A 144,179-nucleotide genomic window follows, 5' to 3' on the forward strand; every position below is an offset into this window, starting at 1 on the left:
ATCCTTTGCTTTCACTTCTGATTCACTCACTGCCTGATTGAAGATCTCTTATTTAAGAGCGATACAGACTTATATAAGCCAGTTACCACTTTACAAATGGGAAAAATTCTAATAATAAAAAGCACTAGAGTGATTCCATCCTAAATATAACCCAGAGGCTAATAAAATCAAAGCTGTTTTTGAAGTAACTTCAAAAGTAATGTAGTTTAATCCAGCTTCTTACCCCGTGCTTTGGTCCTATTACCACATGCCCATAAAGAGTTTAATAAAACCCAAGCTTGAAGATTTCCAGGGAAGCCAAACATTATTTCCTTCCATGTTGTCTCAAAGGTCTACCATACTGCAACTTGCAGTGTTGGTGCTATTTCTAGCTCTTTAAGTCACACACAGTGATGTGAATACCTCTTTCTTCTGACAGATAGCCTTGTAAATATTTGAAGAAAGATGTAACATCCTTCTTTGCTGTGTTAAACTGTCCACGTTAGAATGACTATATATCATGTTTTTAAGTCCACTCCTACCCTAGTCCCTTTTCTCTGTAATATAAGGACTCTGGTCAGCAGAGCAGAGCTGAACTATTATTTCTTGCATTATTTTCATTTTCTATTGTTGAAGCCTGATATATTAATTTTACTAGCACCAAATTGCATTAATGCCTTGTATTGCACTTATTCAAATCCCTGTGATAGGCAATAAATCCTTCTTCCCAAAGATGTTCAGGTCCTAATCCCTAGAATTTGTGAATATATTACCTTGCTTAACACAGGGGCTTTGAAGATGTGATTAAGTTAAGGCACTTGAGATGGGGAGAGTATCCTGAATTTTGTAGTCTTGGGCCCAATGCAATAACAAGTGTCCTTACACGAGAGAGGCAGGAAAAGCAAAGTCAGAGATGATGTGACGATGGAAGCAGAGGTCAGAGTGAAATGATTGCTGGATGGGAGCCATGAACCCAGGAATGTGAGTAGCTTCTAGAAGCAGTGCTAAGCAAGGAACGGATTCTCCCCTGAAGAGTTCAGAAGGAACAAGTTGTGCTGACCTCTGAATTTTAGCCTCATGAGACAGTTTGGTCTTCCAACCTCTAGAACTGTAAGAAAGTACATTTTTATTGTTTTAGGCCATGGAATTTATGTTGCTCTGTTACAGCAGCCATAGAAAACTAACATAACCCACAACTCCTCTTCATCCATGTCGCTGCTAAACCTCTTGGTAATTGCAATTTATGTTTAACTATCCCCCAAAAGCAATTACAGTCATTTTTTTAAAGTTTCACATTGTTGGGTTCATCCCATCTCTCCTGTGCTTTAGTACATTTTAAATGCTGATCTTGGTCTCATTTACTGGCCTGTTCATTTCTGTTCTTTCTGAAAACTTGGTGAGCATGCTCTGTGCTATGTAATTCTGGTAATGAACTCAATGTTCTGTTTTTTGTTTTTTGGGTTTTTTTTTTAACATAATCTACTAACTGCATTCATTAGTCTCACTACTGAGGAGAGACGTAGCCACGAACTACTCCAGCTTCTCTCTCTTTTTTTTTGCAGAGCACCACATTTTAATCAAATGCCATAAAACCACCACATAACTACTTATCAAGGCAAAGTGAAGCGAGAGTTCTCAGATGAGAAAATGTTAATATCAGTCTGAGTCTTAAAGAACATTCAGCCCAAGCTCATCAACCTGGGCTGCATATAAGAATCAGCTGCAGAAACTTTTAAACCTCAGGTCACATGAGACCAATTAAATGATGTTTCCAGGTGGTCAGGCATTTATCTACAATGCCAACGTGAGAACCAGTGGTGAAGTCCAGTGGTTCTCAGTGCCTGTTTCATGAGCATCACTGGAGCACCAGGATGTATCCCAGACTTGCTTGGGTGTAAGGCCCAAGAACCTGTATTTGTAAAGCTCTCTGGGAGATTCAAAGGATCAATCAGGTTTGGGGACCATTGATCTCGTCAACTCCCAAAGAAAGCCTCAGAGATGAAATGTTTTGCCCAAGCAAATACAGTTAGCATCTAAGAAAGCCTGGACTAGAAATCCAGGTCAACAGATCCTCAATTCAACACTGTTTATGAAGAAATGATTAAATCTCTCTCTCAAACTGGAAATAATTCTCTTTCTTTTTCACATGGGCAGGCACCGGGAGTCAAACCTGGGTCTCCGGCATAGCAGGCGAGAACTCTTGCCACTGAGCCGCCATTGTACCGTCCAGAAATAATTATCTTTTAGGTATCACAAAACATAAAAGCAAGTTTTTTTTTTCTGTTATGTCAGAAACCTATACATCTACAAATAAGCTCGAACTGCAGAATGAGCTTTTAAAGTTGTTTATAAAGAAGTCTGTCCTAATTGCAAGAGTCAATCACTGAAATTGAGGGTGATCAGAGGAGATTGTGGGGACTCCTTTTTTTAAATTTACCATTTCATTTAATTAATTAACTTATGATTCTTATTGTCCATTGCCTGCTTCCCCTTGATTGGTTGCAAGCTCATGAAGATAATTTTTCTTTCTCCTCTTCTGTTCAAGGCCAAATCCCATGGGCCTGGCTCCTCTGCTTGGTGCCCATGGGAGGAAATGATACATATTTGCGGGACAATACAAGAATCATGTCAACAGAGGCCTTGACTCTTGGCCTCTCCTCAGAGCTGGCAGAAAGCAGGCACCAAGGTGGGTTTGGGAATGTGGTGGATTGAATTAAAGACAAATTCTTAATCTTAATCCACATCCCTCTAGGTCAACCATTCTAGAGAAAACCTCTAGATGGTATTTTTAGTTAAGATGTTGGCCAGCTGAATCAGGGTGGGTCTTAATCTGGATTTCTGGAGGCTTTATGAAGTGAAGACACTGGAAGCCAGAGTAGGAGAAAGTCATGGGGAAAAGCTGGAAAATGGAAGTCAATGGAACCTGGAAGGGAAAGGAGAGGACACAATCCTATGACGGGAAAGCCAAGGGGCCCCGAGGATCACTGGGGGTCACCATGAGAGCAGGGGTAGAAAGCTTTGCCTTGCTGACTCCTTGATTTTGACTTTTAACCTCAAACCAGTGTGCCAGTGAGTTCCTATTGTTCAAGCCAACTCATCCTGTGCTGTCTGTCACAGAGGCTTTTTTATTGGTTCTGGAAAGTTTTGTGGGGGGAAGAGACGGAGCCAACTCAGGTTGGGCAGGCTTCCCATGTACCCAAAGAGCACCACTAAGCTCCTGAAAGGCTGTCTGAGCAAGCACCCAAGAGTTGCTATGGTAGCTTCAGGATATTGCAGGCCAGAATATCTGACCAGGTTTGGAGAGGGAAGGCCAGTCAAGGTCACAGTAGGCTTTTGGTGGCAGCTTGTCCACTTGTGGCTCTGGCTGGTTCCAAGGCCTCCTGCCTCATCTGCCAGTTCCTATGGCCTCTGTTGTGGCTGGAGCCATCCCTGTGACCTCTGACCTGGGGCTCATTTGCTGCCATTGCTGTCCTTAGTGTCCAAATATGTGCCCAGCTGGTTTGGGGAGGCAGCCCTGGGCTTCCAGTGGGCAAGGTCAGCCACCTTCCCATTCTGTGGGGTGCCTGCGGGGAGAGGTGGGAATCGGTCCCTCCATGCCTTGACCCTGCAGCCCAGCTCCAGACATGTCCAGAAGGGCTGACCCCAGGACAAACCAGGAGATAGGGGTCAGCCATTTCTGCTTGCTGACCTGGGGCAGCGGTGAGCTGGCCCTGCCCATTCTGGATCTGTGGTCCTGATCTGACCTCACCATGATCAGGCCTGACAGCCTGTGGCCAAGATGCCAACACTCCACTCCCAGCTCTCTGCCTTCCTCTTGATCTTCTGAGCCTCATCCAAGAAGGGAGTAGGGTAGAGCCAAACGGGCAGTCAGGGTGGGGCAGCAGCTACCCTGCCTACCCGCTCGACCCTGCAGCATCGTTTTCTAGCTTCCTCCACTAAAGCCACCATCTCCCTCTTGTTCCCCACCAGCTTCTGCATCTGCTGCTCCTCCTCGAAGAGAAGGTGTTGGGGGAGTATAGCTTCGAAATCCGTGTGGACCAGCCGCTGGTTCAGGTCCTTGAGCTCCTGCAGGCTCTCCAGCACCTCCCTCTCCAGCTTGGAGGCCTTGGTTCGGTTCTCCAGCACCTTCAGGGGGTCGTTCACCTCCTCGTCCTCTCGTTCCTTCTGCGCCTTCTTCTCGTCCTCCTCCAGGAGCTTCTCGACCTGGAAGTTACATGTGGCTCGTTGCCCCAAGGGGAAGTCTGTGTTGACAGCATCGGTCTTGGACGTGATCTCTGCCAGGTAGCCCAGGCATTTTATGTAGACCCGGAAGATGGACAGGTCTGGATACACCACGGCCTGCACTTTTTGTGCACACTGAATTTTGTGTCCCTGTAGCTGGGTTGTTGGCACGTCTTACACCTCAGCCTGAAGGGACCGTCAATCACTCAATGTACTGCTGGTCTTTGGGGTGGTTGTGTTTGGCATTCTTGTATGGACCGAAGTCCGATGGATGGTATTTGTTTAAAACTTTTCACTCCAACCTCTTTGACTCCCACTCCCAGTACCTCTTACTCTGCTAACATTGGTAAAAATAAGAAGAAAGAATTGGTGACTAGTTTCCATTAGGAATTGAAGAATACAGAATCACATTAAAAATGCAAGGTCCCTACATAATTTACCAAAATCTCAACTGCAAAATATGGTGGCTGACAAAGAAATGTTCCTTACTTAAAAAAAAAAAATTGATGTATTTGAAATGAAGCATAATGGTTGATGTAAAACAGGAATTTGTCATATGCCATTTGTTAGTCACTCTTAAGAAACACTTTCCATACATTGTCAATTTTAATCCTCACATCTTCCACCCTTTTGGATAAGTGTTATCTTCATATATGAAATCACTAATATATGATTCAGACATCAGTTTTCCTAATAAAATCATATAGCTACAAAATGTTGGAAGTGGAAATCAAATGCTTTTCTTGTTTTATTCTTTTTTTTAATTTTCAAAATAATCTTATATAAATTGATTTGAAATATATTAATATCCAGAATTTTCTAACAAAAAACTGAGACTTTTGTCACTTATTCCAAATACAATTTCAAGTTGTTTAGTTTGAAACATGCAATAAAAAGGAAAATCTTTCTCAAGACATTAAACTGCCAGCACAGTAAAACAGAAAAAAAATCAAACATTACCTAATTTTATAAGAATGATTTGATTAACAAAGTGTCATTCAATTGATGATCCATCAATTAAGTTTTTATACCTTAGATTGACCTAAATATCTCAGCTGGAAAACATACTTATTTTAGTCTCATTCTGGATTAAATCACTTTTAAACTGATACGCATATGTAAGGAAAAAAATAGTTTTTCTGAAAAGAACTTGAAACAATATTAATTTAAAAAGATGAAACTTTACTTTAAAATGCTCAGGTTGCTGTAATTAGCTATCTTGGTTGTTTGGAAGATAAAACTGAAATAAAGAAAATAGATGCAATTCCACACAGGTCAAATATTGTTAGGTACTACTTTATGAACAATTAGATGCCATGCAACCACCCTTTAAACAGTTACTGAAAATGTTTTTCTTAATAAAATTATATTATTTTATATATTAACTGAACTCAAGCTGTGTATATATATTTAAAAAGTCTTCAGTCTTACCATAATTCTGATTTTGTTCTTGTGTACGTTAAATGATGCCTTGGCCACATGAAGAAAGGGTGCTCTGTTTGACAATGAATCATATACCATTACAGACTTTAAATGTATGCTTGACTCTACAAAGATAGAAGATGACAATGGAAACAGTGGTGATGGCTGTTTATTTATCATTCATCCCCGGAAAACTCCATACACTGCAGAATTATCTTTTCTATAAAGCAAAACATCTTTGTTCTAGCAACAGATAAACCAAACATATTTGTAAATATTATCAACTTAAAATATTCTGCTAATGAAGGAAGTAGAGATGCACAGTTAATGTGCAGCATTGTTGAAATAAGCAGCAATTTACCTCAGAGAAATATGAGCAAATCACTTAAGGGGCAGGATTTGGTGAAAAATGAGGTATTGATTTTCAGTAAGAGGACATCCATAAGATTTTGCAGTGTCTGCTGTGAAATCAGATGCCCTAGGACTATCATCTGAAGTAATGTTCTAGACAAATCCCCACAACCATGGTGATGAATTTCACACCTAACTATTGTGTCAGCATGAATGTAACTTCAGAAATGGTTACAATGGGAGTTCTCTTCTTTTCTCTTATCCACAATAACTTTCTCTTTCTGAGAAAAAAAAATGAACAAATTGTACAATGTAATATGGTTTCATCTTCTCAAAAAACCCTTACGTTTTTGAAATATATAATAATTGGCCTTATTTTCCTCACTGTACTAAACATTAAACATGTTCTGTGCATCGGTGAGTGGATGGGAGATAAATATGCAAAAATACATATATAATAAATTACGTATATATTTTCCCTCAAAGTATTTATAATTAATGCATCTGTGTCTTTATAATATTACTTTCACAACATACATAAAACACAATTACATATAGTTTAAAAGTACTGGTCTTGAAATTGTTCATTTTATGTCCTTTTCGCTACGGCATGTTATCTCCCACATTAATGTGCAGGTAAGACTTTTGTGAGTGTGAGAGAGTAGAAATCTCATGTAACCATATTAATGACATTTAATCTAACAATTAGCATTTCAACATATAACATGTTCCATTTTCCTGAACTACAAACAGGTATTAGGAAAAAATGTGTTAAATAAAAAAAAAATCTGTTTTAACTGAGAGTGCTATTAGAAAAGCTTACTCAAAAGGTTATCCAGCATAAGGATGAGCATCCTCAGAGATTTCCCAAGATTGATTTAGAACGACAATTTTCCTTAACTCAACCATCTGCTTGGATGAATGGAGAGGATATAATTCTGATTTGTACTCAGATGCCCTGGTTATATGTCCATCAGATCAGTCTAAGACCTCTGGGATTTTCTCTTAATTTTCTAAATTAAAGGACCAGCAAACTGTTTTTTTTTTACTTTGCTATCTCAATATCACCACTTGCTTAAAATCATATTCAGAAATGAAAACCAGATGCAAAAAAATATCATATAGAAGATAAAAGTGATGTATTCTAAAACTTGAATGAGTTTTCCCACTTCATATCATGACGTTAAGCAAAGCTTTGCCTTTTAGATGACTCAGCCTAAGTCAGCAAGGATCATGGTACTCTAAGGATATCCCCTCACCTGAGAGTTTAGGGTCACACACACCAAGCCCTGAGCCTGGTGCATCCCTTAGAAAGCAAAATGTTACCTGTTGCCTCAGTCTCTTTCCCAATCTCTGATACAAAACTCAACCCTGGGGGAACTAGAATTTACCTCTACCTTCTTCTTGCCCAAATAGATTTGGTATAAAGGATTATTGTTTTCGAAGGAGTCACTAATGAAGGTTCACCTCTCTGTTATTCCTATTTGCAATGAATAGCCTTATTTTTTTTCAATAAGTATCTTTACTTCACTTTAGGTCAACAATACTTAGTACATAAGAAAATAATTGAGTACAGATTACCGTAACTCTGTTTGCAAGAGACTTCTTCATTGTCCTTCTAAATAATGGAAAGACAATCACATTTATAAAGTTAATATATTGTCCTTCTAATGTCACATCTGCCTTTCTAAAGGAAAATTAATTGGCTTGGTCAAACAGGAAACTCTTTCAATTTGTATCTCAACCTTTATAAAATATTTAACATCATTGATCACTACTTTTCTGAGACTCTCTTGCCTTGATGTTCAAGATACCACTTGTTTTTCATCCCTATTGCTCTGATAACTCTTTCTCAGAAGGCGTTGCAGAATCTTTTCTTCCACATATCCCTTATTTTCTGTTTTGTTCCCCTAGGTTTGCCTTAGACCCTTTTCTCTTTAATCTATGCCTGTGTTCCCTGGATGACAAGCCTCATAGTTTCAGCTACAACCAACATTCTCTTGTGTTCAAAATCTGTATTTCTATTCTAAATCTCTCTCTTGATCGCCCCAAAAATATTTGCCTGGCTAAATAGTTCAACCTCAATGTGTCATACTAGTTGGGGATGCTTCCATAGCACCCCTACATATAGTGTACTTATCAACTAACATCATAACTGTCTACTTATTTTTCCCTCCTTCCCCATTAAACTATCATCTATCAAGGAACAATGATATGGTTCCCAATTAACAATTATTGCAATATTAATTTTGTTATAGTGAAGAGGAAGGAAAGAGAGATCCAGCAACAAGATGAAGTGGTAGAAGGTACCCAAATGTATTCAGGAATATCAGCTAATGTTACAACTCATCTATCTACCTCCATTACTGAGTAACCTGGGGATTTATTCCACTGCCACTTTCAAGCACCAGAAGTAAAGAGACAATTTATTACAAAGATGATGAAGATGAAACAATCTCTTGGTTTCCATGCCAACCACAACCTTATTAAATATGAGAAATAGAAAGAAGAAAAATAATTTAAAATGTAGAGGAAGAGGGAGAAATGCAGTGACATACAAAGAAAAACAGTGACTGGCAATTTTTCTTACTTATACCCCTGTTTCCAGGGGCCATGGCCTAGCATTCAAATAAGAGAGAAAATAATTGTATTTTATAAAGCTAAATATGCAAGTAGAAAACCAGGAACTTTATGTTATCTCTGAATAACAAAGAAGCATTAAGGATGCAGTAATGAAACAACAGGCCAGTGTGTTACAGGTTAATGAATTGCTGGTCTAGATAGTTCAATCAAAGTAGGCCAATATTGATGTGCCTTTAGAAAGACAGATGGGATATTGCACGTGCCATTCAATTTAATGAATTGTCAGGGAGAAAAAATCTCCAGCATGTGGATAATCATTTCTGAGCAGTGGAGAAAGAAACTAAATTATAAGAAGATGTATTTCATTTTAGCGAAGGAAGAAACAAAGACATTTTTGAGAGTTCAAAGAAGTCTGGTGTTAGGTTTTAAAAAAATAATCAGGTATTTTACAGAAATTAACTCTTTTGCAAAGTGATTCATCTACTGAACATGAATACATAAATAGAGTTTGATAGCTTCATAACAACTTCCCTAAAAAGTAAAGAATTTTCAACTCACAGATTAAAAAGTAAAGGAAGGGTGTTGGTTGGCAGAAAGAATGTCATATATAGGCAGAACAGGAACTGAGTCTGAAATGTCTAGATGTCCAGGGGTGGAAAAAGGACATTCAAGGGTATGTTCCAGTCATCTTTGCATCTCACCTGCCTAGCATAGAAGATAGTGTGCACTCAATACGTGCTTGAATGAAAGAACGAGGGCAAAGAGAGATTCTGAAAAGTTTGGAATATTTTAAACAAAGCTGTGGTTGAAGGATTTTCGCATTTCTAGTTACATTTACATTTCTCATTTACATTACTCCTCATAACAACTCTGCAAGGTAGATACTATTATGACTAACTTAAAAAAAAAACAAAAACTGAGGCTCAGGAAGACACAATAGCGTCCCCAAATCAACATACGTTATGGGTGGTAGACCTGAGTAGGAAGGTATCTTAATGTTTACAACCTCCATCCTCTCTCTTTTTGCAAATTACTTCAAACTTCCCTTCAGACTGACAAGTATATAAGAAAACATTTGAGTCAGCATTCCCTGTTCTCCCAGGAGGTCAGTTTCCCTTTGCAGCATATCAAATGAAATAAAATGGGAACTAAGTATGAAAAAATAGGATCAGAAAGTTCATGATTGTTATTAAATTGGAAGTAAAGGAAAAATTAAGGAAGATATTCCTTGGTAGTTCCACTGTAAATATATCGTTCCACCTTCTCCTTCTCCTCATGGAAATTAATCATCTGGATTTCAATGTTTGTCAAAACACCTAAGGAATACCATTCTTTTTTACAATAGGCCAATGAGGAGAGATGTTGATTGCAGAAAAGATAGGTGGTGATGAAGGTGTGGCCTACTAGTGGGTTTGGTAGAAAAGAGATGGTTAAACAGTTGACCTAAGTCAGAAGTGTTACAAGATTTGATATCAGAAGGGGATTCTGGTAGCTTTAGATCCCTACCCTTACTATCTCCCAAATTCTAACACAGAGTCAATGAATCTGAACACACAACCCCCAAATGAGAGGTTTTCAGAGCAGGTGGTAAAGTAGGAATTTCTCTTTATGAGGTACTGTTTTGGTTTGCTCATGCTGCCAGAAAACAAAATACCAGAAATGGATTGGCTTTTACAAAGGGAACATATTAAGTTACAAGTTTACAGTTCTAAAGCCATAAAAACATCCAAACTAAGGCATCCAGAGAAAGAAACCTTGCTCTGAAGAATGGCTGCCAGCATTTTGGACAGCTCTACCAACTGGGAAAGCATGTGGCCAGAATCTGTTTGCTCTTGGTCCTGATTCTGTTGCCTTCAGCTTCTGATTCCAGTGGCTTTCTCTCTCTAAATGTCTCACTTAGCTTCTCTGGGACAAACTCTGGGTTTTGTCTTAGTTTAGCATCTCCAGACGTCTGTGTCTTGATTTCACCTCTCTGCTTTCTGTGTAAGTTCTCCAAACATCTCCAAAAATCTGCTGCTATTTAGGCTCTTCCAAGGCATTCAGTTAAGACCCACCTTGAATGGGCGGGGTCACATCCCCATAGAAACCATCTAATCAAAAGGTCCCACCCTAAACAATAGGTCTGCCCCTGCAGGATTGGATGAGAATTAAAAGAACATGGCTTTTCTGGGTACATAGCAGTTTCAAACCAGCACATGTACCACATGAATTTTCCCATTAAAAAATACTATTAGCCATGGCATTTTATTCATCCAACCAAATTTATTGAGTACCCTGTACCAGACACTGTTTGGACTATTGGGTGTATAGAACAAATAAACTAAAACAAAAGCTCTGCCCTCAGGAAGCTTACATCCTGATTGGGGGAGACAGATGTTAAAACAAAGAAATAGGAAAGGAAAAGATGGAAATGGAGCTGAATGTGGCTGCACCTTAGAATAATTTTATCAGTGAAGGCCTCTGGGAAAATTTGACCATTGAGTAAAGACTTAACTGAAGGGAAGGATTCAACCCTGTGGATTCTCAATGGAAAATTATTAGAAACAGAAGGAACAATGAGTACAAATATTTGGGTAAAATTGTATTTACTGTGTTGAAGTGCAAGAAGTAGAGTGTGTTTGGGTAGAGTGATTGAAACTGTGGTGAGACAAGTTGAGCTCAGAGAGGTAAAAACCATGAGCTGTGCATGAATTTACTGGCTGTCATTCAGATGTTGCCTTATACTGTGATTGACAGAGGGAGTGAGTAGAGTGTTGTGAGGAGAACTGTAATATATTTCTATTTGAGCTTTAAAGGTTTTTCCTGGCTGTTGTGTAGTAATTAGTCTTCTCAAAGGTAAGGGGAAATCAGATAGAGTAGTAGCTTGTGTATTACTCCAGGAAAGAGACCATGGGAGCTCTGAAAATGGCAGGATGCTCTGTGAAAAATTTGGAAGTTATATACAAAAGAATTGTTGAAAAAAAATGGAGGTCCATATTGTTGTTGGCATCTGGAACTGATCATCATTCATCAGAACCTGGAATTGATCCTTTTTTTGTGTGGCAAATCTAGAAAGGTGGACCTTCTCCCTCTGGTGATATCTCAGAGTATGGGTACTTGGTGTTGATGTAAGCAACACCAACAGCCAAAAGGAGATCATACATGGTATATTATGGGCATGAGAATGATCAGAGCCTAAGAGGAATTCAGGAAACTGAGTTAGAAATTTGCTTAGGCAAGCAATAAGAGAAAAGAGTTTATTTGGGATTCCAACCACAATTAGGAGGTTTAGAGACAAGGAGAGGTAAGCCAGGCAAAAGATTCAGAAGGTAAAATTGATCTGGTATGTGTTAAGAGTAGATAGATGCATTATTAATCAGCCATGCCCTGTATAAATGGAGCAAGAAAAACTGCAAAAGCGTGAGAGTTCCTTAAAAGCTTTCTTAACATAGAGTTCAAAAGCAACCATCCATAGCTTTCTCATGCCCTCCGCCCGTGCTCTTTATTTCTGTCTTCCCTCCAGCACAGGCAACTAGGATGGAAGCATTGTCTTTGGAAATATGAGTTATTTGTTAACTACAAGTACTTCTAGTTTATCTTCCTGGAGAAGGGAATTATTCAATGACTTGCTACTATGGTAACAAGACATAAGGCAAATAGAAATAACTATTAGGGCTATTATAATTTTCATTTTCAGGAAAGTGTTTTAGAAGCTTCAAAAAGTCACAGCTTCTTTTTGCTGTTTTCTCATACCATTCTTAAACTGTTTTTATTATCCTTCCAAGAACATACTCAAAAGATGAAGTTAAAGAATTAAATGAAAAAGGTCTATTTATTCCACTCCAAAGGGAGTGAAAAATTGCACATTAACCTGCGATGAATAAAGGTCCTATTGCTGCAGTCTGCTTTGTGTAGAGAATAGCAGAGAGCCACATTGACTTAGCTAAAAGCGAAGTGTAGCCAAGAAATTTGTCATAAAGTAACACAGCACCTGAGAGAGATCAATGTAGGAGTGTTCATTAAACTAAGACAAGAAGTATTGATCTACAAGACCAGAGAAGAGCCGCAGGGGATTTTTCAATGGTGTGGAGTCAGAAGGGAGAAGCAGAGATGAGTGAACCAAACTGTGTTTTATTCCGTTTTCTTTATCTAAAGTAGAGTTTGCAGTCTAGCTACTAGAACAAATTAAAAAAAAAAAAAAAAAAAAGAAGAGTACTAGAAAAATAAGATTCAAGCAGTTCTTAAAGTAAGGAGAGATGGAAGAAGCACCCATTTAAACACCTATGTAGCTGAAGAAAATGTGTTTTTGCTCCAAAATGGTTTTGCTCCAAAATTTGAATGTATTTCCACTAGTGTTTTCAAGCGTTTCATTTGTACAATGTTAATAATTTGAGTATATTTAGTTATTAAATATACAGGAAAGACATTTAGAACTAGACTAGTACTCTTTATGATTGTCAGAAATTAAAAAAAATAATAATTCAGCAAAACCAGTAAAAGACAATTGAAATTTTAAGACGAGAAATAGTTCATGGTCTAAGAAATTGCTTCTACTCTCATATGTTAGTATTCACCTACCAAAAAAAATTGATCTGTCATCCACCAACCATCCCTTATCCTTTAAAAATACAATTATTAATTCTATTTCCTAACAGAAAACTTCAATAGTGGATTAATTGGTAGAAAAAGGACATAATACCCAACACAGCAACTTGGAGCTAATATGCGTTTGTACCCGATTCTCTTAATAAATACGTATTGACTAATATACCCTAAACTTTCTCTTCTGAAGTTCAGATTCAAAGCTTACAACTGAAGTGGTCCAAGCCTGCACAGAGATTATACAGTCATGCCTTGGAGATAATGCAGGTTTGGTTCCAGATCACCACAGTAAAGTGAACATTGCAATAAAGCAAGTCACAAAAATTTTTTGGTTTTCAAGTTTCTATAAAAGTTATGGGGTGGTGTGACAGTGGCTCAGTGGCAGAATTCTCACCAGCCATCTGGAGACTCAGGTTTGATTCCTGGTGCCTGTCCATACCAAAAAAAAAAAGAAAGAAAAAAGTTATGTTTACACTATACTGCACGCTATTAAGCATGCAATAGCATTATGTCTAAAAAACCCATGTACATACCTTAATTTAAAAATACTTTATTGCTTAAAAGGGCTAACCATTATTTGAACCTTCAGCAAGTCAGAATCTTTTTGCTGGTGGAGGTCCTTTCCTTGATGATGATGGCTAGTTGGGTATGTCTGCTCAGGGTACCAGTGGCTGAAGGCTGGAGTGGCTGTGGCAGTTCCTTAAAATAAGACAATGAAGTATGCTACATCAATCAATTCTTCCATTTACAAATAATTTCTGTTGTATGAGACGCTGTGTGAAAAAATCTTACACACTCTAGAACTTCTCTCAAAATTGGAGTCAATCCTCTCAAAACTTGCACTGTTCTATCAACTAAGTTGATGTACTTCTTTAAATCTTTTGTTGCCATTTCAATAATGTTCACAGCATCTTCCTCAGAAGTAGTTTTCACCTTAAGACATCACTTTCCTTGCTCATCCATAAGAGGCAACTCCTCATCCATTAAAATTTTATCATGAGATTATAGCAATTTAGTCACATCTTCAGACTCCATTCTAATTCTAGTTCTCTTGCTGTTTCCATCATATCTGCAGTTACTTCCTCCACTGCATTCTTGAACTCCTCAAAGTTATCCATGAGGTTTGGAATTATCTTCTCCCAAACTTCTGTTATTGTTGATATTTTGGCCTCCTCCCATGAATCATGAATGTTTATAATGGCGTCTAGAATTGTGAATCCTTTCCAGAAAGCTATCAATAGACTGCCTAGATCTGTCAGAGGACTCACTATCAATAGTATCTATAGCCTTACAAAAAAATCTTAATTTATAAGATTTGAAAATCAAAATGACTCCTTGATCCATAGGCTCAAGAATGGATATTGTGGTAGTAGGCAAGAAAAGAGCATTAATCTCATTTTACATCTCCATTAGAGCTCTTGAGTGACCAGGTGCATTATCAATGAGCAGTCACTTTGGAAAGGATTTTTTTCTTCCTGAGCAGTAGCTCTCAATAGTGGGCTTAAGTATTCAGTAAACCATGTGTAAACAGATGAGCTGTCATCCAGGCTTTGTTTTTCCATTTATAGAGCACAGGGAGAGTAGATTTAGCATAAATCTTAAGGGTCTTAGGATTTTCAGAATGGTAAATGAGTGTTGGCTTCAACTTAAAGTCAACAGCTGCCTTAGCTCCTAACAATAGAGTCAGTCTGTCCTTTGAAGGTTTGAAGCCAACATTGACTCCTCCTCATTAGTAATGAAAGTTCTAGGTGGCATCTTCTTTGAGTATAAAGCTGTTTTGTCTACACTGAATATCTGTTGTTAGTGTAGCCACTTTTACTAGTTATCTTAGCTAGATATGGATAACTTGTTGTAGCTTCTACATCAGCACTGATCACTCCACCTTGCACTTTTATGTTGTGGAGATGGCTTCTTTCCTTCAACCTCATGAACCAACCTTTGTTAGCTTCAAACTTCTCTGTAGCTTCTTCACCTCTCTCTCGGCCTTCATAGCATTGGAGAGAGTTAGTTTGTGCTCTAGATTAAGATTTGATTAAGGGAATCTTGTGACTTCTTTGAGCTTCTATATAGACCACTAAAACTTTCTCCATATCAGCAGTAAGGCTGTTTTGCTTTCTTATCATTCATGTGTTAACTAGAGTTAATTGAAGACATTTTAATTTCCTTCAAGAACTTTTCTTTTTCCTCCATAATTTGGCTATTTGGCATAAGAAGCCTAGATTTTAGCTTGTCAGAGCTTTTGACAAGCCTTCTTTACTAAGTTTAATCATTTCTACACTTTGAGGTAAAAATGAGAGATATATGATTCACTTCAGTACTTAGAAGCCACTGTAGGGCTATTAATTGGCCTAGCTTAAATATTATTTTGTCTCAGGGAATAGGGAGGCCTGAGGAGAGAATGACACCATCAGAACACACGTAACAGTTATCTGTCAAGTTGCCTATCTTATATGGGTACAGTGTGTGGCACCCAAAACAATTACAATAGTTACGTCAAAGATCACTGATTCCAGTTTACCATAAGAGATATAGTAATAGTGAAAAAAGTGTTAAATATTGTGAGAATTACCAAAATGTGACACAGAAATATGAAGTCAGTACATGCAGTTGGATAAATGGTTGGAGCAATATTACTGCCCCGTGAGGGAATGCCACACCTTTAAATTATAAAAATACACAATATTTGCAAAATGCAGTGAGCAAAGTGCAGTACAACAAGGTATGCTTGTATAACTTATGAGGAAAAACATCATCAAATTATCATGAAAATAGATAAATACATATGAAAAAGTGATGCATAAACTAAAAAGGTAAAATACCATTAAATTCTCTGCTATTAATTACATATTCAATATTTTTCCTAAAGATAGGATTTTGAATAAATGCTTGAAGTATCTGTATGAATTACCCAGATGAGTAGGATAGATATGGGGAAGAAGAGAGAACGGAAAGGCTTTCTAGGTTTAGGGTAGAGCATGCAAGATCATCTTTAGTGATAAAGAGTATGTTTTAGTTTCCTAGGCTGCTCAAAGCAGATATTATAACATGGTTCAGCTTAAAGAATGGGAATTTATTAGCTTACAAGCCTACAGTTTTGAGGCAGTGGAAATGTCCAAATCAAGATAGCATCAAGGCGATGCTTTCTTTCTAAAGACCAGCTGCCAGTGATCCTTGGCTCCTTTGACACATAACAAGGCACAAGGGTACATGTACTAGTCTCTCCCTTCTTTTCTGGGTTACATTGCTTTCATCTTCTTGCTTCCATGGCTTTCTCTTTTTGTCTTTCTTTCATCTATAAAAGACTTTAGTAATAAGAATATGACCTATCCTGAATGAGGTGGGTCATACCTAACCGAAATAACCTCATCAATGGGCTCATACACACAGAAATGGATTAAATTTAAGAATTTTGGGGGGGGATACGCACAGCTTCAAACCACTCCACTTCACCATGTGGATCCCAAAAAAGACATGTTCTTTCTGCGTTCAAAGTGGATTCATACCATTGCAATATCCCAAAAGCCTTGAGTCATTTTAATAACAATACTAAATGCAAAGTCTAATCAAAATCAGTTATAGATGTGGTCTGTCCTGGGGCACCATTCTCCTCCATGTGTGAAAATAAGGAAATAGGTTATTTGATTCTGATAGTCAATGGAGAAACAGGCATAGGATATAGACCCCCAATTCCCATGAGGAGAAATTGGAAGGAAAACAGGGGTCAAGTGTCCCAAATAATTCCAAAATCCTACAGGGAATAGTCCATTAGGTTTCAAGGTCTGACAATCATCTATGGAACATCTTGTCCTCTGGGCCTCATGGAGCAGCAGATCCACCTTTCCAAAGGTTTGTGCAGTAGCCGTGCTCTCCCCAAACACTGGGATGAAGGCTCCACTCCCTGAATAAACTTGTTTGGTGGTCACAATCTCTACAATCCTCAGGGAATTCTCTGAGAACAGTGGGGTGGCAGCACTTCTCATGAAAAAGGGGATGGAATGCCTCCCTTTCCAAGCTCCAGGGCAGACTCACCCTTTTTGCATGAATGGGTGGCCCACTCACTTGGCCTGAGAAGACGTCTTCAGTACAGATTTCAACTTCTATGATTCTGTGTTTGAAGTGATTCTTCTTCAATCTTTTCATTTTCTGTCTCTTTTTTCCCCTTCCTTTTTTGTTAATCAGAGAGGTTGTGGGTTTGCATACCAAACATGCATAAAATAAAGGATTCCCATATACCACACTATTATTAACACCTTGCATTGGTGTGGTACATCGGTTACAGTTGAGGAAAGCACATTTTATTATTGTACTATTAATTCTAGCCCAGCAGAGGTACCATTCATACGGATCTTGTAAAAACTTGCTGGTTTCTTATGTAGCACACAGCGGTCCAAACCATCAGCAAAAGAATTTACCACAAGTCCTTCCTAGATAACTGCATTCTCAATTCTAATTTGCATGTAAATGGCTGACTGGGTCCATGCTCCATTAAACATTCAAATGAACCACTATTCTCTGGAGGTGCAGTTCCTGGAAGCTCAAAAATTCCCAAACCATCAATTTCTAGTTAATTTGTGCCCAAAAGATCAATTCTCAGCTTATTCATTTCTTCTCACATTTTACTATAAGCTGCAAGGAGAAATCAGACAACACTTTTGATATTTAGCTTCCCAGTCTCCTCAACTAAATATCCAAATTCAGCACTCTCAAGTTTTGCCTTCCACCGAACATCAGAACAATTTTGCCAAATTCTCTACCACATTAAAACAAGGAAAACCTTTCTTCTGGTTTCCAATAGCACATTCATCATTTCCTTCTAGAGCCTCATCAGAAATATCTTTAGTGTCCATATTTCTATGAATAGAGTCTTCACAGTAATCTGGATTTTTTCTATCAAGCACCTCATAATTCTTCCAACCTCCACCCATTACCCAATTCCAAAGCCATTTACACATTTTTGTCATTTGCAATCACAGAACCTGACACCTAATCCCAAAATCTGTCTCAATTTCCTATGTTGATATTGTTCAGCTTACACAATATGAGCTGGTTGGCTTACAGTTTTGAGATCTTTAAAATGAACAATTCAAAGTATCATCAAGGTGATGCTTTCTTCCCAAAGACAGTCTGCCAGTGATCTTTGCATCCTTTGCCATAAAGCAAGGCAAATGGCAGCATGTTCTGGTTTTTCCCTCTCCTTCTAGGTTTTGTTGATTTCAGCTTCTTGCTTCTTTGGTGTTCTCTCATTGTCTTGCTTCCCTTTATAAAGGACTCTAGCAATAGAATTAAGATCCATCCTAGGGTGGGCCACTGTGGCTCAGCAGGTAGAGTTCTCACCTGCCATGCCGGGGACCCAGGTTCGATTCACGGTGCCTGCCCATGCAAAAAACCAAAAGATCCATCCTAAATGAGCCAAAGGCTCCAGACAGCATCTCTATTTGCCACTGACACTTCCAGGACCATTGGATCTGCTGGATAATATGGTTCAAGTGGCAGAGCAGCTTTCACAGCAGCCCACACTTATCTCAGAGTCTCTTCTTGTTCAGATCCCCACTGGAAATTAGCCACTTTTCTGGTCACTTGATATAAATGGGCCAAAGCGGCACACTCAAATGAGAAATATGTTTTTGCCAAAATCCAAATAGACCAACAAGGCATTGTGCCTCTTTCTTGGTCATAAGAGGAAGCCAGATGCAGCAAATTATCCTTCACCTTAGAAGGCATATCTTTACATGCCTCATGCCACTGAACATCTAGAAATTTCACTGAGGTGGAAAGCCCTGTATTTTTGTTGGATTTATCTGCCATCCTCTGATTCACAAATGCCTTACCAATAAGTGGAGAACAGTTGCTACTTCTTGCTCACTAGGTCCAATAAACATGATATCATCAATGTAATGGACCAGTGTGATATCTTGTGGGAGGGAGAAATGATCACAGTCCCTGCAGACAAGATATGACATAGGGCTAGAGAGTTAATATACCCCTGAGGCAGGACAGTGAAGGTATACCGGTGGCCTTGCCAGCTGAAATCAAACTGTTTCTGGCAGTCCTTACTAACAGCTTGTGTTAGTTAGATTCAGTTGTCAACTTGGCCAGGTGAGCATACCTAATCTTGTTGCTGTGGACATAAGCCAACGGTACGTGAACCTCATCTGTTGCCAATTACATCTGCAGTCGGCTGGGAGGTGTGTCTGCTGCAATGAGTGACGTTTGACTTAATTAGCTGGTGCTTAAATGAGAGATTGCAACGTAGTGCTGCTAAGCAGCTCGGCATTCCTCGTCTCAGCACTTACAGCTCAGCCCAGGCTTCTGGAGATGCAGAAAGAAGTCACCCCCGGGGAAAGTTGTTGGAACCCAGGGGCCTGGAGAGAAGACCAGCAGAGACCATCCTGCACCTTCCACGTAAGAAAAGAGCCTCAGTGGAAAGTTAGCTGCCTTTCCTCTGAAGAACCAACAAAATAAATCCCCTTTTATTAAAAGCCAATCCGTCTCTGGTGTGTTGCATTCTGGCAGCTAGCAAACTAGAACAGATTTGGTACCAGGAGTGGGGTGCTGCTGTGGTTTGCAAATACCAGATATGTTGGAACAGTTTTGGATGGCTAAGGGGAAGACTTTGGAGGAACTGTGAAAAGATTGATGGAGAAGTCCTGGAGGGCTTGAAGAGACTGTTGGTGTAAATGAAACCACTGCCAATCTTGACAAAGGAGGACACAAAAGGGAGAGATTGGAGTTTGCAGAGTGAGAACCATGGAAGTTCAGGTCTGAAGCCAAGAAACCTCGGCCAGGAGAGTGGACCCACCTGTATGCGTGGAGAGGGTGAGTTTACCCTGAAGGGCGAGGATGAGTCTCCCCTCTCATTGCAGTGGAAGAGTTGTGCAACCTCAGGCCTTGGAAAAGGTGTAGCATGCTCCTTGGGGGACTGGGAGAGCCTGGCTGCCACCATGTGGAGGGGCTGAGCATGTGCCCCAGAAATGGCAGAGAGCCCAGGGGTGGCCCTGATGCCTGGAGAGAGTGGAGCCCAGAGGTGGTCTCCTTGATGTTCCCCGAGGTTGATTTGGAAAGAGGCCGGCCACTGCATAGGCCCTTGGAAGGGGTGGGACTGCCACTTCCTATAGCCCAAGGATGAATGACTTTTGGACTTTGAAATCCCATGGCGCTTGCCCTGCAGGTTTTACATCTGTGTTTCTTCCAATTTCTCCCTATGGAAATGAAAATCTGTATCCTGTGAATATCTTCTTTGCTTATTGGCACCGGACTTGTTTTGAGATTCACAGGTCCACAGCAAGAGAATTTTTTACATCTGTTTAAGGTGATGCTTAAAGTTGCCAAGTTGACAAGGGGTGGACATGTGTTAGTTAGATTCAGTTGTCAACTTGGCCAGGTGAGCATACCTAATCTTGTTGCTGTGGACATAAGCCAATGGTACGTGAACCTCATCTGTTGCCAATTACATCTGCAGTTGGCTGGGAGGCGTGTCTGCTGCAATGAGTGACTTTTGACTTAATTGGCTGGTGCTTAAATGAGAGATTGCAACGTAGTGCTGCTAAGCAGCTCGGCATTCCTCGTCTCAGCACTTGCAGCTCAGCCCAGGCCTTTGGAGATGCAGAAAGAAGTCACCCCCAGGGAAAGTTGTTGGAACCCAGGGGCCTGGAGAGAAGACCAGCAGAGACCATCCTGCGCCTTCCACGTAAGAAAAGAGCCTCAGTGGAAAGTTAGCTGCCTTTCCTCTGAAGAACCAACAAAATAAATCCCCTTTTATTAAAAGCCAATCCGTCTCTGGTGTGTTGCATTCTGGCAGCTAGCAAACTAGAACACAGCTATTGAGAAAAAAAAATTTGCCAGATCAATAGCTGCATACCAGGTGTTCTAGTTTGCTAGCTGCCAGAATGCAATATACCAGAAACGGAATGGCTTTTAAAAAGGAGAACTTAATAAGTTGCTAGTTTACAGTTCTAAGCCAAGAAAATGTTCCAATTAAAATAAGTCTATAGAAATGTCCAATCTAAAGCATCCAGGTAAAGATACCTTGGTTCAAGAAGGCTGATGAAGATCAGGTTCCTCTCTCATCTGGAAGGGCACATGGTAAACATGGCATCATCTGCTAGCTTTCTCTCCTAGCTTCCTGTTTCATGAAGCCCAGTAGGCATTTCTTTTTTCATCTCCAAAGGTTGCTGACTAGTGGGCTCTCTGCTTCTCATGGCTATGTTATTCTTCTCCAGCTCTCTCTGAATCTCCTTCATTCTCCAAAATGTGCCCTCTTTTATAGGACTCCAGAAGCTAATCAAGACCCACCCAAATGGGTGGAGACACATTTCCCCCAATCCAACTTAACAACCACTCTTGATTGGGTTACATCTCTAGGGAGATGATCTAATTACAGACTCAAACATACAGCATTGAATAGGGATTATTCTGCCTTTACCAAATGGAATTTTGATTAAAGCATGGCTTTTCTAGGGGATATACCTTCTTTCAAACCAGCACCTCAGGTACCAGGAGATGTATTGATTTGATCAAGCAATGATACCACATCTGGAAGAGCAGCTGCAATTGGAGTTACTACCTGGTTCAGCTTACAATAATCCACTGTCATCTTCCAAGATCCATCTGTTTTCTGTACAGGCTAAATAGGAGAGTTGAATAGAATGTGGTGGGAATCACCAACCCTGCATTCTTCAAGTCCTTAAGAGTGGCAGTAATCTCTGCAATTCCTCCAGGAATCTGGTATTGCTTCTGATTTACTATTTTACTAGGAAAGGACAGTTTTAGTGACTTCCAGTTGGCATTTCCTACCAGAACAGCCCTCAATCCATGAGTTAGAGAGCCAATGTGGGGATTCTGCCAGTTGCTCAGTATGTCTATTCCAATTACGCATTCTGGAACTGGGGAAATAACTATAGAATGGATCTGGGGCCCACACTGAACCCACTGTGAGATGGACTTAAGCTAAAACTCATCGATCACCTGACCTCCATAAGCCCCCACCCTGACTGCTGGACCAGAGTGACGTTTTGGGTCCCCTGGAATAAATGTCACTTCTGGACCAGTATCTAATAATCCCCCAAATATCTGATTAGTTCTTTTTACCCAGTGCACAGTTACCCTGGTAAAAGGCCATCGGTCTCCTTGGGGAAGGCTTGGAGAAAGATTAACAGTATAAATTTTTGGCAGTGTAACAGGATCCTCCCCCAAAGGGACCTGGCCTCCCCCTCATTCAATGGGCTCTGGGTCTGTAAACTGTCACAAGTCTGGAAATTGTTTAAGGAGCCATGACTCTCTGTTTTTGTAATTCAGGTCACCCTTCTGTTCACTTGATTTAGAACACCTTTGCTTATATAGCTCAAGCAAGAATTTAGTAGACTGCTCATTTATTATACTTCTAGGTACCCCTTGATCTACTAGCCAATGTCACAAGTCTCTGTGAATTAGATTATTTTGACCCCTGCTTTGAGTCTGCTGTCCATTATAATAGCCCTGTCCACCTTGTCTTTGGCGATTAAGTGATGTCATCTGGCTTCTGCCAACTCAGGATCCCATCATCCTCATTGTGTTTCATGATTCCAGCTCAGTGACAGCAGTTCCCACAGAAATATCTGACCCACTGAGAAGTGCAACTACAGAGCTCTTCAGGGATGATGGCGCTAGTCTCACAAGTTTATTTCTCACTGTTCTGGTAAAAGGTGCATCCTCCAGACATTCCTGGGGCATAAGAGCAGGGTTTCCATGATAAATCCAATCTAACATTCCAATCTCTCTAATCCCCTCATCTACATTATACCAGGGCAGTTCTGGCACTTCAACCTCAGGTAATGTCAGCCACCTTTTGATCCATGTTTCAGCCAACCATACAAACAAACTGTTAATGCCTTTTCTAACCCCTCAAGCTATAATACTGAATGCAGAATCTCTGCTTAGTGAGCTCATATCAGTAAATTCAGCCTGATCCAGCTTTATATTCCTCCCACCATTATCCCACACCCTTAAAATCCGTTGACACACATATTCCCCTGATTTTGGTGTATATAAATTGGAAAACTAATGCAGTTCTTTTGGAGTTTAGTGTACCTCCACATGAGTGGCACTTTGTACCTCAAATTTTGGGGCCTGTTGGAACTTTAGTCTTGTTATTGGTCTGGAAGAATTGAGGGGTGGTGGGGGTAGATCATGAAAAGAATTCAAAGTATCTTCCAAGCCAATTGCTTCAGGCATTCATTTGCAGTTTCATCTGGTGAAACAGGATTAATCACTCCAGGGTTAATCCCTTCAGGTGGAGGTTGTATGGCCAACTCTTCAGGGCAGGCTATTATAGGGTTATCTAGAAAAGACTCAGCATGACCTAGGATTTCAACCTTTCCACCTACATCATTATCAATCCATGTGTCACCATCCCATTTTTCAGGGTCCCACTCCTTTCCAATTAAGCCATCACTTTAATGGCAGACACCATGCAAGGTTGAAATTTCAGTTTACATTGTAAAGTTGTTACTCTAACAATAAAATTCTCAGTCTGATTTTCAGAGATCTCAAGTCTGCAGCTACTGGAAATAAGATTTTCCTTCAGGGCACTCATAGAGACATTTATATCTGTCATATGGAGGGTAAGATTCTCATTTGAAGCCTTTAGCTCATCCCTTTCCCTCATTAATGTATACAAAATATCTTACAACAACCAGCCAACATCTCTATACCTTCTATTTCCACAAAACTCCATAAAAGTGTCAAAAATATTATCCTTCAGAGTTTGGCTTCATGCAAGCAAAGCATTAGAAGAATCCAATGGTGATATTCTGACTATCTCTTTTCCCATTTCACCCTATGGATTGGCAGTGTCATTCTGAGTATAGGAAACAGAGTTCTTAGTGCCTTTGAGTCCAGTCAGAGTAGAAAAACAAACATAAAAACCCATGTTTAAGATTCTGTTTCTTAAGAACCACTCCTGGTACAAAGCTGTATTAGCCAAGGTTTTCTAGAGAAACAGAATCAGCAGGAGATATCTGTAGATATAAAATTTATAAAAAGTGTCTCATGTAATCATGGGACTGTAGAGTCCAAGTTCTGTAGGGCAGGCTGCAACCTGAGAACTCTATGAAGTTCCTCAACGAACTCTCAGAAGAGGCTGGCTGGACAATCATGGGAATGGAAGAGTCCAAAATCCGCAGGTCAGGCTGTGAAGCTGGCAACTCTGATGAAGGGGCTGGATGAACTCCACAGAAGAGGCTCACTGGCTGCAGCAGGAAGAGAGCTTGTCTCTTCTGAATCCTTCTTAAAAGCCTTCCAGGGATTAGATTAGCATCATTCATTGCAGAAGACTCTCCCCTTAGCTGATTACAAATGCAATCAGCTGTGGATGCAGCCAACATAATCATGATTTAAGTCCATGAAATGTCCTCATAACAACAGACAGGCCAGTGCTTGCCCAACCAGAAAACCAGGCACCACCTCCTGGCCAAGCTGACGCATGAACCTGATCATGACACCCACCTTATACAAAAATAACTCAAAATGGATCAAAGTTTTAAACATTAGAGCTAAGACTATCAAAACTTTTAGGAAAAAAAAATAGGGAAATATCTTATAAATCTTGTCTTAGAAGACAGTTTCCTAAACTTACACCCAAAGTATAAGCAATGATAAAAGAAATAAATAAATGGGATCTCCTCAAAATTAAACACTTTTGTACATCCAACAACTTTGTCAAGAATGTAAAAAGGCAGCCTACACAATGGGAGACAATATTTGGAAACCACATATCAGATAAGGGTTTAGTATCCAGAATATATAAAGAGATTCTTTAACTCAATAACAAAAAAACAAACAATCCAATTAAGCAATTGGCAAAAGACATGAAGAGACACTTATCTGAAGAGGAAATACAAGTGGGTAAAAAGTACTGGCTATTAAGGAAATGCAAATCAAAACCAGAATGAAATATCGTTTGATACACACTAGAATGGCCGTTATTAAAAAAAAAACAGAAAAGCAACAAATGCTGGAGAGGATGTGGTGAGAGAAGCACACTTATCTCACTGTTGCTGGGAATGTAAAACAGGACAACTGGTCTGGAAGATAGTTTGGTGGTTCCTCAGGAATCTAAGTATAGAATTTCCATATGATCCAGAAATTCTATTTCTAGGTACAAATTCAGAGGAACTGAAGGCAAGGACATGAATAGACATTTATACACTGATGTTTATAGCTGCATTATTTATAATTGCCAAGAGAGAGAAATAGCCCATATGTCCACCAACATATGAGTGGCTAAACAAGGTGTGGTATATACATGTGATGGAATATTACACAGCTGTAAGACAGAATAAAGTCATGAAGCATAAAACAATGTGGATAAACCTTGAGGACATTATGCTGAGTAAAATTAGCCAGAAACAAAAGAAGAAATACTGTATTGTCTCTCTAACATGAACTAATACCAATGAGTGAACTTTGAGAGTTGAAATTAAGAACACAGATAATCATAAAATAGAAATAGAATAGAGATTGAGCATTTGATGCTGAAGGATACAAATTGTGCAACAGGACCGATTGTTAAAATTCAGAAATGGATAGCACAATACTACCTGATTGTAGCACAATAATATAAGTACACTGAATGAAGCTGAATGTGACTATGATTGAGGGAGAAGTGTTGGGTTCATGTATAAAACCAGAAAGAAAGATAGAGAATAAAGACTGAGATAGTATAACTTAAGATTGCCTAGAGTGGACAGGGATGGTGATCAAATGTACACATATAAAAAATTTTTGCGTAAGGAAGAATAAATGAATGTTAACTTTGCAAGGTGTTGAAAATGGATGGTATACAGGAAAAAGTACAATTAATACAAGCTAGAGTCTATAGACAACAGTACCATTGTAATTTGCTTCCACTGACTGTAAGAAAGGCATTAGCCAAAACTAAATGTCAACAGGCAGGGGGTTTGGGGGAGGGGTATGGTTTCTTTGTGGAAGTAAAGGAAATGTATTCATGTAGATTATGGTGGTGAAGGCATGTCTATTTGCTTAGGTTTTGTGGTATTGTGTGCAAATAAAACTTTCTAAAAATGAACAAAAACAAATGCTAGAGAAAATGTTGAGAAAGAGAAGTACCTATTCACTCTCATTAGGGAAACTGAGAGATGAAGCCCCTTGGAGGGTAGTGTGGTGGTTCCACAGGAGGCTAAGGGTAGGGTTGTCATATTATCCTGCAACTCCTTTGCTCAGTATATACCTGGAGGAACTGAGTGTAGGGACATGAATGGACATTTGCACACTGGTGTTTAAGGCAGCAGTGTTCCAGAGATTCACAATGGGTGGAGGCGGCCAGTGGGTACAATGATTGAGGTAAGGAAGGCGGGACTGTGGTGTATGCATACAATGGAATACTGAGTGGCTGCAGAAAGGAATGAAGTTGTGGGGCATGCAACTAGGTGAATGAAACTTAAGGATAATACATTGAATGAAATGTCAGAAACAAAAAGACAAATATTATCATGCCTCACTCATATGGACTAACTATAATATACAAACTCAGAGATTTGAAGTTGAATGCATGGCTTATCAGGTTGGAAAGGGTTCCAGATTGTAAGCTCTTACAGCAGTCACATATACTCAAGAGTTATAACTGTTATTTCTAAAATCTGAGATACTGAGCTGTTTGTATATAACCTGGTCATTCTGTGAAACTTCAGGTATGTATGTGACACCTGAGATTCAGAGTTAGAGTATTGAAGCTATGAAAGTCAGCACTATACAGGAACTGTTAGAACTTAAATAAGTTGAAAAATGATCAGACTTTGACTAGAGATATGAGTGAAGCTGATCTGTAGAGGACGAAGGTAGCTCAGAACACAGGGTAAAGGATGATATCATCTATATTTTAAAACTTCAACTTCTGTGTGAGACCAAAGGGAGAAATGTTAATTTGGTGCAAAATTTATATTTTGGTTAGTACATTACTAATTAACTTGTATGGTCAGTTTAGTTGAACAACATAAGTACATAGAGTCTTGAATAGGGCATGAAATCTTGTTGGTTTGTCCAGGTTAATGCAATGCTCGATATATCCCAGAGTAATTTGGGTAGTGAATAAAGAAATATTTGCTAAGTCCTCTTGGGAGACTGGGGAGAAAGATGGAAATATCCAATTTCCCCTTTGGAGAATTCCTGATATTTTCACAAGCAGTGGGGACAAGAAAATCAATAGACTGAGCCTTCAATCTTGGGGTTTGCCCCTATGAATCTTATTCCTGCAAAGAAGAAGCTAAGCCTACTTATAATTATGCCTGAGAGTCACCTCAGAGAACCTCTTGTGTTGCTCAAGTGTGGCCTCTCTCTCTAAGTCAACATCCCATACATGGGACATGTCTCCCAGGCATGTAAATCTCCCTGGCAATGTGAAACCTGACTCCCAGGGATGAAACTGGCCTTGAAATGAGGGTGTTGAGAAAGCCTTATTGACCAAAGAAGCAAGAAAGAAATGAGACAAAATAAAGTTTCAATGGCTGAGAAATTTCAAGCAGGTTTTGAAAGGTTATCCTGGAGTTTATTCTTATTCATTTTATAGATATCCATTTTTAGTTTATCACGTATTAGAGTGGTTGGAAGAACGTACCTCAAACTGTTGAGGTATGTTACAGTAGCCTTGATTCTTGAAGATTATTGTATAATGATACAGCTTTTACAATACGACTGTGTGGTTGTGAAAACCTTGTGTCTGATGCTCTTTTATCCAGGGTATGGATAAATGAGCAAAAAAAAAATATGGATAAAAATAAATAATAGGGAGGATACAGGGTAAAATAAATTGGTTTGAAAGGATTTATGTAACCTAGAAAAGCTATGTTTCAATCCTAATCAATCTTGTGGGAGTGATTTCTTCTAATCCCTACTAAGCACTATAGGTTGGAAACTTGATTAGGTTATCTCCACGGAGATGTGATTCAATCAGTTGTGGGTATTAAACTTGATTAGATGGAGGTGTATCTCCACCCATGCTACGTGGGTCTTGATTTGCTTACTGGGATCCTATAAAGGAGGAGACATTTTTGGAGAGAATGCCTTTTTTGAGAATGATGAAAAAGCCACAGCAGTGCCAAGCAGAGCCACATGGCTGAGCGAACCACAGAATCCACCAGCCAGTGACCTTTGAAGATTCTGAGGGAGCAGAGAAAGAAAACAGAGGGATGGGAGCCATGAAGCAGAGTCCACCAGCCAGCAATCTTTGGAGATGAAGGAGAATGCCCCGGGGGGAGCTCCACGAAGCAAGAGGCCTGGAGAGGAGGCTAGCAGATGATGCCATATTCGCCATGTGCCTTTCCAGATAAGAGAGAAACCCTGAGTGTGTTCACCATGTGCCTTTCCACTTGCGAGAGAAACCCTGAACTTCATCAGCCTTCTTCAATCAAGGTGTCTCTTCCTGGATGCCTTAGATTGGACATTCCTATAGATGTGTTTTAATTTGGACAATTTCACAACCTTAGAACTGTAATTAGCAAATTATTAAATTCCTCTTTTTAAAAGCCATTCTGTTTCTGGTATATTGCATTCTGCAGCTAGCAAACTAGAGCAGGTAGATTGAGCTACTACAGGTCAATTGGAGAGAGGGGTAAGGGGTGTACAATGTATGAGATTTTTCTTTTTTGTTTCATTTCTTTTTCTGGAGTAATGCAAATGTTCTAAAAATGATCATGGTGATGAATACACAACTATTTGATGATATCATGGGACATTGTACACCATGTTAGAAAAAAAAAAAGACACACTGAGCATCTTCAGGGGCGGAGCTGTGTGCTGGCCAGGAAAGGGCTACAGATAAAGGCCTATTCCACTAAGAAAAAAAAAAAGGAAATATTATGGTGTCCTTGCTGGTCTTGTCTTCACACTCTCCTCAGCATGGAGTGGAACCAGCAGCCTGTGCTGGAGAGTATTACGTACACACTGGGGTACCTGTACATTGGTACAGCCTAACAGGTGGCAGCATAGAGGCTGAACCAGGAAACTCAACCTGTATCCATCTCAGCCTCCTAGAACTTTCCCTAAAAAGAGAAGAATGTTGTGGATTGCTAAAGCAGTATAAGAAACAACTGATTCAAAGCAGTCCGGGCAAAGTTTTATTTACTTTAAATTATACAATAGAGAATCTGGAGGATGAGAAAGTGTATTTCATAAGAAGTAAAGGGGACATTATAATTTATGTAAATGAGAGAATTTCTAAGGCCATGAGCAAGACCCAGACAAAGAAAAAACGGATTCTGCACTTTAATTTGAGTTGGACTGACCTTGATAGGAGGTTAACTCAGCAGGAGAGAAATGGCTAATGCATAGTTAAATTGCAAAGAAAGTGAAAGGTAGTTTTTGATTTTTTGTTTGTTTGTTTTTGCTAACTCCTGACACTCAAGGAAATCTCTATCATATCACTACCTGGATACAAACATAAGTTAAACAAAGCTCGGGTCCTAAATACGAGAGATAAAGTTTTAAAATAGTAAAACTGACTGAGTGCAACAAAAGATTAGAAGACAACAAAGGGACAGGAAATTATGGTCCATTCAAAGAACAGCATAGAAATCCAGAAAATATCAATGAAGACAATCTGGCAGTGTACATACCAGAGACTGTAAAAAGAAGTATCCTCAGTATGATCAAGGAGATAAAGGGAAATGCAAACAAGAGCTAAAGATTATTAGGGAAACAGTGAAAGAATGATATGAGAATCCAATAAAGATATAAAAATTTTAAAAAGGAACCAAACAGAAATACAGGACTTGAAAACCAAAATAACTGAAATGAAAAATTCCCTAGAGGGTTTCAGCAGCAGTTTGGAACTGGGAGAAGAAATAATTGGTAAATTAAAATAAAGGAAATTTGAAAGGATTCCAACTGAGGAGCAGAAAGAGAAAAAAAAGGAACAGGGCCCAAAAGAGATTATCAGAAGTAGACCTGCCCTAAAGCAATGCTAAAAGAAATTCTTCAGACTGAAAGGAAAGCCCAAGGGATAGTGATTGAAGCAACATAAAGAATTAAAGGTCTCAGATAAAGGTAATGACATGGGTAATTATAAATGCCAGTACTTTTTTATTGTACTCATTTTTTGTACATAACACCACTTTTTAGTTCTTAAAGATTCTAAAATGTGAATACATAAAATGCAATAAGTTTATGATTTTGACATATAGTGCATTAAGTCATAATTTATAACAAGTACATCCAAAAAGTAGGGATATGGGAATATAGAAACAGTGTATGCATATATTGTTGAGGTCAAGATAGTATCAAATTAAATCTTATCAGAGATTTAAAATGCTAAACATTGTCCCAATAATAATCAAAACAAAAATAAATGAAAAATATATGCAAAGAGAAATAAAATGTTTTAGTTTGCAAGCTGCTGGAATGTGACACAACAGAAACAGAATAGCTCTTAAAAAAAAGAGAATTTATTAAGTTGCAAGTTATAGTTTTAAGGCCATGAAAATGTCCAAATTAAGGGAAGGCTACAAAAATGCCCAAATCAAGTCACCAAAAGAGGTTACTTTCACTTAAGAAAGGCCAGTGATGTGTGGGGTTTCTCTCTTAGCTGGAAGGGCACATGTGAAAATCTCTTAGCTTTCTCTCTTGGCTTCTTGTTTCATTAAGCTCCCCTGGAGGCATTTTCCCTCTTCATTTGAAAGGTCTCTGGCTGCATGGGCTTTAAAGCCTTTTCCAAAATGGTTCCCTCTTAAAGGGCTCCAGTAATCAACCCCACCTTGAATGGGTGGAGACACATCTCCATGGAAACCATCTAATCAAAAGTTATCATCCATATGGGTGGGTCATATCTCTATGGGAACAATCAAAAAGTTCCCACCCAGCAATATTGAATGAGGATTTTCTGGGGTACACAACAGATTCAAACTGGCACAGATGGGATGCAACATGGTACAGTATGGTACAATAAAAAAGAAATTAAAATGAAAATATGAGTTAATGGAAGAATTTAGGGACAAAAAGAAGATATGTCTTACATAGACAAACAGCAAAATGATAGAAGATAGTCTTCTAATATCCATAGTTATGTTAAATATAAAAGGATTAAACTTTCCAGTCAAATGGCAGAGACTGGCAAAATGACTAAAAAACATGAACCAACTATTTACTAGATAGAAGAGACTCATCTTAAAATCATAGATATAAGGATTTTGAAAGTGCAAGAATGGGAAAAAATATATCATGCAAATATTAACACAAAGAGAACTTGGATATCTATACTAATACCAAATATAATAAACTTTGTGAAAAACTATTATGAGAAATAAAGAAGCTCACTGCATACTGATAAAAGGGTCAATCAACAAGGACACATAAAGATTATAAAATATATGCACTTCATGACAGAGCCTGAAAATATTTGAAACAAGTATTGACAGATTTGAAAGGAGAAATAGGTAGTTCTACATTATGGTAGGAAACAAACTGATCAATTTCAATAATAATTATTATATTATTCAATAATAATAATATCAAAACAAATGATCAGTAAGGAAATAGAAGACTTGAATGATACATAAATCAGCAGCAGAATACACATTCTTCTCTAATGTACATGGGTATTCACCATTGTAAACCATATTTAGAAAAAAAAAGTCCCAATAATTTAAAAAGATAGTGAAATCATACAACATAACTCCCCTAATTACAATGGAATGAAGCTAGAAGTCAATAACAGGATATATGTAAATTGAAAAATGCTCTCTTAAATTACCAGTGGGTCAAAGAAGAAATCACCGGAGAAGTTAGAAAATATCTTGAGGTGAATGAGATGAAAAAGCAATATCATAGCATACTAAAACTTATGCGATGCAGGGAAAGTAGTGCAGAGACAATTTTATATCTCAAATGCTTAGATTATAAAAGAAGAAAGATCTCAAAACAGAGACCTAATATCACAATTTGAGGACCAAGCAAAAGGAAAGCAAACCCAAACCACAGTGAGCAGAGGAAGAAAATAACAAGAAATAGAGAGGAGATAAATGAAATAGAGAATTAAAAAAAAAATAGCAAAGATAATCAATAAAACAAAATGTTGGTTCTTTCGAAAGATTAATAATAAAAGCTTTAGCAAGACTGGCAAAGAAAGAGAGTGGATGCAAAATAAAAATCAGAAATTAAAGCGGGGACTTTAATACCAATAACACAGAAATAAAGATTTTAAGAAGATACTAAGAACAATTGTATGTCAACAAATTAGATAACCTAGATTAAATGGACAAATTCTTAGAAACATACAAACCACCTATACTGAATAAAGAAGAAATAGAGCATTTCAACAAACAAATAGCATCTACAGCAATAGAAACCACACTCAGAAACCTCTTCAAATAGAAAAGACCAAGATCATAGTACTTTACTGGTAAATTTAAAAAAATTCTACAAAGAATTAACACCAATACTGCTCAAACTCTTCCCAAAAAGTGGAAAAGAGGGAAAACTCCGGAACACTTTATGAGGTCAAACATCACCTTAATACCAAATCCATTTAAAGATACAAGACAAAATTTAAGGAATATCCCTGATGAATATAGCTGCAAAAATACATCAGAAAATAAAGCAAACTAATTTTGAGAGTTTATTTAAAAAAATTACACACCATGATCAGGTGGATTTATTCCAGGCATGCAAGGGTGATTTGACATAAGAAATTAAGTCAATAGAATGAAAAAAAACACACAATATTCTGAATTGGTGGAGAAAAGCTCTTTGATAAAACTCAGCATCACTTCTTTTTTTAAAAATATTTTTATTGAAAAATTTTCATACACAGAGTCCATCCATAGTACACAATCAATGGCTAACAATATCATCACATTTTTGTGTGTCCACCATTTTTAGAACATTTGCATCACTTCGGAAAAGGAAATAAAAAGAAAAAAAAAAACTCATACACCCCCTACCTCTCACCCCTCCCTCTCATTGAATACTAGTACTTCAAATTATCCAATTTTTTATATTTTATCTTCCCCTTATAATTTATTTATTTATTATCCTTATTTTTTTACTTAACTTTTTAAACAGTTGCTATATGGCATAATGCTGACTATCATAGCTTCAGTGTGCTAACTCAGAGTCTCAGGGGTCACATAAATACTCAAAGTTTCTGGGAATGATCAGGTTATATACAACAGTTCAGCATCTCAGAATTCAAAAATAACAGTTACAACTTCTGAATATATGTGACTGCTGTAAGAGCTTACAATCTAGGACCCTTTACAATAGATCCCAACTTGATAACCCATGCTCTCAACTTCAATTCACCAAGTTTGTATATTATAGCTAGTCCATATGCGTGAGGCATGATAATATTTGTCTTTCGGTTTTGACATTTCATTCAACATATTGCCCTTAAGTTTCATTCACCTAGTTGCATGCCTCACAACTTCAGTCTTTCTTGCAGCCGCTCAGAAGTCCCTTGTCCTGTACAACATAGTTCCCCCTCCCATCCCTCAGTCGTTGTACCCTTAGGTCACCTCCATCTATTGCAAATCGTGAACACTGCCACCATAAACACCAATCAGCACCCCTTCTTGATAAAGACACTTAGAAAACTAATAGAAGAAAATTTCTTCCACATATAAAAAGACATATATGGGGTGGGCCGCGGTGGCTCAGCGGGCAAAGTGCTTGCCTGCTATGCCGGAGGACCTCGGTTCGATTCCCGGCCCCAGCCCATGTAACAAAAACGGAAAAACAAAATACAATAAAGCAAGAAAATGTTTGGAAATGTTTCCCTTTCTTCCTTCCTTCCTTCCTTCTATCCTTCCTTCCTTCTCTCTGTCTTTCCTTTAAAAAAAAAAAAAAAAAAAAAAAAAAAAAAAAAAGACATATATGTAACCCACAGCTAATATTTAACTCAATGGTGAGATACTGAAGCTTTCGTTTAAGATCAGGAACAAGACAAAGATGCCCTCTATGCTGATTTGAAAGGATTGTGTGCCCTAGAAAAGGCATGTTTTAATCCTGTACAGTGGAAACATGATTAAATTATCTCCACAGAGTTGTGGCTCACCCACTTGGGGGTATTAACTTTTGAATAGAGGGAAATATGACTCCACCCATTACAGGTGGGTCTTGATTAGTTTACTGGAATCCTTTTGAAGAAAGCTTCAGAATGATGGGAGAGCAACAGAGCACAGTCATAAGAACCAAGAGAGCCCATGCAGCCAGAGAGTTTTGAAGATGCAAAGGAAAATGCCTCTGGGGGAGCTTCATGAAAGAAGATTCCTGGAGAGAAAGCTAGCAGAGGTTGCTGTGTTCACCACATGCCTTTCCAATTGAGAGAGAAACCCTGAACTTCATTGGCCTCATGTTAAGCAGTGGTTTCTTAGACTTTACACCAAAAGCACAAGCAGCAAAATTAAATACAAAAAATGGGACTTCACAAAATTATTAACTTTTGAGTATCCAAAGGACTTCATCATGAAAGTAAAAAGATGACATAGAATGGGAGAAAATATTTGAAAATCACATATACAGTAAGAATTTATTATCAAGAATATATAAAAAAATCCTACACACACACACACCAAAAAAAAAAAAAAACCAAAAAAACAAACTACCCTATCAACAAATGGGCAAAAGACATGAATAGACATTTCTCCAAAGCAGATACATAAATGACCTAAAATCACATGAAAAATACTCAACATTATTAGTCATCACAGAAACAGGGAAATGCAAATCAATAACAAAGTGAGATACAATTTCACCCCCCCTCTAGAATGGCTACTATTTAAAGAAATGGAAAATAGCAAGGCTTGGAGAGGACTTGGAGAAATAAGAGCACTTGTTCATTGTTGGTAGGAAAGTAAATGAGGTAGCTAATGTGGAAGACAGTTTGGTAGTTCCTCAGAAATTTAAGTATAGAATTGTCATATGACCCAGTAATTCTCCTTCTAAGTATATATGCAATAGAGTTGAAAGCAAGGATTTGAATAGAAATTTTCACACTGATGTTCATAGTGTGAATAATATTGAATTATTGAATAATATTGAATTATTTACAATTGCCAAAAGGTGGAAGAAACCAAACTGTCTATTAGCTGATGAGTAGATAAACAAAATGTACTATATACTTATAATAGAATATTACCCAATCATAAAAAAGACTGAATCTCTAATACATACTGCAGAATGGATGACCCATGCAGATGTCATGTTGAGTGGATTAGACCAGGCACAAAAGGACAAATATTGTACAATCTCACTGATGTGAAATAATAAGAATCAAATTCATATACTCAGAAAACATAATATAAGTTACAAGGGACTAAAAGGGAGGTAGGGAATGGGAAAGTAATGCTTAATTGCTGTAGAATTTCTGCTTATGGTAGCACAATATTGTAAATGTGTTGCCATCACTGAATTGTGTATTCAAATATGGTTAAAAAGTGAATTTTTCTGTTGTATATATATTACTGGAATAAGAATTTGAAAAACAACAACATACAATTATTTAATGAGAATAGTGACCCCTAACAGAAACTATGAGCTATAGTTACTGGTAGAATTACAATAACATTTTTTATCACTTTTAACAATGGTACCACACTAATGCAATGTTAATATGGGGGGGGACACTGTATTTTCTGCATGATTTTTACATAAAACTACAAATTCTGTAATGAAGAAATTACAAAAATAGTAAAAATAGATAAGAATGCAAGGAGGGAATGAGGACACAGTAATTTCTTAGTAAATTTTTATTGAGGTAAAAATAATGAAAGGAGGACAGGATGGAGGTTGGGGGGAGGAAGCGAGCAAGGGAAGGAAGAGGAGCAGGAAGTAGGAAATATAATAAACATCTTGACCATCTGGCAGGAAATTGATGGAATCAGGAGAATTAAATTTCATATACATTTAACCTACAGGATCACAATCTCGCAAATGGCTGTGAAATTTACGCATTTGGATATTATATTCAATTCTGTTAAGAGGTCTTTAATTTTTTAAAATGATAGAATCAAATCAATAAGATTGCCTTGCATACAGTATTTTATCAACATTGATACAGATCATTTTACCTGGAAAGCATTATATGAAGTAAACTTGATAATAAGACACTACATAGCTACTGGTGGCTTCTGGTAGACAACAGTCATACACACATCATTCTGGAATATTCCTATCAGAAATGGATCTTTTCCCAATTGATTTTGATGAGTATATTTTAGTTGTCATAAAATTATATTTCCCCACAACTAAGGAATCATATTGGTACATTTTCAAGGACACCGCTCTCTCTCTCTCTCACACACACACACACACACACACACACTTTGATAAAATTCAAAGTCACTTGTATCAAATTCAAAATGAAATGCAATAAAATGCATGTTTTACCATCACCATTTGCTCATAAGCAGAAATATATTAAAATGCATGAATAAATAGTTATCTAAAAGTTTCCATAATCTTTTCATTTTTTTTCTTTCAGTAATCATACCTTTTCAAATGATAGTGGGTCCCCAAAACTTGAAATAAGAACAAAAAGAAATAAGCATAATATAAGTAAATAAAGGGTCTCCTCACTGTGTCAGTGTTAGCTCTCCTCCCACCCACCCCCGGCTCAGGGCAGACCTGGCCCAAACTCCCAGTATGGACCCCTGGTCCTGGTTCCACAGGGAGCAGAATGAATAACCCTTATGCACATTCTAGGGTGCATGCGTGCCTATACAATCTGCCTGATGTTAGGCTGAGGATTAACTAAAACTGGACATTCATCACAGTCTCACCATCCCAGAACTTACAAACTAAGCAGAAATAAACACAGTAAAGTTAATACACTGCAAGAACACAGTAAAATCACAACTATCTGGAGAAGAGGATCACTAGCTTTAAGATACACACTATAGCATACAGGACTGGACAAAAGGCTATTTCTTAGGTGAAAACAAGACATTTGTGTCTGTGTAAACAGGGAAATTCGTATGGGAACACATGCATGCCCAGGACATGATGCATGCTAACAAAAGACCGGGAGGATCCTATGATTTTTGCCATGGACTGTTCTTTTTTTAGACCCATTTTTTAGGATAGATAAGCTCTGAAGGAGACTACTCACACAGATTAATCTACAGAGACTAAAAAAAATGCATATTTATGTATTTTTTAGCTTCTCATGTTCAAATAAATCTCAGATACAAGCTTAAGGAACAGGCAACTCAGTGACTAAACGCAAGGATAACACAGCAAAATACTTAGATGTCCAGTGTGCAACCAAAGATTAGGAGGCATCCAAAGAAAGAAGAAATGATGTCCCATGAAAAAGGACAAGAAACTGAGATAGACACCATCAACCTGAAAGAGTAGACATGGGACACATCACATAAAAGCTTTTGAAGAATTGTCTCAAATATGCTCAAAAGATAAAGGAAATCAGGAAAGCTATTGATGAACAATAAAATTTCAATAAAGGGATAGAAATCATAAAACAGAACCAAACTAAAATGGATCTGAAGACCACAGTAATGTACCAGCAATTTAAAATTCCCTGGAGGGTTTCAACAGCAAATTATAGCTGTCAAAATAAAAAACAATCAGTTTAACTTTAGGATATGACAATTGAAGTTATTCGCTCTGTAGAGCAGAAAGAAAACAAGAATGATGAAAGGTGAACAGAATCCGAAAATGTGTAGGATACTATCAAACATACCAATACATGCATTATGAAAGTCCTAGAAAGGGAAGAAAAATAAATAGTACATTTAAAGAAATAATGGTTGAAAACATCCCATGTTTAATGAAAGACATGAATATGCACATCCAAGAAATACAATGAGCTCCAAGCAGGATAAACTCAGAGTTCCACACCAGGACACATTATAATCAAACTGCCAAATGCAAAAGAAAGAGAGAGAATCCTGAAAATACAAGACAGAAGCAATGCACCATTTACAAGGGAGACTTAATAAGATCTAATTCTTATCAGAATCTACGGAAGCAAGAAGGTAGGGGGATGAGACATTTACTGTACTGAAAGGAAAAAATTCTAACCAAAAATTCTATACCAGACATAATTGTCTTTCAAAAATTCATCAGAGGTTAAGACATTCCCAGATAAACAGAAGTTCATTACCATAAGACCAGCCATACCAGAAATGCTAAAGGAAGTTTATCATGCTGAAAGGACAACAGACAAGGGATCAAAGATGCATTAAAATAAATATCTCCAATAAAAATAAATACATGGGTAAATATAAATGCTGGTAGTATTGTATTTTGTGATTATAATTTCACTTTTACATCCTACATGATCTAAAATAAAATGCATAAAAGTAATGATAGTTCTATAGCTTTTGCACACAGTGTATAAAAATGTAATTTGTAACAAGAATAACATGAAACTGGGGGGGATGGTGGAACACAGGAGCATAGTTTATGCACACCATTGAAGTTACGTTGGAATAAAATAAAATGAAACTGTTATAAATTTAGAATGCTGAATTTAAGGCCCATAGTAACCACAAAGAAAATATCTAAAAAATAAACACAGAAAGAAATGAGAAAGGATTATAAATACTTCATTACAGAAGACCAAATAAATACAAAAAATTGTAAAGTAATCGATAGACAAAAAGTTATAAAACTTATAATAGCAAAATGGAAGTAAGTCCTGCATGATAAGCAGTGACTTTCAATGCAAATGGATTAAACTCTGTGGTCATAGGTCAGATTGGCAGAATGAATAAATGAGCATGAGCCAACAATATGCTGTTTACAAGAGTCTCACCACAAATTCAAAGACACAAATAGGATAAAAGTAAAAGGATGGAAAAAATAGTCCATGCAAATAAGAACCAAAAGAGTCTGGGATGGCTATACTAATATTAGACAAAATGGACTTTAAGTCAAACAGTTAAAAAGGACAAAGAAGGACATTACATATTGATAAAGGTGCCAATTCCACAAGAAGATGTAGCAATTACAAACATAGATACACCTAGAAACAGTGTCCCAAAATAGGTAGAGCAAATGTTGATCAGAAAGGAAGTACAGATGGTTCTACATACATAGTAGGAAACTTCAATAATCACTTTCAACAATCAATAGATCTTCTAGAAAGAAGCTCAATAAGAAAATGGAGGACATGAACAATACTATAAACCAATTCGATATAACAGACATACAGAGAATAATTCACCCAATAACAGCACAATGCACATTCTACTCAAGTGCACATGTATCATGTGTATCATTCCTCCATATGTTAGGACACAAAACAAGTTGTGCTGGCTTGAAAGGATGTATGGACCCTAGAAAAGTCATGTTTTAATCAAAATCCCATTTCATAAAGGCAAAATCATCCCTATTCAATACTGTATGTTTGAAACTGTAATCAAATCTTCTCCCTGGAGATCTGATTTAATCAAGACTGGTTGTTAAGCTGGATTAGGTGACGACATGTCTCCATACATTTGGATAGGTCTCAATAAGTTTCTGGAGTCCTATAAAAGAGGAAACATTTTGGAGAATAAAGGAGATTCAGAGAAAACTAAGCAGAACAATGCAGCCATGAGAAGCAGAGAGTCCACAAGCCAGTGACCTTTAGAAGAAGGAAAATGCCTCCCAGGGAGTTTCATGAAACTGGAAGCCAGGAGAGAAAGCTAGCAGATGATGCTGTGTTCACCATGTGCCTTCTCACTTGAGAGAGAAATCCTGAGCTTCATAGGCCTTTTTGAACCCAGGTATCTTTCCCTGGATGCCTTTGATTGGACATTTCTATAAACTTGTTGTAATTGGTACATTTTCTCAGCCTTAGAACTGTAAACTAGCAACTTACCAAATTCCCTTTGTTAAAAGCCATTCCGTTTCTGGTATATTGCATTCAGGCAGCTAGCAGACTAGAACACACGTCTCAATATATTTAGAAAGACTAAAAGCAATCTATGTATCTTCTCTGACCACAGTGGAATGAAACTAGAAATCAAAAACAGAAGAACTAGAAAATTCAAATATGTGAAAATCAAACAATGCACTCTTAAGCAATCAAGAGCCAAAGAGATCACAAGAGAAACTGGAGATAGACTAAAATAATTGAAAATTAAAACACAACATGCAAAACTGACGAGAGGCAGCAAAGTAGTGCTCAGAGGGAAATTTATCTGTCAATGCTAACATTAAGAAGATGAAACATTTCAAACCAGAGACCTAACCTCTTTTTGTAGCAAGGAGCTATAAAAGAAGAGCAAACTAAACCCTAAATGAGAAGAAGGAAAGGAAATGTTAAAGATTACAGAAGAAATAAATGAAATAGAGGATATAAAATTAAAAGAGAATCAATGAAATTTAAGGTTGATTCCTTTACAAGAGCAGTATAATTGACAAACCTTTAACTATACTGAAAAAAAAAAAGAGGAAACAAATAATAAATACAAAAAAAAAACAACAACCAGAAAAGAAAGTGTAGGCTTTACAACTGACTTTACAGAAATGAAAGTATTACAGGAGGTACTATGAGCAGTTTTCTACCAACAAATTAGATAAGTTAGATGAAATGGCCAAATTCCTAGAAATACACAAATTACCTAAATTAACTCAAGAAGAATGAGAATAGCCCAATGAAAATAATGAGTAAAGAGATTGAATCAATAGTTAAAAAAAAAAAAAAACCCTCCAAACTAACTAAAGTATAAGATCAGGTGAATTTTACAAGCATTCAAAGATGGATGAATGTCAAACTTGATCAAATTCTTCCAAACTTGGAAGAGCAGGGAACATTTCCTAATTCATTCTATGAGACATCCCAAAGACAAAAAAAGGTGTGACAAGAAGAGAAAATTGCAGCTCAACATCCTTCATGAATATAGCTGTAAAATTTCTCAACAAAATTCTAGAAAATTGAATCCATCAGCACATTAAAAGGATTATGTACCATGAACAAGTGAAATTTATCATAGGAAGGCAAGGGTTTTCAATATAAGAAATAAATTAATATAACACACTACATTAAAAGAATGAAAAGAAAAAAAAATACATGATCATCTCAATTGATGTAAAAAGGTATTGGGAAAAACCCACCACCCCTTCTTGATAAAAACACTCGGAAAACTAGGAATAGAAGGGACCTTCCTCAACATGAGGAAGGGTGTGCTGATTTGAAAGAAAAGCCATGTTTTAATCAAAATCCCATTATGTAAAGGCAGAATAATCCTTATTCAATATTGTATGTAATTAGATCATCTCCCTGGAGATGTAACCCAATCAAGAGTGGTTGTTAAACTGGTTAGGGGAGATGTGTCTCCACCATCTGGTTGGGTCTTGATTGGTTTACTGGAATCCTATGAAACAAGAAACATTTTAGAGAATAAGCGATTCTGAGAGAACAGAGCAGAACAGCATAGCCATGAGAAGCAGAGTCCACCAGCCAGTGACCTTTGAAGATGAAGAAGGAAAATGTCTCCTGGGGAGCTTCATGAAACGGGAAGCCAGGAGAAGAAGCTAACAGATGACAGTGTTCACCATGTGCCTTTCCAGATGATAGAGAAACTGTGACTGTTTGCCATGTGCTTTCTCACTTGAGAGAGAAACCCTGAACTTCATCAGTCTTCTTGAACCAAGGTATCTTTCCCTGGATGCCTTGGATTGGACATTTCTTAAACTTGTTTTAATTGGGACATTTTCTTGGCCTTGGAGCTGTAAACTAGCATCTGATTAAATTTCCCTCTGTAAAAGCCATTCTGTTTCTGGTATATCACATTCCGGCAGCTAGTAAAGTAGAACAAAGGGCATATCTGCAAAGTTCTCAACTAACACATCATATTTTATGGTAAAATATTGAAAGCTTTCCCTCTAAGAGGGATGCCTGTTTTCACCATTTCCATTTAATACTGAACTGGAAGTTCCAGTCAAAGCAATCAGGCCAAAAAAAGAAATAAAAATCATACAAATTGGAAAGAAACAATTAAAACTATTCCTATTCATGACAATGAGCAATCAGAAAAGGAAATCAAGAAATCAATCTACTGACAAGAGTAACTAAAATAATAAAATACTTAGGAATAAGATTCACTGAGGATGTAAAAACTTGTACAGAAAACTACAAAACTTAGCTGAAAGATATTGAAGAATATCTAAATAAGTGGAGGATACTCTGTGCTTATGGATTGGAAGATTTAATATTGTTAAGCTATCAATACTATCCAAAGCATTTACAGATTAAACACAATCCCAATAAAAAGTTCAACAGCCTTCTTTGCAGAAATGGAAAAGATAATCATAAAATTCATTCAGAAGGGTGAGTGGCCCTGAAGGGCCAAAGCCATCTTGAAAAAGAAGAACCAAGTTGGAGGATAACACTTTCCTATTTCAAAACTTATTGCAAAACTTCAGTGACAGTACAGTGTGATTCCAACACAAGTACAGACAGAACAATGTCATGGAATCTGGAGTTCCAAAATAAATCCTCACAGGGTGGTGCACTGGTGATGGCTCAGGGGAAGAATTCTTTCCTGCCATGCCGGAGACCCATGTTCAATTCCTGGAGACTGCCCATGCCAAAAAAATAAGAAAAAAATTCTTCACATCTATGGCCAGCTAACTATGAACTGGGTGCCAAATCCAGTCAATGGGGAAAGAAGTTATTCCTTAACAAATGAATGAAAGTGTACCCCTACCTCACACCATATACAAAAATTAACTCAAATACACCAGTGAACTTAATATAAGGGCTAAAATTGCAAAACTCTTAGAATAAAATACAGAAACATACGTTCAATACCTTATATGAGGTGATGTGTTCTTAGAATTCACAGGAAGAGTGCAAGAAAAATAGATAAAATTTGTCAAAATTAAAAACTTTTTGTGCATCAAAGGACATTATCAAGAAAGTAGAAGACAGCCTACACATTGGAGGAAAATATTTGCTAAAACTTGGAATCTTTATTCAATAAAATTTTGTCTGTCATCAAATGGCTCTTAATATTTTACCACAGCTGTTGCTATGTATGGCCATCCTGAGAGAAAAATATGCAAATACGTTTAGATGACCCTGCCTTTAAAATCATGGAAGTAAGACTAAAGGGAGCAGAAAGTACTGTCCATTAGTTCTTTGCCCATTTCATCCAAAAAAAAAAAAAAAGGGGGATAGTTAAACTTTTTTTTTGTGATTGTTTTATTTTCAAGTGCTTGATGCATTGTATTCACAAACAATATTCAGTGGAAAAGAAAGGATGGGATACAAGGTGTAAAACTATTCTAGTTTATTTAGGTCATCTACAACGCATGTATTTATTCATGAATTCAGCTCTCTGCCATGATATACAGCTATTTAATTTCCAGATAAATTTTCAATCATGCTAAAAATATGTGAGCACCTGTCAAACTGGAAATACGCATAGGGCCTACTAATTTTGGGAAAGAGTGAGTGGTTTGTGATGAATATGGTTTAGAATGAAAGGAGGAAAGTGAGGGGAAAAAAGGAAACGAGAATATTAGTCAGGATTACAAAATCTCAAATGTACCATAATGATAATACAAACCCATTGATGACTTTAAACCCGAAAGAAACATGATTTTCTGCTGTATGTTGTAAAATAGTATGTGGATTATATTTCAGAGTGTGTAAGTGGGAAGTAGTGAGAGTCGTCGGGAGGAAAATAGAAGAGTCCAGGGGAAAGATAATGGAGGCACAAAGTAAGGCTCAGATGATGAGGATGCAAATAGAAAAATCATTTGAAAACAAAATATAAAATATTCAACCTAGAAAAGATATCCTGGGTCTAGTCTGAGACAAAGGCAGCAGGATTCCTGCTAGAAGAGTCAGAAATAAAGCACATGTGTATCATACAATGACATAAACAGCAGGAGGAAAACAATCACCAGGAACGGTAATCGAATTTTGGTGAAGACTTAGAAGACTGTCAGAATGTACAGTAATGGGATATTTCTTTTAAAATAGTTATTTTATAATTTAAGGCATCCTTATATCTAATCCAGCAACTTACTACAGTAAAAATAAGTGCCTGTCAAGATAGTCAGAGGTTATCTAAAAAGATCTCACACATACCCTTTATAAATAAAGAATTAGAAGAAAAGAATAAAGAAAAAAGGGGAAAAAATGAAAACTACTTGGAGATCTAGAAGTGATTCCCAAATATCACAGTCCTACATTTGCATCCTCTCTTAACCGTGTCGTAGTAGCTTCTCTTACTCAACATTGTCCTAGATGACCCATTCATTTTCCAAGTCTATTCGTTTTCTTACTCTCTACTTCTCAAACCTGCAGCATGTCTTCCTTTGTATTTGCTTTCAGATGATAGCTTTGCTTCACTGAGAAAAATGAATAAGTTAGGAGAGCAATTATTCAAGCATCTAGAAGTACTTCAATATTTCTACTTGAAGATATTTATTCTGAACCTTGTTCCATTCTAGCTGCTCCCTACTAGCTAATTCTTCTAGCTAATCTGGACAGGTTTTTCTCAGAGGAGTTTTCTGTACTCCATGTCACCAGTCACCTCCTCTTTTTCTTTCTTGAGTCCACTTGGGTCAGGCTTTCTTCCCCACCACTCCTGCAAAACTACCACTGTCACAGAAGATGCTGCTAACTCTGCATTAGCAAAATAAAACGTCACTCCTCAGTCTTCATCTTACTTGGCCAGCAACTTCTGGCACAATATATACTATCTTCTCCTTGAAGCACTTTCTTCCCTAGTCTTCTGGGATGCTACTCTCATGGGGTTCCCTCTGCCTCACTGGCTAATACTTCTCAGATTTTTTTTGCTGGTACCTCCTAATCCTCCTGGTCTCTTTCTGTTGAAGCATTCCAGGATGCAAATATTGGTCCTAATTTCTTTGTCAACACCTAATTCTTTGGTGATCTGATCCATTTTCTGGGCTTTAAAAAGCATCTATTTGCTGATGCCTAAATCTATATTTTCAGGCTGGCATGCTCCCTAGTTCCAGGTTAGAATATTGGCTGTCTATTCAAAATTTGTATTTAATGATAATATGTATTGCAAACTCAGTGTATCTAAGTCTAAATTCCTGATTTCCCCTAGCCCTACAGTCTTTTACGATTCAGTTAATGTCAATTTATCTTTCAGGTGCTCAGGCCTAAAATAATGGAGGTATCATCTCTCACACATCAAAATGTTAATCCTGTCAGTTCTGTGTGATGGTTTGAAGCAGTTACATGTCCTAGAAAATCATGTTCTTAAAAAGCTAGCCCAGGGAGGGCCACTGTGGCTCAGCAGGCAGAGTTCTTGCCTCCTGTGCTGGAGACCCGGGTTCGATTCACAGTTCCTGCCCATGCAAAAAAAAAGTAAGCCCAGGGTGGTGCAATGGAGCTCAGTGGCAGAATTCTTGCCTGCCATGCCAGAGACCTGGGTTCAATTCCCGGGGCCTGCCTATGCAAAAGAGAAAAAAAGCTAACCCCAATCCGGTGGTGTGAATCCATTATAAGTAAAATCTTTCATGATCTTACTTAAGTTAAGTTATGATCCACCTCATTCAGAGTGGTACTTAATTCTTTTATTGGAGTCCTTAATAAAAGGAAGAAATATAGAGTGAAACACACAAAAGCTGAGAGAGAAAGCCACAAAAATAAAGAAACCATTGAAGTCAAAAGCTGGAAACAACGAAACCCAGAAGAGAAGGGAGAGACAGCAGATGCTGCCATATGCCTTGTCATATGACACATGAGTCCAGGTTCACCTGCAGCTGGGCTTCAGAGAGCAGGTATTGCCTTGATGATGCCTAGATTTGTACATTTTCATGGCCTCAGAACTGTAAGCATGTAAGTTAATAAATCCCTATTGTAAAAGCCAACCCAGTTCTGGTATATTGCATTTTGGCAGCTTAGTGAACTAAAATATTCTATATGTAAACCATATCTAGAATCTGACTACTTCTCAGCACCTTCAGTGCTACCATTTTGGCCAAAGCCACCATTATCTCTTCCATAATTTATTGCAATAGCCTCCAAACTGGTTTTCCTTCTTTCATCCTTGCTCCTCTATTATTTGTTCTCTAACAGGCAAAGTAATAATTTTGAAATGGAATTTAGACAACGTCATTCTCAGCTTGAACCCTTCCAATGGCTCCCTCTAACTCAGAGTAAATGCCAAAACTCTTTTACATATCACCTCTACGACCGCATCTACTGCCTCCCATTCCCTCTGCCTGCAAAACCTAGCAAGACTCCTTGCTGTTCTGAAAGCACACCAGGCACTTTCCCATCTCAGGGGACTCCCCTTGTTTCAATCTCAAACTGGAATGTTCTTCCACCAGGTACCACCAACTTCTTATTTTGCCTTCTTATAGTCTTTGTGCAAATATCTCTTTCTCAGGAAGCTTTCATTGACACTTGTGCTTAAAATTGCAATGTGTCCCATCAGCATCCCTTATGTCCTTCCTGTTTTATTATTATCCATAACATTTTTCTTTAAATATACTATCTAACTTACTGGTCTGTATTTTCTCTGACCAGCCAGCAGAATGTCAGCTTTCTTTGGGGAGGGATTGTTGTTGTTGTCACTCATTATTGAATCTATCTCGCAAAGACCCATTCCCAGCACGTAGAGCCATTTAATAAATATCTGTAAATTATCACCAGGCCTATTATCAGCAATAAGGAATAGGAGCAAGGAGGGAAAGGCATACAAAAATGAGTATCACTACCCCAAAGCCATGGTAGAGATGAGAAATCCCAAGCCTTCTGGTAACTGCAGCCATTGGAAGAGAACCTGTGGTGCTATTTCCAATGCTTGGGTCCATATCTGGGATAATGGAAATATGAATAGTTTATTTTGAAGAATTCCTTTTAGATAAATTCATTCTATTTTAAATTCAATCTTTCTCATCAAGTCAATACAGGGTATGATGCCTGTTTTATATCAATTTTACAGCTTCATAAGCTGAAGTACAGAAAGGTTGAGTATTTTATCCAGAATTTCCAAACAGTTCATGGTTGAGCTAAAATAATAAATTACGGCTTCCACATTTCTTAACACTATTTGAAATCACTAAATGTTACCTTATAAGACAAATATATTTAAAAATATTTTCCTTAAGGAATAATGGCATAGGACTTTTGGTATTCTTTCTATACTGTGACTCAAAACCAGAAAGAAACTGATAGACCAAAGGAAGAGTCTGTTTGCATGCCAAATTACAGGACAGACTCACATATAACAGACGGCCAAATCCTGTTGCTTTTGTTTATGACTATTAAACTTCCACAGTGTTAGATGTTTAAACATCTTCTTGCTTCTTTTTGTGCCTGCTTAGTTATTCATTAACATCAATAGTGGTTCTAGGATGCATTCAGAGGATATGGAGTATTTCATAGGATTTTACGACCAATTATGTTATGACCAGTTACGCTGTTTCCAGTCATGTTGACTATGATTTTATACAAGAATATTTTCCCTGAGAAAAATTTCAAGTAATCATCAAAGGGCTGAGGCATATTTTAAATAGAATTACTATTCTGACATAATTAACTTTTCTCTCTTGAGGGTTAAAAGCATCATCAGTCATTTCTTTTGTATTTGGGCTAGGGTATCATTGCAATACATCAGCTAAATGAAGGCTAAGGAGTAGCACAATAAGATGTAAATACTCCTCCTTTTATGGCTGTTTTCAATATGTATACCCAAGAGAGATGTCCAGTTTCTACTCTTTAAATTAATTGATTTCAGCTACTCCAGATGCTGTCAAATAACCTGTAGGTAACAATTGCTTTTATGTTTATCAGTTCATTGCTAAAGTTTTTGTAAAATGCATCTTTGTACCCTTAAAATTAGTCCTTTAGTAGCAGAGGTCCCCTTTGCATGTTGTGAGTACATAATATATAAATGCTCAGCACTACTGTCCCAGCAGTTAAGAAAACATTGCAAATATAAAATAACCAAAGCCGGAGGTTGCAACTAATCAGTTGCTCTTTGTCTAAATTTTCTTCCTGCAGAGTGTGAAAATTGGGGCCCTCAGATACATGCAGGTCCTGAAAGTAACCTCCTCTCCTTTCTTGGAAATGTCCAAATTATATTCTGTCTACCGTGTCTTTGAGGTAAGGGAGTAAAATCTTCATTTTCTCTCTAATTATTTTGACTCCGACTCACACGCTCTGCTCTCTTTTGGAATCGTAATTCACCATGTAAGTGAATATGATACTTTGATACTCCTTTTTGAGTTGTTTTGTAATATTTTCTCGTTTCCATGATCAAAAAGGAAAGATCAATAAACCCTGCAATGAATGAGCTATAAAGAAGCAAGATGCACTATTTATTGGATTAGTGTTTTTCTAACAAGGTTTATCAACTGAATGTTAAAAATGTTAAATTGTCTGTAACTCAACAGAATGAGGTACTAACAGACTCATTTATCCTGCAAAGTAAATTGAAAGCTTCTAATGTATGTGTGTGTTTATATCTATGTATCTATAAGAATTCATAAATATGCATAGCCAATGGGCAGTCAACTTTAACTATTTTAGGATTTTTAACATTGATTATTCCAAGTGTAATATCAACTGATGTATTGGCACCAGCTCTCAATCATTTTTTGAAAAGGTATCCTGGTAAAAGTTTTTCAACCTGAGCAATAAACTAGAAACATGTATTGTTTCCCATTTTTTTTCCAGTTCTATTTCATTAAGTCAGATGAGATTATGTAAAATCTTTTGGCTTCCTTTTTTTTTTTTCTTTTTATAAAATAGTCCAAGAGTGTTATTATGCAGCAGGCACTTTACAACCATCCCAAGCAAGTCTTCCTTCTCTGAGAGGACTGGAAGTCAGTACAATTCCCCAGGCTTTTCCCTGTCAAGGAAACAAGCGCTCCTTTATACCACTGCCTTTGGATCTTTATTTGCTCAAAACACCCCTCCCTCTCCCATTTGTAACAGGGATGGAACACAGGTACCCGGTACAGCTGACCAGCCACTACGGTAGACAGACAAAATCATAATTCTGCATTACTTATAGACAAAGGCACAGACTGTCACATCCTGCAAAAGATTTAGGAAACAGTAATACAATTTTTCCTTCCACCTTAAAAATAGAATACATTTCAGGGGATGCATGTCCTGAAATAGTTTAATTGGGCGTTCTTAGGAAGATGGCCCATTGTCAATCTCTTCTTAACCAGCCTGTGCAGCCACAATTCTTGTCTTCTCAAGGTACCATGATGCAGTCTGTCGTGTTGACAGAGAGTTCTGCAAGACTGCTGAAACTCCCAAGAGTGTCTCCTTCCCCCCAAGAAACTGCCCACCTCGCTAGGGTACTGGCCTGGCACAACCACCACCATCACCTCTTTGGTTCCTTGTCCATGCATTTGTTCTCCCAAACTCATTGGTATTCCACCGGTGGAAGCCCGAGAACAGCATGTTCCTGGTCACGACCACTCTACCAGCTTGGATCCCTCCAAGACCTCCCCTCAGGCCTTGGCTCACAGGTGAGCAGCTCTCCCAGCTCTTTTACTTTATGTTTATTGCCAATGAAACCATTTTTTCTCTAAGGTCTTCTTCCATCTCCGTTCCAAGATGACAAAAATTAAAAAGTTGGTGTATTTCCAGTCTACTGAAAGTGCTCAGTTCCCTTGAGATCCGAAATGCAGTGTCCCCTCCCCATCCACTCATTCACCCGTTCGTAGCATTCATTCATTCATTCATTCATTCATTCAGTTGACTTTTATCAAGTGCCTACGTAAGGGTTTTCCTTCAAGTTTATTGTTCACTGAGAAAAGTGACAAATACATATATTGCATGTGATAAATGTCATAAGAAAGGAATGAGTAGGTGCTATATGAACACCAAAAAAAAAAAAAAAGGAATATTTCTGCCTGGGAGAATTAAAGAAAATTCTACATGTGATAATTGGAGATACTGAGATTTCATAGATTGTGTTTGCTGTTTGAAATGCCAACCTACTCTGCTTTTAAACCTAGGAATGCATGGAGGTGTTCAAGAACAAAATGCTTAGGAAACTTGCACATTGATCCATGTGGATAGGATGTAAGATAAACAGAATGATACAGCAGGAGATAAAATTGCCAAGAACTAAGGAAAGAAATTATGAAGGAATTCCATACCATACTAAAGTTTTTTTTTTATTATGTTGGTAATAAGAAATAGATGAATGAAAGTGGCCTGATTAAATTGACATTGTTAAAATACTAATTTTGTGGTGTTATGCTGGATGGACCAATTAGAAAGTCCCTCAGATCATTTTCAAGGGTAAGGAAAATGCTCAACCAAATGAAATGATTCTAATGATGGCATCCCTGCGGAGATATTTATTAGAAAGCGACAACCATGGACCCTAAAAATATAAATTAATTGGAGAATCCATAGAATTGCAGTTGAAATTAAATGAATCAATTCTTTACTTTTTAAAACTTTTTTATTGTATAATATAACATATATACAAAGCAAAGAAAGAAAAATGTAACAGTTTTTAAAGCACTCTTCAACAAGTAGTTTCAGGACAGATCCCAAGTCTGTCATGGGAATCGATTCTTTATTTACACAGTGCCCTATATTGCAAAAGGTTTTGTCACTGCGTAGAGAAATATACACTTTGATAAAATTTTAAAAGGTAGAGAAATCAAAGTAAAGAGTAAAAAAAGATCAAAATGTAAGGTAAAATCAGGAAGGATAAATCATGTATATTCAGGTGCTAAAACCAGGCATAACACTGTCGATACATTTTATTAAAACATAAATTAATTCAATTTTTATTGTTCAATCTTTGAAGTAAACACCTTCAATTTTTGCTCTTGGCTATGTTATAGTAAGGCAAGTATGGATAAATTTTATCTTCCAAATTTTCTGTAATATATTTATATATAATTGTATTTATATTAGATTTGCTAAATCTGCATTAAATTCATTTGAATTATTTTCCATTTTAATGGAATGTTAAATCCCAAAATATTCAATTTTGAAGAAATCATAATCATAGTCTCACAAATGCCTTTTACATTTAAGATATCAGAATTCCAAAGAAGAGGAGTGACTCATGTAAAGTTTGACTGCTTGTTAGTGCCAAGTTTACAGACTTTGAGGTCTCAGTCTCAGCATCAAAGTATAAACCAATTGCATTCAGATTCCCCTGGGTTTGATAAAAAACAATTATATGGTAATCTTTTCCCAGCATGACATTTTTACTTGAAATTCAAATATATATGAACATACCTCTGTATACAATTTCATCAGCATACAATTTGCAAATACTGATGATCAGCATAATTTTAAAAAGCAGGAACACTGTTTCAGGAATAGAATTGTGAAATAAAATAGAAAAGAAGAGCGAAAATAAAAAATTTTTCAACAAAACTTTTGAGGGTGAGAGACACTGATGTAAAATAAATGAATACCCTTAGGCCTACTTTCCCATTTTACTTAGATTTAAGTTTCCACTTGAATTATAACATGTGGGTGCCACCTTCTCACATGTACTTTAATAAACCTAATTATGAGCATGATAAAGGTTATCTTTGCATATCGAAGATAAATGCCAGTGTAGCTAAAAATGGATGTAAGAGAATGACCTGTCATTTTCCAACTAAAAACCCATGTTACTCTGTACCACAGTTGACACAGGTCATACATTAGAAAGCACCGAATATTTGAATATAGAAAGAATCACAGTTCCCAAAAATCTTCTTAGGAAAAAAAAATCATCTATGACGTGAAACAAATTTATAAGCAACATATTTAAACCATAATGTAGGTCCTAAAAAGTTTCCATCTGTAAAATACTATTTAAAAAAATACGTATGGTGAGATGCAAATATACAACTGAATATTTTATTGACTGCGGTTATGAAGGCAAATAAAATATATTCAGGCTTTCATAGGTCCTCTACACACCTGAGGGTCCCCCTTCCCTGCTCCAGTCCCCACCCCTGAGCAAACGTGAACTCAAGTAAAGCAAACTTGAACTCAACCTGCACAATGAGCAGCATGAAATGACAACTCAGTTGAACTCCTATTTCTGTTTGGGATATTAAGAATGTAATGATTCTGACCTTTCTCTCAGTCATTACTCATTTCAGATTGTATTCCTCATTTAAGATAGGCAGCTCTTGAATTCTTCTGCCTTTGGGATAAGTGATCAGAATGAACAAATGCATGCCTTCCTCTCCTGTCAGATCAGAACTGATCATCACAATTGAGTAAACTCAGGTCTCTGCAAGACAAAGTCAGCATCCGGTGACAGCATCCCTTTAGCTGAATAGTGTTTCTTGGTACAGAGTTCTACATTTACTATGGGAATATCCACTAATAAACCCAAGGGCCCCCACCCCAATCAGAATGACAGAGTGAACTTTACTGCTCCATCTCTGTACTGAGCTTAGAACAACCAGCAAGAACTGGCAGAAGCATCTTTCTCAAAGTTCCAGGAGGCAGATAAAGCACTGCAGTAACAGGGTGGATACTAGTCCATGAATCTGTGGTTCTGGCTTCTCTTGTGCAAATACTGGGAATATCTATGTCTGGACCAGCCTGTTCTAAAACCCAGAACTTGCTGTGCGTGTGCGGAGCAGCTCACTGATCTTGCCTCACCAACACTATGAGAAAGCAATCAAGTGGTGCTGCCTGGGGCAAGGTGTTGCTGGCGGTAGTGCCATTCCTGGGACTGTGAAGAAGGCTGTTTCCTGGGGAAGAGGGTTCATTTGTATCCTGGAGAATTCTCAGGGCTGTGCACACATGCCAAAGACAAAATGCTTGTACAGAAAAGCTCAGGGGGGCCTCTATACTTTGGTCAAGAGCTATTCTCTAAATTCCTTGCATGGCTAAGCCTGGAAGGAGAACACTCACATAGGTCAATCTGCAAAGACTGGGAGAGATGCTTGCTTTCTGTTCTTTTTTTTTTTTTTTGCCTGAGTTGTTGTAGTTGCAGTTGTTCTTAGCTCCCGGCAATCAAGGAAAGTGCTGTCATAACACCGGTTGAGTAGAAGCCTAAGAAACAGATGCCTCAGGGCTTAATTTCCAGAAATAACACATAAAAATGTCAAAATGTCCAGGTTTCAACGGAATATACAAATAAACAGGAAATGGTGGTCCAGGGAAAGGAGACCATCAAAGCATTGGAATCCATCATTGAGGAGGATCAGACTTGGGACAGTCTAGACAAAGAACTTTTAACAATGGTCCTAAATATGCTCAAAGAGCTAAAGGAAGATATGGGAAAAGAACTAAAGGAAATCAGGAAAACAATCAATGAACAGAAGGAGAAGATCAGTAGAAAGATGGAAATTATGACTAGAAACCAAGCAGAGCCAAAGGCAGCAGCGACAGAAATTAAAATTTCCCCAGAGGGTTTCAACATCTCATTGGAGCTTGCAGAAAAAGAATAAGTGAACTTGGAGAGAAGGCAACGGACATCCTCCAGTCTGAAGAGTAGAAGGAAGAATGCAGAAATGTGAACAGAGCCTCAGGGACTTCACACACTCCAATACATGCATTGTGGGAATCTCACAGAACTTCAAATAAACCCATGCTGTGACATACCATAAACAAATGACCAATCACAAAGATAAAGAGAATTCTGAAAGCCATAAGATTGAAGCAATGTCAATCACGAGGGAATCTCAATAAGTTTATCTCTGGTAAGGGTGATGACTGAGGTAACCGCAAATGCCAGTATTGTATTTTTGGTTTGTAACTCCACTTTTTACATCTCACAGGATCTAAAAGGCAAATGCAGAAAATGTAATGCAAAATCAGTAGTTCTGCACTCCTAATATTTAAACATGTAACTTGTGACCAGAACTACAAGAGTGAGAGTACAGAGAAGTATAGAGCATAGGTTGTGTATAGTATTGAACTTAAGTTGGTATCAAAGTAAACAAGTTTGTTACAGATTTAGGATGTTAAATTTAAGCTTCATGGTTAAATATTGGAGAATATGCAATTTTATAGAGACAGAAATTAGAATATGAACTGTCAGAGTCAAGGGGCAGGGAGACAGAGAGTTAAGGCAAAATGAGTGTAGGGTTTCTGTTTGGGGAGATAGAAAAGATTTAGTAATGGAAGTTTGTGGCAGTACCATAACATAGTGAATGGTGATTAATGTCAATAAATGGTATGCTTGGAAATGGTTGAGATGGGAAATTTTATGTTGGATAGATGTTCCCATAATTAGGAAAAAAATCCATCAAAGAGTCAATGACAATTTAAGGCAATCCACGATCCTGGATGGGATCGAACACAGGAGGAGAGAAGGCTCAAAGGGACATTATTAGGGTATAAGAAAAAAAAATGGAGTATAGACTGTAAGCTTCATATCAACATTGAATTTCTTGAATTTGATAACTGCACTTAAGGTGAATACATTAGAAGTATCCTTTATCTTAGGAAAGGTGCATGATAGGATAAAGGGTTCAAGGAGCATGATACATATGACCTACACTCAAGTGTTCAGAAAATGGTTTGCGAGAGAGATAAAGGTGGATGTATGGATAGATAAGTGGGTTGATAGAAGAATGGATAGATAACTAGAATAATACCACAAATGTGGTAAAATGTTAAAATTGGTGGATTAGGTATCTGGGGATAGGTGTATGATGGAGTTCTCTGTATGCAATTTGTTTTATTTTTGTAACCATCATGCAAATTTGAAAGTAATTCCAGATAAAACATTTTAAAAAATCAGTGCTGGATTGCAAGTATTCACGAACATTTCAGAGTAACTCTAAAGAGTGTTGGGAAAATTATAATAAAAAATTATCCCTGCTCCAACCATGTCACTATTTCATTATCATAGTAATTTTGTTCCATCTTCTTGAAGTTTTGCTGATTCTCACATCTTCAGCCCCTAGAGAGTAAGATGAGCAAATAGTAAATTGACAAATCTGTCAGTAAATTCAAACTCGTAAAACATGCTTCAACTTTGCAAAGCAGATAGGGTCGTAACCTATGCTGCTATGGCAAACAGAGAATGAAAAATTGGCTTTTTCTTTATTTGTTCTGAGAATTTCCCTTTTTATGATGATTGTGGAAACCTTATCAGAGTCTATTACCATTAAATTTAAGTTTTTCTGTAGACTTATTAAATTTCAAACTAGAGGAGACTTGAAAGATCATCTCGTGACTAATTTATCTTCATTTTACAGATGATAGGGTTACACATTTAAATTTCTATTTCCATATTTCTGAGTATAAAATTAGAGAAAATAGATATTCATGCTGAGCAATATCTTGATTCACCTGACACTCCTATAACATCAAAGGCAGTGCTAGATATGCATTTTCTTATCATTTTTTAGAAAAGTTGCAACTATTTGAACAGTAAAGAATACTTTGAGGAAAATTGACACTAAAGCAAATAGACAAATAAATGACATATAACCTTCTCTTCTTGTAACAGGAGACAGAACTGAGACAAGAAAGAGGCAATGTACTAATTATATATTCTGTTACTCAGCAGTAAATACGTTTTCTTCTATAAAAAGTAATTTCAGTACATTTTTCCCTTGGGTGAAGCATTTCTTCTACCAAAATTCTACCATTCATACCTTCATTTTATTTCTTTTTACCTTAGTTTGCATAATCAAAGATATCGCCATGGAATCTCAAAGAAGAGCATATTCTCTGTTGTTGACAGGGGAGATGTTTGAAATCACAGAGCAAATAACTGGAATTTTTTCAACGTAAGAGAAAATATTGATGTCATAAAAATATATTTTCTCTTGAGAGTTTAAACTGCAGCAATTAATATCTGCCTAATACATTTGTATTGTACATGTTAACAATCCTTTCAAAATTCACAAGATTTTTAACAATAGAAAAGATTTCTCAGTTTTATAGTCTGACTATAATTCAAGTATAATACAGTTTATAGTAGAATGTTGGAAACTCAGATGAAAATGATTATAAGAAATAATTTGTTGATCTTTCTTTTTGATGAATGTCCTGGAATATAATTTGATAGAAAATGTCATCTGAACCTAGTGTTCAAATCTTTGTTTCTGAAACCATTCGCCAATAAAAGGAACCTGGGTTCCTTGGAGAAGTCATTTACTTTAGGACTGGGACAGAATGTACAAGATGTGCTTGGAACATCTTGCAGTCCCAGTAAATAAGGAAGTGCCCAAAAGCGATAGAGGTATGTGAGTTGGTCACAGAAGCTAACTGAAAGACCCATGAATAGCCAAAGACAGAACAATTTGAGCAAGAAAAGAATGCAAAATAAGTATATGTGAATCCACAATGATAAAAATCAATGGTTGAATATATAATTAAATATAGAAAAGAGACAGTTCTCCCCATGCAGAAGAATTAAAAAATATTGCCTTCTCAAGGAGGTTGAGCATAGCTCTTCACACCCTTAAGTATGACTTGCTTCTGAGAGTACAGTATGGGAAGAGGGAAAGTAATTGTACAGTGGAGAAACCTGGCAAACACTGCCTCAGACACATGATCAAATTAACATCAACAGTGATAACTCATACTGATAGTAGGTACTATTGATTTGCTAGAATGGCATTTTATCTCTGTGACCTTCCTCCTCTAAACTCATAACTCCAGTCTAACCAAGAGGAAAACAGCAGACAAACCAAAACTGAAGAACATTCCACAAAATACTTATTTCTGTACTGCTCAAAACTTGCCCAGGTCATAGAACACAAGGAAAATCTAAAAAATGGCAAGAAAGCCTTAGTAGACATAATAACTAATTGTAATGTGGTATCCCAACTGGTATCCTAAAAGAGAAAAAATGCCAGGGAAAAACTAATGAAGTCTGAATGAAGTATGGACTTTCGTTAATAACAATTTATCAAAATTGGTTCATCGGTTGCAACAAATTTACCATAGTAATGTAAGATGTTGACAATAAAGGAAAATGGATGTGGGCTATAGGGAAACTGTCTCTTGTATCTTTGCAACTTTTCTGCACATCTAAACTCTGCTACAATGAAAAAGTTTATTTAAATAAAAAATATGTGAAATGTTCCTATAATTTCACAGTGGTAAAGCCCTATTTTATGTGAAAGCAATAACTGTAAAATATTTTAAGTTACTTTAAGTGCAGCAAACCATATCTTCATTCCTTACAGATAAAACTAAAAATGCTAGAACAATTATAATGACTTTTTCATTCACCAAGAATTTATTAAACACCTACTGTGACATTCTTTTCTATTTACCACTATTGAGTATAATAATAATCATAATAATAATATATTTCGCAGTGAATAGTAAAGAGGTACAGTGATAACCATCTTTATGCCTTATTTAATCATGCCCAAACAGTTTTTGCATATGGAAAGCACAGAAAAGTTACAAGAAATGCTTGTGATTCTCAATTTTAAGAGAAAGATAATAGAGATCAGGAAGGTCTAGTAGAATCAACAACTGAGGAGAAATTCAGCTAGAACCACAATTTCAAGCACGTGTCAAATCTGGGTCTCTTTACATCCATGATTTTTGCCAGAAATACCTCTGCTTTAATTGCATGGAAAGACAAACAGGTATGAAAATTAAGGCTACAGGCATGTAAATTCAAACTTCTGCTTCCTGGTGAAAATGGCATGATTCACCTTTATGTAGACAGGATAGAATGCTTTTTAAAGTTCAATAGTCTGAGAGTTTGTCCAGAATGTTTATGAAGTCCTTTATTAAAGTTGATGATTACCAGAACCCATCCAGACATAGAAATACCAAAGTAAAGTTTATTTATCCAAATACGCTCTGTTCATTCATTCTAAGGCCTGTAATACTTTCCTAAATTCAATAGTACAAATAATAGAAAATATCTCAACCGATCACAGCCCAAAGCACCTTTAAATATTGTCCTAATTATCACAGGAAACCTTCGAGAACTCATACAAATTTGAGCAGCTATAATTCGGCCAGTTGTACATAAATTTTGGCAAATATTTTCTGTCAAATATACTTTCATGATTTTAAGCCATACTGTAGTGATGAGACCTTCATAATCAGACATTATTTTTAAGCAGGCTTATTACAAGACTGGCCAGAAATAAAGTCTTTTCGTTTCCCTAAAATAGAGATATTCTTCTTTAGCCTAACAGGGCATATGGATGAAGAAAATTGAAACGATATAACCAAAAGCCCTCTTAAATTGGAAAATACCATAAAGTCGTCATGGTATTATAGTTTCTCGTACTGGATTTATACGGGAAAATGTAATCTCTTTGCTCTCCATTGTTGAAAAGGCATGTTCACTTCTTAAGTGTATGGCAAGTAAATTATGCCATGACCAGTAAAGTGGCCCAACTGCTTGGTTGTAAATGTACACACCAAATTTCTCAGCTGAGTGGAAGTCTTTTAAAAATTTTTATTGAATGATGATATATGCAAATGGAAAAGTACACATACTACAAGTTTTCTGATGATTTTTTGAAATTGAGTACACTCATGTCACAAGCACCCAAAGCAAGCATCACTACATTACCAGAAATCAAAAGAAGTAAGTCCTTATAATGCCCTTTTTGGTCACTACTCTAAGGAAAGGTCACTACCTTTACTTATAACAGCATAGAGATAGTTTTCCCTGATTTGGACTTCATTGAACTGGACTCATATAATGTGCAGTTTTCTGTGTCTGACTTCTTTCACTCAGCACTTATGTTTATGGGATTTGTCCATATTCTTAGCTGTAGTTTACCTTGTTCATTCCCATGGCCATATGGTTATTTGGTGTGAGAATATTAAAATACATTTACCCATTCCTCTCTTGATGGGCATTTCAGTTGCTTCCACTTTAGAGCTAATACAATTACTGCTGTGGTGACTATTCTACTACATGACTTTTGGTGCCTATATGTACATGTTCCTTTTGGATTTATAGGTCTTAAATTAATGTATATATTCCAGGTTTTGACAAACAAAAAGAAGTAAAAGAATATTCTGTTTAAAAATAAAATCACAAGTAAAATACATTCCAAAAGAAGGAAACAGAGAAAAAGAAAGAAGGAAAAAAGGAAAGGAAGGAAAGGAAAAATGAACTTCTGAACTCTTTGCTGAGTACCAAGTGAAAAATACATCTGTGAAAAAAATTCCCAAATAAAAAGAACAAATAATTTTCAATTATTCTCATATTAAAATAATCTCATTTGAGGCTAATCTTCAAATGATTGACTTTCAAGCAAGGCATTTAATAGTGCAGGTGATGAATTCTAAATTTTGACTTTATTAAGCCTAGAAAGAGTATTTATTGGGGTATGAAATTACAGTCACCATGTCCTTTCACAAGATAACATGTCAGAATAACAGACAATATACTTGGTAAAGAAAATTGACTTAAATAAGTCAGGTAAAAAACATACCTTCTTAGAGAAAAAAGATATTTTGTATAAGAAGTTTATCTTATTTATTACCTATGTGGACAAGTAAAGTTCAGGTTTTTCCAATCTATTCTTTTGTGATAAAAGAGGCTTCAAACATAATATGAAGGCTACCAGTTCTGTAAGCCCCTTGTACTCAATATATTCTTATCTTACCTGTCACTTAACTACAATATTCCGGTTGGTTTTTTATTTGTTCACTACACTATGGTAAGTATTGCATTTTTAAGCAAGGACAGGGATCACTGAAAAAATATTGCAGCATGCTTTCTAAAATCCTATAATAGGTTATATGTTGCCCATATGCAATTCTCCCCTTATTAGAGAAATCACAGACACCTATTAAGCAGACATGATTGAGACCTGACCTACCCCCATCTCCTTCTCTGGGGAAGTCAGACATACAAATACCAGATATTTAAATATGCTAATTTAAATATCCCCTAGCCTTCAGTTACCCCCACCTCCTTTTCTATTGTGTGCCACTCCACAGCCAGGGGAAATATGTCTCATGAAAAATCTGGCCAGACTTTAAATGCAGAAACCTGTAACAAGTAGTTTCAGATGCAAATCAAGGCAGGAATTCTCAGTGGCAAAGCCCCCTCCCTGGGAGGTGGATAAAAATCACACTCACACTGTGTGCTCTGGTCGTTCTTCTCCAACATCAAGTCAGGTGTGCGGAGCTGCCATTTGCTGACCCCAGCCAGAGCAGTTTTGGCTATGTCTGAAGACTGGTCATGATGGCATTTCTTCCCCAGCTCTTTTGGACTTTTTGTGCTGTGTAGTAAGAAAAGGATTACTTGCTCCTCTGGACTCTATACTATTCAAGTAATCAAGGGACCGTTTGTTGAGAGTTTCTGCTGTGCCTGAACCTGTGTTCCCATGATGCTCCGTTGTAGCAACTCACGTGACAACACTGTCCTAATTATAGACCAATAAATAAAAGGTGTTTTGTTTTCTAGACATTTTGCTTCACTTAATGGCATTCAAAATTGTCAGCTCATCAATGACAAATATTGAAATATGATCGAAATGCTTCTGCAATGCTTTGCCTTACTGTGATAAACCTTTAAATTGCAAAGTCATCTACATCATTATCTTAGTAACCATTTCACATGCTAAGCAGGATGTGCTGACCTCCAAACCACTGTATATACTTTTATCATTGGAAACAATGTACAGAAACATCTCCACTAATGATGGCATGCATTTAAAAAGTATATTGAAAGTTATCAGCACTTGAGTTAGTATCTGAATATGTATATTTAGGTAGGTAGGTGTATAAATATATGTACTTCCACATACATTCTAGTGCAGGTAGCTTATGTTTGTACATTGTATATGCTCAATAAATATTGGCATTATTAGTCATTGATTCAACAATTATTTTCAATCCCTTATTACGTTCAATGTACTTAATTGAAGGATAATAGGGCTGTGGGTGAATAATTGATGTAAGACATGCACACAAGTGACCATAATTTACAAAATTATATGAGCCATGAGAAATATATGCAAAATACTAGGGGGGTAGAAACCCAAAGTGGGAAATTGTTGTATTTATGGTGAATGAAGAGCATGGGTGGATGATAGAAACATATAATTCTTGAAGTTATGGGTAGAAACTGAAGTTGTGAACATGTGAGATAAGGGACAATGGGCAAAAAGAACAAAACAAGCAAAGGCCAGGGTAAGGAATAGTAAGCAGTTGAGCTCAATGTGATAGAAAATATGCAGAGGAGAGGAATAGAAGATAATGAACTATTCATCTGGATGAGTTTGTCATCTTAATTCCAGATCCTAACTAGAAGAAATGTTGCCACGGTCACTTATTTCTCTGAATCTCTGTTCTCTCATTTGCAAAATAATGAAGTTAAACTAGATCAATAGTGCTCAAATACAAGCTTATGGAACCCCAATTCTAAATTCATTTTATGGATAGTATATGCTATTGATTTAATTTTATGCACATACAAACACTTTCCACTTAGAACGATGTGTTCCCCTCACTATAAGAAAAATATTTTGGGAAATTAGTGCCACCAAAGTTTCTATTGAAATGTATACTTTTAGAGGTAAAATTAATGTCTTTTTGGATTACATAGTTTTACTCGGAGAAAAATAAATAAAAGGAAACCTGAAAATAACATAAACGCATAGAGAAATCAAAGAGATGTCTGTGAAAAAATGTATATATAAGACAACAAATTAGATGATATTATTAGAAAAAGTACTTGGATTTACCATAACTAGGATAAAAAAGAATCCTTAAGCATAACTTAAGCAAAGTATGTAACTTATGTGAAACAAAAGTTTAAAGTCTACTCAAGAAGACAATAACATTACTTCTACTTTTGGTCAAAGCAGAGTCATAGGTCAAGAAAACAACTGGAGAGTCACATTCCATCCTTGGATAGGTATCCAAGATGTGAATATTTCCTTTGAAAACCATCAGGATCATCTTTAAAACTAGACAATCTAATTTTAATATTCAAATGGAAAAACTTAAGTAAAAATTTCTAAGAACTTTCTAAGAAGAAGGGTGTTGAGCAGGTCTAACCTTACCAGATGATATAAAACCATAACTAGACAATTTCATTCATGCATAAAAGACAAATTAGCAGAACAGAGAAAAATGGTGAAAATGGACCAGACTCATAAGTTTATTGAGTATAACATAAGGGTACAAAACTAGTGGGCTGAAGATAAACTATTCAACAAACGTAGCCAGTGAGGAGTGGGAAGGGGGACTGGATACCTAAATTAACATTAAATAAAAATAAATTACATGTAGTTCAAAGATTTAAATCCAAAAAACAAAAACATAATTAGAATAGTAGAAGAAAACATGAGAAGTTTAAAAGGTAATTTCACAGTGAAGAAGGTATTTCTTGGTATGATACAAAGCAGAGAATGATAAAAGCTATGACTTACCTGAATTTTCTTTTTTTAATTTGCAAAGTAAAATCACCATGACAGAGAATAACTTGGAAAATCACTTGCAATTGAAATATCAAGAAAAGGGTAATTTTTCCCTTACATATGCCACAGCACCATAAAAGATAATAAATTAATTTTTTACATCCTTAAACATTGGGGATGATTTAAAAAGCTATAGATGGGCAGAAAAAGACAGAGCTCTTATAAAATACTAAGAAAATTACAATAACCTTCTAAACCAGCGTGACCTAGAGAACCTAAAGAACTTTGCTTAATCAATGGAATGCAGATGAAGTGACATTCTGGGACATACAAAGCAAAGTCATAAAAAGCCTTACAGCTTCCATATGTGTGTCCTAGAACACCCAAACCAGTCAAACTAGGTGGAGACAAACATGCCCTGAGGAGGCTAAGCCATGTGGAAAATGAGATGCAATATGGAGGGAGAGAGAGGTCAAGAAATACTATCATAGGTAGACTAGTGACCCCCAAATATGTCCACATTCTAACCCCTGGAAACAGAGAATTAATTATATTAAGGTATTATATTCTCTGTTTTTCAAATAAGGAGATTATTCTAGATTATTAGGCTGGGCCTAGTATAATCATATGGGCAATTAATAGTGGAAGAGAAGGCAAAAAGAAGGGGCTCATAGATACACAAGGGAAGAAAAAAGAGGAAATATTTAAAGCATGAGAGGGACTCAACCTACCATTACTAGCTTTGAAGATGGAGAAAGCAGACCAAAAGTCAAAGAATGTGGGCTGCCCCTAGAAGGTGGAAACAGTCCTCAGCTGGCAGCCAGCAAATAAATGGGAACCTCAGTCCTAGAAAAGCAAGGGATTGAATTCTGTCAACAAACCAAATGAGTAGGAAACAGATTCCACGTCCTAGAGCCTCCAGGAAGCAGCACATCTCTATCACAACTGGTTTATTCTGGTGAGACCCATGGAATATTTCTGGCTTACATAACTTTAAGATGGTAAATTTGTGTCATTTACATCACTAAGTTTATGTAATTTGTTATGGGAGCAGAAAAAATGGATGCAAATACCAAGCAAACAGACTTGTGGATGAGTCATCTTGGATTTCCAGCCCAATAGCATCTTCAAATAAATATGACACTTGCTACTACCTGTCTACAACTGCCTAAAACACTAAGGTCTGTCTATCTGAGCCCAGCAAACCCATAGAAACATGAGCTAGAATAATAAATTTTTGTTTTAAGTACTAATTTGGGTGTATTAGTTAGGGTTTTCTAGAGAAACAGAATCAACAGGGAACACTTGCAAATATACTATTTATAAAAGTGTCTCACGTGACCATGCAAATGCAGAGTCCAAAATTCACAGGGCAGGCTGTGAAGCTGACGACTCCAACGGATGGTCTGGATGAACTCCACAGGAGAGGCTCACCAGCCGAAGCAGGAATGGAATCTGTCTCCTCTGAGTCCTCCTTAAAAGGCTTCCTGTGATTAGATTAAACATCACTCATTGTAGAAGACACTCCCCTTTGGCTGATTACAAGTGCAATCAGCTGTGAATGCAGCTGATGTGATCATGATCTAATTCTATGAAATGTTCTCATTGCAACAGACAGGCCAGCACTTGCCCAACCAGATAAACAGGTACCACAACTTGGCCAAGTTGACACATGTCCCTGATCATGACATTGGGTAATTGTTTTTAATGGAGCAATAGAAAACTGGAAGAGAAATAATATCTGGAAAGAGTGTTGACAAGAAAAGAAATAAAAATACTCTTAAATATGGGGAAAACTGGTCAAATTCATTCTTACTAATGTATGTGCAAATTAAAAGTGCAATGCAATAGGAGATTTCTGGTTTATGCACCAACATGTAGAGAGCTTGGAAGTAGGCCTTCATCCTTACACGATGACACTGGACAAACTGAAAATCAATGACTTTTCTTGGAGTAATCAGAGAACGGAGATGTCAGGGAAACCTGCTACCCTAATATCTGGAGAGAGGTACATCCAGAAACGCAAAGCCAAGATGTGCTTATCTGGAGGAAAATCCACTAGAAACATAAACTAGTAGGCTTTGGCTTTCCTTGTAATATTTAAGTATAATGTTAATTACTTAAATGGTAATTTCAAAAAATGTCTGGAGGTTGTGTGTGAACTAACATATCAATCAGTACAAAACCCATGGGGACCTCAGGCTTACAGGTTTCCCCACACTGTTATGGGATTTACCTCCACAAACCCCATCGAGTTTTCACAATAAAGAATTGAGACAGATCTCCCCAAGACTCTGGTAGAGGGAAGGAATGAGTAGTAACCCTGAAATATGTTCAGAGTTGTCATGGTCAGGCTCATGGTCAACTTGGCCAGCAGTGGTTCCTGGTCATCTCGTTGGGCAGGCACCAGCCTATCTGTTGCGATGAGGACATTTCATGGACTTAAATGGTCAGCAGCATCCATGGCTGATTCCATTTGAAATCAGTTAAGGGGAATGTCTTCTGCAATGAGTGATGCTTAATCTAATCACTGGAAGCCTTTTAAGGAGGATTCAGAAGAGACAGGCTCTCTTCCTGCTTCAGCCAGTGGGCCTCTCTTGTGGAGTTTCTCCAGACCCTTTGTTGGAGTCACCAGCTTCACAGCCTGCCCTGCGGATTCGGACTCTTCCATCCCCATGTTGTCCAGCCAGCCACTCCTGAGAGTTCCTTCCAGACTTCATCAGAGTTACCAGCTTGCGGTCTGCCCTACAGACCTTGGACTCTATGCTCCCCCGGTTATGTGAGACACTTTTATAAATTTTATATCTATGATATCTCTTGCTGATTCTGTTTCTCTCAAGAACCCTAGCTAATGCAAGAGTCTCCTCGATAACAAAGGCCTAGACTCTAAGAGAAAATGCATGTCAAGGGCATTCCTCCCCATTCAGCCCTCTCTAGACTTTTTCTCACATATGGGGTGGAAAAACATAGTCAAGAAGAGTAAAAATTTCAAGGAAATCAGTTGGGAATACTGCAGCCAGATAAGGAGTAGGAATCGTAGGGAAGAAGCTATACCACTAGAGAACGTAGTTCACAACCCTAAGACAGAGACCGTTAAATAATTGAGGATTAACTGAAAGATTATAGAATGCGTCCATTACCCCCACATCCCACTGTTTCAACAGGACTCCAGTATAGTAAGGGTGAATTATAGGTGAAATAGCTGCAAGACTCAGACTCTCCCCAAGAGAGTATCAATGACTTTTGAGAGAAAATCAATGACTTTTAGTAAAGCACGAAATCAAGAGGAGAGACAAAAACAAAGATATTAAAGAAGTTCAAAGATTTTGGCATTTGTATCAACAGCAAATATTGTACACAAACTCCTAGACAGATTAACATAAAACTTTATACTAAAGTCCTTCTTATCTCAGTTCCTACTACCCGACATGATATGTCTGGATTTCAGCCAAAAAATTGCAAGATGGTCTAAAATGTCAGAAAAAACATTCTGAAGAGAAAAATCAAGTATCAAATCCATGCTTAGATATGATGGAATTATCAGACATAGAATTTTAAATAACTATAATTAATATGTTAATGACTCCAATGGAAAAAGTGGGTGAATTGCAAGACCAGTTATGTAATGCAAGCAGAGGGATGGAAACTCTAAGAAAAAATAAAAAGAAAATGCTAGAAATCAAAAATCCCATAAGAAAAATGAAGAATGTCTTTGATAGAATTCTGTATACTGAACATGGCTGAGGAAAGAATAAATCAGTTTCAAGTCAGAATAATAGAAAGATAGATAACTTCAAGATAGATTAATAGAAAATTTTCAAACTGTTAAAAGAAAAAAACAAACATGAATCTTACATTCTAAATCCAGTAAAATTATCCTCAAGATTAAAGGAGAAGGGTGGGCCATGGTGGCTCAGCAGGCAGAGTTCTCACCCGCCATGCCAGAGACCTGGGTTCAATTCCCGGTGACTACCCATGCAAAAAAAAAAAGGCCAAAGGAGAAATAAACACTTTTTCAAATAAAAAGAAAAAAATAAGGAAACAAGAAATTGAGAGAATTCATCACCAGAAGACTCATCCAAAAAGAAATATTAAAAGAAATCTTCAGGCAAAAGAAAATTATATAAGTGAAAACTTGGATCTGCATAAATTTTAAAAAGCACTGGAGCAGGAATAAATTAAGGTAAAATTATATCTTTTATTTTTCATATTCTTAACTGATCTAAAATACAAAAGATAAATGTTTTTAAAGTAATGATAGTACCAAGGTACTGGGATAGCATAACGTATGGATAAGTGAAATTAATGTCAGCAAGATCACAAGAAAAACAAAAACAGAATTGGGAAATCTCTGTTATAAGTTATCTGTACCACACATGAAGTTCTATAGTATTATCTCAAGCTCTATAGTATCATTTTAAGTTGAAAGGGGATATTGTAAAGTGTAAGTCAACCATGAATTATTTTTCAGAGGAAGTATAATTGATAAGCTAAAGAAGAGATAAAATTGAATTATATAAAAAATTAAAATCAGAGAAAGCAGAAAAAGAGGAGAGTAAGAACAAAGAACGTATGAAAAATTGAAAACAGTTACAAATGAATAATGATATAACTATATCAATAAAATCTTTAAATTCTATAAACTCTTTACACCCTAAAAAAAGAGTTGAGTGGATAAAAATGATCCAACCATATGACATCCACAAGAAACCCACTTTAAGTATAAAGACTTGAGTCTAAGTTATTTCACTTTATATTTTGATTACTATGTATTATACTTGTACTTGTGTCAAAGACCACAAGACTGTTTCAGCAATAATAGAAAAAAGTCTATCAATGGGGGGTGCAAGGGTCATTCAGTGGTAGAATTCTCACCTGCCATGCGGGAGATCTGGGTTCAATTCTTAGCTTAGATACTTCTCAAACAAGCAAACAAACAAACAAACAAATGAAAAAACCAAGTAAAAAATTCAACAAATGGTGCTGCAATAAGGGGATATTCACATGGAAAATGAACGAAATGTGATCCCACTATACAGCATACAAAAAAAAGTCTATCAATGAGGATTTGCTTAGTTTCTTCCCTGAGAGCGTACAACTATGTAAGTAAATGAAGCTAAAAAGTACAAACTGTGTGTTTTTAACAGCTCCACCCTGATAGACAACAAGGCAGTTATGTTTGTGACACAGTCTGCTGACTGTAGGAATATGTTTAGAGCCATGGGCATAATTTCATCCCTGAACATGTTGGGATGAGGCAGCCTGATAAAGGCAAATGGCCTCAATTTCGGGAGAAAACATATCTTGTTAAGGTATTGCTTAGATCAGATCATTAAAACAAAAGAAATAATTCATTAGAGCTTATTAATATTTCTTATGCATCAGACTCTTCATTCTGTGAGTTCCAAGAAACATATTTAAGGGAAATAAATGATTCAACAATCCTGAAGTTAATGGTGTCTCCTACACACATTAAATATGTTTTTGCATACTGCTATTTCTTTTATAAACTGGAACCATTTTTTAATTTCTGTTGATTGCTGTTATAGATCACTGAAAATGAAAACTGAATGGGATTATCATGAAAGTAATTTTAGGAATATCTGGAGTAAACTGAGAAGTAGTCAATGAAGAGTAATCAACACCTTGCCATCAAAAGATGTATGAGAGAAATTGCAGTCATTATTCCATTAGCAAATCTATTAAAACCTCAATATAGAGAGCATGGGATTCTTTTGAAGAAATAAAACAATTAGAGTGAAGTTTAACAACTGAATAAATGAATGTGCTAATCTAAACTAACAGAAGCTAAATAAATCAACCACCACTTCTACTCTACCAAAAAGAAACACTGTAAGTTATTGCTAAGCACATTAACTAAACATTTATTAGAACAATATGGTGTGACATAGATGATACTGTTAGCTTTTCTAATATAAACCCTAATTAAAGGGAAGCATATAGATACTAATTTTTAAATGTGATTTTATTTCAAATTAATTTTTAAAAGTATATAAATTAAATATTTCCCCTAATTGTTTTAAATAGAAATAAGAGCAATTTAATGGTAATGACTTTTGAATCATAGATTTCTTTTTTCTGAAATAGGATCTTGAGTTTATTAGTAAAAACTCTGCATCAGGACACAGGCACTCCAGGATTCTACAATAAAAAACATGAAAAACATCCACCAAAATGTTCACTGCTAGTTTCTTCAGATATGCACAAGTTACAAAATAAAAAAGACAGCATATGTAAGCTCTCTGTTGGAGAACTTCGCTATATTAAACACAAATGCAAATGTCTCAAAGTTTTTAGTATAATTTTACTAAGCAACGAATCTAAAAGTATAATTCATGCTTATCAAGACGAGAGTTTTTGTTTTCATCCAAGGACTGAAAAGGCACTTTATGCATTAATATCTATTCATAATGCTTAATTGAAGTATGCAACAAGTTGCTTTTCTCTTTTAAAGGTTTGAACTCTTTTTTCAGCTATAATCTTTAACATATACATTTCCTTTTTGTGTTTCCCTTTAAAAGTATAGATTTATTGTTCCTATAGATTTAAATGTTAAATTGTCTCATTTCAAATATGCTTAAAATTGTACATTTTCTCTATACAATTTATCAGTTTTCACACTTGATTATATTCTTCCAAAATAAGCAAAAACCTTAAAAACTGGGATCACTTTTATCTATTTTGATTTAAAAATATATTTTCCTCTAATACAACTTTTAAAAAATTAATAATTTTTTCATAATTGAAAAAGAATATAAAATATTGCTTCTTCAAGACAAACTTCAGTCATTATTTAAGGGCTTAGAATTTCTACTCTTCAAACCGACAGAGCTGTGTTTACAAAGGGTGCTTTCCTGTGGCTTCAGGAAGAGAGCTGCAGACACTTGCCTTGGACATTCTATGACACTCCCCTGAAAAATTTAGTTTGTTTCTCTCCCCAGTTGGATTCCAAAAAGCTAGTGCCAGAGCCCAGCTTTTCACTAGAATACCTGAGCAGTCTGCCGTTTCAAGAATGAGAAGTTCTGCATGATTTCAAGAATCCCTAGAGGCTTAAAATTTGGAATGGAACTACAATTTCTGATGAGATTCTCTGTTTCATAGGGTGCAAAACCCCAATTTGAATCATAGATTTTTGAACCATCAACCAATTGCACTTACTAGAATTTAATAATAACTGATTATTATTATGAACTCACACATCACAAGAACTAATAAATACTTCATCCGCAATATGTGGAATGAGCACAAGACTCCAAATTAAAGGATTACGGTTTGAGGACACATAAGCACAAAGTGACTGGGTATGCTTGGGCATGTCATTTAACCTTGTGCACTTTAGAAATGTTATACTTGTTTTTTAAAAAGTTACACTTGGAAATGCAACATGAAAATGAAAGAAAACTTATGATTTGGAGAGCCTATACTCATCTTGGTGAATAAGGTATTCTGCCTATAGTACTAGCTAGTTTAGTGCACTAAAGGTCAGTGAAGAGAGCATGAATTTAGCATCAATTATAATATCTATCTTCAATTAACATTGTAATCAAAATTTTGTTTTATTGGGGCCCATGACAGAGATATCTGTCGCATCTGAAAAATATTTGCAAAACTATTATTTTGACTTGTTGAGAAATAGATAATAAGAAAGTTAAAAAAAAATCAAAGGTAATTAAGAAGTACAATATATTTCTATCAGAATGCTAGTGGGGGTGGAGGGATAAAAGTCCTGAAAGATTCTTCTCTGGTGCAAAATATTTACTTCAGAAATTAATGATATGTGATGTTTCCAAAATTGAGATAACTAAGTGTTACTAAGTTTGCATGTTATTTTGTTTTATCATTGAAAGTCAAATAAGACATACCTGAGGGGATTGTGGGAAGATGGAGGGGTAGGCAGCTCTGGGAATCAGTCCCTCCACCAGAATAACTACGAAATAGCAGTGCCTGTCTAAGTCAAGTATGTTGGAACTCTGGAGTCTAGTAGAACACTGTGCAGCCTCCAGGAAAGACAGGAAGGAACAAGTTGGTAAATTGTGGTAAATACTGGGGAATTATATTCTGCATGTACGGCTACGATTATTCAGTCCCCTGCCCCATGGCAGGGAGCAGTGAGATCCTCTATCCAAGCTTCTGTTCAACTTGTTGGTACCAGGATGGGATGTAAAGATATAGTTCCCCAAATCTAGGGATATGCGATCTGACTGTCAAACCCTGCTTTTGATTAGCTTCATCAGATCACTTGGGGCAGAATCATCTGAGGGCAACCATTGTTCCAGCCTGCCTTGAACAAAAGCAGCAGAGAAGACTTAGAGGCAGTACCCTTCCTCAAAACTACAGAAAACATTTAAAGGCCTGCATTAATTGGGCAAGTGTTGAATTAAGAAACACAGCTTCAAAGAGCCGTGGATGAAGCTTCTGGCACACTTGCTGTCTCCTCCTTCACATCGTCACTAGGTCAGTGTGGAGTCAGCTGGAGCTCTCTTTATGAGTCACTGGCATTGTTCTAACTGGGAAAGATGGCCTTGGGAAATTGCTCTCTGGCTATCTCCCCCTTCCCCCAGAATTTGTCTTCCAAGCAAAAGCATTTTGATATAGCAAAAGCAGTGTAAAAACAAATGAGTTGGATGTCCTGGGCAAAGGATTAACTGTCTTAAGTCTCCCAGTGGAGCAACTGGGAGATGGAATAGGTCTGTCTCCTGGGGAATAGAGGGGGCATTCACATTTCTGAAACAAGAGACTTCCTAAGGCCACTAGTAAAGATAAGACACAGACCCTTGAAAAGACAGGTAGGACCATGAAATTTGAATTCTCTTTGGGCTGAATTTCTCAATTGGAAGGCTGAGCTCTGAAGGAGAGCACCGGTCAAAACAGAGACAATTTGAAAAGCCTGATAAAGCTGTATTTTTCTGCACTGGTTTGTTTGGTTTGGTAGCTCCAGGCACTCAAGGAAATTTCTGTCAAATGACTAGCTGAACACAAACCCAAGAAACAGACAGCACAGAGACTAAATCCCAGAATTAACATTTTAAAACATTAAAATGTACAGTGTACAACAAAACATTACAGGACAAACAGATAAATAGGAAATTATGGCTCCTGGAAAGGAAAAAGGTAAAAATCCAGACAACATCAATGAAAAGACCAAACAGTGGCCATTCTGGACAAAGATTAAAAAAATAATAATTTTCAATTTGCTGAAGTTAATGAAGGAAAATATAGATTGAAAAACTAACAGATATCAGTAAAACAATGAATGAAAATTCTGAGAATTTCAATAAAGAGATAGAAATTTATAAAAGGAACCAAACAGAGCTACTGGAGTTGAAGATTATAGTAACTGAAATAAAACATTCCCAAGAGGGTTTCAACAGCTGATTGGAGTTGGTGGAAGAAAGAATCAGTGAATTCAAAGACAGGATAATTGAAATGAATCAGTATAAATACTAAAAGCAACAAAGAATTAGTAAAAGCAAAAGTAGCCTGAGACCTTTAAGACACTATCAAGCCCACCAATACATGCGTTAGAGGAATACCAGAGGGAAAGAAGGACAGAAAGTAATAGAAGGAATATTTAAAGAGATAATAACAGAAAACTCCCAAACTTGGCTAAAGACCAAGTATGAATATCTACACCTAAGAAACCCATCAAACACCACAAGGATACACTAACAGAGAAATATGCCCAGACATGCAGTGGTCACACTGTGGACTGCAAAGAACAGGAGAGTGTTCTGAAAACTGTGAGAGAAAAGGAACATGTTTGTACAAAGTTCCAATTTCTCATCAGAAACCATGGAGGCAAGGGGGTGGTAGAATTCTTGCCTGCCATGTGGGAGACTCAGATTTGACTCCCAGTCCATGCACTTCCCAAAAAGCAAAACAAACCACAAAAATTCAACAAATCATGCTGCAATAACAGGATACTCACATGGAAAAATAAGGACATGTGACCCTGCCATACAGCATACCAAAAAAATATAAATAAGTAAGAGAAACCATGGAGCCAAGAAAGCAGTGGGTTGAAATACTGAAAGTGCTGAGAAAGAAAAACTGCAACCAAGAATTGCATATCCAGTGAGCTTTCTTACAAAAATGAGGGAGAGATTAAGCTGAGGGAGTTCATTACCACTGTATCTGCCCTATGAGCAATGCTAAAAGGATTTCTTCAGACTGAAAGGAACAGAAATTAAACAGTATATCAAAGGGGCGTAAAGAAATAATGACCTTCAGTAAAGACACCTGTTTTAGTTTTCTAGACTGTTTAAGCAAGTACCATGAAATGGGTTGGCTTAAATAATGGGGATTTATTAGCTTACAGTTTTGAAACTAAAAGAAAGTGCAAATCAAGGCATCATTAAGAAGATGTTTTCTCCTTGAAAATAGTGGTACTCCTGACCTGGCTTCCAACAATCCTTGGGTCCTTTGTCATATAGGAAGTCACACAGCAGCATCTCCTGGTCTCTCTCTGAGTTCCAGATTTCATTGATTTTGGATTCTTACTGTAGATTTTTCTCTTTGTGTCTGAATTCAGTCCACACATAAAGTCCTGTAGTAATAAGACTAAGATCCATCTTCATTGGGCTGGCCATACCCGCATTAATGAGGTAACCTTATCAAAAGATCTCTTGCGATGTGTTCTTACTCACAGGAATAGACTAAATTTAAGAAAGTGTGCTGATGAAGCACATACAGCTTCAAACCACCACAGTAACTGTTTGGATAATTATAATTGTCAGTAATATTGTACTGTATTTTCTTTGCTATGTAACACCATTTCTTTTTACTTCTTATAGGTGCCTAAAGCACATAAGTAAATTTGTAACATATATAAAAAAAAAGGTGGGGGAATGAAAGGATACAAGAATAGTGTATGTGAATGCTATTCAAGTTAAGTTAGTAGCAAATCAAACATGATTGTTATATATTTAGGATGTTAAAATTCAACCCTGTCATAACCACAAATAACATGAATGAAAAATATATCCAGAAAGGAATGAGAAGAGACTCAACGTAGTTCAATCTAAAAATTCAAATATACATGAAAGGTAGATGTGGTGGTTTGGGCTGTATATACTTCAGAAAAACACGTTCGTAAATCTTACCCATTCCTGTGGTTGTGAACCCATTGTAAGTGGGACCTTTTCATGAGGCTACTTCAGTTAGGTAACACCCATCTTATTCAGGATAAGCCTTAACCCTATTCCTGGAGTCCTTTATAAAAACAAGCAAGGCAAAGAAAGAAAGCTGTGGAGGCAAGAAGTTGAAATTTTCAAAAGCTGAAAGAGGGCAGGCAATGGTGGCTCAATGGCAGAGTTCTCACCTGCTGAGCTGGAGACCCAGGTCCAATTCCCGGTGCCTGCCCCATCAAAAAAAACAAAAAAAAAAGCTGGACGAGAAGGGAGAGACCAGCAGATATCACCTTGCAATTTGACAGAGGAGTTAAGGATAGCCAGCAGTCATTCTTAGGAAGAAAGCATGGCTTTAATGATGCCTTGATTTGGACATTTTCTTGGCCTCAATTGTGACTGAATAAATTCCAATTGCATAAGCTGAACCATTTCATGGCATTGCCTTGAGCAGCCTAGGAATCTAAGACAGTAGACAGTAAAGGAAGAATTTAGTGTCAAAAAAGGCATAAATCTTTCAAAGAGCAAATAGCAATACGGCAAAAAAATCTTTCATTTTCAGTAGTAACTTTAATTGTAAATGGCTTAAACTTTCCAGTCAAAAGAAAGAGATTGGCATTTAAAAAGCATGGCCCAACACTCTGCTCTTCACGAGAGGTCATCATAAATTCAAAGACCCAAATAGGTCAACAGGGAAAGGATGAATATATATATTTATATATACATCATGATGTATGATATATATATGTATATATCATGCAAGTAACAACCAAATGAGAGCCAGGGTAGATATACTGATATCAGATAAAATGGACTTTAAGTAAAACACTGGTACAAGAGACAAACAAAGTCTTTACATACTGATAAAGTGGTGAATTCAACAATTATAAATATATATGCATAACAGAAAGGCCCTAAAATATATGAAGCAAATATTGACAGATTTGATGAGAGAAATTAATGGCTCCATATTCATAATAAGAGACCTTAAAATACCACTTTAAATAATGGATAAAACTTATACACAGAAGGTCAATAAGAAAACAGAAGGCTTGAACAATACTATAAACCAACTAGACCTAACAGACATACATAAACTACTTTACCAAACAGCAGCAGAATACACATTATTCTCTAGTTCATATGGATCATTCTCCAGGATAGACCATATATGAGGTCACAAAACAAGTTTCAATAAACTAAAAATATTCAAATCATCCAATATATCTGCTCTAACTATAATGACATAAAACTAGAAATAAGTAAGAAGAAAAGGAAAATTCACAAATACTTGGAAATTAAACAATTTTCTTAACCAACCAGTGGATCAAAGGAAAAAATCACAGGGGAGATTAAGAAATATATTGATGCAAATGAAATGCAAACACAACATTCCAGGAATTAGTGGATGCAGTAAAGGCAGTGCTGAGAACAGAAATGTATAGCTCTAAATGCTTACATTCAAAAAGAGGAAAGATCTGCAATCAAAGACCTTACCACAAAACTAGAAGACCTAGAAAAAGAACAAACTATACCTTAAGCAAACAGAAGAAAGGAAATAACACAGTTTTGAGCAGAGATGAATGAAATAGGGAATAAAAAAACAGTAGACTATCAACAAACCTTAAAGTTGTTATTTGAAAAGATCAATAAAATTAACATAACTTTAGCTAGACTGACAAAGTAAAACAAAGCACACAAATACCAAAATCAGAAAGGAAAAGGGAAACATTACTACCATCCCTACAGAAATAAAAAAAAAAACACTGGAGAGTTTCAGAAAGGATAACATGTTACAAGTTAATAATGTAGGACCCAAATGTAATTCAGTGACAGAACACTTTGGAATTAGTGAAGAAAATTTTTTGAGGAGTTTAAAATATCAATAAATGTCACAGAAAATAATTAAATATGTACTTTTGTGCTTCAGATGTGACACATTTCAAAATAAGTCCTTCAGTGCTGAATATTTTAAATGAATGAGAAAATACATTTCAAAATAATAAGTTCCATTAATTTAAGTTTTTTTGGGGGGGCTGAAAAACATAGAACCTGGTATGAATTGATTTGACATCTACTCATTGATGATTATATTCTCTAAGAGCAGGGATTGAATATTGCATCATTTTGGAGCTGTAGTTAGTATGTGGGATGTTTGCCTTCTAAATGGGTTCTCTCTCAAGATTTTCTGATGCTATTTTTTTAAGGAAAAATACACTGCATTCAACAAGAGATCTGATATATGCATATCATGGAATCATTCTGCCTGAGATATGCCAAATTCTAATTATGAAGATCTATAAAATCTTCAGAGTTCTATGCATATGGGATGATTAACTTGAAGGCAAGAACGCTTATCAGGAGAATAGCTTCTAAGGTGAGAGATGAGAACAAAAGGAGGAAAAATAAACAGAGAACAAGAGAGACAGTAAAACACAGCTTTCACATGGTTTCTTATTCCCAGCACTATCACAGGAACCTTGAGAGACTCTAGGACCAAATGGACTATATAGAGATAAGAGGATCAATGTGTAGACAAGTTGTAGCCAGGTTGGAGGTTGGAGAGCATTCTTTCCACTTTAGTGTAGAAAATAGCACTATGTTGACATTGAGAGAACTCCCCTATTGCATCATTAACAATACCCAAAGGCATACCTGAAAAACCCCAATGGAGTCTGAATGGCTTGGTGAAAGAGTGAAGTCTCAGCAGACAAAGCAATAGCCTGCACAAGCTATTCAGAAACTAGTAGCATTTAATAGTGAGACACATTTGTGAGAACCCAAAGACTCTTAGAACTATCGAGAAGAAGTAGAAGGAACTTGCTTGGGTTCTGCATAGGCAAGTAGAAGAACTAAAGTCACTGGAATTTAAGTAATTAAGAAAATGAAGCTGTGCAAACCCCCAAAATACAAGCATTATTTTTCCTGAAAAGTATTATGCAACCACAAAGTTGAGTGTGCACCCTTTTCAGTTCACATAGCTCGTGTTACCAGATGAGATGCTTGAATGGAGAGAAGAATGTAGAACGAGAATTCTAAAGATAAGTATGATTATTCATATAATCCTTTTCTGGTTATAATCAAGTGCAGGTTTATATGGGTACCTTCTGTGTGGGAATTTACATAAGTATCTCTATTGAAGCAGATAGTTTATAAATTATGTCATCAATAACCTGTGTGATGATGCTGCCTGAGACCTTGATATTTTAATGTGTTGGAATTTCTGGCCTTTGAATCAAGATAACTTACTTCTTTCCCATTCAGGTTTTGGTTCCATGATAAATTGGTCACCAAGGCTTAGAATTAATATAATTAGGAAATGGCTTTTTGGAGAAAAAAAAATTATGACTGAACTACAAATATACTATTTAAAAATCCATTCCAAAATTTTAACATTTTTTCCCAACAAAATTTAATTTGAATTAACAAAGACTTTCTCAATCTATAAGTACCCTAGATAAATTAAGCCTAGTAAATGAGATTGTTTTATGCCTTAATGTGGATTATCCCAATCTCCTTAGATTTTCTAAAGCTGGTGTTCTCTAAGCATGCATGTGTCTTCTTTGGGGCTGGCTTTCATCTCTTAGCTTCCCTTGACTCTCTCCAGGTTCTGGCTTGCTTAATATCTCATGATGATGTTTGCTGGGCATCAAGCATCTCCAAACATCCGTGTCTTCTGTTCTCTGAAGCAACTGTTCTCCAAGCATTTACACCTGCTCTCTGTCAGTGCTGAGGCTTCTGTCATTTCTCTCTGCAAAATGTTTCCGTTTTTAAAGGATTCCAGAAACTAATGAAGACCCACCTGGAATAAGTGGAGTCACATTTCCTTCTAATCATAGGTCATATCCACAACTGGGTGTGTCAAATCTCAGGGAGATAATCTAATCAAAAGCTTCTGTTCTACAGCACTGAATTAGGATTGAAAGAACTGGCTGCTTTTACAAGACTAAATCAGGATTAAAACATGGATTTTCTGGGGTACATAGTATTGTCAAACCAGTGCATATGGTATTTGCTTGAACAGCCTAAGAAACTAAAATAAATACATTTTGCTCGTTAAGTTTTTTTTTTAAGAACTCTGGTAGCGGCAGACAGACTCTCCATGCTGTTGAAATCAGTTCCCTTACAATTTCTAAGGGTTTCTTATACCTAATAAACTATTATTAGCCCTAGGAAAGGATTAACATTTCCATTAATGTTCTCTTGCTAGATGGCCTTTTAGGGAGAGCTTTGTTTCTCCATATTCCATGAGACCAGCTACATAAAGTACTGGGGCAATAAATATTGATAGGGTGCTAAGATAGAGGACCATTCTTGGAAACCTCTGGTCCATTCTGCAACCACAAAGGTAGAATCTCAGTGCCTGACCGTGCCAGGGGAAGATACAAGGCATCCCGAGTCATCCAACTTATAGGCCCTTAGAGAAAATCCTGAATGTCTCTCCTGAAGTCTTGCATATGGACCTTTTGAATCCATACACAGTGCCTAATGGGGTGTAATACAATAGCTTCCACTCCTTTATCCATCAGCTTCCCCCAATAAATCCTCTTCTTTGGGGTTGAATCATGTCCTACACACACACATACATACAAAACCTGTTTAGGTCCCAACCCCTGTCCTGTGAGGGGAACCCATTTGTAAAATGGATGGAACCCATTTGTAAATAGGACCTTTGAAGACACAATTAGTGAAGGTGTGGCCAAATTGAATGAGGATGAGCCTTAATACAATAGAGCTGGAGTCCTTGTAAACAAAGGAGATTGGACACAGAAGTAGAAGCCATAAGTAGGAGAAGCCAGAGAATGAGGCAGATGACCACGTGAAGAAGGAACCCCAAGGACAGTGGCAAACCAGTAACAGAAATCTAGACTCTGAGAAAAACCATAGCTTGCAGAGACTTGATCTTGCACTTCAAGCCTCTAAAACCATGAAACAATTAGTTCTTGTGTTTAAACCAACCAGTGTATGGTAATTGTCACGGCAGTGCTGGCAAACTAAGACAACTGCAACTGTTATTTCAGGCTAGTGTGTGTCTTGAATTGTCCTTTGCCTTTGCTTGTAGGAAGCTCAATACTGTGACAATTAAAGTCTGCTTTAACTATAGTGCACTTCCTGTGTCATGGAGTTAAACCTATTCAAGTAGGGGTTGGGAGTATATATATTTTTGAAAGAACTGATGGTTAAGTTCACATGTCAATTTGGCCAGGTTATGGTATCCAGTGGTTTGGTCAAGCAAGTGCTGGCCTGATTGTTACTGTGATGATTTTTCATGGATTTAAGTTATCAGTTAGCTGATTGCATCTGTGGCTGATTACATCTACGATCAGCTGAGGAGATTGCCTTCAACAATTTGAGAAGTTGCATCCAATCAACTGAATGACTTAAAAGGAAAAGTGATGATTTCAGCAGTCAGAAGGGAGAATTTCTATCTCTACTTCAGCTAGCCAACTTCTCTGGGAAATTCACTGAAAACTTTCATTGGTGTTTCCAACAGGCATACTGTCCCATGGAATTTGGACTTTCACATTCCCTGAAAAGACAAGCATCATGTTTCCTGAAATATACCATGTAACTAAAAAGTTGAGTGGGGGCTCACATAGCTGCTGTTATTAGACTGAATACTTAGAAGTAGAGAAGAATATAAAATAGAAATTTTAAAGATAAACATGATCATTCTTATGCCCCTTTCCCAATCTGAAGTCAGTGCAAGTTTAGATGTGCAACATCTGCATGAGAATTTACACTCCTATCAGAAGTGTTTGGTGCTGATTTCACCAAACTTGCCAGCACTGGATGTTATCAAACATCTGGTCAACAACAACAGCAAACAAATGGTGCTATCATATTTTCATTTTGCTTTCCTGATCATCAGTAGTTTAAGGTATTGTGTTTCAGCTCTCTGAACCACTTCAGGTCCATCTTTTCCTACATGCTGGTTCATACTCTTTGCTCTTTTTTCTGTTGGAATTGTTTCCTTTTTCTTGTAAACATCTAGAAGTGTATTTAGAAATATTAAGTCTTTACAGCCATTTATGCTTCAAATATTCTCTTCTATAAAAAGGTAAAATTAACTAGTTATGTGGTCAAAAACAAAACTTAAATGTATAAAAATATGTGTTTCCAAGTAGAATACTGCATCCCATGATAGTCTTCTTTTTCCTTTCTAAGCTGTGAAATTGTTCTCCATACCTCAAGATATTTTTTTCATTCTTTATGCTACCATTTTGGAATAGGGTTTAAATTATGCTTTAGAGATACTACTGCATAAAATAGGTCTGTTTAGACAACATAAATTCTGCTTAATACCACGCATAGAGGCCAGAAAGAGCGATTTTCAAAATGGCTAATTTTAATTTATCTGGAACACAGCATAAAAATGAGTATCTTGGGGAGGACTGAAGTTGCTCCATCTCTTTCTTATGCAAAGTGTGTGGATGTGTTTATACTGTTTTTCCTTGTACTGGCCAAGCATTCAGTAATATTTAAAAAAATCATCTAACTTGTATTTTTTACAAAATAATTTTTAAAACAACAATGCCAGCTGCCTGGTACGTTAAATTCTCAGAGTAACAAGGTGCAATTTTTTTTTCTTTTATGTATTAGAGCTAGTATTCATATTTTCAAAAGTATAAAATAATGAGACATAATAAAAAATATGTAAAGGCTTGTTTTAGTTTTCTTAAGTTGCTGAAATGCAATATACCAGAAATGGGTTGGCTTATACAATGGGGATTTATTGACTTACAAGCTTACAGTTGCAGGTGTGAAAATGGCCAAATTAAGGCATCATCAAGATGATACCTGTAATCTAAAGACAGGCTACTGGCAATCCTCAACTCTTCTGTCATATGGCAAGGCACATGACAGGTCTGCTGGTCTCTCCCTTCTCTCCTGAGTTTCATTGTTTTCAGCTTCTTACTTCTCAGCCTGTGGGTTTCTTTCTCAGCTTCTGTGTGTGTTCTTCTCTCTCAGCTTCTGGGTCTTTCTCTCTGTTTTTGATGCTTTTATAAAAGACTCCATTATGATTTAGACACATCTAGGGAATGAGTCAACTGAAATAACATAATCAAATGGTTTCCCCACAACAAATCTACACCAGAGGAATGGATTATCTTTGAGAAGATGATCTTTTCTGGGGTTATAAAACCTTCAAATCATCACAGCACTACACATGTAAATTAAACATTTTTTAATTTACTCCCAGTCCTTCAAGATGGTTACTGGGAGTTCCTATACATTCATGTCAGTGGTACATCTAACAGAACATTGAATATTGTTGAAATTATTTTCAGAGGCAGAAAGATGATTATTGCAGTTATACCTCTTAACATGAAAGTATATATTCAAGTTTGTCACCTTTCTTTTCGACAGATGATATTGTATAACATTTTTGCTATTGCATTTACTGTCTCCGCTGCAGACAGTTTAGGTAGTATGTATTTATTAGCCTTATTATGAAAGTTCATTAAGGTTAAGAACTGTTTCTTTCTCATGTTTGAATATCCTGTGCACTATATTAGTGTAATGTTCTAGGCAAAAGCTAAATAAATAAATTCTAATTCTAAGTTGTTCAGGCTGTGAAGGCAATTCTCATAAACTCATTTCAAAATGATTTAAGTCATGGCAGCATCACTGGAATAAAAGCATAGCTTTGAAACTGTTTGGGCATGCACAACATTAATTTGGAGATCTAAACGTGAAATGTTTGTTGGAACTAAGAAATTTTATTATTCTGACATGGTTTTGGCCAAAATTGTAGGTGTGAGCCATGGTGGCCGAAGGCAAGGATGCAACAATAGTCCAATTCAGCAAATATCACTGTTGCTTTGAGATCTTTGACAGTTGTGAGAAGTATGGTGTTCTAGTTTGCTAGCTGCCAGAATTCAATATGCCAGAAACAGAATGGCCGTTAAAACGGGGAATTTAAGTTGCTAATTGACAGTTCTAAGGCCATAAAAATGTCTCAATTAAAGCACATCTATAAAAATGTCCAAATTAAGGCATCAACAAGTGATTACCTTCACTCAAGAAAGGCCGATGAAGTTCAGGGTTTCTCTCTTAACTAGAAAGGGAAGTGTCGAACATGGAGACGGCTGCTAGCATTCTCTCCAGGCTTTTTGTTTCATGAAGCTCCCCCAGGGGCGGTTTTCTTCTTTATCTCCAAAGGTCTCTGGCTGCATGGGTTCTTAACCTTGTGGTTCTTTCTCTTTCCAAAAATGCTTCCTTTTTAAAGGATTCCAGTAAAGTAATCAAGACCCACCTGGAATGGGTGGAGTCACATCTCCATCTAATCAAGCTTAATGCCCACAATTGGATGAGTCCCATCTCTGTGGAGATAATCTAATCGAGTTTCCAATTTATAGTGTTGAATAAGGATTAAAAGAAACAACTGCCTCCACAAAATGGATCAGGATTAAAGCATGGCTTTTCTAGGGTGTATAATCCTTTCAAACCAGCACATATGGCATAATCTAGCTCTGAAAGAAGAATGTCTCATGAAGACCATGGCTGTTCAGGGGAGGATTTTACTGTCATTAAAGCTTTCATAATGTTCTAAGAAACTATGGAAAATATCCAGGTATGTGGAGTAGGATGTAAAAAGGTCATTATTCCAAAGCATCAGATTTGTTTAGAATTCATTGTTGACCCCCTAAATACTGAGTCAGTGACAGGGACGTTAATTCAAGGCACTACAATATGGTCAGTCAAAACCATGGATAATCTGTTCTGCTATGGTTAGGATTAGTCTAGGAAATAAATGCACAGCATAGATGCTGCCCAGTCATCCTAGCTAAGTTGGATTGTAAGACTGTCCAATAGAAAGCTCTAGTGAGGATGCAAATGTTCTCATTCTGAACTGCCCAATATTGGAGCCACTAACCACATGTCACTACTAAGCTCTTGAAATGTGGCTAATGTGACTAAGAAAATAAATTATTTAATTATACTTAATTTAAACATTAACAATATATCTAATAGCTACCTTATTGAACAGCACAAGTTTAATACAGGAGTCAGAAAACTATAGCCCAGGAGTCAAATCTAGCCCTGCTGCTGCTTTTGTAAATCAAATTTCATTTTATTTGAAGCCACGGTCATTTCTTTACATGTCATCTATGGCTATATTCACACTAAATGCCAGAGCCGAGCAGTTGTGATTGTGGCTCAGAGTCTAAAAAATTTAATTTCTGGCCCTTTAAAGAAGAGGTTTGCTGACCTCTAATCTTGAGGAAAAGGAATTTATATACTTGCTTTGTTTTGCTCTATAGGTGAGCTGTGAATGTCCAAATCAAGTCAAGAAGAAAAAGTGGGCTGCACTGGTTTCAAAGGCTATATGTCCCCTAGAAGAGCCTTGTTTTAATCTAAATCCCATTTCATAAGGGCAGAATAATCCCTATTCAATACTGTATGTTTGAAACTGTAATCAGATCATCTCCCTAGAAATGTGATTTAATGAAGAGTGGTTGTTAAGCTGGATTAGGTGACAACATGTCTCCACCCATTTGGGTGGGTCTTGATAAATTTCTGGAGTTCTATAAAAGAGGAAACATTTTGGAGAATAAAAGAGATTCAGAGAGAGCAGAGAAGAATGACATAGCCACGAGAAGGAGAGAGCCCACTAGCCAGCGACCTTTGGAGATGAAGAAGGAAAATGCCTCCTGGGGAGTTTCAAGAAACAGGAAGCCAGGAGAGAAAGCTAGCAGATGACGGCTTGCTTGCCATGTGCCCTTCCAGCTGAGAGAGAAACTGTAACTGTGTTTGCCACGTACCTTCTCACTTGAGAGAGAAACCTTGAACCTCATCGGCCTTCTTGAACCAAGATATCTTTCCCTGGATGCCTTAGATTGGACATTTCTACAGACTTGTTGTAATTGGGACGTTTTCTCAGCCTTACAACTGTAAACTAGCAACCTATTAAATTCCCCTTTTTAAAAGCCATTCCGTTTCTGGTATATTGCATTCGGCAGCTAGCAAACTAGAACATGGGCACCTGGGAATATCTAAATTTAATCTATCCTTAGCTGCATGTTTAGGCTTGAAGAATAGAGTGACAGTCCTTCAAGGAAATGTTCTATAGATTTATGAAGGCAAAGATAAGGTCTTATTCATTTTTGCATATTCCATAGTACTGAACACAGGGCTATAGAAATGTGTAATAGTCCAGAATTTGCTGTTGTATTCAAATGAATCAAACTGAAGAGGTATATGCTTGCCTCCAAAACGGAGTAGACAACAAATGTGATGAAAATTAGATTGTTCCTTGTTTCTCAAGGACCTTGGGGTTATCTCTCTGAAATGTAAACATCAAGGAATTAGCACCTTTATTTTCCCCTTTCCAAGGGAGTTCAATTTAAGCATCTGGCTCCAGGTTGTAACTACCTACCTGTCATAGAAATATGAGAAATTTTATTATTCCTTTGGATGGAGGTAATCAGCAAACACAAAGACCATACTAAATACTAGGTGAATTTAAGATCAACTATGGTTGGCAAGTGATGCTGTGAAGTCCTCTTACTTGGAAACTAGTTATCATTTATCTTGAAAATGTGTGTTTAATGGCTTTTTTCTCCATGGCTATATAAAAGGTTGATATTTCTTTCTTTCTTTGCAATGTCTTTAGTGGATTGCCTATGATACATGATATTCTGGTTCAATGCTCATTCAATAATAAAATTGTTTTCTTTCTCTTCTGTCTTTGTGGCAAGGTACAATTTCTATGATGAAAGATAAAAGATTATTGCAAATGTAGTTTAAATCAGACACAATTTTTTTCAGTTTGTCATATTATATATATTTGCAAATTGCAGTAGCTAATCATAACATTAGCTGATTTTGTATTATAATTCATTTGAGCAACAATTTGAGTTTTTAGAAAGAAAGACTCACTTTTCTTTAACAGAATTTGGGATTATTCTTGCCAGTTTTAGGGGGAAAAATGTTTCAAATTGAAGCATAGAGTCAACCTGCATGTTCATAACTTTTTTCAAGAACAATGTCCATAAGGTAGTAAAGAAGAAAGGAAACACCTTCCGCGACAGTAGCCACAGCCTTGGTGGGGTGACCTGCTAACCTGAAAGTAGCAGGTCAGCCCTGGTGGCCAGTCATTGCAAAAAGCCATTGCCCAAATACTTGCTATGTACAACTTTAGCTTCCTATTAGACAAAAAATGGTTAGATCAATGAGCTGAATGAAGTAGTTAGAAAAAACTATCCTTCCTTTTGTTTGGCAGAAAACAGTCAGCAAGCTAAGAACTATCCAGGTCAAGGGGAGAAATTTTGGCTGTAAGTTTTGGAACTGTATTTCAGTGAGAGAGTTTTAGATTTAAGGAATGAGAAATAGAGTACGTTCAATAAAATGCTATGTCCATATCTATACACAATTTTAAGATTAAAATAAGCTGATAGAACTAATAATTAGTGAAAACACCTATATTGTAATTAAAGGAAGAAAAGCAAATATTAAACTACATTTTGGAGTTTATTTTAAAAAAACTCGTTCCATATGGATGATCATTAAACTGAGTGCTTCATAATATGAAGTGAGCATATTTAACATTGTCAAGTATAGGATGTATTTTAAGATAGGCAGATGCTAAGATATGTAGATGCCTTCTAGTTGAAGAGCAAACCTCAAAAGTCACTGCAAAAGGGCTATGTAAATTCTTTCTAAAACAGCTAATAAAAAGAAAAACCTTAAAATAAGAAAATGAACACCTATGAAGTTGAAATAAACTAGATATTCCATTTTCAAGAATTTAAAAAATCCTCCCTACCATTGAATTAGAAATGAAAAGCAAATCCTCCAGCCAATATTTTATGCAGTGAGTTAAATGCAGTACTTGAAACGGAATGAATACTTACTTTACTCCATTTACTTTGGTGTACCCATCATTCATTTACTCATTTGAAAAATACTTATGTAATGTGAACAGAAGTGACGTGTTATTTCCGAGTTGAAAGATTAACAGTCAGTGAACAATTTGACACATTCCCTTTTCCTGCTTTGGCAGTCAAGAAAAGAGAAAATAGACTTTCCTGCATTCTGGGTTCCTAAGTGAAGGTGAGGTACAATAGATGTTTCCAACTAATCCATGTTCGACATGGAGCATAAGCAGAATTTAAGCTTTTTTTTATTTGCTTAAACTTTAACATCCTAAATATATAACAATCATTTGATTAAAAACCAACTTAACTTTATTAGCATACATGTAGACTAATCCTATAATCCCTTCCCCCACTATTTTATACTTGTTATGAATTATATCTTTGTATATTGTGTGCTGAAAACCATAGATTTATCATTATTTTGTGTAATTTGCATATTAGCCCTGGTAGGAGGTAAGATGTGAGGTTAAATACAAAACATATGTACATATATACATATGTATATTTGTGTGTGTGTATATATATATATGTACGTATATACACAATACAGTATCACTAGCATTTTTAATTATCCAAATTATCCAAATTATCCTCCTTTACTGGAGGTCTTTATTTCTTTATGCACTTTGAAACACTGTCTAGTGTTCTTTCCTGTCAGTCTGAAGAACTCCCTTTAGCATTGCTTGTAAGGTAGGTCTTGTGGTGATAACCCCCCTCAGCTTTTGTTTATCTGGAAATGTCTTAATCTCTCCTTCATTTGTGCAAGAAAGTCTCATTGGATATAAAATTCTTTGTTGACAGTTGTCTTCGCTCAGGATTTTCAGTCTTTGAACTCACTGCCTTCTTGCCTTCATGGTTTCTGATGAAAAACTGGAACTCAATCTAATAGGGACTCCTTGTACATTACATATTCCTTTTCTGTTAAAGCTCGGCCTGTGGAGAGAACAATTCACTAGAATTTACCAGGTTTTTCCTCTTGTTATTCCCTGGATGCTGTACAGTGTTTTCCTGGAGCCTCAAGTTCTGAAACACTTTATTCAGACAGTTCCTAACTGCTTAATAGCTGGTCTGGTGGGGGAATTGATTCCTGAAGCTTCTAGCTGTGCTCTTTCCCCACTGCCCAAGCTTTTTTTTCCTCTTAATTTTCTTAAGAAAGTTCTTAATTTTCTTAAAAGTAATTCTGATTATCCCAGAACTAGTCAGCCTACTCTAAATTATCCGATACCCTTTTAAAAACAAGCACACTTTGGCAATTGTATTTAATTTGCTGGCATCGGCAGATGCTACAGAATATAAAAGAATTACTTAATAATTAGTTAATTCAAAAGTATGTAATATTATGACAATGTTAATCATTATTAATATAACTATTTCTATTTCTATTCTATTTTTATTTCTAGCTTTAAGTTAGTGATTACTTCCTACTTACTAAGTAATTTAAAACCTAAGGTAGGTAGTGGGTGGGTCACAGTGGCTCAGCAGGCAGAGTTCTCACCTGCCATGCTGGAGACCCAGGTTCAATTCCCAGTACCTGCCCATGCAAAAAATAAAATAAATAAAACTTAAGGTATTTAGAGTAGTTTCTGAGAAACTGCCATTTAATTACATCCAAACTTGCAAAACGTCTCCATTGAAAGCAAAGTATCACAAATTTTATTGTTTGACTTCAACCTTCATTTCTATATAATGAGCATGGTGGATAAAAATCTAGCTTTAAATTTTAAAAGTTTATTCACTACTCAGAATATGTTGGCTTCGCATCTTCCTACAAACCACTCTGTTCAATATCCCATGGCCAATTTTGAGCTTGAAGTAAAATAAAAATGTGGATTATTTGTACCATTAATTTTTTTTTTTTTTTTTTTTTTTTTTTTTTTTTATAAATAAAGACAGAGAAGGAAGGAAGGCTGGAAGGAAGGAAGGGAGGAAGAAAGGGAAACATCTTTAAACATTTTCTTATTTTATTATATTTTGTTTGTTTGTTTGTTTTTTACATGGGCTGGGGCCGGGAATCGAACCGGGGGCCTCCGGCATGGCAGGCAAGCACTCTTGCCCGCTGAGCCACCGCGGCCCGCCCTGTACCATTAATTTTTATAGAAAATTATTCTTTGTTCTCTTGGTTGATCTCAGTCTAAATTGAAGAGGGAAATAATTAAAGGTGCTTTTATGAGTTTAATTGTCTACATTTATATAACAATTACTTGTGATTAAAACTGATATTATTTATATCCATGACAAATATTTAGTAACAAATTTCTTGCTATTTATCATGTTCATTTTGCAGCAGTAGCAATGTCATTCATCTGAATAGAAAAGAAAAAAAGTAAGTAAAAGATGAGAAGGCAGGGGAAAGATCATTCCTCTTCATGACAGACTCAAAATTAACCACCGTACTAAAATATAAATAAATTATTTTCAAAATAAATGTAGGCCTTTAAGAATATACACGATAATGCTATAATAACAGAATACCTCTGAATCATCTAAGCACATCCAAAGGTAGCTGGTGCTGAAACCAAGACAACTTTTATTTCATTTTTTAAAATGCATTTTAACACCTACTACCTCTTTCAAGAATAGAGCAACATTTCATTCACAAATCATAAAGCTTAATAATGCCATAACAAATGAATAAACTAAGAAATAAGGAGACAATTTGTATGCAAATAGTAATTCTAAGTACTGCTCTTTTAAGCAGCTTTAAGAATCTTATACTTCATAGGAAAGTTAAGAAGAATGCTTCCTGGGACTTTTTCTGAGAGCCTTGCTAAGTATTGCCTTTGTAGATAAACTATAGCAGAATCAAATACCTCTCTTAATTCCATGCTATTTTGCTATTCACAGAATCAGTATTATCTGGGATAGTGGGATGGAGCTAAGTTGCTGTGGGACAGTAATCAGGGAAGGAATTCTATGATTATTGCATTATAATGAATCCTATGATTTTATAACTGTGAAATAAAAGAAAAACAATAATCAAGTAGAACATTACTGAAAATTATTCTACTATTTTATTAATATCAATTCACTGGTAATCAATAATTAAAAAAAAAAAAAAAAGCTGGGATGCTGGGCTATCATACACAAAGGACTGCAGAAAGAACCTGAAAGAAGGTTGGGCAGATATTCTCTTTTTTTCTTTCTCTGAACTTTTGAAAGTAGCCTGAAGAGAAAATTTGGCAAATGAAAGATGTAAAACCAATAATCTGAAAACTATTTTACAGCTGTTAAGCAATGTTATTAAAAAAGAAAACAAACAAAATTATGCATATGTATATATATATCAAGCACTGAAATACTAAAATGACTAAAGCAATATCCATTAACTTAAATATATAAGGTACCTAACACTATGCCAAGAGTTCAAACTGACTTTGATGTTCACCAAGAAATACATTTATACCCATGGATATTCTACCAAGAAAAATCACGGCAATATATACCAAAAGAAAGTAAACAGAAATTAATTTAAGTGTTGATAAGATTATAGGTAGGGTAAACAACATAAGTCTAACATAAGTAAAATTGTTGTTATGAAAAAGGAAGCATGACAGTAAGAGAAAAAGCTCATATAACATTTAATGCATGAAAAAACTAAAGGGAAATGTAAATTTGTGAAACAAAGGCACATTGTATGAGCAAAAATCAGTACAACTCCACCATATCTAAGACGTAAACTATCTAAACTTATTATTATAACTTAGAATAAAGATAGACACACAGAATACAAGTACACACAAAATATAGACAATGGAGAAAAATAAGAAAACATCCTGATTTTTCCTTAGAAGCACCAGAGCTCATGAAACAATAGAGCAGTGGTTCTACTCAAGGGCAATTTTGTCCTTATGGACATTTGACAGTACCTGAGGGTGTTTCTGGTTGTAATGACAGGGGGTGAGGGCTCCTGGCTTCTAGTATGCAGCAGCCAGGAATGCTTTTGACCACTTCATATTGCACAGCATAAACCTCCACAAAATCTAATTATCCAGCCCAAAATGTCAACAGTGCCAAGGCTGAAAATCCCTACATTAGACTTATTAAGGATTAAATGGTGAAGTAAAAAGGATACGGTAGCAATGTGTTTTACCCAGGCTAACATTCACATTAAAAAGCCACAGGAAAATATTCTCCAGTGTTCCAAACTGAGGAAATATGGTGTTCATAAACTCTTGAAAGATCTCTTGAAAGATAAAACAGAGTAAAATAAAAAATGAATCAAATTGAAAATCATAGTTAAAATTTGTGATAAGAAAAGATTGATGCTCATATTTATTCCAATTAAATGTAGAGTTAAATGTAAAAGCAAATGTCTAAATAAAGTGTAGCTTTGTTTTCAACTTTTAAAAAAGAACAAAATTGCTTAAAAAGAAGCTACCGTCTATGTAAAAAGATAAGTGATGTTAGCAGAGACCCACCTGACAAAATGTAAAAGGACAAAAGTGAGTGACTTCTAAATGAGCGCAGATAAAATAAACAGTGATGACAAAATCAATGTAAACATTCACGTGCCAAATAACAGAATAATTTTTTAAATTCTAGGACATAAGGGAGAAATCAACAGACATAAAGGAGGCTTTAATTTGATAATTTCAATTTATATCATGCTACATTAGGCAAAGAATGATCTGACTATGGGAGTTTGTTTTTAAGTGTACATAAGCATAAAACCTAGAGTGATAATGTTATCTATCATTCAAGTCCATGTGGAAGATACGTTTTTTAAAATTTGCCATGTATGTTAGGCAAGAAAATGTAATAGATTTTAAAATATGTAAGCGGCTTAGAACTCTAAAACATTCTTTGGCAACAATAAAATTATAAAAAACAATAAAATTAGTTTCATTGTATTTTCTTCTCAATATATTTGTACTGAAAATAGGTTTCATTACATATTGAATTTTGTTATTGTTATTTTCTAAATATTCTGCGATTTGTTTAATATTTCCTCTTTAATCACAGAATTGTTTGGAGAGTTTTCAAGAGGTTGCATTTTAGAAACTATTTTTTAATGAACAGAAAACAAACTGTGGGACAAGTTTAATCAGTTTATTATACATGTATTTGAATTCATAAAGGAAGGGGAAGGGTTAGCAAACGCATTTGAACATATAATGATGGAAATTTTTCCAAATTTGATTGAAACAGTGCAAGAATCTCAGTGAACTCCAAAACACAACAATTAATTTAAAAAAATATGCCAATACATTTCAAGATAAAATTACTTAACAATAAAGATAAAGAGCGTACTTGAAGGAAACCAGAAGAGAAAATCATCTTAAATTACAGAAAAACAAAGATCAGAATAAAATTAGACAGCTCACTGAAAACAAAGCAAGCCAAAAGCAATGAAGCAACATTCTTAAAGTACTGAAAGAAAAACCTATACAAATATAATCTGCAGCAAAAATACCTTTCAATATTGAGGCTGAAATGAAAACTTTTTCAAATATACAAAACCTGAATGAATTCGTCAGCAGCAGATCTACACTGCATGAATGATTAAAATAAATCATTCAAAAAAAAAAAAAAAGGAAAAGAAAACTGGATGGAAATCTAGACCTATGTAAAGGAATGAAAAACACAACTAGGGGCTTAGTGGCAGATTTTGTGTGGGAAAAAGTCAATTCAAGGAGAAACTCCAGGACTAGGCAGAGCCCATAGATGGACATTTCTGCAACTGCAGGAATGCAGACGTATATGAAGAAATCTGTGAGCCTGAATCTCTTGGAGGAGAATTGCTGCCACCTGCCCACAAGAGTCCTTTATCTTCCTTTGCAACTTTTAGCTCAGCCTCCTTACTAATCCACTACCCTTACAAGGAGCCTAGGGCAATAGGAAGGTCAGAATTTCCAATGCTGTGGTGTAAGGTAACATCTATTAGGGTGGTTGCTATGGGTCTCATTCACATTACTGCCCCAAATGAAAGGTGCTCAACACCTCTTTTCACAGACGACCTAAATTTTCTTCCTAAGGCAGCCCAAGATTGTGTGTGCAGATGTGCAGGTAATAACCTTGGCTGTCAGGCTGTTGGATTTATTCATGTCCCTTGGGAGTCACTGAGCTGTGAACTAGATCAAAAGATAGGAAAGTGACAATGGAACCCTGTCTTGGTCCCACCTTCCACCTCCACTACCCATGACAGACCTGCATAAAAGGGAGTCAGAAACGAAACAATTTTCCTTAATACTGTGACTTGTTTTCGCACGTCAAAAAGAGTTGTCAGTGTCCAATAGGCGTAGAAGTGGGTGGATATTAAGTGTGTTTTGTGTGGTGGGAACTCGTGGACAGAGCAGGCCTAGGAACTATTGTAAGGATCCGTGACGTCCGTGATGCTAATCTGCAGACAAAGCAAATTTAGAAGAACCAATGAGGTCTTTCCCGCTTGGTGACACCTTGAAAGAGAAAGGCCCCTTCCTCTGAAATTGCCTCAAGGTGCCTAAGTTGATGAAATCATTGCATGTCGAAGGGATCGCGTGGCCTTCATTGTTAGGAATGTTCACTGCAGGCCCACAAAGTGTCTGGGGAAGAGGACGATGCAGAGTGAGGGAAAGGTTGGGAAGACTGAGTCAGAAAGAAGTTAAAATAATAAAGAGAGAAAAGAATGTCCCAGCTGATAGGAAGAAATGAGACTATCGCCAACATCCCTAACAAGATATCCCACACACCCTTCCACAGAAACAGACATAGGCCTACTGCCTTGAGGCTACTCAGAACACTGTAGAGTTTGTTTATGACATCACAGCAGTAGTGTTCACACAGCTCATCTTTGAGCATAAAGAAGCTGTCTGTAGGGATATTATCAGGCATGACATTACTCTCCTTGGTGGAAGGAATCATAGTGGGTTCTTTCCAGTCACGTTTAGTGCAAATGTGCAAAATCTTTCCTTTAGTGAATGTATTTTCTTTCATCAGGTTGATGGGCTGCTGGATTACTCTCGTACACTTGGGGGAGCCTTGGAAGATCTCCTCTCAGCTCATCAAAGGAGGTGGCCCCTGCACCTTGTGCTGAAAGTACAGTGGTTTGGGCTTACCGTGAACCCTCGCTACCCTAGTGTAGCCAAAGTCTCCAAATGCACCAAATAGTGTCTTACCCCCATCCAGGTCCATGTCGTCTGGGTTGAAGCCACCGAAGAACCAAGTGTTTTTTGTTTGTTTGCTTGTTTTGTTTTTTAATTTTATTTTCTATTGCAAAGAAAATGTTGAAGAAGTCGGAGCTACCAAAAAGTCAAAGGTGACATAGGAGCTCCATGGCAGTTGTCACCCGACCCACTTCATGTACTACCACCCGTCTTTCATGCCCTAGAAGAGAGGAGACTATGTGGCAGGGTGGCTTATGCTGGCCATAGCCCTGCCTCTCTACTCTGCCATAGAGAAGCAACCCTTAGCTCCTGTGAAGAGTCTAGGCTTGTAAAGAGAGCTCAAGAATGGAAAGATTAATTTGTTTCCTAAATAATACATTTGATAATATGGGACGTATATCGTTTTAGCTGATTCTCAAAACCTGAAATTTAGAATGGCTTCACTAGGCAACAAGTGAAAAGTTAGGACAAAAGAATTCAGGAGATATTACCCTAAATCTATGGAGGGGAGGTATGTCCAATGTACCCATGACCCAAAAACATCTCACCAAGCAAGAGGTGGTAGTTTAAAAGGGCTAAGTAACTGACCTGGGGCATCAGAACAATTCAGAGACAAATAGGGAAGGAGGCAATTAGATAAGATCTAATTAAAATCACAAGAGGGGCTAGTAAATGACCTACCCAAAATGAGTTATGGACTCATTCCAGGAGAGAATCCCTGCCCTAGCTCTGTATTATCACATTAGCTGAATAATGGTGAGGGAGATGAAGAGTTATTTCTCTAGAAAAAAGTGTGCAAATGCCTTTGCCCACACTTAAGGCTCACAGTGTTGCACAACTCCAGGGAATATCATTTACATTTTAGGAGGTGCATTCCAGGAGATGGCATTAATATAGAATACAACAGGAGCTGGGTCTGGTAGTTATACAGCATTACACCCTCAACCTTATACCTAATATCAGGCTACCAAAATACAGGAATGAACTCGCACCTTGACGATGTTGTGGGCATAAATTTTCTAGACGTCAGGAGCAGGATGATACATTTCTCTCTGGAGCCAGGTTGGGTCTAAGGGACCTAGATTTTTGGAGACAGTCCTCATGGCAGGATTTAGAATTAACAAATTAACCAGAATCTGAGGGCTTGAGGCTGGGTCTAGAGTAGGGGACACTGGTCCTTGAACCTCTTGCCTAGAGTTTTCATTCCTTCCTGGTTATTAGCACATAAATTAGCCTGTTATTTCATAGGTTCACAATAATTCTTTTGAGTTTCATTAGAAAAGGGAAATAGAGTTAAAAGATTCACCCACAAACCTGTTTCCTGGACTAAGTGTCAGTTTCTTTCCTCTATTCTGGGGCCACAGGCATGGGCTGGTTTTCATGCAATTTTAGGAGGCATGGCCATGCATTAGTGTAGGAGAGAAGTTGGGCTGACAATAAAAAGATGAGGTGTTGCTGATCTTCTTGCTTAACTCTGTACCAGGCAAATCACATTTGTGGCAGATTAATTTATCAAGTTATTAACTGCTTTCTCCAACTCCCCACCAGGGTTTACCTCCAGAACAATGAAAGAGTAACTCTCGCTTCCTTTCTTTGAGGAATGTTTTGAAATTGATAACCAATTTCAATGGTTACCAAGGGCTTTTATGTTTCTTGACCCAAACTTAACTTACTCGGCGTGATTTATAGGCCCTACCCAGGTTCTGTTGTGGGAGAGCCATTTAGTTCAATGTTCATGAAAGGGAAAAGACAGCGTGCTTGGGGGTGAAGATGGGCTAAGTCAGAAGAGAGGAACTTGCTCAGGGGTGGTAGTAGCTTCAGAGACTTGATAGATAGGATATGGTGATGGGTTCCATGAGTGGCAGGTTCCAGCATGGAGGCAAGAAGACATTTGGTTTAGTAAGCTGAGTCATTTGCTGAGGAGAACTAAACATCAAGTATCAAAGTCTTGGTATGTGCAGCAGAAGATGCCATTTCCCATACACGGCATAGAGGCTGTGGAGCCACTTGTCCTTGAGTGGACTATATAGTCTTATATGATAAGCATTGTAAGACATCCAAAACTGTTTACCAAATATACCCCACTAAATAGAGAAATGAGCTCCTATGATAACTGAATAGTTTTTTCCCACCCCAGTAAATTGTGGCCAAAAACCAGATTTAATTTAAATGAAAACATAAATGAGTTTTCTTGCACCTTACCACAGTGAAACAAATTTAAAATTTTACATTTATTATCCCATTTAATCTTCATCACTCTTCAACCTAAGAATTGTTTATATCGTTTTTCTGAAAGGGAAACTGAGGTACAGAAAAGTTAATATATATTTTGTGGTTAGTACAGAAAATGGAACATAAGAAACTTCTTATGCTGTGAGCACTCATGAGGGGAAATACTGATCCATAGAATGGAAATATGTGGGAGCAGAGCTAGCTTCAGCCAGCAGTGTTGGCACAGGTCTTCAACGGGCACCATCAAGATTTGTTACTGTTTGTCCCCCTTACTTTAACTGTGATTTCTGTGATGACCTTGTTCTCAGGCTTCAATTGGGGATTGGATGGCTGCCAGCAAATTCAGAGCTACATCTTCTAGGCTTCAAGTGGGGCTGAAAATGTGGTGCTTCCATCACAACAGTTCCTGCAAGTGGCACAAAGTGGATCATATGTCTATTCCTGAAAACGTCACTATGGCCTGGACAGCGGACTCTTCTTTATGGCCAGGACTGAAACGGGATGTGGGGGGGAAGACAACTCCACCCGCCTGTGGACTGAGGATGAAAACTGGGGTTAGTTTCTCTAGAGGACAAAAAAGGTAGAGTTTTGAGAAGGTGAGTGAGTGATAGGCGATAAAACAAAACAAAACAGATATCCCCTACAGCCCTCTCTCATAACCCAACTCCTGGTCTTTTGGCCCAGAACCAACATTATCTGTTCAGGCTCTGAAGCTTGCCTTCAAATATGAATACAGATACTTGCAGAAACCCTGGGAGGCAGGGGAGAGGTGAGATGAAGCCCAGGACAGGGAGCCTGAAGAGAGAAAATCTGGGAGATCCCAACAATAGTGTGGATGGAGTCCTCAATGAATTGGTTTCTCGATTTCAACGCTTTCTCCTTTCACATTCCTGTACCTCAGTTCCAGTATGGCTATGGCCGTAACCCAGACCTTACCACAAGGGGTATATTCGTCTTCTGAAGTAATACAATGTGAACCCCACCTTCTGACCTCAATCTCAAGTCCTTTCGGCATATGCCTTATATACATATCCATTCTTCAACCTTGCCAGGTCCTCCAGACCCTTATTCTGTGACCTTTCCCACCTGGGAAAATCCTAACTCTTTTCCTTTTCTAGACTTGCCTTCTAGTTAAGTGGCACAACCCTATTGGCTAAAATTATACAAATTAGTAGATAGGTGCCACCATCAACTCCTGTTATTGTAGTTGTGGAGCTAATGATCAACTATAATACCACTGAAATGTATTAATTCATTCATTTCATGAATATTAATTGAGTGAAGTCCTATGTGCCAGTCATTTGGTGCTTATATTATGGTTTCTTTAGCCAACACTAACACTTGCATTCTCGTCAAAACTATTTCAAAACTTTTTTACTTTCCAGAAGCTTCTGTTGCACCCCAATTCAACGGTTGTGCCAAACTCTCACTACACAGGGCAACCAAAAGGCTCAGGTGGGAACTTTCCTCTCTCCTTCCCACATTCTCCCTTTTTCGCTCTTTTCAAGGATCTGCCTTGATTTTCCCAAGCTGGGGCAGGTGTCCTCACTTCTTTCACAGCCATTTTCATACCAATGTCAATTTTTGGCTTATCTGTTTTCCCTAGCACAACATTATCTGTCTACCACTTTTATTGCTTTATACCCAGCATCTGTTACTTAGTATCTATTAGGCCCAAATAATCCTTTTGGGACACAATATACAAAACAACTCAAAATGGATCAAAGACCTAAATATAACAGCCAGAACTTGTAGAATTCCTAGAAGTAAAGTATGGAAGCATCTTCAGAATTTTGTGTTAGGCAATGATTTCTTAGACTTTTCACCTAAAGCACAAGCAACAAAAGAAAAATAAATAAATGAGATCTCATCAAAATTTAAAATTCACATGCTTCAAAGGACTTTATCATGAAAATAAAATGAAAACTTACCACAATGGGGAAAAAATATTTGGAAACCACATATTCGATAAAAAGGTTTAATATCCAGAATATATAAAGAAATCCTTTATATTCAACGACAAAAATGACAAGAGAAAGATAAAAAATGGGCAAATATCTGAATGGAGATTACCCCAAAGAAGATATATGGATATCCACTACACATGGAAAGATGCCAAACATCGTTAGGTATTAGGTAAACTGCAAATCAAAGTCACAATGACATATCATTTCAGACACACAAGAATATTGAAAGAAACAGAAAGTTACAAGTGTTGGATAGGATGTGGAGAAGTAGAAAAACAATCTATTCATTTTTGGTGGGAAAGTAAATTGTTACAGCCTCTGTGGAGGACAGTCTGATGGTTCCTCAGAAAACTAAGCATAGGATTACCAAATGACCTAGCAAACTCACTTCTAGGTATATGCCTAAAAGGATTGAAAGTAGAGACTCAAACAGACATTTGTGTGCCAATGTTCAAAGTTGCATTGTCTACAGTTGTCAAGTGTCCATCAACAGATGAACAGATAGACAAAATTTGTATGTACACAGCCATTTCAAAAGTTCTGATACTTGAGACAACATAGATGAGCCTTGAAGACATTATATTGACTGAAATAAGCCAAACATAAAAAGAAAAAGATAGTATGATCTCATGCACAGGAAATAATCACAATAAGTAAACTCATAGAGTCAGAATCTAAAACATGGGTTAATAGCAGGTGGAGAGAGATATGGAATAGGGAGATCTAAGGTTTGAAATGTAAAATCTTAGTAAGGATCATGGTTATGGTAACATAACCTTGGGAATGCATTTAACAACACTGATTTATTTATTTAAATGTAGTTAAAAGTGGAAGTATTACATTATATATATGGAACTATAATAAAAATAAAAATTAAAAAGTCCAAGGGACTACACAACACAGTGAGCCCTAAGTCCAATATAGTCAACAGCGCATTTGCAAAAATGTGCTTTCATCAATGGTAGCAAATATACCACACTGATGAAAGGTGTTAATACGTTGGCATATGGGAACCCTGTATTTTAATGCACGATTCTTCTGTAAACCCATAACTTCTCTAACAAAATTAAACAAATTAATAAATATAAAGAACTGTATGGGTTAAATGAACGAGCATTTGGAAGGAAACCTAAGAGAGATGCTCCCCACCCCCAATCACCGTGTTCCAGGGGCGGGGCGAGGTCTGGGGCGGGGCCAGGGGCGGGGGCGGGGCAGGTCCCGAGACTGGGCCCCACTAGACTTCCTAAGCGCGGGTACACCGGCTTCCTTTCCTGCTGACTACGTTTATCTTCTTTACTTCGGTAAGACAAAAGTTCTTGATGTAACTTCACAGGGAAACCTGTGTCCTAGAGGGACAGCTTTTTGGATGGTTTAGGGGGCCTTCGGTCTTCCCTGCCCCGAAACTTTTCCGATGGTTCCCCCGTTTCTGCGGGCGGTGACGCTTCCCGGCCCCCACCCCAGTATCTGGCCGGTGAGGGTCTTCCGGGGCTGAGGCCGCACGCATTGCTGAGCCTGCTGGAGCTGCGACCCTTTCCTGCCAGCAGTCGATGGAGCTTGCCTTCCCCGGTGATGTTACCGTTTCCTCCAGCTGCAGCGCGCTGGGTGAGACACTGTGCCAGGGCCCCGGGTCTCATCTATAAATGCAACGTACTAACACTTCCCTCATGGCTTGTCCTGACGAATGGCCTAAATGAAAATAGCACTTTCTACAGTGCCAGGATTAAAGGCTTGGCTGGGGCCCTGCTGCAAAGGGCGTCGGTGAATGGCCTGGTCCAGGGAGAGCCCCTGCGAGGCCCCGCGTCCTGGCGACTGGACCGCAGGACTGCGTGGTAGGGCAGAAAACCCGAGGCAGCTGCCTTCTCAGACTAAGCTACTGAGACAGCTTATGATTAATCACTATGTGGCAGGTGCTGCATGAGATGGATACCCCAGTCCCCTCTGGACCCTGCCTCTCAGCCACGTGGAAAGAGTAAAGAAAGCAAATAGAAATGCTAGGAATTAAAACACACAAGCACAGTATTAGAGATGAAGCATTCCTTCAGTGTGTTCACTGTGGACTTGTTGTATCTAAGAAAAGGACCAGTAAAAATGATGTCAATAAGAATTACTAAAACTGAATCACAAAGAAAGAAATGTGGGGGGGAAAAACCCTCCTCTGAGCACACAACAGCTGTGAAACAATGACAAATGGTCTAATAAGTCTGTGATTGGAAGACCAAAAGGAGAAGAAAGAGAGACCCAGACAGAAGAAGTACTTAAATAAATACCAAACACTACCAACAGAGGAAGCAATCAGACTTAAACACAGTATAATCAAATTGCTTAAAACCAAAGATAAAGAGAATATCTTGAATTCTGCCACAGAATGAAGACCCATTACTTACAGAGAAATAAATAATTGTACCACACTACTTCTTAGAAACTACATGAGCTATTAGATAATACAGTGACAGCTTTAAGATAGTGAAAGAAATCTCTTAACCCAGAATTCCATACTTAGCAATAATATATTTCAAAAGTAAAGGGGAAGTAAATATTATTTTTTCAGAAACTCAAAAGCAGGGGTAATTTATTACTAGTAGATCTGTCTCCAAGAAATGGAAAAGGAATTTCTTCAGACATTAGAATACGATACCGGAAAGAAACTTGGATCTACATAAAGAAATGAAGAGTTCTGGAAATTGTAAAATTGAAGATTAAAAAAAGACATTTAATCTTATTTTTATTGCTCTAAAATAATTGACTGACTGAAACAAAACAGTAACAATGTTTTGTCATATATGAATATTAGAGCAAAAATAATGAAAAGGAAGAATACGAAGTGCAGTGTTATAGGTTTTTACATTATAGTGACTTACTGTTATTATATTATTTGAAGGTAAGCTATGACAAATAAATGATGTATATTGTACGTCATAGGGCAGCCACTAACATTTTTTCAAAGCTCCACAAATGGAGATATAATCAAATCATAACAAATTATCCAAAGCAGGCAGAAAAATAGGAAAAAAAAAACACCGAATACTGATAAGGTAAATAGGAAGCAACTAGGAAGAAGGTAAATGTAAGCCCAATTCAAAGTAACTTGATTAACTATATCACCCCATTAAAAGGTGGTGATTCTAAGATTGGATGAAAAAGCGAGACCCACAACTGTAAACTATCTATAAGAAACCTATCTTAAATGTAAAGACACAGATATGTCAAAAGGAAAGAACAGAAAAAGAAATACCATACTAACATTAATCAAATGAAAGCTGGAACAGCTACACATACTAATATCTGACAAAATAATTTGATAAAACATATCTATCAATTGGTCTTTTAGACAAGGACTTGCTGTTTTCTTAGAAAAATTAGAATTGTTACAGGAAATGTATGATCTTAAAAGAGAAATGAAAGAGGTTTTGTAAAAAGCTAGAATGTATATGGGAGAAATCACAAAACCCTTCACGGAGGAAGTATATGTAGGCATAATTCAAAACAGACATTGTTTATATAACTGAAACTGTTTTTCTTCGAACTATTACTCTTAAGAGACTGGATTATGCTAAAAAGAAGACCTCTTCCACTCCCCAATTCAGGATAGGTGCGCAAATTGGGGAAAGGGTTTGAAAGAGCTGAATTGCTCTACCTAATAGAGACTATTTTTAAATGCTGTGAAGAGGGTGGTAATATGGGAGAGAAGAGAGAAACAGCAGCAGGGAAAGGCAGAGTTAAAACCCCTCGTGTGCAAAGGAACCCAAAAGTGACTTCAAGAGTGAAACGATTACTAAGAGGAATTTTTAAGTTGTTTGCCCTGGGGTATACTGTATACTTCTTTCTCTCTTTGTTACTCATACAGTATGTTCAGTAAAGACAACATGTGTACTCATTCAATTTGGTAAAATTAGTTTTCTCTTTTTGTGAGGGAAATTGAAGAGCAAGTCTGAGTTCTGGGCTGGTATAAGGCAAGAACAACTTATGAGAGGAAGCTGGAGTTGAGGATAAAGATTTCTAAAGTGTAAATCCCTGGAGATTAGCAAACTTATCTGGGAGAGCATGACGACGTCTATAGAACTGATGGATTCCAAACTGAAATTTCCAAGGTTTAAAGAGAACTGACTATATGGGGCTTATAGGTGGAATAAAAACAAAGTTGCATAAAGTCTATATTCACTATAATGAAATGAAGCAGTTAGAAAATATTAAGGCCCAAAGAAGGGTGGCAGGATCAAGGAGGCCTAAGAGCTGTGGAGGAACCCGTTAAATTGGATGATGGTGTAAGAGGCTGTTCTAGTTTGCTAGCTGTTGGAATGCAATATACCAGAAACGGAACAGCTTCTAAAAAGGGGAATTTAATAAGTTGCTAGTTTACAGTTCTAAGGCCAAAATAATGTCCCATTTAAAGCAAGTCTATAGGAATGTCCAATCAAAGGCATCCATGGAAAGTTACCTTGTTTCAAGAAGGCCAATGAAGTTCAGGGTTTCTCTCTCATCTGGAAGGGCATGTGGTGAATAGGGCATCATCTGCTAGCTTTCTCTCCTGGCTTCCTGTTTCATGAAGCTCCCCAGGAGGCATTTTCCTTCTTCATCTCCAAAAGTCGTTGGCTGGTGGACTCTCTGCTTCTTGTGGCTATGACATTATGAGGCATTCTGTCATCGTCCTCTGCTCTCTCTGAACCTCCTGGCCTTCGGTCTTGTAGTTCTCTAGCTTTTTCCAAAGTGCTTCTTCTTTTAAAGGATTTGGGTAAAACCAATCAAGACCCACCTGGCATGGATGGAGACATGTCTCCACCTTATCAGGTTTAATACCCACAGTGACTGAGTCACATCTTCATGGAGATAAGCTAATTAAAGTTTCCAGCATACATTACTGAATAGGGATTAGAAGAAATGGCTGCCATTATACAATGGGATGAGGATTAAAGCATGACTTTTCTAGAGTCCATAAATCTTTTCAAACCAGCACAGAGGTTTTCCTCTTTTTCTACTCATCTCCACCCTCAGGACCGTTTGTGAACGTCCTGTGACTCCTGGATGTAAGCCTGGAATGCTAGTCTAGAACTTGCATTACTGTGATGAGGTATCTAAGAGAGCAGTGAATTTTAGAATAGAGAACAATCTTTCTTTTTCCTTCTGAAGAGGCCATTTCCTTCTGAATGGGCCATAGCTGCTGTCTAGCATAACTTCATTGGGCACAATTCCAACTTCGGCTCCCTGCATGGAGTAAAGATCCTTTTTCTTACTCTCCCATCAATGGAGGAATCAAATTTTACCAATATTTATGGAAAACAGAAACAGCAATCAGAAGAAAACCTTTGGCCTAGCCTTAGGCAGACTTTAACTCTATTTAAAAAAAAAACAAAACTTCCCACTTTTCTAATTCAGTCATGTTAGCACAAGTTATCACTGTATTGGAAAACCTTAGGAGAGAATAGAACCTCATCTTTCTGGGGAACAACTTGGGTAGGCCAGGGATTAGCGTGCAGACTCACCTTTCTACGTAAAATTTATAGCAGAAGTCTTGAAGGTGAAATCCCAAACTCAGTGTTCAATAGTTATAGAATGTTTCAGTGACCATGGATTGGATTATATTAGTGGATATGTTATAACACTTCCTTCTGAAGTGTTTCTGGAATGGGCCTTTCCTTTAAGTTAGGGCTGATCTAGAGAGAATTGCTGAGCCTCTGAAGGCCTCTGATCAGATACTAGAGTCTAAGGTCCTGCTTCAGGGAACAAAATACTCCCCAGGTTTCAGATTCTGTATCCTTCTCCAACAAAGGACAGTGGCCAAAACAATCAATTGCAGAGCACATGAAGAAAATCCTTCATGGAATTTTAGAAAGAAGTGTTGGGGACAATTAAGGTAGCATGTATAAAATCCACCCTCAGCGATGCCGGAAACATGCAACATGGCTGCCAGGGCTGAAACAAAGAACAGCCTAAACTATAATCAGCCTTCTTCACGGAAGTAATTGCAGTTCGCGCCTAAAGTTCGCGCCAAAAGTACTAACCGTACATCTGCCCTCTGCCCTAGCAACAGCAGCCACCAATCGCAGATCACCACCATCCCTACTAGCCACCCCCTCTCCTTCTAAAGTATATATACCCAGCCTCCTCAATAAAATTTTGCAGCTTGATCAGAATCCTGTCTTGCTGTCCTTCTTGTGTCTCTCTGCCCCATAGCCATTCTTCCCTCAGCAGGTGGCGGACCCCGTTGACTGTCCTGCAGGTCGGGGCAAAGAAGGTAAAATAGAGACATTTTTATCTACTTTAAACTTTAAAATTACCTAGAAGAAGCACAAAACTACATTGTTTTCAATGTAGAAGTTCATATTCATGAATAATGAATGTCTGCAGTTTATCTAAAGAGAGGAGAAAATTGGGTTCTGGCCCTTTATCCTTTCCATGCCTTTCAGTGTCATCAGAGTCAATAAGAGGATCAGAGCTCAAACATTAAAAGAATAGGGTCCTGCCAGTTCAACCCTGAGTTCTCCAAGAGTTAACCTTAATTTCTATTTTGCAGGAGATGCCAGATCTACAATCTCTGAGGACAGCAGATACTAGAGCAAGTCCCTCTCATAAAATAAAGTCCTCAGAAGGGAGGCTCATACAAAGAAGACAAAAACTTGGCATGTTCCTCAGATTCCTTACCAAGTGCATTCTACCAGTCAAAGAATAATGGAGCTGAAACGAAGAGGGGTTGCTGGAGCTGGGTAATGGACATTTCCCCTGTTTGGTGGGATGTGATAGAATCGGACTATAATTGGTTGGTTTTGGAGGCCGAACTTCTGAGTCCTGATAATGGACATTTTTCAACTTACCTAAGGCTCAGACTCCTCCTTTGAGATGACACTAGGACTCTTGGACTGTGTAACTCACAGTGTTGTTATATAGAACATGTGGAATAATACATGTGAAAGTATCTTTAAAGCAAAATACTGTATATAGGTGAGTCTTACTATTATTGTCATTTTCCATTTGGCCTTGAATACTAATTCTTTGGGCTTTCAGAATCTAATCTTCTCAAAGTGTCCCCCAGAAGACCATTTTACTCAGTCTCTTTTTCTTCACCACATAAATCCAGTCTTTTGATTTCCAACTTGGAGGTCATGCCAGAAAGAAGCTGAGGCTGCACTGGGCAGGATTTCTCTCCACAAAAGGGGATTAATCTCTTTCTAGTCTTTCTAGACCCATATTTCTAGCCTGGCCTATGCAATTCCATGGCCCCAGTGTAGCCTGAGGTTGAAATGGGTCAGGGAAATGCTTAGGGAGGACAGTGTGAAAGAAAGCCTAAGGATGAGGTTTAAAAAGAGTATTGGGATGAGAAGTACGGGATGAGAGGGAATTTGATCTCTTCTTGCCTGCTATGACTTCCTGTCCCTATTCAGCTTTTTTTTTTTTTTTTTTGCATGGTCAGGCACCAGGAATTGAACCTGGATGGCAGGTGAGAACTCTGACTGCTGAGCCACCATGGTGTGGCCCACCCCCTATTCTGCTTTTGACAATAACATGCTGCTCTTGTTTTCTACAGCTATGTAAGCAAGCTTCTTGCCTGGGGCAGCTTTCTGCAGCTGTTGCAGCAAGGTCTCTAATGTGAGGTATGCAGTACAATGCCCGTGGAAACTGACCTGCTGTGTGTGAATCCTGTGGAAGAGGTTCTTCCTTCTGTGTTCCCTTTGGCTTCCACACCAACTTTGATTCGTTTCTAACTCTGCCCAGCTGCCTCTCAACAGACCTTCTAGAAAACTGATGACCAGCCCTGCTACTTAAGCTCTTTCAGCCTCTTGCCTTTAAGCTCACTGGATTTTACAGAGGTTCATTGACACTCCTCTGTCTGAGCTCTCTAACTATGCAAAGGAGCTTCTTCTCTTCTCGGACCCATTCTTGTCTCTGACACTCAATGTCGCCCTTTTTCTTGTTGTATCTCATCTTTGTGGTGAATCCCATTCCCTTATCATTTTTTAGCTACCTTTGCTGGCCTTCTGTCTGCCACTAAAGGCCACTCTGTAATTGCCCCCACATTTTCACTGGCCTTTTTTCCCACCCTTACTGATAGCCTTATTGGCCTCTGCCTTCAGGGACCTCCTTGTTATTGGGCCCGTGCAGTGTTTACATGTTTTTCTCTCTGGCACTGTAGTATACCTTCTGCTGAACGTCTCCCTTTTGATCCTCAACACTGGGCTACCTTCTGTCACCAGAGCCCTTTTAGTCACTGATTCTACATCTTTAGTGACTGGACTTTCACCTTTATCACCTGCCTTTTTCAGTCTCTCCACAAAGCATACTCAGATGGATACTAGATCCTATTCCCTAGGCAGATGTCATTTTGTTTGTGGATCCCATCTGCTCCCCTGACCCATCCATACTAAGATACCGACTTCTTGACAAACTTGACACACCTTACTAGTCTTACTGGCTCATCTGCCAGTCATTGCTCACCAACAACTATTAGATCACCACCTGATTCCACTTTTAACTCTGACTCCTTCTGACTTGATTCCAGTCTTATTGCAAATTTTCCAACAGAGTTCATAGGAACTGACTACTCAAGTCTGCTTAATTCAGCTTTCCTTTGGTGACAGGTGCCTACTAAGGACTTGTTCTTCCCATCTTCTCACACTGTGATTCCCAAAAGGAGCTTTGTGCTCTCATTCGAAGTCTGATTCTTGGGAGTGTCTGCAGCCAGGTGTGTGGAAGAAGATGGGTCTCCCTTTCCTCAGCTCTATATGCATAGGTGCTTCTGATGATGTAATTACAAAGGATTATATTTCCAGATTTTGGAGGAAAAAGAAAAGAAGAGACCACTTCCAAAACAACTGAGGTGAGGCTACTAAGTTCACTGTTTCAGTAAATCCTTAGCATTACTTGCTGATGAATAGGACACTACTAAGGGAATGATTTAGGGAATGACCTTTTGGGGAGATCCGAGGAAAATCTAGACCCCCAAGAAACTGAACAATGCACTAAAAGTACAGTTAGAAAAAAAAAAGTACAGTCAGGTAAGATATTAAGTCAGAGTTGTCTGCCTCATACACAGGTGTGCCTAATATATAGATGCCTCCCAAAATACACTGTCTCTTCCTAAATAATACTGCATCTTTTGGGATGCCAGAAATTTAGTGGTTTGAATCACCACTTGAATTTCCTTCTTTAATCCAAACCATCAAAGTTTCTAAAACCTCATTAAATTTGGGGTGTGGCAGATGTAGGGACTACCCCCAAGCTCCATGAATCCATAAAAGCGTTTAATGTAAGAGAAACCCAAATAGGCTCCCACCCCAATCTGTCTCCTCAGTCAGCCATGTTTCAGGGGCTGACATTGAAGCTAAGATTGACAAGGTCATTATTAGAAAACCCTCAGGAAGGCAGGGAAACAAAGTTACTTCAAAAAGTTTTAATCACCACCTGGATCATCTGTGTGTCCCTCACTTCTAGCTAAGGAGGGCCAGAGAGTCCTAAGAAGATTTCCCTCTGATAAAAATTATGGGCTCACAAAGGACCCCCAAAACAGAAAAAAAGCAAACAGACTTTTCAGTCCCTTATATCCACTATCATAGAAAAACCTAGAAGAGTGTGACTTTATGAGGCCTAATAGTGACAGTCCAGAGTTGAGTACAAATAGAGCAATGGCAGGAAATGAGAAAATGGACAAGAGTAAGAACATACCAAGAGATTCCAGCTATAAAATAGCAATGTCTCTAAAACTGAGAACAGAAGGGCAAGAGAGAGGGTGCAGAGAAAAAGAGCTCACCAAAGAAAAGGCATTTCTTTAAGTTTTGTTTCTCTTTAGGAGAAGGATTTTATAGATGAATTCAGAAATTTCTTCAAGGGCCAGAGATTCCAGGGAAATGGTCAATACCAAGGAATCTTATTTCTTAAACTGCAATTTGGAAAAGTCATGAGAGCCAGTGTGGTGAGAAACTCTAAAAAGCTTAATGGGGATTTGAGTAGTCTAGAGGCTCCAAAGACCATAGAGCACTTGTCACAACCAAGAATGATGGTTACCCAAGATCTGGGACAGCTGCACCTTAAAGGGCAGCTTGCTGGTGGATTAAAATTCAAATTTGAAGTAGGGCTACAGAGCTAGCCACAGGTTGTCCTTTCGAGCTCAGCTTGGCTTTTAAGGTCTTATAGTGCCATCACTGGAGCATTTCTAATGGAGCCATGGCAGATTTCCAAGTGTTTTATATCCCTATGGAGGCCAAAGGTAGACACTTTGAGTCCTAAGTTTTTATGTCAAGAGGAAGAGTTAGGATAAAAATTCAATTCCAACCAAGAGCAATTAGGGATCCCAAACAAGAGAACATCAAGGAGGGGATGCAGGATCAAGGGAACTCACAAGTCATAAAGAAGAGCCACCTTGCCATGGCTAAGGGATTAGCAGAGACTCTTGTTGACAAGAACTACCACCCCTACCCTCCACCCCTAGTTCTTGACATATATATGACAGGTTCCTCAAGGAAATTTAAAAAAAGAAACCTTGCAGAAAAGGTAAGTTGTTTTTGACTAGATTTTCTCAAGAACAAAGAAAAGGCAGCTAGCAAACTCATTGTCAACCTCTGCACAGAGCCCAGGCCAGGCTGAAACCAGAGCTCTCTTAGAGTGCAGTAAGGACGGCTACTAAAGAGTAAGATTTTATTACAGTGATTGGCATGATCCTAGAGAAAAACTGGAACTTAGGCATGGACTTCTTGCACGGGACATAAGTTAATATAAGGAAGACTCCAGGCCAAGGCCAAACCCTAAGCAAAGCAAAATGACAAGTACCACATCTTGTATCAGTCAAGTTCTGAACTCCAAATTGTCTGATTACAGTCAAGATTGTCAAAGACTGGGATATTCTACCAGAAAATCCCCTCCTATAAGGAAAGTTTCTATGAAAGAATATATTGATCCCATGGAGTGAAATATCTTAGTTCTCATGCCAATATATATCCTAAAGAAGATGGTCTCTGTTTTTCATAACAAAGGAATTTCTTTCCATATATATTGGTGTCTTCTAACTAGAAAATGGTATCTGTCTGTCCATGTTTGGGGTAAATGTTTAAGTTATCTCAAGAGCTGGGGCAGAGGAAAGAGGGAGTTGACTTCAGCTCTTCCTGAGTGTCTGCTCTGGTTTCTAAACTAGGGACTACATTCATGGCAGAAAGATGTCAGTGACACTGCATACCCAGCACCATCCTGGATTGCTTGATTTATTTATACTCAGGTGATATGTTTTTAATTTTCCCTGTAATATGTCATTGCAAAAGAAAAAAAATTTACAAAACATTTAGAGAGAGGAAGGGGCCAAGATGGCGGCTTAGCAAGGTGCATGTTTTAGTTCGTCCTCCAGAACAACTACTAAATAACCAGAAACAGTGCAGAACAGCTCCCGGAGCCACGACAGTGACCGGACACACAGCGTACCCCAGTCTGGACCAGTTGGACAGGCTGCGAGCCCCCCAGAACCATGAGTTCCCCAAGCTGTGGTGGCCAGCACCCCTCCTCCACAGGCAGCTTCCCAGAGCGAAAGAAAAGACACTCTAACAGTAGCAGGGACTGAGTCCAACCAAACACCAATTGTGGCATTAATTAACAAATTCTGACTACTAAAAATAGGCTCCCAAACAGGCGAACCTGGTCAAGGCGGAGGTTGTTTATTAGGCTAACCAAAAAAGAGGAAAAGGGACGAAACGGAGGTTTTTGTGGCTGTCTCTATGGAGGCTTGGCTGCCTCTGGATTCAGCGGCGGGACTACTCGGGCTGCAGCTGCCTCCGGCATAGGCAAAAATGGACTGCTTTCAGGGCTGTCTCTTGCCTGTGCCTTCCCCAGGGGAGGGGTGAAGCCCAACTCAGGTGGAATCCCTCTCTCAAGGAATTCAGAACCCAGAGCTCAGCAATTTGAAGCCATTAAAACTAGCCCACAACCTCTCCTCTGTCTCCACCATGCTCCCAGCAGGGAGAGCCTTCCAAACTTAAAGGTGCCACAACATCTTTTGCTGGTGGGACCTGCAGGCAAGCAGGTGCCACATACTGGGCAGGATAAGAAAAACAGAGCCCAGAGACTTCACAGGAAAGTCATTTAACCTGCTGGATCTCACCCTCAAGGAAAACTGATGCAGGTGACTCCTTCCCCCTGATAGGAGTCCAGTTTAGTCTGAGAAAACCTGGCTGGAGTCTATATTACCTATATAGACCCTCCTAAGGGTGGGGATGGAAAAGGGACCTTACAAGCAGAGCAAGAAACAAGAAAACAAGAACTGAAAAATTATCCTCTGTTAAACAAAACCTAAGCTAGAGGTCCAGAAAAAGCTGAACTGAAGGTTAAAGAAAAGATAGACAACAAACTCATCTAGCAAGAAAACCCTAGGTAAGATAAGTGAAAGCAATCTCCAGAATAAACTAATTAAGGTAATTAAATGTCTAGACGCCAGCAAAAGAATCACAAATCACACCAGGAAAACTGAAGATATGGCCCAGTCAAAGGAACAAACAAATAGCTCAAATGAGATACAGCAGCTGAAACAATTAATTCAGAATATACAAACAGACATGGAAAACCTCATCAAAAACCAAATCAATGAATTGAGGGAGGATATGAAGAAGGCAAGGAATGAAGAAAAAGAAAAATGGAAAGTCTGAAAAAACAAATCACAGAAATTATGGGAATGAAAGGTACAGTAAAAGAGATGAAAAAACAATGAAAACCTACAATGGTAGATTTCAAGAGACAGAGGTTAGGATTAGTGAACTGGAGGATGGAACATCTGAAATCCAAAAAGAAACAAAAACTATAGGGAAAAGAATGGAAAAATATGAGCAGGGACTCAGGGAATTGAATGATAATATGAAGTGCACAAATATACATGTTGTGGGTGTCTCAGAAGGAGAAGAGAAGGGAAAAGGAGGAGAAAAACTAATGGAAGAAATTATCACTGAAAATTTCCCAACTCTTATGAAAGACCTAAAATTACAGATCCAAGAAGTGCAGTGCACCCCAAAGGGAATAGATCTAAATAGACGTTCTCCAAGACACTTACTAGACAGAATGTCAGAGGTCAAACAGAAAGAGAGGATCTTCAAAGCAGCAAGAGAAAGGCAATCCATTACATACAAGGGAAACCCAATAAGACTATGTGTAGATTTCTCAGCAGAAACCATGGAGGTGAGAAAACAATGGGATGATATATTTAAATTACTAAAAGAGAAAAACTGCCAACCAAGAATTCTATACCCAGCAAAATTGTCCTTCAAAAATGAAGGAGAAATTAGAACATTTTCAGACAAAAAGTCACTGAGAGAATTTGTGACCAAGAGACCAGCTCTGCAAAAAATGCTAAAGGGAGCACTATAGACAGATACGAAAAGACAGAAGAGTGTAGAAAGAAGGAAAATTAGATATGACATATAAAATACAAAAGGCAAAATGGTAGAAGAAAGTACTACCCATACAGTAATAACACTAAATATTAATGGACTGAACTCCCCAATCAAAAGACATAGACTGGCAGAATGGATTAAAAAACAGGGCCCTTCTATATGCTGTCTACAGGAAACACATCTTAGACACAAAGATAAACATAGGTTGAAAGTGAAAGGCTGGGAAAAGATATTCCATGCAAATAACAATCAAAAAAGAGCAGGAGTGGCTATACTAATATCCAAAAAATTAGACTTCAAATGTAAAACAGTTAAAAGAGACAAAGAAGGATACTATCTACTAATAAAAGGAACAATTCAACATGAAGACATAACAATCATAAATATTTATGCACCGATCCAGAATGCCCCAAAATACGTGAGGCAAACACAGCAAACACTGGAAAGGGAAATAGACACATCTACCATACTGGTTGGAGACTTCGATTCCTCACTCTCATCAATGGACAGAACATCTAGACAGAGGATCAATAAAGAAACAGAGAATTTGAATATTATAATAAATGAGCTAGACTTAACAGACATTTATAGGACATTACACCCCACAACAGTAGGATACACCTTTTTCTCAAGTGCTCATGGATCATTCTCAAAGATAGACCATATGCTGGGTCATAAAGCAAGTCTCAACAAATTTAGAAAGATTGAAATCATGCAAAACACTTTCTCATATCATAAAGGAATGAAGTTGGAAATCAATAATAGGCAGAGTGCCAGAAAACTCACAAATATGTGGAGGCTCAACAACACACTCTTAAACAACCAGTGAGTCAAGGAAGAAATTACAAGAGAAATCAGTAAATATCTTGAGGCAAATGAAAATGAAAACACAACATATCAAAACTTATGGGATACAGCAAAGGCAATGCTAAGAGGGAAATTTATTGCCCTAAATGCCTATATCAAAAAAGAAGAAAGGGCAAAAATTCAGGAATTAACGGTCCATATGGAAGAACTGAAGAAAGAACAGAAAACTAACCCCAAAGCAAGCAAAAGGAAAGAAATAACAAAGATTAGAGCAGAAATAAATGAGATTGAGAACATGAAAACAATTGAGAAAATCAATAAAACCAGAAGTTGGTTCTATGAGAAAATCAACAAGATCGAGTGACCCTTAGCAAGATTGACAAAAAGAAGAAAAGAGAGGATGCAAATAAATAAGATCAGAAATGGAAAAGGAGACATGACCACTGACGCCACAGAAATAAAGGAGGTAATAACAGGATACTAGGAACAACTTTATGCTAATAAATACAACAATGCAGATGCAATGGACAACTTCCTAGAAAGGCATGAACAACCAACTTTGACTCAAGAAGAAATACATGACCTCAACAAACCAATCGCAAGTAAAAACATTGAATCAGTCATTCAAAAGCTTCCCAAAAAGAAAAGTCCAGGACCAGACGCCTTCACATGTGAATTCTACCAGACATTCCAGAAAGAATTAGTACCAGCCCTGCTCAAACCCTTCAAAAAGATTGAAGTGGAGGGAAAGCTACCTAATTCATTCTATGAAGCCAACATCACCCTCATACCAAAACCAGGCAAAGATATTACAAAAAAAAAAGTACAGACCAATCTCTCTAATGAATATAGATGCAAAAATCCTCAACAAAGTTCTAGCAAATCAAATCCAGCAACACATTAAAATAATTATATATCATGACCAAGTAGAATTCATCCCAGGTATGCAAGGATGGTTCAACATAAGAAAATCAATTAATGTAATACACCATATCAACAAATCAAAGCAGAAAAATCACATGATCATCTCAATTGATGCAGAGAAGGCATTTGACAAGATTCAACATCCTTTCCTGTTGAAAACACTTCAAAGAATAGGAATACAAGGGAACTTCCTTAAAATGATAGAGGGAATATATGAAAAACCACAGCTAATATCTTCCTCAATGGGGACAAACTGAAAACTTTCAACCTAAGATCAGGAACAAGACAAGGATGTCCACTATCACCACTGTTATTCAACATAGTGTTGGAAGTACTAACCAGAGCAATTAGACAAGAAAAAGAAATACAAGGCATCAAAATTGGAAAGGAAGAAGTAAAACTATCACTGTTTGCAGATGATATGATACTGTATGTCGAAAACCTTGAAAAATCCACAGCAAAACTACTAGAGCTAATAAACAAATACAGCAAAGTGGCAGGTTACAAGATCAACATTCAAAAATCTGTAGGGTTTCTATACACTAGTAATGAACAATCTGAGGGGGAAATCAAGAAACAAATTCCATTTACAATTGCAACTAAAAGAATAAAACTTAGGAATAAATTTAACTAAAGAGACAAAAGACCTATACAAAGGAAACCACAAGAAACTGTTAAAAGAAATCACAGAAGACCTAAATAGATGGAAGGGCATACCATGTTCATGGATTGGAAGACTAAATATAGTTAAGATGTCAATTCTACCTAAATTGATTTACAGATTCAATGCAATACTAATCAAAATCCCAACAACTTACTTTTCAGAAATAGAAAAGCCAATAAGCAAATTTATTTGGAAGGGCAGTGTGCCCCAAATTGCTAAAAGTATCTTGAGGAAAAACAACGAAGCTGGAGGTCTCACACTGCCTGACTTTAAGACATGTTATGAAGCCACAGTAGTCAAAACAGCATGGTACTGGCATAAAGAGAGATATATCGACCAATGGAATCGAATAGAGTGCTCAGATATAGACCCTCTCATCTATGGATAATTAATTTTTGATAAGGCGGTCAAGCCAACTCACCTGGGACAGGACACTCTCTTCAATAAATGGTGCCTAGAGAACTGAATATCCATATGCAAAAGAATGAAAGAGGACCTGTATCTCACACCCTATACAAAAGTTAACTCAAAATGGATCAAAGATCTAAACATTAGGTCTAAGATCATAAAACAGTTTGAGGAAAATGTAGGGAGATATCTTATAAATCTTATAATTGGAGGCAGTTTTATAGACCTTAAACCTAAAGCAAGAGCACTGAAGAAAGAAAGAAATGGGAGCTCTTCAAAATTAAACACTTTTGTGCATCAAAGAGCTTCATCAAGAAAGTAAAAAGACAGCCTACACAATGGGAGACAATATTTGGAAACAACATATCAGATAAAGGTCCAGTATCCAGAATTTACAAAGAGATTGTTCAACTCAACAACAAAAAGCCAATCCAATTACAAAATGGGAAAAAGACTTAAACAGACAACTCTCAGAAGAGGAAATACAAATGTCCAAAAGGCACATGAAGAGATGCTCAATGTCCCTGGCCATTAGAGAAATGCAAATCAAAACCACAGTGAGATATCATTTCACACCCACCAGAGTGGCCATTATCAACAAAACAGAAAATGACAAGTGCTGGAGAGGATGCGGAGAAAGAAGCACACTTATTCACTGTTGGTGGGAGTGTCATATGGAGCAACTGCTGTGAAAGGCAGTTTGGTGGTTCCTCAAAAAGCTGAATATAGAATTGCCATATGACCCAGCAATACCATTGCTAGGCATCTACTCAGAGGACTTAAGGGCAAAGACACAAACGGACACTTGCACACCAATGTTTATAGCAGTATTATTTACAATTGCAAAGAGATGGAAACAGCCAAAATGTCCATCAACAGACGAGTGGTTAAACAAACTGTGGTATATACATATGATGGAATATTATGCAGCTTTAAGACAGAATGAACTTATGAAGTCTGTAACAACAGGTATTGACCTTGAGAACTTTATGCTGAGTGAGACTAGCCAAAAACTAAAGGACAAACACTGTATGCTGCCACTGATATGAACTGACATTAGTGAATAAACTTGGAATATGTCATTGGTAACAGAGATCATCAGGAGATAGAAATAGGGTAAAATATTGGGTAATTGGAGCTGAAGGGATACAGACTGTGCAACAGGACTGGATACAAAAACTCAGAAATGGACAGCACAATACTACCTAACTGCAATGTAATTATGTTAAAACACTGAATGAAGCTGCATGTGAGAATGATAGAGGGAGGTGGGCTGGGGAAATAAATGAAATCAGAAAGAAAGATAGATGTTAAAGATTGAGATGGTGTAATCTAGGAATGCCTAGAGTGTATAACAATAGTGAAATGTACAATGTACAAATTTTAAAAATGTTTTTGCATGAGGAAGAATAAAGGAATGTCAATATTGCAGGGTGCTGAAAATAGATGGTAATTAATATTTTAAAATGTCACCTTATGTGTGAGACTAAAGCAAAAAATGTTTATTTGTTACAAAATTCACATTTTGACTAGAGTATTTCCTAATATAACTTATGTAGATAGTTTGATTGAACATCATAAGTACTTGGAATCTCAGGTAGGACATGAAATTTTGTTGGTTTGTCCAGAGTGATGCCCTGATGAATCCCAGAGTGATTTGATCAGTGAGTGGAAAAGTATTTGCAAGCCCCCTTTAGGGAATGGTGAGAGTGGGGAAAAATTCAACTTCCCCAAGTCGAATTCTTGAAATTCTCACAAGCAGTGTGGACAACCAAAGCTACAGATTGAGCCCCCAGTCTTTGAATTTGTTCATATGAAACTTAACCCCACAAAGGATAGGTCAAGTCTACTTAAAATTTAGGCCTAAAAGTCACCCCCAAGAGAGCCTCTTTTGTTGCTCAGACGTGGCCTCTCCTTCCAGCCAATGTGACGAGCAGTCTCACCACCCTCCCCCTCTCTGCGTGGGACACGACTCCCAGGGGTGTGGACCTTCCTGGCAACGTGGGACAGAGATCCTGGAATGAGCTGAGACTCAGCATCAAGGGACTGAGAAAAACCCTAGAATAAGCTGAGAATTAACATCAAGGGATTGAGAGAACCTTCTCGACCAAAAGAGGGAAGAGTGAAATGAGACAAAGTGTCAATGGCTGAGAGATTCCAAACAGAGTTGAGAGGTTATCCTGGAGGTTATTCTTATGCATTAAGTAGATATCACTTTGTTGTTCAAGATGTAGTGGAGAGGCTGGAGGGAACTGCTGAAAATGTAGTGCTGTGTTCCAGTAGCCATGTTTCTTGATGAGGATTGAACAATGATATAGCTTTCACAATGAGACTCTGTGAATGTGAAAACCTCGTGTCTGATGCTCCTTTTAGCTACCATATCAACAGAAGAGTAGAACATATGGAATAAAAATAAATAATAGGAGGAACAAATGTTAAAATAAATTTAGTTTGAAATTCTAGTGGTAAATGAAAGTGATGGGTAAGGGGTATGGTATGTATAACTTTTTTTCTCCATTATCATTTTATTTCTTTTTCTGTTGTCTTTTTATTTCTTTTTCTAAATCGATGCAGATGTTCTAAGAAATGATAAATATGCAACTATGTGATGATATTAAGAATTACTGATTATATATGTAGAATGGAATGATATCTTACTGTTTTGTTTGTTGTTAATTTTTTTATTTTTTTAATTAATAAAAAAAATTTAGAGAATTTTTTTAAAGAAGTCAATGAAAACCCCACCTCAGTGCTCTACACGGTCAGTCTTTTCCTCTGTTCTCTCACTAACTTATATACAACTGTGTATATAGGGGTGGGGTGGTAAATGAGGTGTAAGGACAGAGTGGCTAGAAATTATTGCTTTGGTGGACTTGGGCTGGACAGGGACTGGTGTAGGAACAGACTGGATAGTGCTTAAGGATCTGTAGTATTTTTGCTGTTAATCTAAGAAGTGAACTTTGAGCTCAGCAGTAAGATTACTCCACTTGAGAGGCCCTTGAACTCTCCTCAAGGTACTTGGCTTAATGACAGAACAGGGCAAAGCCTTACTTAACCATCAGTTATAGAGATGCTCCCTGTGCAGGCCACACAGTACATGAGGCAGAGAAATGAAGGTAACAGGGTTTGAATGAGTAAGGGAAAGAAGACGAACTGAAGAGAAGGAAGTATGTACCAGCTGGTGGGAAGGAACAGGATTACCCCCATTATTCCTAAATGTGAACCCCTCACAAACATAAACACAATCTGGCCCAGGCCCCACACTCTAGAGACAGATGAGGGCATTCTAGAAAACAGTGGTGCCATCTCATCAGAAGTGTGCACCAAGAATCTCTTTGAGCACAAAGATAATATCTGCAGGGATATTACCAAAGCCTGAAATCACTCCCTTTAGAGAAGCTGATATTGGTGCCATTTTCCAAGCCACATTTAATGACTCTAGGCAGAATCTTGTCATTGGTACACATAGTTCACTCATCAGATCAATGTTTTGCTCAATGATCTTCATGCACTTGGTAGAGCCATTGTAAGATCTTCAGCACCACTTATAACTCAAACATCACAGGCAGGTCCTGCACTTTTGCTGAGAGTGCAGACGTTCTGAGGCTCACCTTTCACCCTTATTTAGCCCATTGATGTAAAGCAACCAGAATCATCAAATAGGTCTTCATCCTTATACCCATCCACGTTTAGAGTTAAAACCTGTGAAGGACCAAAGGAGCAGTTGCTGAGAAGATGTTAGGGATTGGAGCCGTCAAAGAAGGAGGAGAGGTATAGAGGTCCCCATGAAAAGTGTAGTGAAAAGAACCACCAGACCCATCTGAATCAGGAATGGACTAGAATGAGGGCAGGTGCGGCACTCAGCCCAGGTACAAAATTCCAGGAGGTTCCAAAAATTCAGTAATCAACAGGTCTTTACCAGAAAGGCAGCTTCTCAAGTTGGGATTTTTTTTACTTGGGTTTGTCCATCAGGGTTTGACCACGGTTGTCACCCCAGTCTGGCCTCCTGCATTTTATTGTAACATAGGAAGTTTGCATTTTGGGTCGGACAATTTATCAGGCTATTACAATCTCCTGTTCCCTGCCAGAGGATACTCTTTGAAGGATGAAAAGATAAATTGTCCTCCTCTCTACTTGGAAGGTCTGGGCTTCTGATCTCAGCTGTGGTTAATGGCCTCCATCTTTTCCGGCTCCAAACTGAAGTCACCAGGCACCTTTCTACTAGCCCTTTCTGGGATCTTTAGTAGGAAAGGGATATAGTTAGGTATACTTGAGTGGAAGAACATGAAGGCTAGGGTTGAAATGAGAGTGCTATGGTGATGAATTCCATAAGAGGCAGCACCCTGTATAAAAATACCCAAGGAGGCAATAGGACTTCTAATGGGGTGACTGGATGTATTTGCACGATTTGGGGTTGAGTAAACATTAAGTATCATAGTCTTGGTAAGTGCACACACAGTTGTTGCAGAGGCTTTGTTGGTAACATGTATCTGCCGTTGTGTAGGTTTGAACAAAGAGCACCCAGTGGCAAACATGATGAACTAAAGACCCAGAGACTGCATCCTACACTTCTTTTTCTTTGACGATGTTCAGAAAGCAATGAGGGAAATGGGCTGATGTGCTCTTTTCCCAACATAATGATAGGCTTAGAGATTTAGTAAAATTAAGTGATATTCTTACATTAAGAGTTATGAAGCAAGTTCATTATATTTCTTATTCCAATGAATCTTTGAAACGCTTTGAAGTACGTAATGTATATCCCCTCTTATATACAGGGAAAGAGGTTCAAGGAAGTGAAAAAGTTATCACAGAAGAAAGATGCAAGAATGGAGAACCTTCTTTTAATGTGTGGAATATTTGAATATAAGTAACAGTACAATTCAACCCCTTTACAAAGAGAAGGAAAAGGTATAAAAGATAACATTTTGTAAAAATCACTAATCAAACAAATATAAATGACCATGTATAATAGAAAGTAACTATTTCAAAGAAGAATTCACATTCCAGACATGTATCTAAACAATCAGGAAAGCCAAAATTAATTTGCTTAATACTTACAAAATAGGTTTCTTTCACAAAGGGGAGGTAAACCAATTTTAATTTCTCCAGACAAAAATTGCCTATGGACAAGATGATATTTGTTTTGCTATCAGTTATCTGCAATGCATGTGGTTGTAAAATTCCTAAAAGACAATGAAAACTGCAGACTCTAGAATATGACAACTTAGAAAAGATGTGTTAGTTTTCATTGAAGACTCCATTAATCTTTTTTGGTCCATTCCAAAGTGGTTTACAACTTTTCCCTACAAATGTATTGACTCATATGACTGAAAAGTCTGCTTCTTTGGGCAGCAGGGTTGATGCAGGACTCAACTGATGTCATCACGATTCACTTTACCTCTATTACTGGCTCTCTGTTTTCTTGCTGACCTCATTCTCAGACTTTGTGCAGTGGCAGTATGACTGGCAGAGAGTTCAGGGTTGCATGGTGCAATTTACCTGCTGAAAATGTGGTGTCTTTCTCACCACAGTCTGCAAAATTCATTTTGCTTCAATAGTTCAAGTTTATTCACACACCTATCCCTGTACTATTTACTGTAGTCAAGGGAATGGAGTTTTTTTTTTTTTTTTTGAGTACAAATATAAAGGAAAGACAGACTCTCCTACGTATGGACTGTGTGTGAAAAACAAGAATAATTTCCATCAGAGGCAGTCATGGAACTGTTTCAAATGGGTGTATAAAATGTGGGGTATGAAAACAAGGGCAAAAGGAAAATAGATGCCTTCTACAGTCCTTTCTCACTGTACCTTTCCTTTCTTCAAATTCAAACTGAAACCAATACCCTTTCAGACTCTGAAGCTTTGGTTGAAGAGTGAATGCAGATTCTCTGGAGGCCTTGGGAGGAAAAGATGAGATGGATTTCAGGAAGGCATCCTAAAGGGGCTAGGGGGATTCTCTGGAAGACCCCAACATTCATGTGGATGGAACATCAATGAACCTGTCTCACAATTACTTAATATGTACTGTCCAAAAAGTAGCCAATAACTACCCTGGACTGCCAAACACCTAAAATGGTGTTAGTCTGAATTAAGATATAATATATATATATAAAGGGCATGCCAGATCTCAAAAACTTGGTATGAACAAAAGAATGTAAAGTACCTCATTAATATTGTTATGTGTTTGCATTTTGAAAGAATATTGTGAGTATATTAAATACACTATTAATTTCACCTGTTTTTTTAACTTTTTAAAATGTAGCTACTTGAAAATTAAAAGTTATATCTGTACCTCAATTATATGGTTTTCATTATATTTCTAATGACAGCACCGTACTAGACCTTGTCATCTCAGAATCCTTAACCTGCATTCCAATACAGTTATGGCCACAACTTAAACTGTACCATTAGGGCAGCTCTACTTTCTGAAGTAATACAGTCTGACGTTTCTCTCTCTGGCCTCAAAGTCCAGTCCTTCTTGCTTCTGTCTTCAACATGCCAATTTTCCAACCTTGTCAAATCTCCATTCCATTGATCTATCCATATCTTCCCTATTCATCTTAATCTCTTATCTGCATTTCCCCATAGTACATGATAATAAGTCATGATTCATATGCCACATCCCATCCTTTATGCCCATTTTCCTTTCATCACTTCTACATGGTGAAATCCAAGGACTCTGCCTTTTCAAAACTGTTCTATAGTGAAGAGCTTATACTTATTGTTCATTGCATATAATCACATACATACCTACACACACACACATGCACAAGGAAATTGATGAGACCATAAAACAAATAGCTCTAACATTGCTGGAGATTTATTCATTCTAAGCACTGTTCTAAGCATTCAGACTACATCATTGTGTAAAACTGACAAAAATTTCCTGCCTTGTGTAGCTTTCATAGTTTTTTCAATCAACTTTCTTTTCCATCAAAATTATTTCAAATCTTCACTTTCCTCAAACATCTGCCCTAACAAACTCAGTAGATGTGCAAGATTGTCACTTCAGAGTAATGTGAAGCCATCACACTTTCCAACAACAAACACTTGCATCCCATCCCTCCTTTCCTCTATTTTGACTTTTCTCTTTGCCAATCACAGCCATCAGAGCGTGTTTCACATGGTGTTACAACTTTTGGTTTCCTTCATCCTCTTCCTTGAGTAATGGGACATATAAGGTAGATCCTACATGCTGATCTCTCCTTGACTTCCACTTAGCATCTAGTGGCTGCCCAAGAAATCTCTGGGGAAGGAATGAACAATGAGGGAGGCTCCCGGTCCAGTGCACTGTGGGGGCAGGGTCACATCCAGTGGCGGAACCTAAGGAGACCCCTATTTAGGCACTCCGGCTTCTGACTCTGTAGCTTCTGAATTAAAAATTTTACATGGCAGATGAAGTTCTTGTGGAGCAGAGCTTTCTGAATGCCTGAGGGATCATGCAGATGGTTCAGGCATTTATAACTCCCTAGCAGAGGTGATAGAGTCGCTGTGGGACTTTCTGCCCCAGGAGGGGTCTTGGAGTGTCCCATCTCTTTGGACATACCAGCAGGCCTCTCAGGACCCTTCTGTCTTGGAACTTGATGATTTAATATTACTACTACTACCACTACTACTACTAATAATAATAACCACCATATTTTATTAGAGGTTTCACCATGTATAGCTTCCTGGCCTTGGAGCAAGTCATTTAGCCCTTGTCTCAGGTCCCATCTATTACAGGAGATGTATTAATGCTTATGTAATAAGATTGCATGAGGAAAGCAATGCTCTTCTTCTTGTAGTCCCAAGATCAGTCACTCAGTCATCAAACAAAATTAAGAGCCAACCTATATCCAACTCCTTCATCTTTCCCATAATTAGTCACCAAGTTTTGCTGATTTTTTTCTACTAAATATTTATCAAATCTGTCTCTCCTGTAGTTGTCCAGGACTCGACCTTCTTCCAGCTAAACTGTAGTGACCCTTCTTGAATCTCCATCCCTCCAGCTTTGCACTTCTTACATCATTTACCCTCATTACTACCAGAGCAATCTACCTAAAACAAAAATGGCCCAATTCTCTTTACTTCTTGATGCACTTCAGTAACTATCTACCAAGTAAATTCCAGAGTCCTTGTCATAGTGTATTATCTATTGCTATGTAGCAAATTACCCAAGGGCCTAGCAGCATAATTATTTTCAGGCAGTTTCTGTAAGTCAGGAATCTGGGTGCAGCTTATATTTATCTTCTGGTTCAGTTTCTCACATGGCTGCATTCACATAGTCAGCAAGGGCTACCGCTACCTCAAAGATGAGCTTGGGGAGGTTGCGCTTTCAAGCTACCTGTGGTTGTTGGCAGGATTCATTGTTCAAAGGTTGTTGGATTCCTTAGCCTCTTTGTAGTTCCTTGCCACATAAACCTCTCCTCAAGGCAGCTCCTGACATGGCAGTTGGCCTCTATCAGAGCTGTAAATGGGAGAACAAGAGAAAGTAAGCAAGACTGAAGCCAACTTCAATCTCAACTGACATCCTGTTACTTTTGATATACTATGTTCGTTATAAGAAAGTCCCTAAAGCAGTACACAATCCAAGAGGACGAGAGTACACAAGGACATGCATGCATCAGAAGGTGGGAGCATTGGAAATCATCTTAGATGCTTCCTACCACAATCAACTTTTGTTTTCTTTAATTTTCTTTATTGTTTCTCTGTTTCTTTTTAGTTTAATTGCTTTCTACTCTATTATTTCCTTTATTCTGCTTACATTGAGGTCCATCTGCTTTTTTCTAATTTTCACCATAATTTAGCTCATGGATTTAATCTAAAAGAATTTAAGGCTAAAATTTTTCCCTAAGTACTGTTCAGCTGCATCCTACAATTTTTAGTAAGTTGTTTTCATTTTAATTCACTGCGAAATACTTTCTAACATTCCTATTGGTTTCTTTTGGACCCATGTTTTATTTAGGGTTGGATTATTTGGTTTCCAATTTCGTTTTATTTTAGAGGTGTTTAAAATTAATTTCTAGTTTAATTATATTTTGGCAGTAAGACCTACTTTGTATAATTTCAAGTTTTGAAAATTATTAAGACTTCTCTTATGGCCCAGTTTATTGTATATTTTGGTGAATTTTTGTGCACTCTTGAAAATAATGTGCATTCTGCTGTTGTGTTAAGTGAACTATTCTATAAATGTGAATTAGGACAAGTTAGCAGATAGTGTTTTACGAGTCTCTACATACTCACTAATTTTCTTTCTATTTTTTTCCCTCAATTACAGAGAGAGAATAAGAGAATAATTATGAGGCTGTCTACTTCTCCATTTCTATTTATATTTGCTTCCTATACTTTAACTCCGTTATTACGAGCATACACATTTAGAACTGAATACCCTCCTGATAAATTGACTCCTTTATCAAAATGAAATACCCTTTTTATCACTGATAAAATTCTTGACCTGAAATGTACTTTATCTGATATTCATACAAAAATCATATTTCCTTTCAATTATTGTTTATGTGGTCTATATTTTTCTAAACTTTTGTACTTAAACTATCTGTTTCATTTAAAACAAGATTCACTTAGCTTATAGTTGGGTCTTGCTTTTTTTTTTTTAATCAAACCTGACAATCAGTTCCTTTTAATGGGGCTGCTTCAACTATCTACATTTGATGCAATAATTATATGTTTTGGTTTAAATGTACCTTGCTATTCTTTTTCTTTCAGTTCCACCTGTTCTTTGTTTCTTTTTTTCTCTTTGTCGGCATTCTTTTGGATTAATTGTATTTTTATGATAACATTTTAATCTTACTATTGGCTTATTTATTACTTATACTTCTATGTTTCATTTTTTAAGGTGCAGTTATAGGATTTTAATATACCTCTTTAACTTATTGCAGCTTACTTTCAAATAATATAGCATCCTTCCACTTAAAATGTTAAGAACTTTATAACACTATTGCCTCCCTAATTTCCTTTGCATTATTGTCATTTTGCATTTTACATTTTACTTTTAATAATGTTATACAGCTCAAAAAATATATTGCTATTGTTATTTATTTTGCTTTAGATGTTTATTTTTTAAGGAATTACAAAAATGAAGAAAAATTTTCAACTGTATTTACTCACACTCTTAAATTTTCCCACACTATTCATTCTTTCTTGGTGGAGATCCAGTTTTTCTCTTCTAGTGACTTTTACCTTTCACCTGAAAACTTTTTATAATATTTCTTACAGTTCAGGTCTGCTGACAATGAATTCTCTCACATTTTGTTTGTCTGAACATGTCTTTCTTTTACCTTCATTTTTGAAAGATACTTTCAATTGATCTAAAATTCTAGTTTGGCAGTGTTTTTGTTTTGTTTTATTTTTAGCACTTTAAAGATGTCTGTCCGTTGTTTCTTGACTGCATCAATTCTGATAAGAAATTACTGTCATTCCTAGCTTCTTTAGATATGTTGAGCTCTTTTTCTTTCAGTGTAGCTCCCTGCAGTCCAGCATACTATCGCAAAGTTCTGGTTGTTTGGGCCTGATTTTTTATTTACATCTCCTCAACTCAGAAGTACTACAGGGTTCTGTTTTATTTTCCATCCTAGCATTCAATTGGAAAATACAGATAAAAGATAAGCTAGAAAATGTATGGTTCACCTCATTTGTTTTCCTACCCTCAGGGATCACAGTCCTTTACTCCTTGTTGTGCAATGTCTTTAAACCTGTGTTTTACATATTTTGCTGGGTTTTCTGTTTGTTAAATGTGCCAATGTGAATCCAAACCCTGTAACTCCATCACAAATGGAAGTGAACCCCTTGTTTCATTTAAAGTGAAATTCATTTAGAGAGCATATAGTTGGGTCTTGCTTTTTTTAATCCAACCTGACAATTGATGACTTTTAATGAGACTGCTTAGACTATCTATATTTGATGCAATAATCATATGTTTGGGATTATATATATCTTGCTCTTCTTTTGTTAAATATTTATTAAATGCAACATTGTGAATCCAAGTCCAAAACTCGATTGTGAATGGATGTGAAACCCCAGAATGTTTTCTGATCTTCTTTCTTCTGTTAGTGTACACTGTGAAACTGGCAAAATTTGAAGACACACACACACACACACACACACACACATATCTTTATAATATTATATATTATATTCTTATTTCAAGGCCAGATGATTTAACAGAATAAATCATTCTGACAACATTGATTTATCTGGGGATGGGACCAGTTATTTCAATAAGATTAATCCTTTGGAACTTCTTTTAAATGAAATGGAAGACTATATAATTAGAAGAGAACTGAATACCAAAAAACATTATTTTACTAAAGGAGGAAAACCATTTCAAAAAACGCTGCTGCCTCACTGAACTTCACATTTCTACCAATATCATATGACAGCACGTCATTATTACTCTTCCTTTCTCCCAGGGTTTCCCCCGGGTAATTTTTTTAAATATTACCAAACATAATATTGTTTTGTCTTCCTGCCAAATATAATAGATATAATTACTTCAACAACCCCAAATTTCTAGAAAGTGGAAAGAAGAAACTAATAAAAATAATATTTGAGAAAATTTCTTATAACACAAAAAAGAACAGAACTCATAAAAAAAGTAAAAGCTGATACTCTTGAGTATAAAGTGAAATAAATAAACCACTAGCTATGCCTCTGAAAAAATTTTCAAAAGCTAAAAAACAAGATGCAAAAATATGGGACATAATAATGCAAAAATCTAGAAATATCAAAAATATAATCATACAAGATAATGCTTTTTACCACTATATGCTCATATTTTATAAAAGCTAAATTAAATCTATACTTTTATAGAAAAATAAAAATTTTATTGGAGAGGAGTTGAGACAAGATTTTAAGAAATAATGTTTAATTTTAGAGAAAGAACCATTGATTAAGAAGTCTCAAATAGTCCACACAAGCAAGGTCAATAGAAATCCGCATTTAGACATATTAGTGAAATTTTAGAAAATAAAAGGAAAAGGAAATAAATCTTAAAACCAACCAGAAAGAAGGAAACAGAATAGCTACTAGACAAATATCTGAACTTTCTACAGCAGTACTTCAGTCAGAAGTCATAGAACATATACATTCAAATTGCTAACGAAGAAAATGACTGCTGGATTAAAAGCCAGGTGTGTTGGTTTGAAACTCTTATGTACCCCAGAAGAGCCACTTTTGGTCCAGGTCCAATCTTGTGGGGGCAGCCATTTCTTTTAATCCAGATTCAGTTTTGTAGGGCAGAAACTTTTTATTAAGTTATCTCCATGGAGATGTGGCATGCCCAGTTGTGGCTGGGATGTTTTGATTAGATGGAGATGCGACTCTGCCCATTCAAGGTGGGTCTTGATTAGTTTCCTTTAAAAGAGGAAATATTTTGGAGAAACTTCAAAGGAGATGCAGATGCTTGGAGAACAGTTGCTTCAGAGTTGAGAGACATGGATGTTTGGAGATGATTGGGGTTTTAGTTTGTTAAAGCTGCCAGAATGCAACATACCAGATATGGTAGAGCTTTTTTAAAAGTGAATTTATTAAGTTGCAAGTTTACAGTTCTAAGGCCATAGAAATTTCCAAACTAAGGTATCCAGAGAAAGGTAACTTAACTCCAAAGAAAGAGCTGATGAGGTCTGGGGTTTCTTTCCCACCTGGGAAGGCACATGGTATTATCTGCTAGTGTTCTATACTGGCTTCTCCTTCAGTGGGAAGTGTTCTTTTTCTTCATCTCCAAAGTTCTCTGACTGTGTGGCCTCTCAAGCTTTTTCCACCCTGATTCCATCTGAAAGGGCTCCAGTAAGTAACCCATACCTTGAATGGGTAGAAACCATTCATGGAAACCTCCTAAGCAAAAGTTACCACTCACAATTGGGCAGGTCACATCTCCATGGAAACAATAGAAAAGATCCCACCCAGCAATACTGAATGAAGATTAAAGAACATGGCTTTTCTGGGGTCCACATAGCTTCAAACCAACACACTAGAGTGCCGGCAGAGAGTAGATGCCTAGTCCCTGGCAGAGCCCAGCAGACATTCCCATGTTCCTCCCCTTGAGAGGCTAAGCAAGCAGAACTCAGAGTTGGGTCCTGGAGATGCTACGTGAAGGCCTGTAGATGCTTAGAGAGGAAGCAACTGGCATCAAAAGTGAGAGCAACAAACTGGGAATAGGGACCAGCAGATGGCAGCCACATGCCTTCCCAGAGTGGCCTTTCTTAAGCCAAGGTATTTTTATCTGGATGCCTTAGTCTGGACATTTGTATAACCTTAGAACTGTAAACTTGTAACTTATTGAATTCCCTTCTTAAAAGCCATTCCATTTCTGGCATATTCTATTCCAGCAGCTTAACAAACTAATACACCATGTGAAATAGTTTTTAAATGCCTAATGAATAAAGCATTATTTGAAACCCTAAAACTGAAGAATTTGCTACTAGATGACCTACTTTAAAATAAGTTCTTAAAGGTAAGGATTTTCTTCTGTTAGAAACAAAATCATCCCAAATGAATCTCAGAACTGCAACAAGGCTGTATATTTCTCCTTTCTGATTGGTGTTCTGGCAATTTTGCTTTTTTAAAATTTTGAGGCCACATTATGGATGTATTCATATTTAGAACTGATATATTTTCTGGCTGACTTACTATACAATATCCTTCTTTATTCATAGAATGCTAATGTCTGTTACATCTTTTGTTAATATAGCTTCACAAACCATTTTGGAAAGTATTACTGATACCTAAATTTTAAATCCTTTCACTCAAATTTTTATGCTTTTTTTTTTTTTAGTAAACAGCAGCTGTTCTTTTTAAAATCAGTCTGATCATCATTGAAGCATTTAGTCCAATATGTCTAATGGTTAAAGAAAATATTTTGGTTTAGAAAAACACCTTAGATGATTTCTATTTTCCCATATGTTCTATGCATTTCTCTCTCCTCTCTGTTTTCCTTTGAACTGATTACTTTTTTACTATTCCATTTATGTTCTTTGTTTTTCTATTCACTTTAAGTACCTATAGAAATTGCTACATACATTCTTGATTACTACCTTTTTGCTTTCTCTGGACAATGCAAAAAATTAATTAAACTTTTATCCCCTCTCCTCTCCTATATCTACTTTTGTTACTAAATTCTCTAAATATTTTAAAAGCATAAAATATAATTTGATCACCATAAGTCAGTACTATTTTTGCTTTAGACATTCAAATATTTGATTAGTTAAGCCATGTATTTACCACTTTCTTTGCTCTGCATTCCTTGTTTTTTCTTAAACACACCTCCTGAAGTAATTGATAGAAGAAATAAATCATTAAGAGGATATATCAGATTTGAAAAACATGAATAATCAACTTGAATTATTAAACTGATAACGTAAGTCTCACACAATCGCAAAATACCCTGATGTACTTTCCAAGTAGATATGAGGTGTTTATGAAAATGGTTCATATACAAGGCCACAGAGTCACTACAAATTTTTAAAGATTGACATTATACAAATTATATTCTCTGAAAATAATGCAAGTAAGTTAGAAATCAAATCCAAAAATATAACCAAGAAGTGCCCATATGTTTAAAAAGGTTAAAAAAAAAAAAAGCTTTAAAAAAAAAAGCTTCTAAAAGTCTTAAGGCAAAGTTGATTCTGGGCAGTCCCAGGAGTTCTCAAAAAAATCGAATCCTCAATCAAAGGCTGGCGCCATGTTCTTGACTCAGTCACAGGAAAGAAGTCAAGGGCTAGTTAGCTTGCACAGCCAAATAGCTTAGTAAGCTCAATGCCAGAGAGTCCAGGGAATTCTCAGAGAAGTTGAAACCTCAGCTAAAGGCTGACACCATGAATGTTCTTGACTCAACCATGGGAAAGAACTTGAAGACTAGTCAGTGTGAACAGCCAAAGAATCCAAACACTAGCCAGCATGTACAGCTCAAAACTATAAGAATGGCAAAAGCGCATGCTGGAAGGAAGATGAGTGTGGGTGTTCTCCAAAGGAGGAGAGGTCCTCTGAGGTCAGGATCGTTGCATTACAAGGACTTGGAGGGGTCCTTCCCCCCCTGGCTATGCTAGTAAGGGGGTGATGAGTTGCACTTTTCAGTGGTTCATTTCAGGTGCTGACCTGAGTGAGGGTCAGGTGTGGGGTGGGTAAGGGCGAGATGTGTGAGAGCCAAAAGGAACCTTTTGATATAAGTCTTAGGGTCACTTCCCCCTCCCTCCTTTCCCATTTAACCTGCCTTAAAAACCTCATATTAGAAATAATAAATGTTTCAGTCTCAATAACAGTGAAAATATTATATATCAGAATTCATAGAATGCAGCTCAAGTAGGGTTTAAATGAACATGTATTGGTTTAAACACATATATTCGAACAGATCCTTGATAAATAATTAAATGTCTATCTTAATTTATTAAATAAGCAGCAAAACACGTTCAAAGAAAGTAGAGAGAATGAATATATAAAGATAGATAAATAAGATCAATATACCAAGTTTTTGGAAATGAATGAATTTGATAGTAGCCTGGCAAAGCTGATGCAAGAAAAGAGAAAGAAAACTTAGCTAATCTAATTTTGGAGTGAGAAAAGAGACATTACCAAAGTTCCTGCAGTCCTAAAAAGACAGTAAGATGTCAAGGCAGTTGCTTGTGTTTAACTGTGAACAAATAAAAATTTATTGTTTTGCACTAAAAAAAAAAAAAAGACAGTAAGAAAATATTATAAACAACTATATTTTAATAGCTGTGAAAAACTTGAATGCAATGGGCAAATTCTTAGAAAAATACAACTCACAGAAACTGACAACAATAAGAAATAGAATGTATGAATGAACCTAAACTATGAAAGAGATTCAAAGTTAAAAACCTTCTACACATTTTCCAAAACTCAGTTTAATGACATAACTCCATTAAATAGAAGAAAGAAAATGAAACAGAGAGATAAATAACTGAAATAAGATCACAGCGTATCAGAGCCTAGATTTAGCTCAGAGAATGCTTCTAATCAAACTCTAATACTGGCTTTACATTATTTGATGTGGGCACAAAATTGATCTAACACTATGGTTTCCAATAATCCCCTAAATTCCTATAATGGAAGGAATAGTAAAGATCAGGTTGCCTAAATTCTACATTTTCAGATTAACTGAGTGACCCAAGTGTTAATTACACTCTTTATTAATTCCAGTGATTCCAATGTCTAGAAAGTTGCCTAAAGTTACAGAAATCGCAGTGTAGGTTGACTGGAACCAAGTGTCTCTGGTTTCATACACTTTATCCTATGTTTTTGCTTCAGTTAATACAATTAAAAAGGGTCAGTGTTGACTGAAGACAATGTTGTATAGTAATTTGCCTCTCAAAATCTCCTATGCAAATGATATGAAAAAGCTTCACAATGACAAGCATTCTTCACAAAACCACATCCACAGCCTTTGTTGAAGACAGAGTAAACCACAACCACAATGACTATTGAGTACAAAGATTCAAATCAGTAAATTCAAGTATTGAGATTCCTCACGCTTCTGTTTCACCCGCCACACTGTAAGCCTTTATGGTTAGAGAAGACAGAAAAAATCCATTGGGAAGCAAAAGCTTCTGTAGGAAGGTGTGAGTTATTGAAAATGTAACCATGCATATCAAGTCACTACCCACAAGAAAGAAATTTCAAAGGACAAATTATTTGAAGGGAGGAATACCGTATAAAAGTCAGACATGCAATTCCAAGAAGTGGATGCCATGCAAACAGCCAGGCAGGTGATTTAACAAGGTAGAGTCAGTTTAAAGGAGTAAGTATGATTTAAAAGAACAGGAACAATTTAAAAACTAAGGCTCCCATAATCTCCTAGCATTTAGAAGAGAAAAAATGCAAAAAGGAAGGGAAAAAACATCATTTGATAATAGGTGGTAAAGTGGAAAAGAATATAAAGAAGTAAATTTAGAGTTCTGTAACACAAAAGAGAAGCACAAAATTGAAGAATTTATAACCTGCTTCCCACTACTAAGACAAACAAATAAAAAAAAAAAATCACCAAAGGGCTTGGACTTGCTGGACTGACAGAGAGAAGCAAAATTAAACTTAGAATCTTGTAAAGCATTCAAACATTATAAAACTTAAATACAAAAAAAGAAAAAGAAGGAGCCTTAGGGAACTATGACAGAGAGTAGGAAATTAAATTTCTTACAGATCAACTAAGAAAATTCCACCACTCTCCTACAAACAAGAATCAGGAAACAGAGAAAAAGTGTATAAGAATTAAATATTTTCTAACAAGTATTTGAGGATAGGAAAAACAATTTTGAATCATATTCAAAAATTAAAGATCAGATTTGGACAGAAAAGAGGGAAAAATGAGAAAAAATAGATTGACCTCAGGAAAGAAGTCAAAGGATAAGATTATCTCTAATATTGTAGAGAAGTATTTGCAAAGTCCCCTTCTGGGAATGGTGAAAACGGGGAGAAATTCAACTTCCCCAAGTTGAATTCTTGATATTCTCCCACAAGCAGTTTGGACAACCAAAGCTATAAGCTGAGCCCCCAGTTTTGGTGTTTATTCATATGAAACTTAACCCCACACAGGATAGGTCAAGTCTACTTAAAATTTAGGACTAAGATTCACCCCCAAGAGAGCCTCTTTTGTTGCTCAGATGTGACCTCTCTCTTCAGCCAACACAACAAGCAAACTCACCACCCTCCCCCCTGTCTATGTGGGACATGACTCCCAGGGGTGTGGACATTCCTGGCAACGTGGGACAGAAATCCTAGAATCAGCTGAGACTCAGCATCAGGGGATTGAGAAAAACCCTAGAATGGGCTGAGACTCAGCATCAAGGGATTGAGAAAACTTCTCGACCAAAAGGGGGAAGAGTGAAATGAGAAAAGTGTCAATGGCTGAGAGATTCCAAACAGAGTCGAGAGGTTATCCTGGAGGTTGTTCTTACACATTAAATAGATATGACCTTGTTATTCAAGATGTAATGGAGAGGCTGGAGGGAACTGCCTGAAAATGTAGAGCTGTGTTCCAGTAGCCAAGTTTCTTGATGATGATTGAATACTGATATAGCTTTCACAATGTGACTGTGTGATTGTGAAAACCTTGTGTCTGATGCTCCTTTTATCTACCTTGTCAACAGACAAGGAATATATATATGGAATAAAAATAAATAATAGGGGGAACAAATGTTAAAATAAATTTAGTCTGAAATGTTAGTGATCAATGAGGGCGAAGGGTAAGGGGATACCCCTTAGATTAGCATCAGAATTTTCAAATTCCAATTTTCAAATACCAAACAAGAAAACGAGAGCAGTCTCTTTTGAAAGAAAGATTGAATAAAGGATATTCTATTCAGTCAAGCTGTCCTTCAGAATAGTAAGGTATAGAAAAACAGTTTTTACTAAACAATACTGTAGGGAATTCTGCACCTATCATTCCTACTTGAGGAATTTACTAAAGGATGAGCTTTATTTAACCATGAGTTGGAAAATTCAGCGAAAGGACTACTGATGATAATTTTTAAAAATATACAGGTACACATAAGAATAAAACAAAGAGGTAAGGGTGAGAATGGAAGACAAATGTTTAAATGGTATGCATTGTGACAAAATAAAAATGAGGTAACTAAAAAAATGGGAGAAGATTAAAATAGAAAAAAAGCTCATTGTTGTATAGAGCTTTAAATCATTGTTGGTGGGTGGGCCATGGTGGCTTAGCAGGTAAGAATGCTTGCCTGCCAAGCCTGAGGACCCGGGTTCGATTCCCGGTGCCTGCCCATGTAAAAAAAAAAAAGAATGATAAATCATTGTTGGTGATTTAAAATACTTTTAAATACCTTTGCTAAACCAGGGGTAAAATATTAAATTAGAAGACAGAGGGTTTAGGGAATTAAAAACTATTTAAGTACAAAGGTAATCACTAGAAAAAAAGAAATACACTAATTATAAAATATTAAGATAGAGTCAAGACCAAATGTATCAGTCATAATAATAAAAGTGAATGAGCTTGATTCACCTACTAAAAAAAGATTTTCAATTTGATTTAACTTTATAAAGGCCAACTACATACTGTATTCAAGAAATATACCTCCAATAAAGTGATTCTGAAAGGTTAAAGACTAAGGGAGAGAGAAGTATGCCAGGCAAATGGAAATCAAAAGAGAGCTGGGATAGTGATCCTAATTTCAGACCAAAGTGGTATTCAAACGCAAAATCTAGAAATGTGTACAAGAAGGAAACTTTTCAATTCTTAAAATTGCAGTCCAAAATAAAGATAGAACACTATGAATATGCATGCATCAGATAATACAGCAACCATCTCTATGAAGCAAAAATTACGTGAAATGAAAGGAGACAAAAACACAAATAACGGAAAACTTCAATGCACCGATTTCAATATTCGATATATCAAATGACAAAAATAACTAAGATACGGAAGTTCTTAACATCATACTTATCAGGGTGGATCTTATGAATATACATTGATGATATGTATATTATCATGATAATAGAGATAATAGAGAGAGGTATATCAACATGATAATAGAGAATACATGTCATTCTCAAATGTCCACAGCACATTCATAGCAAGTGATCCAATTTGAGTTACTAAGAAAATTTCAATATTTTATGAAACGTCATAAAATAGGAAAATTAAAACAGCACTCTGATCACAATGTAATAAACCAGCACCAACAAAAGGTCTTCCACCTGGAAAAATTTTAATTCCATATTAAACAACTCCTGAGTGAATGAGGAAATAAAAACTGAAATTACAGAATCTGAAAATAACCACAATGACAATGCTATGTATTGGAATCCATGCACTACATTTAAAGAAATAAGCAGAGAAAAATTCATTGCCCTAGATACTTTTATTAATAATAACAAAAGAGCATAATTAAAATAATTAGATTCCCAGCTAGAGAAGATAGAAAATAACAAAGTAAGCCAAAAGAAAGGGCAGGAAAGAAATAAAAATAGAAGCAGAAATTAATGAAGAAGAGAAAAGAAAAACAGTAAATCTAGTTCATAAATAAAAATTCTGTATATTTTTGAAAAATTTAACAAAAATGGGCAAAAGGGAGAGAATAAATAACTATACAAAATAAATAAATGGGGGAAATAGCATTAAGAAAGAAGAAATTTTAAAAATCACACAAAAAAGTCTGCTTTGTAGAACTCAATGCAAATAAGTTGAATATTATTGCATTGAATATAAAAATAAAATATAAAATTTAAAATAAATATAAATATAAAATAAGTTGAATAATTGAAAACCTAGATGACATGGATAGTGCCCTAGGTAAATACAATTAACAAAATCAACCTCATTAGAACTAGAAAGCTTAAATAGACCAATTTCCACAGAAAATAAAGTTATTAAGGAAAAACCTCCAGAAAACATCCCAGGCTCTATTTCACAAGGGAATTCCACCAGTCTTTCCAAGACCAGACAATCCCCATGTTATTTAAATTATTCCAGAGAATTGGAAAGGAAGGAAAACTTCCTGATTTCTTTTATGAACGAAAAAAAAAAACACTGACACCTAACCAAGACAAAGATAGTACAACAAAAGAAGAGAAAATATAGGATGCACTCATGCATTGACTATTGATTTAAAAACATGATAAATAAAAAATTAGTAAGCAGAATCTAACAGAAGGTGGGTGCAGAAAGGGTGGACAGAAAGAAGGAATTGGATCAGGGTAGCAGAGATGAGGAGAAAGTGACTCATTTCAGGTAGATTTCTTCGTAGAGCTCTGACTCTTAGAGTCAGTAATGTCCCACAAATCCTGCACAGATCCTCGCAAATAAGCAAAAGATTAAAGCCAACCAGGATATGAGGAAATTCAAAATGGAATACAGACACAAACAAATAGAATAACTTGTTTACAAATGAATAATATAACCTACATGAAGAAGACGAAAAAGAGAAAAACCACCCTAAATAATTTTGAAAAATATTGAGTGCATGTAGTGAAGCAAAAGACAAAAAGAACTATACATAAATACTGTTATCCAGCTGGTTAATGTGTTTCTCGTGAGGGAAGGATTCGGATTTCAGAAACTAATTTGTGTATATAACAGAATTGAATAAATAAATAAATATAGATTATGAGAGATGGGTTTCTCACTGTTGGAGAAAGAAATCACTAATAAATAAAGGGAAAAGGCTAAAATAAACCATGAGAAATTTAGATTGAAATCAGAGGCTTCAGTATGAACTCATATTATTTAATATATGTTTTTGTGTGTGTGAATGGGAGAGAGAGAGAGATCTCCAAGTCTGGATACAAAATGAGATAAATCTGAAACATTCTCTAATGTCAGAAAGTAAGAAAATGTTGAAAAAAGGATGGGGATTATGAAAGAAACAGAGAAGCCAACCCTGAAGGACTTACTGCCGGACAAAGCAGAAGCAATTTAGCAACAAAATAAATTATGATAGTATTAGATTTTTACCAATAGAATACAATAAATATCCATTTGCTCATACTGATACACTTCAATAATCAAATAAATAAGTAGTTGGGGGAGAAGGGTAAACTCTTCCCTATAGCAGAATTCCAATTAAAAAACATATAAGAAAAGAGGGAAACAAAAAACTCCATTAGCAAACATAACAATAATAATTGAAGATCAGGTGAGAGATGCTAAAATTAGTAGGTGAAAGTTTGAAGACAAAGAGAATTTGCATAGCCTTAAATGATCTTTTACACCCCATTTACTACTTACAAAGAGAAAGATGGTAATGTCACTCACGGCAAAACCTGCCAGAGACCATGTCTTTTGATAACTCAATAGTCAAGATTCTCATCACAGCAATGAGACATATAGATCTCATGAACACCTTGATACAATGCACTGAGAACTTAAAATCTTTTCTGTGATACCCTTGCCAAAAATGCATGACCTCATTCCAATAACAAGATAATATGTCAGAGTACTCCTAAATAAGAGACATTCTGTAAAATGAACTGACTGCTCCCTGTTGAAAGTCAGCCCTCAGCAGAAGGGTTTGAAAAAGGGAAAGAACACAAAGACTGAAAGAATAGATGAAGTAAAAGTATAAAAGACATTTTTAAAAATACAACAAAATAATTGACTGATCAATATTCTTCAAAAGCGTCAAGATCATGAAAGATAAGGAAGGATTGAAGGACTGTTATGGAGTGGAAGAAACTATGGAGAAATAATTTGCTGCAATGTGGGATGCTGGATAGGACCCTGGGCATAAAAAAGGACATTAAGGGAAAACTGATAAAATTTAATAAGGTTTGTATTTAGTTTAATAGCACTAAGCCAAGGTTAATTTCTTGTTTTTGATAATTGTGCCGTGGTTATATTAAAGAGTAACATATGGGTTAGTTGGGTGACAAGCGTATGAAAGCATTACTGTCTTTATAACTTTTATGAAATCTAACATTAATTCAAGTTAAAATGTGTTTTTTTAAATTATATAATTAAAGATAGTTTTAACCACTAATCTCAAAAGGTAGAAGAGAGATCTTAAAACATTTGGTAGATTAATTCTCATTAAAAGTAACTTCTTGTGCTGGTTTGAAATGATGTATGTATCATAGAAAAGCCATGTTTTAATCCAAATCCCATTTTGTAAAAGCACCCATTTCTTCTAATCCCTATTCAGTATCGTATGTTAGAAATTGTAATTAGATCATCTCCCTGGAGATGTGGTTTAATCGAGTGGTTGGTAAACTGGATTAGGTGGAGGAATGTCTCCACCTTTTTGGGTGGGTCTTGATTAATTTACTGGAATCCTGTAAAAGAGGAAACATTTTGGAGAGAGATTCAGAGAGAGAGCAGAGCAGAATGACATAGCCGTGAGAAGCAGAGTCCATGAGCCAGCGACCTTTGGAGATGAAGAAGGAAAACGCCTCCTGGGTTGCTTCACGAAACAGGAAGCCAGGAGAAGAAGCTAGCAGATGATGCCATGTTCACCATGTGCCCTTCAGATGAGAGAGAACCTCTGACTGTGTTCACCACGTGCCTTCTCAACTGAGAGAGAAACCCTGAACTTCATTGGTCTTCTTGAACCAGGGTATCTTTCCCTGGATGCCTTTGACTGGCCATTTCTATAAACTTGTTTTAATTGGGACATTTTCTTGGCCTTAGAACTGTAAACTAGCAACTTATTAAACTCCCCTTTTTAAAAGTCATTCTGTTTCTGGTATATCACATTCCGGCAGCCAGCAAACTACACTTCTCTATTACATTATACTGATAAGTATAACACAAAATACTGATAAGTTACTTCCCCTGATGAATAACTAGGACCTCAAACTTGTCAGTCTTTGCTTTTACTAGAAAACATTGGTGTGTTCATGAAAACCTGTTTTTAAGAAGAAGAGGCAGAACCAAGAAGAAACACTGAATATTCAGAACTTCTCCTTCCCATCAGAAGAATCCTTGGTCAGTGATTATTTTATTTTATTCACTTTTTTTTTTTTCACATGGGCAGGCATCAGAAATTGAACCCGGGTCTCCTGCATGGCAGGCGAGAACTCTGCCTGCTGAGCCACCATGGCCCACCCTCGGCAGCAATTTTAATACACGAATATCTAGGTCCTTATTTTGGTGCCCTATACTAATTTTATTTTCTTGTTCTCAGTTTTTCTCTTTTTTGTTTTGGTTTTTGTTGCTTGAATGCAATCCATATAGTAGATATTGTCTTAGACCTTTACGGTTATAACAATGAAAAAAAAGTACCCTTTGTGTGAGAGTTCTAAGGAAGCATACATGAAGGAATGACAGAAGGAAAATAGCTGTTAGGACAAATTATTTGCAAAAGCAAAGTTATTATTCTAATAATTAGAATTATTGATAAGAGCAGATACATTATAGTCCATATTCTGCAGCTTTTAAAGGGTATATTTTCAATGTTATTGTTCTTTAATGGTTATTATTTCAAAGGTAATAATGTAAAATACAAATGCCTAAAATCAAAATATTTTTTTCTTTTTATTTTAGTCAAAACTACAAGTAAACATTATCCTTTGACCATGGACAAAAGGAAAATAAATGCAAAATTTATAGCTCTTTTGTGACTTAATCCTCTGATCTGAATTTGGGATTATCATTGTTAACTCCTTTGGACTTATAAGAAAAATTCAGACTAATAATAGAATGAAAATTCAACCGCTATTCTTTTGAGAGTCACAAAATGATTAACTCATAGCATGAGACTTTTCCTCTTCGATAAAGGATTGGGATTCTAATTTCATTCCTGAAATGGAACTTTCTTTTTCCAACTGGCAGGGAAGATATACTGCAGGAAAACAATGAAGTAAGTTTCTGTTCTTGCCACTGCTGTTTGACAGTAATGAGGATGAATATAAAATTGCAAATATGGTATAAATATTAGATAGGAGATAGTGATGTTACCATAATTCAAATTATCTTTCATTATTTTCAACTCACTAATTTTTTATAGTCCACGCTTGAACTAGCATTATGCAATCTACAATACACACTAATTGAATCTGTGTCAGCATTTAGCATTCTATTAATGCGTCTGACTCCCAGGAGGTCCAATTCCAGCCACCACAGTCCTTTTGTATCAATACTTTTCCTATGAGTTCTCAGCTCTGTATGAAATATAGTCGATGAGTTCTATTTTTATTTTGGAAGGGCACGGGGCAGACAAAGGAGAAGTATTGTGATTATTGATATTTACTTGTTTTCTGTTACCAATATTTGACATCATTACAGATCGAGTTGAAGCTATGAATAAGAAGTTATTTTAACATAATTTAAAAATAATTTCCTTTTACTTTTTACTTAGATTTGGAAGCTCTAAGAGGTCCTGAACTTCCTATAAAAATCTCAGCATTTTGGGATTAGGCCAGATTTGTCTTCTATAATATTCTGTTTTTCTTATTTTCTCTTCTGTCATTGTTCTGAGAATGAAATTTAAACACAAATCAACTAAATACTGTTCAGTGAGACACCGGGGCACCTATGCTGGTTTCAAGCTATTATATACCTTTGAAAAGTGATGTTTTTTAATCTTCATTCAATATTGCTGAGTGGGACCTTTTTTATTGTGTTCATAGAGGTGTGACCCACTCAATTGTGGGTGGTAACTTTTAATTAGATGTTTTCCATGGAGATGTGTCTCCACCATTCAGTGGGGTTGCTTACTGGAGCCTTTTAAGAGGGAACCATTTAGGGAAAAGCTCAGTGCTGACAGAGTCCACATAGCCAGAGACCTTTGGAAATACATAAAGAAAATGTCCCTGGGGAAGCCACTGCAGAAGTCTGGAGAGAAAGCTTGCAGACATTGCCATGTGCTTTTCCAGCTCAGAGAGAAACCCCGAACATCATCAGTCTTCTCGAGCCAAGGTATCTTTCCTTGTATGCCTTAGTTTGGACATCTTTATAGCCTTGCCTTAGTCTGGCCATTTTCACAGCCTTAGAATTGTAAATGTGCAACTTAATAAATTCCCCCCTTTTTTTAAAAACCATTCAATTTCAGGTATATTGCATTCTGGCAGCTTTTACAAACTGAAACAACACCTATCTAGTAAGTTACAAAAATCAAAGACAGAAATGTTTGGAAGGTCATTCAAAACATATATGTTTCTTTAGGTAAACATCCTTGGCTAGAATCTCTTTTTATTTATACTCAGAAATAATTTATGTACGTAATATGTAAAGCACAATGTTGGGAGTTTCCCCACATAGAACCCTTTTGTGTCACACTATCAAGAAACAAGAACCAACACCCTACCTAAAATATTAGCACATATTTGGTTCTAATCTTCAAAAAATATGGGAGAATACAACTCATTCCATAATCAGTAAATGAAAGATCAGTTCAACCTCCTGCTCCCATATAAACAACATCAAATTTAAATCAGCAACCATATAAAGAGCTTATCTAAACTGTGAAAAAAAAACCCTTGCCTTTCTATCCTCTTGATTCTAAGCAGAGAATGAATCTCTCATTTCAAACTTATGCCAAGACAATTTCTAGTACTTGGATCCCTTTAATCTTTGAAATGTTATGCTTCCACCCCCAGCCTTGAAGATATTCTTGCAGATATTTACCAAACTTTCACTTATTTTCAATCAGATCTTTAGTTTACTTATTAATTTTATTCTTTTACTTGTTTCTTAAGCCATGTATTCTTTTCATTCCTTTTATTATACATCCTTACGATTTCTTTAAAAATAGTATTGTTCTTTTTAAACAAAATTCTTGATATTTATGTTTGGTTATCGACATTTTTCTTCTTTATAAGGTAAAAAAGATATTGTAGGTATGAATCTAACTCTAAATTATTGTACTTCCTGAAAACTCTGAGATTTTACTAAACTTTCAAGCTGATAAGTTTGCCCGCCACATTTGCCTATCTGCTGGCAGGGACTCCTGCGTCAGAGGCAAAAAAGTTTTTAGTCACATCATAGCAAGCAGCGTAAGCATCTGCACACATGCAGCACTGCCCACAAGTCTCACAGGAGAAACACAGTTGAGCCCAGATGAAAACTTTGCGTATGCAGTGGGTTGCTCTACTGGCATAACTGAAGTTTAGGAACTTGAATCTTTCATGATTGTCAATAAGCATGAATTTATTTTGTTTCAAATGGAAATACTATATTTATTAAACTGGACAGTAAGCATCCTTACCACTGAGGTACAATCTCAATCTTCCCAGGATATAAAAAAACCTACCTACTGCTCCAGAGGCAGAAACTTTTAAGGGTGTTTGCTATATAAACTTATTTTAAAAGATAGTTCAGAGCAAAGGAGAGTCAGGGTCTCTCTTGCAAAGCCCGCAGAAATATGAGAGACCCATGAGGAACTGTCTTCCAACAATATGTGCACATTGCTTCTATACCATTTTGGCTTCTGGAAAATTTTTCTTATGAATACAGCAAATCTGTTTAATTTGTCTCATACAGAATTTAATTAAGGTTTCTATCAATAAGACTCAAGTTGTAGGATGAAGCCAACCTACAGTATTTACTAGAACTATACTCCTCAGGGTCCCACATCCAACAAGATGATGAAATCCCATAAAACATTATAGTCTACCTGAGAAGGTCCTATGGGTTGGCTTTCTAACTGATCTGAGACGTTAATCCAGGAGATAAGAGATTACCCTTAAGATGCAAGTTGTCCTATTTCAGGGAGTGAAGCAAGTTGATGCCTGGCTTCCAACACAAAATGTATAGTCCTGTGAGTGCAAATAGTGCTCCTGGAAATAAAAGTATGTTAAAATTGCTGTAGCCTGCAAGAAAGGCCTATATCAATCAGAGAGCACCGGTTGGCATTGCCTCCAATGTTGCCTGATCGCTGCCTGGAAGGTCTTAGGTTACCCAGTTCAGTTTGAATAATTGTGTCTAACCCATATCTTTCGAGGGTCCAACTTGCCCAGTTTTCCATGCCATAGCATTTTCCCACCCCACGGAATGACCAAGCAATGACTGTGGGATTGGGGTGGGGAAGACCGTCAGAAGTGTTGACAACTGTTTTCATGGAAGGTGGCTGAACTGCGCCATTACCTACTGGTAATGTTCCCACAAGGAAAATGGGAACAGTCAGAGCAGTCTGCCAGGGAGATTCAAATGCAACAAGAGAGGGTTGCACCAAGGTGTTTTCTTTGATGAAGAAGTATCTTGAAGTGATTCTGAAAGACCAAGGTCTTTAAAGTCTTTTCCACTCTAAAGGTGTGTCTTTTAACTGTTAGTCTGTAGTTTTCCCTAGTACCACACCACAGCAACCAGGGTCAGTAAAAATATAACAAGCTTCATCAAGGAAAACACTGGCTAGAGCTACGAGAATGACTTTTAGTACTGCCTATTGAGTGAAGTGACATGACCATTTTCAGTTCTGTATAACTGGCACAGAGGTTGATCAGCCAGAACAACCCAGAGGTAACCATCAGCTTCTAGCTTGGCCAAACCATCTGCAATTCAGGCCAAATTGTTAAGAGGAACTTCTGTAAAGCAAAGGTCAACAGCTTTGCTTCAGGCTCTAGAATGCTTGTTAACGTTTCTCCTGAAGTGAACGTTGTCCCTCTTTCAGGTGGCAACTGAAAAACTGAGATGTAGCTATCCAAATAAGCTTCATTCTTAAATATGACATTGCCATTTGACAAGCAAAGCTCGTGGGGCTCGTCACAGGTCTGACGAGACCCAATACTTGTCCATTCATAGGTCTGAGTTGACCATCCAAAAACAGGACTATCAAACCAGAGAGTTTCAAGTTCCCCACGGATGAGAAATTAAGTTTTGACAAGGTCCCAGTAGCAAGCTAATTGCATAGCTGTGTCAGGGAGGCATGAGCCCAAAATGCCAAGGGCCACCTCTGGCTGGAAGTTGCTTCTCTTTGCCAAAGGCTCCAACTAATAAAACCATCAGTCACAGAGTCGTTTAGTTCAAAAGGGTCATTAGAGTTGTGGGACCCCAAGGGTATTAGCATTTGTCTATGTGCAACTCTTTGCAATTGGGAGAATCTATTCCTGCATTTGGGGATAGGGAAATATAAACATATAACATTTTATTTCCTACTATACGTGCAGATGCAGAAACCATACTAAGGGTGCACCGAATTGACCCAAAGAGAGCCAGTCACTAGGTGACTTTAGCTGCACTTCTCCACTGTGAACACTGCCCAGATACTATCAGTTAAATCCAGGGCTTTTTATTCCCCATAGCACTGGGTAGACCTTTTTAACTGAATCACCTTAATCATCTCCCTCCTTAAAGCAGCTGAAGTCAAAGCAGAGAAATGAGTAGGAGGTGGGAAATGTAAACAGCATGTCTGATAACTCTTTCAAACTAATTGATTATAAAAAGCAAGAGTCCAAAAGAATATTTATTTTGCTTAAGATGTAATAGACATTAGCATGTTTAGAAGTTGATAAGAGATTTTAACAGAACAAGACTTATTCTACTGTAACAATATAGTGGGGATTCTGGCATAGGGTAGATTATAGATATAAAGAATAAATAAGCAACAAATAAATAAGCAAATTATCTCACATGCAGTATCTATTTATGTGACATCAAAAATTTGTAGTTTCTATATAGAATTATATCAGAATTTTACTTCTCTTTACAGATGCTTTAAATCTGCCAAATTTAAGTATGAATTTATGTCTACAGACAGTTCACAAAAGGTTCCTAGGCAAGCCAACACCACCTCCTCAGAAAAAAATGGAAAAAAGAAAAAAGGAAGATGAATAGGAGGTAGGTAGTAGGTAAGTGTGTGTGTGAAATGAGGAAGGAAGGAAGGAAGGAAGGAAGGAAGGAAAGAAGGAAGGAAGGAAAGAAGGAAGGAAGGTAGGTTGACTGGAAAGAAAGAAGGAAAATAGGAAGGGAGACTTGCCAAAACTTCTCTACATTAAAACACTCTCATTTGTAAGAATTTCATTTATGCACATGAAATCCTAAAGGTTAGCAAAATGAGTGAAGATAAAGATACAAATAAAAAGGGCAAAGCATAAATTTATCCACTCATTTTTTCATTCATTCATTCATTCATTGTACTTGTTATCTTAGAAGAAAATGTGTAAATGTAAGTCCTCTATTTCTAACACTTTAGCAAAATTAGTTTGACACAAGAGAACAAAAGAATGAATGTGTCCATAGCATGAATTTTGGCTGAATGAATAAAAAGTCTATTAGCTTTATAAATTCAGCATCAGAAATAGCTGTGTAGGTACACTCAAGAGAACTGAACTATGCTCACATAAAATGAAATGGTGAGTGGTGTTTTCTATATATGAAACTATGCAGAACCTTGCCTTTCAATACCAGGAAATCTGCAGGGGGAGTGCTGAGATCAATGTCATTATCCAGAAGACATTACTAAAATAGATTTTAAATCCTTTGATGTAATTGCTTGCTGAGATTGCCATTAAAGCAGCTCTATCCTTTTGACTGATTGAGAGCCTTTAAACAGCTCAAGTTTTAGTGAGACTGCCAGCATACTCATGTTGGAATCTTAAAGTTAGGCAGATGTTTGATGTTTAATTTAACTAATATGGCACACCATGAGTCAACAAAACACATTTTGTGCTAATGCCAAAAAAAGAAGTAGGGGTGGAGGTGAGGGACAGCAATACATGCAGCGTTAATCTTCCTGTTTCAGCAGACAAGCCTTTGCTCTCATAATTATTAACATGAATTCTGATTTGAAAACCCTATGGCATATTTCCTGCCCCTTGAGAAAAGCAGTCTTGATTCTGCTGGAGCATTTAGAACCAGAATTCAATGAATAAATTAACAGTGCATAAAATCCTCAAGTGAGGTGTAAGGAGCAATGAGGTGATTTTTTTTTCTTTTAGACAGGTCCTATTTTACATCATTACTTGAATAACTCTTGTCCTTTGTGCTACTTCTCTTTTTCCTTTTCCTACCTAAGACAAATAGACAAGAATGATCACCTGATTAGCTTCCCTCTTTGATGAAGAAAAATTGATTTGACCTAAACAAAGAATTTAATTCATAACATTTTCAGTATTGTGTAAAATATTTCACAGCTCCTAGGAGGATGTATTTCTTCTTTTCAAAAACTGTATATTCTGCTCAAGAGTTATTATTAGCTGTTCCGATTAATATAATTTTTATAACATCATTTTGAAAGCTGGAAGTTATAGTTTTCATGTGGTTTTGCGAAAGCATACTACTTCAGTGTCTTTGGCCTTTTGGTTCAAAGTTTTGCAATTAATAATAATAATGTAGTTTTGGTGATGGTGACAGTAATTGCAGAATTAGGAGGAGAAAGAAGAGGAGGGGGAGAAGACGGGAAAAAAAAGAAATCATGACAATGGTGTTGACAAACATATAGTAGGTTGCATTTCATAACTTTCAGTGCACTTTGACTAATACGATATTTTCACCTACATGACAACTTTACGAAGTGGGCAAGTCTCGGAAACTATCATTATGTCCATTGCACATATTGATGACTTTTTATCTCAATTTAACTGTTAAACAACTCAAATCGAGGTCATCTGACTCCAAACCTAGTCTGTATTCTACTTGTCCATGTCAATGTAATGAATTTTCACTGTTCAAACATAATAATTAACCATTTTTAATGATACATAAATTTTATCCAAAGCATTCCATACAAACATCATTAAAATGGTTATGGTAAGTTTAAATTTCAATAGATGGAATTTCACTGCTTTTTTTTTTTTCAATTTGTTTTCTCTTCTCAAAAGATTCTACAAGTTTACGTTATAAGCCTTGGTAGTTTACATGAAATCCCCTTTCTCCAGCCCCCAGTTACAATTGTCTGTCTTTCCACCCTCCACTAGCAAGTCTCCTTGAGACACTTTCAATTTCAGCTCATGTCCTAATACCAAAACACTGCCTTAATGTTATAGGTTTTTGTTTCGGCAGCACTTCAAGTTCTGGTGCTAATTTCTATTCAGATTATATTT

General features: G+C 37.0%; 1 pseudogene; it reads right to left on the reverse strand.

The window, feature by feature from the left end:
• Positions 1–3,429: 3,429 nt before the first annotated feature.
• LOC143665960 (splicing factor YJU2-like) lies at positions 3,430–92,482 on the reverse strand (annotated as a pseudogene).
• Between the last annotated feature and the right edge of the window lie 51,697 nt (positions 92,483–144,179).

This window comes from Tamandua tetradactyla, chromosome 22 (genome assembly GCF_023851605.1).
Source record: "Tamandua tetradactyla isolate mTamTet1 chromosome 22, mTamTet1.pri, whole genome shotgun sequence".
NCBI classification, from domain to species: Eukaryota; Metazoa; Chordata; class Mammalia; order Pilosa; family Myrmecophagidae; genus Tamandua; species Tamandua tetradactyla.